Source organism: Rosa chinensis, chromosome 5 (genome assembly GCF_002994745.2).
Source record: "Rosa chinensis cultivar Old Blush chromosome 5, RchiOBHm-V2, whole genome shotgun sequence".
In the NCBI taxonomy this organism is placed as follows: Eukaryota; Viridiplantae; Streptophyta; class Magnoliopsida; order Rosales; family Rosaceae; genus Rosa; species Rosa chinensis.
The window spans coordinates 23,111,223-23,232,355 of record NC_037092.1 but is presented as its reverse complement, the minus strand read 5'-3'; the positions used below and the strand labels follow the sequence as shown (position 1 = coordinate 23,232,355).

Genomic DNA, 121,133 nt, shown 5'->3' with positions numbered 1-121,133 from the left:
CCATGTTCGCGGAACATCTGGGCAAGATAATCGAGGTCTACGTGGACGACATGTTGGTCAAGAGCGTAAAAGCCAGTGGACATGTGGCAAACCTCAAAATCATAGTAACCATCCTCTTGGCCTATGGTATGCGCCTCAACCCAGAAAAATGTTTCTTTAGCGTCACCGCTAGCAAATTTCTGGGTTATATCGTCAGTGAACGAGGCATCGAAGCTAACCCTGACAAGGTGCAAGCCATCCTCGACCTGAAGGACCCAGAATGGAAGGTACACGTCCAAAGCCTCCAGGGAAAGCTAACCACCCTGTCTCGATTCATCTCCAGATTCACTGACAGGTGCGCCCCATTTTTCAAAGTCCTTAAAATGACTCACAAGAAAGTCATCAACTGGAACCCGGAGTGCCAGGCGGTGTTCCAAGGCTTGAAAGAGTACCTGGCGGGAGTTCCACTCCTTTCCACTCCTGTGCAAGGAGAAACACTATACATATACCTAGCAGTATCACAATCAGCAGTGAGCTGCGCCATCGTCCAGCGGGAGAACCAGGATGAGCTCCCAGTGTTCTATGCCGGCAGAGGCATGAACGGAGCCGAAACAAGGTATCCTCCCTTAGAGCAACTTGCTCTCGCACTCATCGTTGCCGCCAGACGCCTCCGCCAGTACTTCCAAGCCCACACAATCCATGTGTTAACCAATCAACCGCTAAGACAAGTAATGCAGAACCCTGAACATTCGAGGCGCCTCAGCAAGTGGGCCATTGAGCTCAGCGAATTTGACATTGATTACAAACCAAGAACCGCCATGAAGGGGCAGGCGGTGGCAGATTTCATTGCTGAACTCACCGAGCGTCAGCTCGAGTCCAAAATAGAAGCACAACCAGGAACGAAGATGGTGATATCTGAGAAGCCGTCTCCCCGGCAGTCAGACTGGAACCTGCATGTGGACGGCTCCTCTTGTGCCAAGGCCAGCGGCGCCGGAATCATCTTAACAGGACTTGGGGGGCTGAACGCGGAATACGCGTTGAAATTCAACTTCAAGGCTTCCAACAACATGGCGGAGTATGAAGCACTCATTGCCGGCCTACTCCTCGCCATCGATTCAGGGGCTAACAGTGTCAACATCTTCAACGACTCTCAGTTAGTCGTTAACCAGGTCAACGACAGCTTTCAGGCCAAGGACCAACAGTTAGCGGCATACTTAGGGTACGTCAGGACACTGCTAAAAAAATTCAAATTTCACACCATCACACAAATCCCCAGGGAAAAGAACACCAAGGCTGATTCACTGGCAAGACTGGCAAGACTGGCAACCGCCCAGCCACATCAAAGTCCAGCGGACACAAGAGTGGAGTGTCTCAAAAACCCTGGCGGAGATCTTCAACATTGAGGTCAATCCTAGCTGGATGGATGAGATTATTGAATACAAGCGCAACGGGACATTGCCAAAGGACAAAGTCAAGGCGCGACAGCTCAAGCGAAGAGCAACCCGCTACAACATCCGGAACGGCAAACTTTACCGCCAGGGATTCACTCACCCCAACCTCCGTTGTCTAACCCCAAAGGTGGGAAAGGTCGTGCTAGCAACGATACATGGCGGAGAATGTGGAAACCACTCGGGCGCCAGATCCTTGGCCAATCGCACAATGCGACAAGGCTACTTTTGGCCTACACTCGGTGATGACGCCCGGCGGGTATCGAGATCTTGTCACAAATGCCCACAATATGCTGATCTCCTACATGCACCAGCGGAACCACTGTCGGTCATCATCGGTCCATGGATTCACTCAACGTGGGGCCTGGACTTGATGGGAAAATTCCAAACCGCAAAAGGCCAGTTCAAATACATCATTGTTGCTATCAACTACAACAGCAAGTGGATAGAGGCGGAGCCCCTGACGGCAATAACTACCGCCAAGATAATTCACTTCCTCTGGAAGAACATCTACTGTCGCTACGGTGTCCAGCATACAATCATCACAGACAACGGCACACAGTTCAATAACAAGGAACTCATCTCTTTCACCGCCAACCTGGGTACCAAGATGCGTTTTGCATCTGTCGCTCACCCCCAAACCAACGGCCAGGTCGAAGCAGCAAACAAGATAATCAAGAAGCTGCTAAAAAAGAAACTAGACAAGGCCAAGGGTTTGTGGGCGGAGAAGCTCTCGGAAGTTCTATGGGCCATCAGGACGACCCCAACTTCCGCCACTGGTGAAACTCCTTTTTGTATGATGTTCGGAACTGAGGCCGTCCTGCCTATCAAGGTAACTCAACCTACCGCTAGGGTCGAAGGCTACTACCCAGAGACCAACAGCGACGACGTCAACCTTGACAAGGACCTCGTAGAGGAAAAATGACACAAGGCCCATCTGCACAACCTGCAAAACAAGCAACGGGTATCGCGTTTCTACAACGCCAGGGTCAAAGCCCGGAACCTCCAACTGGGGGATTGGGTAATGAAGGAAGTCATTCCACCGCCAACAAAACTCCGCCCAACTTGGGAAGGTCCATACAAAATTGTAGAAGTCGTTAGCCCAGGCACCTTCTACTTAACGGACAAGGATGGCGTCACAATGACCCACCCTTGGAATACCGAACACCTTCGGTATTACTATAAATATTCATGCCGCTACCCAAGAGCATCTTGACTTAGCTAAATTTTTGTTCAATATTTAGCTAAGGGAAGCTACCCAACGGGTACTACCCCGCTTTTGTAAACGTTGATCAGTCAGCTATCAATGAAACAAGAATTTTCAAACCATTGTTACCAAGTCTAGCACTGGGGGCAACTGGCAACGCCAGCAATAGTCAGCGGACCACGTCCGCTACATTGTGCATTTGGACCAATCTTAATTCCTTTAATGTTTCATTGATTGGCAAAAGCAAAACTCTTAGTCGAAACTCTAGCGGTACAGACATATCATGACAAACACCAAATTTTGAAATTTCATATATATAGGGCCGGGACTCCCCACCCAAAATAGTTCTTTACATCAAGAAATTACGCCTCAACGGCTACAAGAAAAAAGATAACTTCATCTTTCAAGGGTTGGCTGGGTTGGCTCGGCTGCCATCAGCATCTCCACCTTCGGCATGCGGCGGCGGATGTAGGCTGCTTGTTTGGTCAGACCCTCGGGCAGTGGGACTTGGAGTCTCTATTGTACCATCTGCCCGAGTATGGGCCGCCAAGAACCCAGCACGGGACACCTCCGACTGGGTAGGAGGAGGAGTCCGCCGGGAGTCATCCGCCAAGTGTGCGCCACTTTCCCCACTACCCGAGCAGGCACCATCAACCTGAGCGGGAGCCGTACCCTTCGCCGGTGGAGCATCCTTAGCTGGCGGCACGACGGGCATGGACGCCTTCGCCCAGTCAATGGCACCTTTCTGCTTCAGCATCTCCATATTGGCAAGGGCACCGGCCTTCGCCGCCTCAGTCAGCGCCTTCTTATATTCCGCCGACTGCTTGAATGCCTCCACAGCGACGGCAGCAGCACGACTTCCCTCAGCTCCCAGGTGAGCGACTTCACCTTCCAACCTTTTAACCTCGGCCAGTCTGGCGGCAGACTCCCGCTGAAGGATCTCAACCTTCTTATCTTTGGCGGCCACCCGATCTTGCAGCAGGGACATATCTTGCTCTAGCTTGGAGACTTGATTGTTCCACTCCAGGTCCCGCTCAATGGCGATGGCCAACTTGCCACGAGCATCCGCTGCATCACAGTCAGCCTTTGTCCTGGGCCTACCCCAGCTCCCTCTGAAGACCTGTCACCTCCTCCCTGAGCTACCGCTCGACCCGAGGCTGTTTCTACGCCGCCAAGAACATCTCGGGCAGCCCAACAGAAAGATGCCCAAAGGCCGTGCTGAAGGGCGATTGGTTAACGGTCGTTGAGCGACAATCCCCTCCAGGCCGCCGAACCCAAGCCGCTCGCAGAGGTGGTAGAGAAACTCCCGCTCACAGTCATTTAAGAACTCGGCGTATGCCGCAAAAGAGTCTAAGTCGCTCGAGGGCACCTCTCCCTCCACGCCCGCGGGAGCCTTGGGCGGGCCTGTCGTGCCCTCTTCTGCTGGCGGGCCCCAATAGTTTCCACATCATCCTCCTCTTCCCCGCCAGAGTCATTTTGACGGCGTTTTCGCTGAAGCACCCGTGTGCTTCCAAAGGGAGCAGGCCTCGATCCCCTCAGCGGCGGCTCCAACCCCGCAATGGTGATGGTCTCCGCCTACCGCACCGCTTTCTCCTTATGTACCCTGCACCGAGTGGCAGGCGCCCTCTCTTTCAGTGACACGGCCTCACTAGCCACACCAGTCCCCGCCTAAACGATGGGCGAGCCGTCGCTACCAAGGTGCGAGTGGTGCGGCATGGGTAGCACCACGGGAACCTCAGACTGACTTAGATCCAGTGTTTCCGGATCAACAACCGTCTGCTGAGCCGCCAGCCCAGAGGCATACATACTCGCCAAAAAATCGTCGATCTCGGCACGATCTATGGCTTTAGCAAAGGCGTCCCGGCTCGCTTTATTACCTGGCGAGTTTCTACAAAAAAAAAAACAATGACTTAGCCTGGGACAAACTTAACTAAGGCGTGCTGTGGCGGAAACTGCTTACCAACGGCGCGAGTCAATTGTTGATCAACCAACAACTCCCAACCAGTTAGAAGGCGAAGATCCAGAAGATTGTGATTCCGCCAACAGCCTCTGATACGTGCCACGCGACACTCTTCTTCACGAGTAAGGTTATAGCGCAGGCCCGCTACAAAAAAAACAAGTGCAGTAACCGTTAGTACAAAATTACAGCGACTCACAATAAAAATCACCAACTTTGGTCAGCGGAGGCCGACACAACCTCGGATAGGCTGAAACTCCGACTTAGTCCTAAACGACGGTTCCCCCTCATTGGATCCCGCTTGGTACTCCCACCCCGCGGTAGCAACACAGAAGGTACCCCGCCAATAGGACATGGAATCCTTCAGGTTCTCAACGAGCTTGGGCGCCCCCTGGCGGTGACTCAAGTTCACCTGCCCTCGACAACCTCGGCGCTTCACATACACTAGCTCGTAGAAGTATAACACCTCCGCCACAGTTGGCCCCTCACAACCGGACAAGTGCCATAACGAGTTCAGCGCCATCATCAACCGCCACATGTTGGGACAAATCTGCCCAAAGGCGAGGCCAAACTCGCACACCAGAATCTGGAGATTTGATAACAGTGGAAACGACACTCCTTGGCGGAAGATCGCCTCGTGCACGGCGACACACCCCGCTGGCAGAATCGAGGCATTTTCAGCCGACGTCGGCGGCCGCAACTTCACTACACTTGGCAACCGAAATACCCGCTTCAACCGGTTGACGGCGGTAACGGTCATCGGCCCTCCTGCTTCATCGACAGGTGTGCCGTCACGGAGCACCCACGCTAACTCAGTATCCTCCCCATCAAATTCTCCCCCGTCAGCGGAGCCGCTAACAGCACTCTTACTCGCCAACCGTTCCTCACACCTATTTCGGGCAGCGACAGCCTCTCCCGCTCTAGAACTCTCTGAACGCGAAGCACGGCCCATACTTACTTCCCAGGGTATGGTTTGTAGCGGCTCGATCTCTAGCGGTTCTGGCAGTGAGGTTCCTGCACGGGCAGACGGACGCAACGAGTCAATAAAAATTTTATCCGCCACGCTGAACGACGCGTCAGACCCGGAATCCTCACTTCTTGAAATTTCTATGACGTTAGCTATCCCAAACCCTAAAACCCAAATCATTCAGGTAACACAAAATCTAACCCATCCCTATGACAGTTGCATCAAAGAACATCAAGAAACAATTACCCAGAAATCCCAAAACAAGAACAAAACACACACTCAACCCAGATTCGACAATCTAGCAAATCCCTAAACACCACCTCTCTGCCAAACACCATAAACCTACCCCCAAACCTCACTTTACACCCTCAGAACACATCGGGAAAGAACAGGTCACACAAAAAAGAAACACAAAACCCAGAACTGGCCATAGCAAAGATCCAATGAAACAGGGGTGAGGTTCACGATACCAACCTCAAAGATGAAATCTCTGGTGAGATCGTCAACACTTGTCTTCGGTGCAGGAGATCGTCGTCCTTCTAGGTGTGATAACTCCACAAAATCGACTCAGCCTTCTTCTCGAATCTCAGAAGAACAGAGCTTGAAGACGACGAGTACAGTTTGAAGCTTTGGCAAAGTGTCAAATCTCGCTAAGTTCCCCCCCTTTTATGTCAACGTCAAACAATTCTATGCCGTCCACTGAAATACGACATCACGTACCAGCCGTACACGTGTCCCACGTCTCTACATACTCTCCGGACGCCTAGGTTACAAAATCCATAATTACTCGCATTAATGGCAAGTAGACGGCTAGGCTGAGGAGACACACCCCCACACGCTAACCCTCTTTAGGTTTGCCACGTGTCGACCACCATCAGACGAAGCGTCTAAATGGAAGTAACCACTTCGGAAGAAATCGCCAATAGTCTAAGTCTCCGCTGAGCGAAACTTCACTAGCGGAACTTCTCACTTGTCACCTTCCAAGTGACGAAGCCTCCGATGAGCGAAACTTCGCTAGCGGAACTTCTTACTTGTCACATTCCAAGTGACGAAGTCTCCGCTGAGCGAAACTTCTCACTTGTCACCTTCCAAGTGACGAAGTCTCTGCTGAGCGAAACTTCGCTAGCGGAACTTCTCACTTGTCACCTTCCAAGTGACGAAGTCTCCGCTGAGCGAAACTTCCCACTTGTCACCTTCCAGGTGACGAAGTAGCCCCTGAGCGAAACCCCGCTAGAGGAACTTCTCCCTTGCCATCGTCCAAGCGACGAAGTCTCCGCTAGGCGAAGTCTCCACTAGCGGAACTTCCACTCGTCAACTTGCAAGAAAGGCAGCTTCCGCTACACGCAACACCGCTGGCAGAACTCCCTTTCCATCTTGCAAACCGCGTAATTTGCTGAGTGCAACACCGCTCAATAAAATACCGTCGGGCACGTCTACGTGACGCTGCTTCCTGCTAGGACCAGCAGGGGGATATCCGCCAGCGGCGAATCCCGAGGCTACGCCTCACTCTGACAACGACTGCCACGCGGCGTTACGGTCAGATAGTCCCTATGGGACACGGGGACTTGTCAACAGTCTACGACGGCCCTGATCAGGTACGTTGACCCATGTCACTTGGGTACTAAAGATTGGGCTCGCCACCCAACACCCTCTGCTCCGTGCAGCTCCCCCTCAACAAACAATTTGCCGACCATCCGGAGGTCCGTCTCGGCTAGGGAGTGGGGGACTCCCTGGCGGGCCTAGCATGGGCCCACCCGAAAGGGTATAAAGCGTTCGCTCAGTAAATCCATGGTTAACAACGCAGTGACGCTAATTATGCTTTTGTAAGTCTAGCGGAGGTAACGCTTCACACCGCCGATCAACTCCCCAACCAAGATTGCCCTCCTTGACTGGGGACTTGGGGGACTTGTACCTACATGTGCATTTGCAAGCATAATTAGCTATAATGAGCCACGCTCATTGTACCGCCAGAGGTACCAACTCCCACAAAAGGAGTGACCTACAGAAACACAGTCAGGCGGGCCACCGCCTGAGCCCAGGATCGCCCCCAAATCACCGCTGACGCGCCGCCACGCGCTACGACAAGATAGCACCAGAAGCTCCAAACGCTGGGAGTCGAAGCACATCAGTCCCACATCGAAAACAAGAAGAAGATCAACCTTCTCCTCACCTATAAAAGGTTCTCTCCTCTCTCCTCATTAATTACGCATTTTACTACTCATATATTGTTATGCTGCCTATATGCATTGACTGACTTAGGCATCAGAGAAGTGAAGACAGCCCAATGCTGTCTCCCTCTGACGCCCTGTCTCTCGTGTGACAGCTAGCGAAGGCCATCAAGTCTTCAGAGTAGCGGTCCGCCCACGGGACCCCCGTTAAAGATCGGCTACCGTCGGACTTTGAGCATTAACAGTAGAAGACATAAACTTTAATTTCTGGAGATTGCAACAAAAATGACAACAACAAAAAAAAAAAAACAAAGAGAAAATGTGGAGGGAAAAGTTGAGAAAAATAAGTGTATGTCTTCTTTTATTTTATCACTTTCATGTACAAAGATAGAAAGATTTCACAAAGAAAGAGAAGCAATCCCAGCTTTAATTATAATTAAATTCCTTGACGTTTTGTTTTCCCATAATCAATTTTTTGTGCGTTTATCTTTCCAAAGATGGTAATTACTCATAAGTGTAATTTTGAAACTTTAATTAGTTATAAGGATACTTAACTCTTTTTGTTTTCGTAAGGCCACTTTAAGGCCCAAAAGCATCAGTTACTTTTTCAATCATACCAATTTTGCCTTCAACTCTCCCTCTCTCTCTTTTCTTCGATAGAATTGATCTTTTCAAAAACAGATCACGTTCTCTTTCTCTCTCTACTTTTACTAGAAGGACTGTGCATCTCCGCCGGCGCACCATCCAGTCTCCGTCACTGCCTCATGACTATGAGTCTCCACTGACACACCATCTTGTCTTCGCCGGCATCCAATTGTTGGAAGGATCGCATCTCCGCCTGCACACTGTCCCGTTTCTACCGCAATGAAGAATCATTTCTAGGCAACGATCTCGAAGCCCGACGAAGGCTGTGGTAGTCAGGCACCTTTAATCTCAACAAAGCTCCACTGCGTATCTTCGGCAATGATCTGATTGGCTTCTTTCTACCAAATAGGTACGGTGATGTAAATTTTGTGTTCGATTTTGATTAGTGATTTTTGATAATGGAGATGAAATTAGGTTTTTGTATTGATTTTGATAGGGATTTACAATGAGTGGCAGGTGGAGATGGCAAAGGTGCTTGTGGAGATGAGGCAAATTCACTTGTTCAAGCATTAGGCCGAGCTTGGCTTTGATGATGAGGAAAAGAAAGCGTTCTTTAATCAAGTTAGGAGTTTTTTGGGCCTTTCTTTGTGTAGAATGTTTTGCTTATTTAGTGGTTGGGATCTGAGATTGGATTTTGGTGCGAAGATGTGGAGGCATTGGATGAAAGTGATAGTTTGGTGTTTGTTTTGATGGAGTTGGACTTAAATTTTAGTTGAATAAGATCCAAACCATGTAGAACAATATATGTCAAGACAAATAGGGACTTATCTGGATTGCAAATTCAGGTGACTGCGCTCAATTCAAGCTGTCTAGGGGTTTTGGCATCATATATCAAAACTGCTAGAGAACTGTTAGCAGATTCAAAAGCTGGCAAGAATCCATTTGATGGCTTTACACCTTCAGTATGTTAATACAGGCCTCATTAGAATCATATCAATTATGTAAATTTGCAGTAGTAGATTCCGAAGATCATGTAAATTTGAGTAGTGCCTCCACTGACCAAGAGATCATTCGGCCAACCAAGAAATGTAGAAATGAAGTCTCATGCTGAAGGTGGCAAAATTATGCCTATGGATTTAGAGTGTCATCATTGAAAAATGATAGTAGCATTACCACATTGACAGTAGCTTTATAGTAGTGACTTTTTACAACTACAGAAGTAGCTTTTACATAATTATATCATTTTTGAATTCTGCGTACTTTTTGTATCATTGAATATGATTTCTTTTCTCGATTGCAATAGCATTTTTATATCGGTTGTATCCTTTATATTTCTATAACTTTGTTAGTCTCTGAGAATAGCTTTCGCAGTCTCTAGAAGTAGCTTTTGTTCTGTTTGGTAGTAATTTTTGTTTTGCTTGGTTATTACTTATGGCGTTGATGAGAGTAACTTTTGGTGATGGTGAGAGTAGCTTTTGTTACTGGTGAGAGTAGCTTTCTAGTATTGGTGACCAGTAGCATTTATTGCAGGTGAGAATAGCTTTTGGTATTGGTGACAGTAGCTTTTGTTCGTGGGGATAGTAGCTTTTGGTTTTGGGGAGCGTAGCTATTGTTGGTGATAGTAGCTTTTATTGCTGGTGACAGTAATTTTTGTGAGCTTGCCGGAGATCGCCGGAAATCTCATCAGAGTAACTTTGGTTGCTAGTGATAGTAACTTTTGTGGTCGCCGGAGACCCCGCCGGAGTTGGCCGGGGGACGCCGGAAACTCGCCGGAGTTTGTCGAAGGTCGGCCCGAGACCTCGCCGGAGAAGGGGGAGGGAGAGTGATTGTTGACTTTTTATTCTAATGGCATTTACGTAAATGACTTTTTATATCTAAAATTTAACATAATATTTAATCTAATGACCTTATGAGGGAAAAAAAAAATGTGGTGGCCCTATGGCTAAAAAAAAGTTCAAAAATGGTCTTATATGTAATTGGCCTACTCTACTAATATACATTGGGCTTTACATTTGATGCCCTGGGCTATCGCCAAGCATGCCTAGCACTAGGGCTGGGCCTATTTCCATTCTTTGGGCAATTAATAAACACTTAGCACCCCATTTACCGTCAGTCATGCAAAGCGGATTAGACATCCTCTGAATAACATAAGGAGGTGTCTACGGCTTTAGAACAATGAATGTCGTGTATCTCTTGTACTTAGGGGTGTGCAAAACACGGAACAAACCGGCCAAACCGATCAAAACCGACTGATAAATATGGTTTGGTTAAGGTTTTTGAGATTTAAAAATTGAAAGCCGGTTCAATACCGAACCAAACCATTTATGAATTGGGTTGGTTTGGTTTCTCTTTTGCTTAAACCGCGGAACCCGAACCGGCCAATATGTTTGAAATGTAATACGAAAAAGTTTTAAATTTATATAAATATACATATATATATATATATATTTATAGGGTAAAGTTATGCTATGTTAACATTTCTCATACATCAACTATTTTTACCCCTTTAAGGACTCATGTTACCACTTTGAGGACTAATATTACTATTTTGAGGACTTATATGGTAAACTAAGAAAATTTGCCACTTTAAGGACTCATGTTACCACTTTGAGGACTAATATTACTATTTTGAGGACTTATATGGTAAACTAAGAAAATTTGCCACTTTAAGAACTCATGTTACCACTTTGAGGACTAATATTACTATTTTGAGGACTCATGTGGTAACTAAGAAAATTTACCACTTTAAGGACTCATGTTACTACTTTAAGGACTAATGTTACTACTTTAAAGACTTATTTTACTACTTTTAAGACAATTTTATGCATGTCATACGTTAACACATTGTAGAATTTTCCTATATTTATATATATTCATTTGTCCAATTATTCTCAGTAAGTTATAATTGTAAGTTCTAAATATCCAATTATAACTTTATTCTCAAATGATATACTACCATATCGAATCCAATGCCCAAAGGCCTAGAAGTCTAATATATAATCGCTACGATCAATTTGATCCTCTCATATCACATATCTCAATCTCTCATTCTCTAACCTTTAATACTACCATATTAACTTATTAAGCTACTATTTATACACTACTACAGAAAATGAATCACACGACACCTCTCAGACGACGCCATACTGTTTTCCGTGGTGTGAATCATTTCTCATTATTGAGACGACGGTTGTAAAATTTCCGTCTTCTAATATGAATTCAACCAACGGGTGTTTTTCATGCTGAAATTATGCATTGCTTCAGAAGACGTTTATAAATGAAAGCGTGGTGTGAGGTTAAATTGTCATAGAGGCGGCAAGTTTCGCACCAATTGGCACCAGTTAAATTTCCTCAGCATGTAGTGTTTATACGACGGTTACTTTAAAACTGTGGTGTGAATTGATAGATTTGCAAGCCAAAACATGTTCACTGGCATTCCCTCTCACATTTCCCTCCATCGTCTTCCCCCCAAATTTATTTCCCTCTCAGCAGGCAATATGAGGAGGCAAAATTGAAAATTTTGAAGTGGCATTCAGACAACATATATGTGAAAAACCGTGATCTGATGTCTTATATGGCAAGTTTCCCACAATTTGGCAGCACTTAAATATAGCGGTGATACGACAGTTAGTTTAAAACTGTGGTATGTATCCATAGTTTTAGAAGCAGAAAGAACGTGTCTACCAACATTCCTCCTAACATTTCCCTCCATTCTCCCATTTCCCTCCCATGCGCAACAAGAGAAGGCAAATTGAAAATTTAAAAAATGGCATTCAGACAACGTGTATGTGAAAAACCATGGTCTGATGCCTTGTACATGCATGCATTAACAAATGACTTACCTAGCCATGTGTCCTAAACCACTACACGTTTAAACCAAGTTAGAGGAAAAAAATTTATAAAAAAAAGCCCCCAATAACACACGCACTCCATCACTACCAGCCCTAGATACAGGCACACGGCGGCATTCACTCCAAATCTTCACCACCCCAAGATGAGTGCTCTAATTTCGACTTCCCCAGAGCCTCCGGTAGCACAGCAGTATCTTTCCAAAACTCCACCGAGCCCGACTCTCTCCGACACCAAAGCCGTCAACCCTAAATCCACCGCCTCTGAATCCCTCAATCCCAAGTCGCTGGTACCAATCCTTGACTCTCTGGTACCAATCCCCAACTCTCGTGGTAGCATTAACTCTCTTTCCAGAATTCCACTGCTACTCCGACACTCCCTTTCCCAATCCCCGACTCCAAAGCCATTGGCCACGAATCCGCTGCCTCCTAGATCTCTCAGGTACCAATCCCCAACTCCGAGCCCCTTGACCACGACTCCACCACCTCTGAGATCTCTCTGGTACCAATCCCTGAAACCCTTGACCATGACTCCACCGCCTCCGAAACCTCTTTGGTACCAATCCATGATTTGTCTTCGAATATGATAAATTCTCGTCCTCTCGAATCTGGTAACTTCAATTGGGTGTTTGATTTCGTGTCAAAGTTTGGGCATTTGATTTTGGGTAAAAATTTGGGGGTTTTGAGCTTGGTTTCGGGTTGTCAATGATTTTGGGTATATGATATTATGATTAACATTTTTTGGTATGCAGGAATTGGGTAAGAGTTCAGCAGACTTGGTGCAATTTTGGCTTTTGGGCTTAATTGCAGAAGTGCTTACTGACATCAAATAGTAAGCCTCCTTGTCCCCCATTGCGATTGTTCCTTTGAACTTAATCAAGTATTGTTTTCAAAGGTCTCCAGTTATTGCTATGGCGAGTTCACACAAGAAGTTCACACAAGAAGATTACTACTTCTAGAGTGTAGTTTACAGAAGAAGACATAAACTTACCCAAGGTTGTTCCGAGTTCTGACCGGTTCAAATGGCAGGTACATTCTAATGATTTGTGGGTTCTTACGTTTTAGATGAATTTAGAAAAGGCTGATGAAATTTTGACTTTTTTATTCTAATGGGTCATTGAATTTGTAGCTAAATTTGCATATGCAATTGAAAAGTTGAGATTTTTGTACTAATAGGTTATTGAATGTGTAGCTGAATTTGCATATGGGAATGAAAAGTTGATATTTCTATGCTGATGGTAATTGAATTTGTTGGGTTGCAGTGAGGGAGATGTGTATCTATTCAGTGGTTGCATTACATCATGGAAACTACCAAACGGGAAAAACCTCTTTTTTGTGACCTGATGTTGTGTTTAATGGGAAGAAACCGATCAGGTTGTTTCAAATTTGTGTGTGCTTGAATGCTTATATGGTAAAAATAGAGAACATTTGTAATGATCAATTCACAAATCTCTTTTGGGTTAGTTATGCAATGAATATAGGGAGTTTGTGGTATATGATTTTCATTTTGTATTCCTGCACTCGAAGCCACTAGTTTGTGGTTTTTATCTTGTTCATTTGTTCAATAAAACCTCCTCCTTCAATGTGGAACATGACCACTGCACTCTTTTATTTATTTATTTATTTTTTGGTAACTTTGTGCTATGTCAACTTGTGGAATTTGTTCCCACACTGAGGACATTTGCTTAAACATGAAAGATAAATTTAGAATCCCACCGCTAAGGGTTTTCTTCTTTAGCTTTTAATGACGGCACCTCGTCTAAGCTTTTTGCATTGAAATTGGTCCAAAGATGCCGCAACGTTAGGATGAATTTGCAGCTTGCTTATTGCACTCGACCAATTTGTCATATATACTTATTTGTATCTTGATAGATTGCACCCCAAAATCCTATACTTGTCATCTTTTGGTATTAAGCCTTGGATCGTGTTTTGGTTATTTTGGCCTTCTGCAAATGTAAAGACCTGTGCATCAAGTTTGTCTTGGAATTGGTTGCTTCAAAGTTTGTATTTAACAAAATTGTTTGTTGTGCAGGTATAAGCAGGAGTAGTTAATTGTAGTCATTTAAGGGTGAGATTCTTCTCCAAGTGCCAGTTATGGTTTCATCTTGTTTCCAGACGTAATTAAGGTGTACAGTCTGCTGCATAATTTTTCTATATACCTTGATTTTGTTCTTAAATCATTTGAGTTATGATTGTGCAGGTTTGACGAGACTACAGTCTCTCAATGTTGGATATTGTAAATGCATCACAGATTCAGACTTAAAAAGGCCATCTCAGGTGCATTTTGGTGTAGGTCATTGTCTTTTTGTGTAATAACCATGGTCATGTTGTTGAGGTTTGGAACTCCTTTTGTTTGCACAGTTTTCTTCTATCTAATTTTATAGATCTGTTTTTGACTCTTTTGCATTTTTCTTTCTTCTCTTATCCCTGTCTTTGGCTACTAGTTTTTGTTGTAAATTGTGAATCATATGAATATGTATCACAAATCAAATAAATAAAATAAATTAGGATTTCTTCTATACTTGTGCAATATATATAGTTTGTTGTAAGTTCCATACTTCTACATCTGTTTTCACCTATCTTCTGTATTTTTAGTTTTGTATCCGTTTTGGTCTAGTTACATTCATATATCTCAGCTCTCAAATTTTTTGATTGCAGACATGGTGGTTGTGGCACACATTATGAATGCGACCTTGGTCATTCCTCAATTGGATATACGTTCATTATGGCATGACTCAAGGTTGTTACAATTGCTCCATTTCCTTCTAAAGGTGTTTTGAGTGCTTTAGTTTATTGAGCATTAACATGAGAAATCTCCCGTGGCTCATAAGTATACCAATCTCTATATCCATTATAGGAAAAATAAATATCGATTTGCTTGCTGCTGAAAATATGCTCTCTTGAAAATCTATAATTAATTTTTTTCGTGTAGTGAATATCTAATACAACCTTCACCAGCTAGACACTATTGCTAGACTCTTTTTCATCTGCTCATGCCTTCAAAGAACTGCTGATGCTTCTTAGTTGCAGTAGTGTTGATTTTTGTCAAACAAGAGAGCTTGATTGGTTTCTTGCATAACTGATTGTTGTGATTAATTTTCTGTGCAGATATCTATCTGAGTTACTTGGGAAGTTTACACTCTCAGGTTGTTGAACCAAGGTCAGTTTCAAACTTTCGATTCAAGCTTGTGAACATTCTCTAAAGTTCTTTTATGTGATCCATCGTCCCGTGCACCTTATAATTTAGCATGCCTATAGTTAGAGCCAGCATATCCTGATTTCTACAAGATAGGATTTGTTAGAAGTATGAGAGCTTATGGAATTGCGTTTAAAGAAGACCAAAATGAGTTTGAAGTTTTTTAACCTTGTTTATGCAATATCATTGTTAAAATTTGGATATTGTTTGATCGATTTGTTTGGAAAATGAGTCATTTATTGTGTATATTGCTAACAATGGTCACAAATTTATTTGCAGGAAAGTGTACACAAATATAAAGGAAGAGGATATGGCATATTGAAGTAATGCTCGGGGTATTCCTTTCTGAACTGTGAATTTTGTTTCTCATTTGTTCTTGGTATCAAGTTTTCTTGAGGTGGTAGACCTTGACAACAATATTATCTTTCATTGTTTTGTTTTTGTTCAAGCAAATAGCATTAAATTATATAAGAATGCAAACACTTACATATGAAATCTTCCTTCTTCTTTTTTTTTTGGGTTTTACATTTCCCACCATGGCACGTAACGTTATCTTTGTTCCCTTTGTATGTGGTAGGAAGAGACGGATGGTGGGCTCGAGATTGCTGTCTATTTTGTACCTTTATGCAGTCTGCATATCTAGAGGAGTTTGAAGAAGAATTTAAGGGTATTAACCAAGAGCAGATCTGCAGACTTCACAAAATGCTCGCTCCTTATCTTCTTTCAAGTATAAATGCAAAACTCTATTAAGCATATGTAAATGTGCACCGTTTCAGAGTATGTAAATGTTCAACGTTTCTTAAGATTGAATGTGAAATTTAGCAAGCAAACAAAACCGCAGCATTGCTCGGGGTACCTCGCTAGTAATAGCTATTTATTATGAGAAAATTACTGTTTATTTGGTCAATTTTTGGTTTCAGCTTAATTTGAATCTTACCATTACCGAATCAAACAACAGTAGGAAAAATGAAAAATATGTCATCTGATGAGGATTATAGGGTGGAATCAAACAAAATTTCTACAATTCAGACGACGGTTCTTACTGATATCATTGTTGGATACACACACAGACAACAAGTAAGCAAAAACCATCGTCTCAAATGTCACAAGACAACGGTTAGAGTTATATTTGTCGTGTGAAAGCGCACGCACTGAATTTTTAAATCATCACACCACATTTTATGCTGGAAGAACTGTCGTGTGTATACAATTTACACGTCTTAAAAATAAAAACCGTGGTATGAGTAGAAGTCACACAACGCTAGAATCCTACAAACCGTGGTATGAGTAGAAGTCACACCACGCTGGAATCCTAATAACTGTGGTATGAGTAGAAGTCACACCACGACATATTTCTGTCGACAACTTGTCGACAGCATGTCGGCAGATCTGCCGGTCTATCAGACGAAGAATTTAGCTGCAAACCGTCGACCCAATGATCGGTATACCACGGTTGAAAACCGTCGTTTGACAGCGTTTCATCAGACGACGCCTCGATAGACCACGGAAATGCAAAACGTGAGACGACAGTTTTAAACCGTCGTGTGAAGCCTTTTGTGTAGTAGTGATAGCTAAGCCATCAAATAAGTCAATCACTTTGAATAAATTCTCGATTTTGGTTTTTGAATATTGGTTTTGGATTTGATTATTGTATTTTAAATTTAGATTACACTTATTTAATATAATTTTTATTATTTAGATTGAATTTTACTAGAATTTTTTTTTCATAAATAGTATGTTAATATAATATAGGTTAAAACCGTCTAACCGACCAAACCAGACCATCTTTAATTGGATTGGATTGGATCGGGTTAAGCTTTTTTTTTTAATGACCGATTGTCCAAAATGCTTAAACCGCTCACTTTAGTATAGAAACGGTTTAGAGTCAAAACCAATCCAACCTAATCCATGTGCAGCCCTACTTGTACTCATAAGCTTGGCTCTCAAATTCTCTTATCTTTCATACTATTTTTGACTATATTATGTATTTATATATGTATTTCCTTGATTTGATATATTGATTATGAATATCGGATACTATTTACCCAACACAAATAGTGAGATTTGGGATTCAACGTGCCAAAGACTTTTACTATTTGGGATTCATTGAATTATATATCAAGAGTTCTTGACCAAAAGCACCAAAATGAACAAAAATTATCTCACTTACCCCAGCAGCAGATTTTTATTCCCACATACACAATTTAACAGCAAATGACCATTGTACCCTCAACTCAATTAATGAATTACAAGAACTGCCACTCACTCTCTCTCTCCCCAGACGTCGACTGTCACTCTCTCTCTCTTTCTACTTCCGGCGCCGACTGACAGGGGTGACGTCGCCAACTTCCTCCATCGATCTTCTCCGATTCAACTCCCAATCTCCAAGCAAATCCAGCAGATGTTGATTGAGGTTCATTCATCGACGAGCTCGCCGACTTCCTCCATCAATCTTCTTCGATTCAACTTCCTATCTCAACCACCAGCTCCACGTCGACTTTTTCGCTGCAATAAGCTCGAATCGAATCTAATTCAGGCTGCTTCATTCTTCCAGACCATTCCAACGTTACCACTCACCAGCTCCACGCCGGCGTGTTCCCCAGATCCGACGCCGCTCGCCCGCTCCCTTGCTTCACTTGCAGCGTGACTCTTCGCAACTCCGACAAGGACTGGAGGTTCGGAGAGGTGAGAGAAGTCGGCGGCGAGCTCCAGAGGTGCTTCGATCCAGTGGTCTTGGTCGGGCTCTTGACTTGGGTGCCCAAATCAGTTTTTTTTTTTTTTTAAGTAATAGGGCAGAAGGAATGGAAAAAAAATTGAATGTCTGTTGGGGAGCAATAGGCGTCTATTGGAGGGCAATAGACGTTTTGAATTGATACAATCTCTTCATTTTTTTCTTTAATCGAAGTTTTATTTGTCTAATTTTATGAAGATTAGTTCCCATTCCGGCGACCGAAAATTCTATTGGGGGGCAATACATGGCTGATAAACGTCTATTGGGGGGCAATAGACCTCTATTACCTCTCTATTAGGGGGTAATAGATGTTTATTGGGCTCAAAAAGACCTTTCCGGTGAGATTTCCAGCAAATTCCGATGGGCGGAAGCCGGTGACCGGAATCCGACTGCCGGTGATCTGCTCCGGCGAAGTCTCCTATGGTGTCTCTCTCTTCTATTTTCTCTCTCTCACTCTCTCTCTAAGTAATAAAGGAGTGAGGGTAAAATGATATTAAAAAAAAATTAAAAAACAAAAACAAAAAACTTGTTAGGGAAGACCTCCTTAGAGTGTTTTGGGTAAGAGGGAATTAAAAAAACTTAATGGAGTAAGTGGAAAAAAAATCCTTAAAAATAGGGTAAATGGACAACCCCATATATCAAATACTTTTATTCCCCATAAATGTGGTCTAATATTGTCTTCATTGTCTTCCAATTACGGCCGGTAATTCAGTCAATATCACTAGTAAATGTGTTGCTCTGTATAAATCTGATTCTCAACATATAAAGGGAAATAAATCTGAAATAAAACTCAGTGCCTATCTACACCAAATTAAAAATAAATCCTCCAGGTTTTAACCAAAAGAGAAAACTAACCGAAAAGGACATATGATGGTGTCTAGCTACCCGCCCAACTTCTCTCGCTATAAAACTCCCATCACACTCTTTCATTCTCTCTCTAAAACATATCAAACTCTCTCCCTCTCTCTCTTGCTTCTCTGATAAGGACTCATAAATGGGTTCCTGGGTTCGTACCAGTCTTAGCTTCACTGCCATAGCTCTCCTCCATCTTCTTGTTCTTGTTTCTGGTCGGAAAGCAAATGGTGCAAGAAGACGCAGTGAGACGAGTGGTACCTGTGATTTCTTCAATGGGAGATGGGTCTTGGACGAGGCGTACCCACTCTACCATCCCAGCACGTGTCCGTTCATCGAGCGGGAGTTCAGTTGCGAGAAGAATGGCCGAGCTGACCAGGACTACACCAACTACAGATGGCAACCCCATGACTGTGACTTACAGAGGTACGTACCTACATTCCTCTCTTTCCTCTTCAACATTGTTTTTCTATTGCTACTGTATTATGGAAAAAATGGACTGAAAATTGTTGATACAAGTGAATGACTATGATGATGATTACAATTTACAAACTCTTATCAAAAGCTCACTGGGCCAGCTTTTTTTTTTTTTTTTTAGATGAATTTGAGTAGCTGAGCCAATTGATGAATGACATTTATTACTGACGATACTTAACTGTTAGGCAGAGAGTCAGAGGTAAAATACTACATTATTATCATATCATATAATAATATTAATTGGTAAAGTAATTATATCGTAACTTTTCCTAACCAACTTTTCATATTATAATTAATTTTGAATCCGAATTTCATTTTTCCAATTAAAATAATCATCTCATGGTTACGCACACGAAACATAGATCAATTAAAATAATCATTTCATTTATGTCATGCAAAAAAAAGTCACTAGAGCACTTTTTGTTTGTTGGTGCATGTTAGAATACATATATTATGTAGAGACTCCTGATATTATTTCGGGATGTTCTCTAGATTAGATACTTATTGTAATCAGAGGTTTAGGCTCAATGTCCTCCCCTCCCTTGTATTCGTTAGTTTCATTAATCAAGGGTTGAGGGCAGCAGCGCCAATCTTTTATTAAAAAAAATAATAATAAAGTTAACATTATTTCTTTATCCAAAAGGTATCAGACAAATTATGTACTTACTTGAAGATTTAATTAACTTAATAACCTTTGAATTCATAACTTTCTATAAGATATTAATCCACCCCTTGCGATTTCAATCAAGTTTTGGAAAACAAAATTCAATCAAGTTCTATTTTTACCTAATTGCGATTTCAATGACTTGGATTCTTCACAAGTTGAATAGTTTCTTTGGTTCTCTCATTTTACTAACAAAAAATAGTGCACTCGAATGAGTCTTTATAATTTGGTGAATAGAAATATAGAATGGACCCCCTTTTTTTTTGGGATGACTTATAGAATGGATCCCTTAGAATACGTTCACCCGTTGAGTTTGACCGGTCAAGACTATTTACTGTTTTTTTGCCTTGTATTTTCACTATTGAGGTTGGCTGGTCGGTCATTGTTCATAAAATGTCAAAAATAATCACTTTCGTAGTCAAGAAAAGTCTTAACCGGTCAAGCTCAACAAGTAGACCTGCTCTTAGTTTAGGTCTATGGACCCTTTGACTTATGTCGTCTCACCACATGATCGAAATGAATTTTATATAATTCATTCCTGGATTATTTGGAGACATCCTGTGTGAACTTAGCGCGCTTTGCAGATCTATGTTTTCTGTGTGCAAAAGAATAAAGTAATGCATCTTCCGCAATCATTTTGCTGAGAGATATAATGTTTGGCTGCATGGGAAAATGTCGGTGCTGGCAGCCTTTGGTTGGTGATGATACATCTTTGGTTTGTGAGCTTAGCTGTGATTGTGATGATTGATCGTGACATTAGATACCTACAGTAGAAACAGCATGTTATGCTCGAAAGAATCTATTAATTAGTCAAACCCATAAAGCTCATCACGGGGCTCTGCGGTGGTTGTCATATATTATCATGTGAGTAATGGCATTGCTCTCTATAGCCAAGCTACTTTTGATTCCCTGGGGGGAGGGAGGAGCTACACGTATTTTTTGTGTGCATTATGATGATGCATTGTTTGTACTTTCTAGGAATCCTATAGTTTCAAACTTGAGAGGTTTGTTATTCTCAAAAAAAAACTTGAGAGGTTTGTCAGGGGTTTTAGAGTGTGAGGTTAATAACTAACATTACATGAGTAATTCAAAAACAATTGAAATTATACCATTTAATTATACGCAGGATATTACCGTATTATATAAGCAATAAGTAAAGATTATTTTAAGCCAGCCAATATGGAGTTAAAATATCCAACCTTTCAATAGTTCACATTTTATAGTGTATGTAATCAATCATTGCTTTTATTTTTATTTTTATAACGATTGTGCAACACGTATGGTAGCTGAGTTCTAATTCCAAGAGATAAGGAATTCGTACCACCTATCATGAAGATCAGCCATATCCGCGGGTAGACTTTTACTTCCTAAGTTCCTATACACAATAGAGAGGGATGAAAGATGCATGATGTGATTGTGAGATGTGATACAATGTTTAAGCGCGGATTATAGAAGTTTAATTAGGGTAACATTTGTCTCACATCCACAATAATTCCGCCATCTTCCTCCTAGAATTCTAGAAACCCGCAAATCTATGTTACTGTTTGAGTATGTTGTGAACCAGCCTGGCAATACTGTCATTGACCTTTATAAAGGAATTGAAGTTGTTGTCATGGAGGTCCCTCCATTATGAATGATGATGATGATGGATTGATGGTTTAAATTTGCTTTCCCTCAGACTGTTCAACAGTAGTGGAAGTGGGCGTCAGACTCTAGCAACCATTAGGTCCATAATTGTTTTGGGACTGCTGGCTTTCTTTCTGCCTGACTTTACTATATATGCTGCTGCCTGCTGTTTTGGTCCTTTTTCTTTGGCCCAATTTGCTCTGCGCTGTAGGCTTGTTTAATATGGTCACTTTTTAGATGGCCCTTGACCTTAATGGTATTGTAGCTTTTCTGATTGTCTGGTACACAGTCATCTCACAACAAGCTTCCTCTATCTATTGCTATTAATAGATGACTTTCAGCTTCAATCTAGTAGTACTTCAAAGGTTTAGTTAATTGGCTGAGCTTTGTCTTAAGCTCTTCAAGTTAGTCTAAATGGTGAAAGAGAGTGGAGAATTGAAATAGAAGTAGAATGAAGTTAGGTTAGAAGTCCTAACAAACAAACAAAAATAAAACATTAGTTGTAATCTTTTTTTTATTTAATTATTGTTAAACTTAATGGATTCAACATTAACTTATAAGCTTCTTTTCAAATTGTCATCCTAATCATGTTCATAGAAGGAGTTGCAAACTCTTTTCTCCTTTTCTGATTCAATATTTTTATTTGACAATTTTTTCCTATCAAAGTCATCTTCTCTTTCAAGAATGAGAAAGTCACTTGCTCTTTCAAGAATGTTCTAGAGTAGTTAGTTTGAACTCTATGAAAATCCAAATCGAAATTCATTTTGAAAACTTTGCTTGTGCAGATTTGACGGCAAAGCATTTTTAGAAAAATTTAGAGGGAAAAGCTTCATGTTTGTTGGAGATTCATTGAGCCGGAATCAATGGCAATCGTTGACGTGCTTGCTTCACTCAGCTGTGCCAACATCAAAATACAATGTCACTAGAGAAGAAGATGTTTCTAATTTCGAGTTTACGGTATGCATAACTCATCCCATTTCTCATTCAGTCATTATTTTCTCCTTTATTCGTATAGTATTGTGAGCATAACAAATATCTGGTGATACAAATCAAAACTACGACAACACAACATATGAGATTGATAATTGAGTAATTTAATTACTTCATTCCCAACTTAATTGAATTGAAGTCGCATCATCCATTAAGATGAATGCCCTCCATTTCATCTTGATTGGCCACTTGCAAAGCAATGTGGAAGTCATTTTCCACACATAATTGATTAGGCCTATCCGGGGTCCAATTTTAAGTCTATTTCACATGAAATTTCATCTTCCTATTCTCTTTTGTCATGATCCACCGAGCATTAAACATGCATATGCATGTGGTCCTCTTCTTCTTTTATATTTTTGTGGTCAATAGCTAGAACATGAAATTGATTAGTGTATAATCAAATCTCAAATTATACTGCAGGATTATGGAGTCAAAGTGATGCTAGACCGCAATGTGTATCTAGTAGATACTGTTAGAGAAAACATTGGTAGGGTTTTGAAGCTTGATTCAATTGAGGGAGGCAAGTTGTGGAAGGGAATCGACACCCTCATCTTCAACACATGGCACTGGTGGAATCGCAGAGGACCTTCGCAACCGTTAGTATCTAAATTTGTATTAACTTATACAGGAGACGATAATAAAACTAAATACTATGATTTTGTAGATGGGATTTCATTGAAGTTGGAGGCAAGATTATGAAAGACATGGATCGGATGCTTGCTTTTGAGAAGGCACTCACAACTTGGGGTCAATGGGTGGATACAAACGTTGATCCTGCAAAAACTGAAGTTTTCTTCCAAGGGATTTCACCCTCCCATTACAAGTAAGATCCTTCTACTATAATCATCTTTAATAATAAGCATATAAGAATTAGATCTTTAAGCACCTGTTTGGGTCGATTTTACTACGGTTGATAAGATCTCTTAATTTTCTCTGCTGTCTTAATTTCAGTGGGACTGATTGGGGTGAGCCAAAAGCAAGGACTTGCGAGGGGCAGAAGGAGCCTTTGTTGGGGTCGACCTACCCAGGAGGGTTGCCACCAGCTCTGGGTGTGCTGAAGAATGCTTTAAGCAAAATCACAAAGCCTGTGACATTGCTGGACATAACAAACCTCTCCCTCCTTCGTAAAGATGGCCACCCTTCAATTTATGGGTTGGGAGGCCGCACAGGGATGGATTGTAGTCATTGGTGTCTTTGCGGAGTCCCAGATACTTGGAACGAGATTCTTTACAATTTTCTTCTTTGAAGTACATTACTCAGTGTACACCATGGAAGGAAATATAGGTGATCACAGTTGAAATAGTTCTTAGAAAATCAACAAGATTAAAAATGATAGGATCCTTTACAAGATTCTTCTTAGGACCCATTGTTAAGATTACCTAGCTAGTTAGCTCGGAACAAAAAAGTTGGGATGGATTCAAGGTTTTCTTTTTCTTCCGAGTAAACCAATTTGAACGGGTATCATCACTAATTAATAAAAACTTTTTCAGTTGTAAAAGAAGGAAGTGAGCTAAGATGCAAGACTTTAACCTCAACCTATTCATCTCATCATTCAAACGAGACATGTGAATTTATGCATCAAAATCGAGTGTCGGGTTATATTAAATATTCTACAATTCGGTTAAAATGTTGTTACTTAGACGATGAAATTTAAAAAAAAAAAATTGAATGTTGAAGTGCAATGCGAAAATGATATCCTATAGATATAGAGAGGGGAATGCGTGTACTACTTATAAGTAAAGTCGTACAAAAATCTTTGGACTCTCTGCATAACATAGATCACTAAGGCCCAAGTAATTGTCGAGCAGAAAGTAGAGGCGTACAAAACTGTGTTTCACATATTGCTGCCGACATGTTATTCTTCATATCATTTCTTCTAACTTATCTATCATGTACTGTTTATTAGTGGCCAGCTAATCAATTTCTTCATATATTAGGCTTGTAAGTCATTTCTTAGAAACAAAAAAGATACTAAAAATAAAAAATTTGTTGGATAAAAATGATGAGAAACTATGCTTTACGCCAGAGATAGCTGGCCTGGAAAGCGTCCACACCACAGCTAGCTAGGCTACACCAATAGAAAATGACAAGTATTGTGTCCTCCCGTGGCTAAGGAAATTAAAGCGTGACTTTGTCTCCAAGCTAGGTGATCCATCACAAACGAATGCAAACAAAGAGCTACCTAACAAAACACAGGCCGACCTTACACAATGTTGGAGTCTTCCACCCCAGCTATCTGATGCTACCTTTTCTAATCGCTTTCCCACCACACAATATAATCCAAGGAACTAGATAGTCGGTTATAACAGACCCAGTTTTTAATTTCTCGGGCAAATATGGGAAAGGTGCTGCATGGCTTCGGCTTATTTGCTTGCATTGCTGTTCTCCTAGCATTGTGCCTTCTTCTAATTCTTCATGATGGTAAGTATTGCTGTGGAAGAGTGCAGAAGAAGCAGGTGAATGAGTCGCAGTCAATAGGCGGAAGCAGTAACTTGTTTGAAGGGAGTTGGGTTCATGATGATACGTATCCGCTCTACGATACTTTTTCCAGCTGCCCTTTTGTTGAGAAAGAGTTTGACTGTCGGAAAAATGGAAGGCCGGACAGTCAGTATCTCAAACTTAGATGGAAGCCAGACACTTGTGCTTTGCCAAGGTAAGTGCGTGTATACCAAGGATTATTCTCTTTCTCCGTCTCTCTATAGTTCAACGTAGAGAGATGAATTAGGATTATAAGTTAGGAGTTCGGTCAACTCTATATTCGCGCTTTAGCTTGCTAACCACTGTAATGGTAATGATTTAACTAATGGCATAGAACATTGCAATTAGATTTTCATTTTTGCATTATAAAAATGGTGCAGATTCAATGGTATGGACATGTTGAGGAGGCTGAAAGGGAAGAAGATACTATTCGTAGGGGACTCTCTAATCCTCAACCAATGGCAGTCACTAACATGCATGCTGCATTCTGCAGTGCCCAAAACAAACTACACCTTAACTAGGAAAGGAGACCTCTCTACCTTTTCTTTACCTGTGAGTTTTTCAATCTGATAATCAATCAAAACTGATGATATAATATATAATATATCTATATATACACTTCAACTCTCCTTTAACCACTGGAACTGAATCATCTGCAGGAATTTGAAGTTTCTATTATGATGTCTCGCAATGCATTTCTGGTGGATCTAGTGAAAACAAGGACAGGCGGCAGCATGGTTCTAAAGCTTGACTCCATTGAAAACGGAAATGCATGGAAAGGATACGACATGCTTATCTTCAATACTTGGCATTGGTGGCTCCATAAAGGAAGCAAACAACCGTAAGACCCCGAAATGATATTTGGCAAGAGAATATCTCGTGCATTATATGTTGGCATAATTGCCAAAATAATCTCTAAATTTGGCGATAATTGTTCATTTATACCCCTAACTTGCAATTGTAAAAATTAACACCATGAACTTGGCGAAAACTGCCGTTTTGCACTCCATTTGTCAAATTCAACATTTTCATTCAAATATGAGGGGTAACATGGTCATTTTATATTTATTTCTTTTAACAATAAAAATATGGTGGTGCTATTCGCACACACATTTTCTCTATTCACACACCCCCTCTATTTATCTATTACTTAAAAATTTTTTTTTTACAAATTACCCTAACTACCCTCCCTTGCAATTTTGTTTGTTTGTTTTTTTTTTTTTTTCTATATGACAAGTCAATCATCCTCAAATCCTAAATCCTTATTTTTCTGCAGACACAGAGAACTTCAAAACTCTTTACGAATTTCTTTTTTCTTTTCCATCCAAAATTTCTCTAGCATATATAGTCATTCTATCTCTCTAACGTGATGCTTTAAAGTTTAATTATGGCAGAATAAGCCACTTTAGACCCATCTTTGGAAAAAGAATTTACATCGGATTTGCAATTGAGACATGGAAGAAAAATATGAATTTAGTGATTATTCGAGCCCCTTTGAATCTATCATTCCTGGTAAGATTCTAACTGAAATTATTTAGTGTATTTCAATCCATCGCTCTCCGCTAAAAAGATCAATTTCTCAGTAATTTGATGGATTAGGAGCTTTAAATTTGTGCATTATGTTCATCTTAGCTTTATTTTGGTATGGCTTGCTTGCTAATTATGGTTTAATTTTGACTTGAGTTGATTGATAATTTTGAAATTATTGACGCTTTGATTTCGTTTTGACTTTTGTCATATCATCACTCTACAAAATGCTTTATGTCACTGGGAATGGTATCTTGAATCAACATTACTTAATCAGATATGAGAGGTTTTCGATCTCATTTAGTTTATGTGATATGCTTATATCTTTCTTCAGTTTTCTATAGCAGATATGATGACATACCTAAATCCCCAAACTCAGTTACATCGTGTTTTTCATCTGAGCCCTAAACTTTGCCACACTAATTGCAGAACTTTTGACAAATTGCACTTCGTCCTGCCCATCATTTTTTTTTTTATTAATTTCAGTTTACCCCCCTGAGGTTTAGGGGTGTCATCATTTCACCCCCTCTACTTTTAATTTTGAATTTTTACCCCCTAAACTTTCCAATTTCAATCAGTCATGTCCAATTTCTACAATTCCGTCAAAATTGGACGATAAGTTTGACTTTTGAGGGCTAAAATGGTCATTTCAACATAAAAAAATTTAAAAAAATAAAAATAATAATAAAATAAAAAAATTAAAAAAAAATTCTGTTTTTTAGTTTTTTATTTTTATTTTTTTGTTCTGTTTCTTTGTTATATTTATTTATTTATTTATTTATTTTATATTATTTTGTCTTCAACCTATACACCACAAGTTATAATAGGTTTATAAAAACAAAAAAATACTCTAGGTAGTTGAAAGCCGCTCGCTGGTCTACGATATCTGTGACATATCTCCGATAAAGTGAAGAATTTAGGATATATCCCCAATAAAGTGAAGAAATATTTGTAAAAAAATAATTTTACACTTTATCTGTAAATAAATATCTGTAAAAAATGATTTTACACAAATATTTCTTCACTTTATTGGGGATATATAGATATTTACAGATAAAGTGTAAAATCATTTTTTACAGATATTTCTTCACTTTATTGGGGATATATCATAAAATTCTTCAATTTATTGGAGATATATCACAAATATCGTAGACTAAAAATGATTTTACATAGCTATTTCTTCACTTTATTGGGGATATACAGATATTTATTTACAGATAAAGTGTAAAATTATTTTTTACAAATATTTCTTTACTTTATTGGGGATATATCCTAAAATTCTTCACTTTATCAGATATATATCACAAATATCGTAGACCAGCGAGCGACTTTCAACCACCTAAAGTATTTTTTTTGTTTTTATAAACCTATTATAACTTGTGGCGTATAGGTTGAAGAAAAAAAAACTAAAAAACAGAAAGAAAAAAAAATTAATTTTTTAATTTTTTTATGTTGAAATGACCATTTTAGCCCTCAAAAGTCAAACTTAACGTCCAATTTGGACGGAATAGTAGAAATTGGACACGGCTGATTGAAATTGGAAAGTTTAGGGGGTAAAAATTCAAAATTGAAAGTAGAGGAGGTGAAATGATGACACCCGCAAACTTCAGGGGGGTAAACTGAAATTAATCCTTTTTTTTTTCTCTTCTAATCAGCAATGACATTCACGAGAAAAATTGGTTTATTATATAATGATGTTTAATTCATGATTGACTTGCCAAATAGAAAAAAGAAAAAAGAAAAAGAAACATAATTACAAGAGAGGGTAGTTAGGGTAATTTGTAAAAAAAAAATTGTATTAAAGTAATGGAAAAATAGAAAGGGTGTGTGAATAGAGAAAATGGGTGTGCAAATAGCACCACCCTAAAAATAAATGAAAAAAAATTCTTTAGATAGAGATTCATGCCTTCCCATCTACTTATTTATTTATTTTTCGTGTACAATTCTATCTACTTATTTACTCATTTATTCATGACTTCTTCTTCTTCTTCTTTTTCGCAAAATTATGCCTACATTTTATTATTTCAATAAGAGAAATTAATTGGAGATATAAAAAGTTTAGCACTAATTCGAATTGATGAACTACTTTTTTTTAGTTTATAAAGATTGTCTTTTATAAGTGCAAAAAAAAAAGTAGTTCATCAATTCGGTTCAATGCTAAATTTTTATTTCTTCACTTAATTTTCTTACTGAAATAATAAAATGTAAACATAATTTTGCAAAAAAAAAAAGGTCATGAATGAATGAGTAAATAAGTAGATAGAATTGTACAAGAAAAAAAATAAATAAATAGATGGAAGGGCATGAATCTCCCTCTAATGATTGTTCTTCATTTATTTGTATTATTTTTAAAAATTACAATAAAAATATATAAAAAGACCATATTAGCTCTCATATTTGGATGAAAAATGTTGAATTTGTTGGAGAGGGTGCAAATCAGCGGTTTCTTCAAGAGGTTAATTCTCACAATTGTAAGTTAGGAGTGCAGTGGCGGATCTAGGATTTGAAAATAGGGAAGGCTACATATTTATGTGTCCCTTTGGGCGAAGCCTAAATTTTTTTTTTTAGTACAATAATGCACAGGTGTGCGAATGCAAGAGTGGGGAGATAAGAACTTGAGAGTTCAAGTGTTCAAAGATTGAATTTAGTCCGTAATTTAGGCATTTTTGCGAAGAAGAAGAATAAGAATTTGTGATGGACGAAGAGAATGGAAGAGCCAGAGAGGAGTTTAACTTCGATAATTTGAGAGTTCGGGTGGCTTCGTTAAACAAACATACATATAAATAAAAAATATACATCATATATATAGTTTTTTTTTTCAACCCAAAAGTTTGTTCTGAATATAAAGCCATGGATAGGACGAAATAGTTAGCAAATAAACTCAAGTCCAATCTGCAAAGTTAACTCTATAAACTTGAATTGATTACTCGACATTCGAATGAGGCCGAGATATTGAGATAGCACAACAATTGATAAAATGATAAGTATTGAAATCAATTAAACCCACAACAATTGCACAGCAGAAAGAAGACCCATTGATCGACCTTGATAAGTTTTGAAATCAATTAAACCCACTTACCCACGTCAATTAAACATTTAAACCCACATCAATTAAAGTATACATCTAATTTTTTTTTTAAACCTAAAAATCTCGGACGGGCTCCAGCCCGCCCAGGCTTCTACTTGGATCCGCCCATGTAGGAGTGTAAATTGACTATTATTGTCAAATCTAGGGGGTATTTTGTTAATTTTGCCTTATATGTTTCACACTTTCACGTACACTGTGATGAATGACTTAATTCATGTACGATATGTTTTATCGTGTCTGACTGATTACCATAAAATATTGTTGACTCTGATGATGAATAACAGGCTTACAATAGTGTATCTTGATATAAATGTATCAAGAACACCAATTCTTTTTTATCTCCCCAACCACTGAAATCTCAGCACTGAAATCTCAGGACCGAATCTGTATTAATATATTGTCTCATGATTCATCAGATGGGACTACATTGTCTCAGGAGGTAAGATACGCCAGGATATGGATCGCTTGGCAGCTTTTAGGGAGGGATTAACTACTTGGTCCAAATGGGTGGACTCTAATGTTGATGCTAAAACTACCAAAGTTTTCTTTCAAGGCATTTCTCCATCACATTACAAGTACGTCCTAATAATCTCTTTTACCCTGTTGGTTATTGCACTAAAGTTTTTCTTTCAATTATTTTTTTTTCCTATCACATTATTTCTTGGTTGATGTTCTCCGTAAATTTGAAAGTGATTTTTATTTTATTTTCTTACATGCATGTTATTGTTGGAGTAGTGGAAAAGAATGGAACGACACTGATTCGGCAACTTGCAGTGGACAAACTCAACCTATAAGTGGTTCAACTTACCCCGGAGGTTCACCACCAGCAACAACTGTGGTCAACCAAGTGTTGGCCAAAATGTCGTCTCCAGCAACTTTGCTGGACATAACGTTACTGTCGCAGTTGAGAAAAGACGGGCACCCATCTGTATATGGTTTCGGTGGGAAAGCGGGAAATGATTGTAGTCACTGGTGCCTTAGTGGTGTCCCTGATACCTGGAATGAACTATTATATGCTACTCTTGTGACTACTGACCAAAGGAGCTAGCTAGGTGCCTAGGTAATACAATAAGGATCCAGATCATGGGATACATTATTCTTTAGACATTCTTGTTACCATGTCATTTATCCTGTCACTTAATGGTATGCAGACATCATACACAACAATTAGTGTATGCATCAAGGAAGAGTAAGCATCCGTGTAAAATAATGCATCTTAATATGGCCCATGACATAGATGTTTAATCACAATGAATTATTAGGACACCATAAGTAACTATTATTATGGTGAGGGATATGAAACTGAAGGCGGAAACTGTCTTTGTTAGAGAACGTTAATGAAATGAATGAAATGGAAGCAATGTTATTTTTTTTTTTTTTGAACAAATGGAAGCAATGTTGATCAACAATAGTAGATCTTCGTTAATGTAAGTAAAAGTTTGTCATAAATGGATATCTAAAAATAATTGAATTTATAATGTACCATTTGTTTCTGCATCTCTTATTTTTTGTGAGCTATTGATTACTTTAAGAAACCTTATTTTGTAATGCAAGGCTAACAACAAAAGAAAATAGAATATGTAATCTAATAATAATAAAAAGACTTCTAGAGAAACCCTAAAGCCGGAAGTACTCCACTTTGCAAATTGTTCTCGTCCGGGCTGGCCTCTGGCCTCGCCGCAGTCATGGAGTTTGCTGCCGGACGGGAGATCGATATCTACTGCCCATGGGACTCTGTCGGAGGGATTTTCTCGGATTTTGTCAGATTTTCGACTGGGATGGTGGCAAAGGCGGTGGTCGTGCTGTACAGGCCGGTAATTGAGGCCCGCTGATGATTTCTTGGATTGACGGTACCATAGGTCTCGATCGATGGCAGTGTGGGGGGTTGCGAGGCCTAGATCGGGGATGGTGTTCCGTGGTGATGCAGGTTGCGGCGGTGTGGCTCAAGACGGTTTGGATCACCGGGATGAGATGGCGTGGCGGTGCAGATGGTAACAACGTGGGTTTGACTGAACTCAGCCAGACTGTGACGTACGATAGGGGTGATGGGAGGAGACGGTGGACTGGTCCCAACCAGGATGATGGGCCTAGAGTGATCTCCATGGTGACTACCCTATTGGGCCTCGAGTTTTTGGGCTGGGGTTTTGCCCTAGTCCATTGTTAGCTAGGGTTTAGGCCTTTGGCCCAACCCTATATTTTTAGTTTTTTTTGTCTAATTACAATAATTTTCCTTGTATTAGAAACCTAGATCTCTAGCGCCTCTGGCGTAATATGGAGGATCCCCGCTACCTCTACGTATTATAATGTATAATGAGTATATCTATTTCTATGTATCACTGTGGGTACTACCACTATCTTAGTGTCTGTGTATGTCCTTAGATGGCTATGGAAGGGTATGTAACTGCCTATTCTGGCTTGTGATGAATATATTATTTCGCTCCAGGGGCTTTGACTAAAAATAACAAAAGAAAATAGAAACAATAGAATGGGAAATTTCACTGAATTAATTTTAGAAAAGATGAAAATTATAATTTGACGTAGATTGCTAAATCATGTGATTTAAGATGCATGATGGTGCAAACATAGTCTCCCTGCAATATATAGTCAAACAAAATTTAGACTTTTTCCACTCGAGTAGTGCTACATACACCAAAAAGTTATACAAAAATCTAATACCAAATGATGTGGCATCCTAAGTGGCATTTGCCAAGTCATCGATTACCTTCAATTGAATAATTTCCAACATATCTAATTATTTCATTTTCAAGTAAACCCGTAAAAAATAAAATAAAATAACTTCCTTATCACCGATCATGCTTGCAGTTCCCCAATATTGGGCTAACAGCCTAACATAGACAAGAGTACAACAATACCAAACAACTTCATTGGTAATGCATCCCTTTTTTGTAAATCATTTGAATAGCTTAGTTGCAGTTGCTCTAGAAAAAAAAAAAAAACAAACAAACAAAACAAATATAGATATAGAGAGAAAGAGAGGAAGAGAGAGGTGTAGAGAAACAAAAAGAAGAAGAGTAGCAAGCAACAAAATCATGATCACGCGGCATGCTTCGATCAGTAATCGATTTGATATCATCATCACAGCCTCGAGATCGAACTCAACCATTTCCAAGATTTGCAACAAAAACATGATCCAATCCCTTAACACAATAAAAGCAAATGTTTAAGTCATGAAAGTTAACTATACAACCTGATTCACAGTTGTATCCTGCACCTAATTAACTAGCATAGTGTCACTCGGAAGAGATGATGGATATGGGATTAATTAGAACGAAACTAAAAAGATTGATCAAAAGACTCGCTTAATTCTCCAACTTCTAAATATACAAACAAAACAAACACAGAAATTGCACCACTGGCCGAATTTCTTTGATGGGATATTGGAGTTGTCTCAAAGCACGCCATGATTTGCAAACAGTGGCATGAGGCTAACGAGCGAGGTGAAATTGAATCCGATGATCTCCCTCCCTGTCAAGATACTATCAATTAAGGCTTCCAATGAAAACCCTATAGGCAGAGTGCCTTTGATCTCAGATTCTCATTGTGTTTGCAGAAAATCAAAATCATTTTTTTATTTTAATTGTTAATTTTTATTTTAAATAAAAAAGAATTTAATAGAAAGATATGCTGGAAATTATTAGGACTAAGATGATGATATGACATATGCCACATCATTTGATATATGTTTTTTGTATAATTTTTTGGTGTCTTAAGCATTTTCCTTTTAATATGTGTTGATTGACAGATTCAGTTACTTTGATATTTCTTTATCCGATAATTACAATTAAGATTGTAAGCTGACAAAAGAAAAAAAATCTATGTGCAAAGGAAAGAATTTCTTAAAAGGAAAATAATATATATTAAATCCTTGGAAATTAAATATGATGTATGAAAATTAAACTTTATACCTACTTAATTAGAAAACCTGATGAAAACGCTCATAGGAAAAAAAATGGCATTAATCGTCTCCAAGCGATGTACCAAATGAAACAATAACACCTTTACCAACTCAGGTGAAAACTGATATTACATATAAGCCTAAGAAACGTTGGTTTTGATCTTATACTGTCCATCTGCACTGCGTTTCTGTATCAGCAATATGGGGAAAATGTTGAATGGCTTTGGCCTATTTGTTTATGCTGTTCTAATACCAATCTTATTGCTTCTTGAACATGAAAACCAATATTGCTTTGCAGGAGTACTAGAGAAGAAGAACAATGAGTCGCAAATCGGCACCAAATGCGACTTGTTTGATGGGAGTTGGGTTTACGATGATACATATCCACTCTACGACACATCCAGCTGCCCTTTTATTGACAGAGAGTTCGACTGTCAGAAAAATGGTCGCCCGGATAATCAATATCTCAAGTATAGATGGAAGCCTAAGGGTTGTGCATTGCCCAGGTACAAAAGTTTAGTACGTGTTTTCATTTTCATCTCTAGATCTCCCCTCGAAGACTATTTACAAAAAGTCCAACTCAGTCAAATTTTATTATTTACCTAAACATTGGATTCATTTATTTGTTTGACGTACAATTATACACCTTGAAACACAATCAATTTAGCAGATCTTTATAAAGGTGATGATCGAGTCGATCGAGACCTGCTAAATGTTTCATGTCATTGGAAAACGTTTAATGTATTGAAATGAAAAATAATTTCATATTATATTTGCCCATGTTGGCTCAAAGGTAACTCCTGAAATCATCGAAAACCTTCAGACATTAGGTTTGTACGTAAGGATCACCCCTATAAATCCATTCAAATAGAAAATTCATTTGGTTATCTAAACTGTATGTTCAGTTAGGTATACAGTGTCTCAGATAAAACCGAAATGATTAATATGTATGATACTCAAATAAATAAAAAAGAATTTTTACAATGATTCTAATTCACTAAATTACATGCTAAACAGGGTAAGCCAAAAATAAAATAAAATTGAACGTCCTTTCTAGACCGGGCATGTACATATGCATTTTGATTATGTATTGTTAGAGCTCGTTGGATGATGTCCTCCTTAAAGCCAGTATGTACATTATGCATTATATGTATTTATTAGTTTAGACAGTCGTATTTTGTAATATATGGTACGTGCAGATTCAATGGTCAGGCCTTCTTGAGGAGATTAAAGGGGAAGAAGATATTATTCGTAGGGGACTCTCTGAGCTATAACCAGTACGTGGCAGTCACTAACATGTATGCTGCATTCTGCAGTACCCAAAGCCAAATATACTTCATCCAGTAAAGGAGATTTCTATACGTTTCTTTTGCCAGTGAGTACGTTTTTCTGGTCATTCGATACCTTCTTTTTTTTTTTTTTTAACAAACATTAGATACCTTCTAACAACGATGTACGTTAGGGAATTTAGGGCATAAGACGAACGGATTATAAATATTAGGTCCGAGCCTGAGACATTTAGGCTTGAGGCGAATCATTTATACCGAGTACTACAAAGACCAAACTAATTAAACAATGAATTATTGGATTTTGCATGCAGGAATATGAAGTTTCTGTGATGTTTTCTCGCAATAAGTTTCTAGTGGATCTGGTCCAAACAAAGGAGGGCATGGTTCTAAACCTTGACTCTATTGAAGGAGGAAAGTTGTGGAAAGGATACGACATGCTAATCTTCAATACCTGGCATTGGTGGCTCCATACGGGACGCGATCAACCGTGAGATATACATAAACCTCAAAATGCATACACAAATTTATATCTAAAAACAAATCTTGCGTATTTCTATATATTGATTGTGACATATTATTAGTTTCAGATGGAAGTACATTGAATCGGGAGGCAAGATACTGAAGGATATGGATCGTCTGGCTGCGTTTAGAGAGGGATTAACTAGTTGGTCCAAATGGGTCGATTCTAACGTTGGCAACACCAAAGTTTTCTTTCAGGGCATCTCTCCAACTCATTTCAAGTATGTTCTCATCATTTCTTTTGTCATTCGATCAATCGTTTGAAATGTCAAACCGCCTCCTAGAGTTAATTGCCATTTTATTTTTACCAATTTCTTCCTGAACGTTTTATTAACTACAAATATCTTTTTCTTATTCATCGGTTTTATACAATTTCATCCAAAGTTGAATGGAAAAATATCATGTTGCCTCTCGTGTGCTAAAGTATGGGACACTTGTATGACATTTCCATCTTTTCTTTTTCTAGTCCGGAGCTTAGCACAGTCTGAAAAGACAACTTGACTCATTTTTGTAGCTCTCTTTTGAACTGTGGTATTGCATTCAATAGTCTTATTTTTGTTATGTTAATCACTTAGCGTGACAGATCATTACCAACTTCGTATTGTCTTTCACATTAATTTTCGTGGTGTTTTCTCCAAATATTAATTAATAATAGTAATAGTAAGACACTTTTGTAAGCCTCAAAATTTGGGATTTTGAACATTGATCAATTGCGTAGGTCGTTTTCTCCTTGTAAAGCAAAGTAATAACTTGTTTCTTTGCTATTTTGTTGGAGCAGTGGAGAGGAATGGGGAGGGCAAAAATCAGCAAACTGCATAGGACAAACTCAACCTGTTAATGGTTCAACATATCCCGGAGGTTTACCACCACCGGCAGCGGTGGTCCATGAAGTATTGAACAAAATGTCACAGCCAGTAACTCTGTTGGACATAACGTTACTATCCCAACTGAGAAAAGATGGTCACCCATCTCTATATGGCATAGTTGGCAAAAAGGGAAATGACTGTAGCCATTGGTGTCTTGCTGGTGTTCCGGACACATGGAATGAACTATTCTATGCAATTCTTGTGACTACTTAATCATGAATTAGAGGATGAGATACAAATTACAATAAAGATAATGAGTATTCTTCTGCAATTATCAAATCTCTTGCATTAATTTTTAAGCGGTTCAGTACGTACTTTTTCCTGTCTAATTGATGTAACTTTAGTTTTGTGGCTTGTCCTAATAAAAAAAAAAAAGTTTTATGATCACTGTATGAGGTAATCAGGCTCGTCCTTTACCAAAAGAAACAAACAATGCTTCTTAACATTAAAACAAGCAATATGATGTGCCCCTCTATTATCTTCTCTTGGTGCAAGCATGCATGGTTGATCTCAGAAACATGCAATTGAGTCATAAAACTCTGTTCTCAACTTCACATCAACAATAACACCCTCAGCCAGTGGGGTAGCCAGAATTTGTAATAAGAGCGGTCAAAAATATAGTTTCGACTTTCAAGTTAGGGTTTGCATTTGACTGAAAAATTTATACTCAATAAAAAAATATAAAAAAAGAAGAAAAATCTTAATTTCTTTACAAATGTGACTTAAATTTATAACACATAGAGGTTTTATTGAAAAACTAGATAAGAAAATCATGAAAAGCGAACGAAATAGGAAGAGTTAATTAGAGAAGTCAACAAGGAGTTTACAAGCATTTTGTATTGGGTGGTGATATAAAATTAATAATTATATTCGCCCCCTTTAGTGAATTAATCGTTCACTCCCTCCCTCGTAAGTCACAATCTAAGTGAAAATATTGTTACGGAAAGTTTTGGTTAAAGTTTGGACGTATAGATTCTTCTTTTTATATAGTATAGATTAATTTCACTAATTGATAATTATTTCGAAAAAGAGATCCATCTTCATTTTCAACACCAATAAAATAGGACAGAACTAGGGTTGGAGAGAGTTAACGAAAGTTGTCAGCCTGTCCGGCGGCGCCCCCGCATCGGCTGTGGATCCCTGCTTCATCGACGAGTGGCGGGTGTTGCCGGACGGGGTCTTGGGATCTCAGGGGTCCTACTCTGCTCTTCGTTTTGCTGGTCAAGGTTGGGTACTTTTCTTCGTTTCTTTCAGGTTGCGTAGTCGGTGTGGAGGACGAATGGGTGGCGGTCGGCGTGGAGAAAGTGGTCAGAGGCCAGATCATGGCGGCGGTATACCATGGATCGTATGGCGCTGACTTCTAATCTACGGTGGGTCGCTAGACGGAGATGGCAACTGTGGTGGATCTGGGCTTTCAAGGTGGTGGGCATGGCAAAGGCAAGGCACAGTGAGTCTTTCATCGATTCCTTGGTGATAGATTTGGTGTGGTTTGCTGTATGGTTTAGGCACCTTCGACTCGGGGAGCTCGAAGACATGGGGCTGCGGTGGTGGCCTGCCGGTGGGTCACCTGACGACAAGGGTGAGGAGTACTGTGGTGGCGACTATTTTCTTTTGGTTAGAGTCTTATTTTTAGTTAGGTTGTTGGTTAGGTTACTTTGGTCAATAGTTGGTCCCTACTCGTTTGAGCTAGGGTTGGGTCAAATTGATGTGCCATGGATGTGGTGTCTTTCTTGGGGATGAGTTGGTTTAATTTCGGTTTTATCTTATGGTCAATGTGCTAACAAGCGATCCTTGCACATGGTCTGGTTTCATTGGGACGCGGTGTGGAAGAGGGCGCTGGTTTCTCTGGCGGTTGTCTATGGGGTGTTATCGAGTTTCTCGGGGTTATCTGTTTTGGCTCATGGATGTCATTCTTGATGACAGACCCGTAACTAGTTCGGTTTTTAGGGAGGAGAGTGGGGAGTTCTTGTCCACCACCGGTCATTCCCATATATATTATGTAATCTTAGTTATTTTCAATAAAGGATTCTTATTCTCAAAAAAAAAAAAAAAAGATTAATTCCACTAATTAGAATTTGACCAATTATTATGTGTTCCACAATGACCATGTGGTAAGATCATGAGGTGGCCGGACCAATAAGATTACTTGGTGAAAAAAAAAATTATATTAGGGAGGTCAAAAATAAAAACTTTTTTCATATGGACCAATCACATTAATCTAGACCCATATAATAATGTTTTAGTTTTAATAATATTTTAATCACCCCAATTAGTATTTTTGTTGTGTTAAGTCCTTGGAGCTAGTTCAAGACTGTAAGTGGGGAGGAAGGGTTAGGATCTCCTCCACCACAATTAAAAAATAGGGGAAATGATCATTTACCCAATTTCAGCTTAAAAATTGCCCACTTGCTCCACTAACAGTTTTTTAACCCCATTTACCCAAAACACTCTAAGAAATTATTTCCCTAATACCCAATTAATTCTTTTTTTATTCTTTTTATTTATTTTTGAGACTTTTTTGCCCTCTCATTCTTTCTCACTTAGAGAGAAAAGTCATCATCCACCTTGCTGTGCTCCGGTGACCAGTGGCTGGCCGCGGACTCGGGCGACTGGTGACCGGAATCCGACGACCGGAATCCGGCGATCGATCATCGGAATCCGGAATCCGGCTACCGGACTGGTGACTGGTAACCATATTATTGCCCCCCCCCAATAATCATATTATTGCCCCACAATAACAAGTTTATTAGGGATCAATAATTAGTGAAAAATGAAGATGTTTTTAATTTTGAAAGTTTTAGTAGGTTTATCCAAATAAATAATCTTATTATTGCCCCCCAATAATCTTATTATTATCTTCCAATAATCATTTTTTCGCCCCCAATAATTTTATTATTGCCCAACCAAATCATAATAAACAAATCAATCACTACTAGCAACATCCCATATTGAAGTCGGCCAATTTTGCCCTCTATTTGTCACTTCTTCTGTTTCAGAGAGATAGAAACAGAAGAAGACTAGAGTTTCTCATTCTTAAATAAAAAAAATAAAAAATAAAAAAAATCTGAATCATCATCATCATCATGGCCGTGGCGACAATGGGAGCAGCATTCCAAAAATCTGCGATCAAGCCGCCCAAGCGATGGAGAAGAACTAAATACCTGGTTCGTTGAAATACGGCTCTTGTTCAAAACGAGCGCCTGGATCGAGACCAGAACCTAGAGGACGGTGAACTGAGCCGGGTCCGACTTCTCCCTCTTCTTTTCGGTCCAGGTGTTGAGCAGGCTCACGCAGACGTACTCGCTCGTAAAGATTCGGGTTGACCCGTAACCCGTAGGAGCGGTAATGCACATTGGACGGCCGGGTCGGGGTAGTCTGACGGGAAGTTGATATCGAAGAAGAAGAGCGCGTCGTGGTAGTGAGTCCTGGTGGCGCCGACGATGATTGATCTGAGAATCCGCCACTCCTTCGTGATTAACTTGTGGACGGATCCGTCGGATCTCTTTCCTCGTCGGAAAGAGATCGGAGAGGGGAGGGCAGGTGGGAAGAGAGAGAGAGAGAGAGAGAGAGAGAGAGAGAGAGAGAGAGAGAGAGAGAGAGAGAGAGAGAGAGAGAGAGAGAGAGAGAGAGAGAGAGAGAGAGAGAGAGTCTGAGAGAGAGTCTGATAGGAGGTGAGAGAGAGAAGTTTGTACTTTATTAATTAGATTGGGGGTAAAAATGTCACTTGCATTTAAATTGGGTAAATGGGAGTAAAAAACTCTTAGTGGAGTAAGTGGGCAATTTTTAGGCTAAAATTGGGTCAGTGGTCACGACCCCTAAAAAATAATACAAAAAAATATATTTGAAATTGTAAAATTTTTATCTCCAACAAAATATTAGGAAAATATTATAATTTTTTTTTTTTGGACAGAGTAATAGAGATTTCATTTAATCCCAAAACCAAAACGGCACATACAAATAAGCCCTATATGCTTGTACCCTAAATCAGTGGTCAAGCAGTTAATGGAATACGGGTACCATCCACTAGTACAATGAAGCTCACTTATATTCAAGAGCCTACACAACTACAAATCTCAGCTTATACTAAGAAAACTATCTTGAATCTCCCTTCGTCAATGCACTTAATTGTGGTACTCCAGGAGATTCATTAACTTGGTGTAAAAAGAAACCATAATCGTGCAGACTTATGCTGACTAAGCCTAGCCAGCCTTTCTTGGGCCAAAGCCCACTATCTGCCCAAAAATAGGGAGTTATTGGAAAAGTAAAAACATAAACCATAAAGCAATAGTTGAGCCCAAAAGAAAAGCCAGCCCAAGGTCCAAAAGGAACAGCCCATCTCAGGCCCAGACACCACCTCCTCTGCTAGGGCAGACGCTGCACAGCTGCAAACACGACCACCACCCCTGCCACAACCGCCACCACCCGTCCAAGCATACCCCATCGTTTTGCCACCTCGACGACGCTCCAAGAAATCCGAACGAGACCCGGCGTACCGAACACAAACCCAAATCCCACCAGATGTGGATCCTCAGCACCCCAAGCTGTCGATCTCCCCCTTCACGCCGCCGCCGTATGGGACCTGTGCCGCGACCTCCATAGCCTCAGAGCTGCAATCTAGAATCCGACACCCACCTCCTACCGGGAAACCCCAATCCCGATAATCCCAGAGAAACTCAAGCTTGCAAGAGTCACTCAGCTCCATTGACAAACTCAATACTCCCCGCCCGGCTGCACTCACCGCATTCCGACGAGACCAAAGGCCCCGCTTGGTGCGGGAGCCGCCGGACGAGACTAAGATGAAGGGAATGAAACCCTAGGTTGGAAGAAGACGACAGTTGCTCGAGAGAACTCTTTGTTCTAAAGTAAAAATCTGGAATTTGGAAAATATTATAAGTTCGTTACTCTCCACTCCAATGAAAGAAAAATAATTAAAATTTGATTACCATAGAGTGAGCTAGGGTAATAAATCATTGGTGGGTAATAAAATGTTATCTACTTTAAAATCCTTCGTCAGCAAATATTAATTTTTTTATTTTATATATTAATCATTCAAGTTAAGTTATTGTTAGTTCAAGATATTTGTTTTTTAAAAAAATTATCATTCAAGATATACAGTGAGCAATCATATCACCAATAATGCGTCGAATTTGATCAAAACATTAGAATTAGATTTGTTGATATATGTAATTTACCTCAATAGAATTGGAAGTGAGCAGATATAATGATCATTAATTATGATACGTATAACATTAGTAATTAGTTACATTTACCAGAATTTGACCTGAAATGTAGAGTGCATGTAGTGAGTGAGGAGTCCAGGAGACGTATAAGATGAGAATTTTGCTAATCTAGTTTTGGATTTGAATTATTAATTTCTGCCAACAGAAAAGACGGAAGAGCCGGGGGAGAAAATAATAAATTAATGGCAAATGGCGTTTCCTCATAAAGGAGCACACATGATGCACCAAACTAATTCCCTATTCAGTTTCAGTTTTGCCAATTCCAGCAGGCAGCAGTTCACAGAATCTGAAATGGCATTCTCGTGCTTTCACCTTCTTCCGCTAGTACTACTGCCATTGACACTAAACCAAGTAGTGAATGGGAATCCAGTTTTTGATGATGGAGATCCAGTTCTCGATTATGCAGAACGAGCTGGAGTACTGATGAAGCAGCAGTCATCACATGGCTGCAATTTTTTTCAAGGGAGTTGGGTTGCTGACGATGAATACCCACTTTACAATGCTTCAAGCTGTCCATTCATTGGATTCAATTGCATAAAGAATGGTAGACCTGATAAACAGTACTTCAAGTATAGATGGAAGCCTACTGGTTGTGACTAGGGCTGTCAATTCCGACACGACCCGATAACACGACTCGAAACCCGCACGAAATAAAGCGGGTTGAACCCGCACGATTAAAAAGCGGGTCAGCCACGGGTCAACCCGCCATGACCCATTTAATAAATGGGTCGGCCACGGGTCAACCCGCCAACACGAAGTGAACCCGTATAACCCTATTATGCTATATTTTATCCTGAAATTTTAGACGTTGGGAGTATTTGATCATAGAATTAGACAATTTGAAATATTTTTCTTTATAATTATTGGATTTAATTATTTATGAATTATATATAATTATTTATATTCTTCGTCTTGTGGAGTTTTTAGCAAATTTAATCAATTTATGCATTTTTTTAGTTAAATTGGTCGCATTGTTAACCCTTAAATGAGTCATTTTGTCAAACACAACACAACCTATTTATTAAATGGGTTAAGCGGGTTGGAAACGGGTAACCCGTTTAATAAATGGGTTGGGTTTGGGTTTAAATTTTTGACACGATTATTAAATGGGTTGGGTTTGGGTTTGTATCTTGCAACACGATAAATACCTTGACCCGACACGAACCCAACCCGACACGACCCATTGACAGCCCTAGTTGTGACCTTCCAAGGTAATAATCTCTCTCTCCCGCATTTTCCGAATTTTAGTTTTGAACTTTTGATACCCAAATAATTATTGAAAATAATTGTAAACAAATCAAGCTGGAATTCTAGTTTTTTTATTTTTTACCGTTTGTGTTGGGAGAAAGTCTTGAGTAGAGCGTGGTTGTGCTAATTCACCAACCATTTTATCTTTGGTCCAAATTCAATTTTTATTTTCAATAATAAGAGGGGTCAAAGAACACATGTCCTAACTATAGTCTAAATCTTTTCTATAAATAGAGTTTCAATCCTCATTTGCTTACAAATTTAAATTTTAAGAAGAATGTCCCGTTTCATTCAACTAATGTGTATGTCTTCTAATGGATTCACTTCTTTTACACAAGGGTCTAATTTTCACTTTAAATTTCTTCTTTTCTTTAAGTAAACATGTTCATTCAACTTTGATCACATCCTAACATCTTATATGTTAAACTGGCAAAGATTCAATGGCCTGGATTTCATGGAAAGATACAGAGGGAAAAATATCATGTTTGTGGGAGACTCCCTAAGTAACAATATGTGGCAGTCCCTTACATGCATGCTACATGTTGCAGCCCCAAACTCCAATTACACCTTAACCCAAGCAGGGTTGCTTTCCACATTTTACCTCACGGTAAAAGGACTCTACAATTTTGAAATCCAGATCAATTTTTGTTCTCAATTTCATTCTATAGTTCCTTTGATTAAATGAAGTTTCTGTTTTGTTGTTAATAGGAATATGCACTGTCGGTTATGTTTTTGAAAAATGGGTTCATAGTGGACTTGGCTTATGAAAAAATAGGCAAAGTCCTAAAACTTGACTCCATCAGCACCGGCAACCTATGGAAAGGATTAGACATGTTGATCTTCACCACATATCACTGGTGGACTCATTCCGGCCATTCTCAGACGTACGGATCGATTCTATATGTTTTTATTTTAAATATATAAATAAAACTATGAGATGTTATATTAATATATTATTAATTTATCATTTTTATATCGCAATAAGAGTTTTTCTTGTATTTCAAAAAAAAAAAAAAACGGTTTCTCTTCTTAATACTTGAGATTGATTTTCCGCCCTACCGATTAATGAATTGATTTTCAGTTTCTGTTTTTCGTTTTCTTTCTTGATCAAGTTAATGTTCTGTTTCAGATGGGACTACTTTCAAGTGGGACAAAAGATGGTGAAAGAAATGGATCACATGGAGGCGTACAAGATTGCATTAACAACTTGGGCTAATTGGGTTGATTCCAACATTGATTTTTCAAAGACCAAAGTCTTTTTTCAAGGGGTTGCTGCAGTTCATATTGAGTAAGTTTCAGTGTCTCATGAATTGTTTTTACTGTACATATACAAAGACAACAAAGCTTTGCTACAGATTCACTGAAAATACTTATTCATATCCTACAATATTGTTTAGTGGAAAGGAATGGAAGGAACCAAAAGCAAGAAGTTGCAGAGGACAAACCCAACCACTGCTGGGAACTAGTTATCCAGGCCCAACTCATCCAGGAGAAGCAATTGTGAAGAGTGTATTGAGTACAGTGGCAAATCCAATCTACTTGCTTGACATTACATTGCTCACACAGCTAAGAAAAGATGGGCACCCTTCAATTTATGCCGGCCTTGGTCCCAAATTTGTGGACTGCAGTCACTGGTGTCTTCCTGGTGCTCCTGATGCTTGGAATGAACTTCTATAAGCAGCTTTGCTCTAGAAATTTTGCAAGTTTTTAGTCGTATTTTTGTTCCGTACAGCAGAAATGCGAAAGTACTTCTAGAATGAAAAGACAGATACAATGTAGCTTAGATTGCTGTCTAGCAGTTAAGAATTTAACATTACACCTGAAGTCCTAGTTTGGATTTTCCTTCCGAATACTAATGCTAGCATATTGAACCAGGGTAGAAAGTTTCATGTTGGATAAATTTTTTTTTTCGAATTCTGCTATTTAATGGAAAACTTCAGACATTCCGTGTAGCGTTCTTTGCAGATTCCTGTGGAAGTTACGCTAGAGACGGAAAAACAACTCAGCACTTACCCGCCGGGCACCATCAATCTCTCATTTTCTCCATCTGGTTAGGCTAAAAGGAAGTTGATGGTTGTGAATACACAATAGGTATTCAAATGGTAATAATGCCATCATAGTTAGGCCAAGTACCTTTGTTTCATGCTCAATGACAAGTCTTATTATTTCATTTCTTTATCCCAAACTACAATCACAACTTTGCGATCATATCAGTTACAGTAAATTTATTTTACTTCTTTTCTGAATATACATAATACTCATGAAGTCATGATCTCGATCATCCTTAAGCCCTCTCAAACACAACCGGAAGCGCAGAACCATTCAAAGCCAAGAACCTCTTCCCTCCATTCGAATCTAAAGAACCAATATTTCCACAATCAGCGAATGTACAATTAGGACACATATCGGTGGGACACCATCTCAGAATGTAGCTTTTACCATCCACCTCCGGCTGTGATCTAGTAATCCTAAAGTATTTACCATTTGGCAGTTTTCCTCTTGCAGGTTCTTGCATAGCAATTAATTTCCCTTGGTCCTCTGGGTTAGCTTTTTCAATCGACCATGAATTTAACCACCTGCAATGTGTAGAGACACGGGATATAATCATTTGATCCCTACTCTCCCTCACCACTGTTTCTCCGTCGAAAAATGGCTTGAACTGAAAAGGCCAGCCCGAGACATTTCCTTGGCCAACGTAGAGTGGACATAAATATGGCTCCCGGTTTATTAGAGTTAAAGCACCACCTTTGTAAGTACTGGCGGGTTTGATGTAGTAATCTATGCCGGATTTAAGTGCCTTCCCAGACGTATCGAGCACCGGAGATGTGTGGTTTATGGTTGCCATGGCCATGAATATGCTGCCGATCATGCTCAGGCTTCCAATTAAGTTCTTCAGGGACATCATCATTTTCAGACAAGAAATTAAGCTGTAAAGAAAAATAACATATATCTCTGTGGCTAAGCTCTCCCAGGCAATGTATTTATAGGATCCTCTCTAGGATCCTCTCCTTCCTTTTCTCTTCAAAAGCAATTTTGTTTAAACAAAATCCAAACGAGCACCTTTTTTCATTACTCAAAATCTTTAAAGTGACACCTTTCTTCCCTTTGCAAGGACATTGTGATTCTCTTGCAACAAGGTTTAATGTAATATAGCCTCCATTACTTTCCCAAATTAATAAATCTTGTGGCATTGATTCCAGATTCGAGTACAATTTCCGAATTTCATCAAAAGCAAATGAAACCTACACAAGCTTCAAACCAAATTGGAATGAAATAAGTAAGACTTGTATCAAAGCCATCTACAACTAAATTACAAACATGAACAGCCCGGATCTAAAAACGATTTGATGTGCGGAACTCAGTACCCCATAAACCAAAAGGTGAAGGTAATGATGATCATGGGTTAAAAGACAGAATGCTCCTGCATCTAGGTGTGGAGTGCAGCTTCAAAATCTATCTTCGTATCTGTATTCTCTTGTCCCTTATAGGCAGATCCAATGGCTTCTGGGCTTCATGTGGGTGGTCTGGGCCCTTGTAAACCTTCAGGTGGTTGAAAAGTGCCCTACCAAGCTGCACAAGAGAATAATACTTGTGAGCTGCAGCACTAATAATAAAAGAAAACAAAAACACTCCTGGATCGTATATAGTTCTCCTATGACCATGACCTTGAAATGCTGGTAAGGGCAACAGTACATGGCCACAATAGATGAAAAGTGTACTCAATTACTGAAAACAAGAATGAGTAATTTGATTAAACAGCACACTGGACCATAGAGCCCCCGACTACCCAATATCAGTCGTGCACACAATACTAAATGAAACAGCAAAAGAACTTTGAAGTGAAAGCCAAGTGCACAACTACTGTTGCAGAGAATTTAACTAACAAGTCCGGTAGTTGCAAGTTACATCTAATCAACCCCCTATCTAGCAATGCAATTATATATGTAAAGTGAGGGGGGAATCTTTGTGTCAGCGGATGCATATAGGATATGTTAGAGCTAAAGCACTCACCCTCCCCTTTGGAAGCATTCCACGAACAGCATGTTCAACAATTCTCTCTGGTATTCTCTGCTGTAACTGGTCAAATGTTTCCACTGTCATACCACCTGGTCGTCCAGAATGCCTTCTATAGAGCTTTTGGTTTCTTTTCTTGCCAGATACAGCAACCTTTTCTGCATTTACCTAAAATGTTTGAAAACAAATCGGAGCACTATCATTCACCTTACTAGAAAAGTAATTTGCAAGTTAAACCAGAGAAAATATGAAAACCAGAAAAGTTTAGCGAATGCCAGAACCCTGACAACCATAGAGACCCACATTAAAAAAACTGAAACCAAAAACATGATCTGCCTGAAATGACCGCTTGAGCAGAGGCATTTCGAGCCTGACTCGCATTTTATACATAAGTGTATACAATACATGTAATGAAACAAAGAAATCATAAAGTTTTCAAGGTTATGTTAACTACCCAGACTACTCACCAAATACAACAGAAGCATTTCTATAGATTATAGAATAAACCCCTCTTTTTAAAGTGAATGACTTGATGCTAATTTCGGAAACTAATTTTTTTTTTTTCAATTAATGGATGGAAAAAAAAAAAATCAGAGTCTATACTTATCACATTTACTAAGCTTTCAACCAGACTAGCTAAATGGCAACAATATATAATTCCAAGGACCCGTAATTTCTTTGTCCAATCCCTGGTTACCCTTCATTCAAATTAAAGTTAGAGACATAAAGATAACATCAAACTACAATGACTAACGCATCTGCAAACTACACTCCAAAATATGGAAGCAACTGACTTCCAAACTAAAGAGCATTGTCACTCATAAACTTTTACCCCTCCCAAACAACCAAAAATCTCAAACAATCGCTCTTCATCAGATACCATCAAAGGGAGCATAATCTACATCTAGACCAATGCTAATGAAGAAAATGGATGTGCATGTATACCATCTACATACCACAATGACAAATGCCCCCATGTCAACACTGGGTGTATAGGTTGCCAGATTTTTGCCGCGGATGTAAATGGCGATTGTGGATGCTAGTCTTCCAAGAATCTTGTCTGTGGCATCAACAATATACCATGGTTTCTCAGTATTCACATGATCTGCAGCTTTTGGGTACCATGTCTTATTCCAAATATCCTTAACAAAGAAAGAGAAAACCAATTCAACACTTCACTTAAACCCAATCAAGCAAGATAACCGAATCAAAACCAAAGCGCAAATCTACTTCACTTCTAGAGACCCTATCAACAGTGTTGGATAAAAACCCTATGCATATTCAATAACACTAAAAATCATGCTTCCCTGCATATAAACTGAACCAATTGTTCTATAAGACTAACCCATTTGCTCAAATTTCTCACATTGGACAGTTACAAACTTACTCATTACAATTAAGTTGAGCAAAAATCACAGGTCTTGCACACACCCATTACTCAAATTGAGTTCTTTCTTCAGTTTTGCTATCTGGGTCCTCATTTCTACCTCAAAACTCTTATGAACATTGAAAAAGGCACTATCTTTTTGCTACTATAGAAATGTACATTGAGAAAACAGAGTGTTTAGTTTGTGGGTACATACAATGCCTTCGACTTCGTCCTCCTCCCACATCCAGCGTTCATCCAAGGGCACGCGGGTAATTTCCTTTGTGCTGTGAACCTCAAAGCTCCGTCTCGAACTGCCTTCACTGCTAAAAGTAAGAGAGCTTGTGGTGGGAATCCAAAGCTTTTGGGATTGGGCCGCAGAGAGCCCAATGAAGGGGGTTTTGTTAGCGGTCTTTGAAGAAGAAGGAGAGGAAGATGGAAAAGGGGGTTTGGTTGAAGAGGAACAAGTAGAGGAGGATGAGAAGATGAAGGAAGAGGATGAAGCTGAGAGTGAAAATACAGCCATTTTTGTATCTCAGTCTCACTCTGGAAGCCAGGGCCTGGCCTTTGTTGATAAAGAGGATAAGATGGCCTAAAACTTTGGGTATGAACACTGCTCGGAACGCAGCGTTTGGCTCCTTTTTCCTTTGTCCTTTCCATTTTTGACCTATAAATGACCAAAATGTTAGTGGTTCAAGTGGTAAGGAGCTTGTTCCCGCAAGGTCTCGAGTTTGAGCCTTGTGAATGGAGTAGCCAGTATTGGGAGAGTTTCCCCCCTAAATGGGGTCCGACCCGGCTCGAGAGAGATTAGTTCTTACCTACGGGTGGGAGATACCTTGGTTTAATAAAAAAAAAAAAAAAATTATACAATATATGTTTGGATTGTAAAATTATAATTTGAGGTAGACCGGTTTGATATAGAGGTAAACTAATTTAAAATCAAGTTAAGTTGGTCTATTACTTCTGTGTCAAATCAGTATACTTGATGTATCAATACATTTAATGTATCCTAAATTTTTTTTTTTTGAAAGTGTAAAAATAGAAATATTGTTAATCACAAAATAGATGAATGAGGATGAATCTAAGAATTATTTATTTATCGATAACTATTTATATAGAATTGAATTTTGGAATTAATTGGTTGATATGAAAACTTGAAACTAAGGCTTGCTCTTGTTTGTCTGGGACATCAACACCGTGAAAGACCAACCGAGGCTCTTGAGAAAGTAGTTGTGATCGAGAAGCAAGCTAGTACCAAAAAGCTGGTAAGCCTTCCTTCACCTCCGAAAAGGCTGTCAACTTTAGAAATTCCAAGCTAAGCCACCACTAGGAAGAACAAAACGTGAGCAACAGATCATCTTTGGCCTCACTACACTAACTTCATTCTTAGGGAAAATAATACTCATGTATTCATTCAGTTTCACTATGCCAATCCCATGACAAAACAAACATCAAAAGTTAAGTCCCCGCAACAATAAACTGATGCCTACTTAGCCTAAAATGTGGTACAGAGTTCCAACAAGTAATCTCCATTCTAAAACTCACTACTTATTCAAAGCATTAAAACAGAAAAAGAGAAAATCTTGCCTTTGGCTCTTTTTCCTTTATCCTTGCCTTTTTTGACATATAAATGACAAATGGTATGGAAAAGAAGAATTGTACAATATATGTTTGGATTGTAAAACTATAATTCGAGGTATACTGGCTCGATATAGAGGTAAACTAATTCGAAATCAAGTCAAGTTGATCTACTAATGTACCTCAGTTTACTTCTGTGTTGAATCTAGTATACTTGATGTATCGATACATTTAATGTATCCTAAAACTTTCTTTGTGAAAGTGAAAAAGATAGTTATATTGTTAATCACAAAATAGATGAATGAAGGGGTGAATCTAAGAATTATTTATTTATTGATAACTATTTATATAGAATTGAATTTCGGAATTAATTGGTTGACATGAAAATTTGAAACTAAGGCTTGCTCTTGTTTGTCTGGGACATCAACACCGTGAAAGACCAACCATGGCTCTTGAGAAAATTGTTGTGATCAAGAAGCCAAGCTAGTACCAAATCACTTCCCAGAAAAGGTTGTCAACTTCAGAAATCCCAAGCTAAGCCACCACTAGGATGAACAAAACGTGAGCAACACATCATCTTTGGCCTCACTACACTAACTTCATTCTTATGGAAAAGAATACTCAATGTATTCATACAGTTTCACTATGCCAATCCCATGACAAAACAAACATCAAAAGTTAAGTTCCCGCGACAATAAACTGATGCCTACTTGGCCTAAAACGTGGTACAGAGTTCCAACAAGTAATCTCCATTCTAAAACTCACTACTTACTTATTCAAAGCATTAAAACAAAAAAGAGAAAATCTTACCCTAGTTGATATTACATGACACAATAACTAAACTAGAACATTTGCCAAGGACTGAAACATAGAGTGGTACATCTACACTATGGCTCTGTTTCATGTTAATTGCCATCCACCTCTAAAATCCAACCTCAACCAACAATTTTGGGTCAAGAGTCCAGAGTCCACCCCAAATAAACATTGCATATTCTTTGGCTTCACACACACTCAAACCTCAAAACCAAATGGCATTGTCAACACTCTTGCACATCAAACCACCTCCTCCGTTTCCTTCACTAAAATCCCACCGCTCCTTCTTCCCAATTCTCCCCCCACCAATCCCAATCCCAATCCAAAACCCTAAACCCATCAAACACTTCACTATGCAGAGGCCTCATGCATCCACCACTGTGCACAGTGCTGTCTCCGGCGCCTTCACCCTGATCCGATCCTCGCCCGCCACGTGGCAGTCGGCAATCCTCAGCAACCTCCTGATCTTCGTTCTGGGCTCTCCGATTTTGGTTTCTGGGCTCTCTCTTACCGGCATTGCTGCTGCGTTTTTGCTCGGAACTCTCACTTGGCGCGCTTTTGGGCCATCTGGGTTTCTCTTGGTGGCAACCTACTTCATCATTGTGAGTGGATTTAATATTGGGTTTTCATTTTCTTTTTCTGGGTAGTAATTGGTTATTCTCTTAGTTAAAAAGGTACAAAAGACTAAATTTTTCTCAGGTAATTCTTTTCCTAGTTTGATAATCGTATTAAAGTTTGCTTCTTTGTTTAAGGAAATTTGAATTGTGCTCGAAGTTCTGTAGTGTGTGCAGAAATTAAAGAGCTGAACTTTCACAGTCATAGTTGATAATTTGATTCAGTTTAAGATTTGATTTCATGAAATTGTAACTGTGTAACTTTAACAATTCCATGCTTTTTGGCTCATTTAGTTATTAAGTTGCAGCTAAATATAAGTCGGATAATATTTAATCAATATGTAAATTTGTTTACTGGTTGCCTGTAGTGTCTTGTAGTGCTGAACTGGTATATAACTATTTTGTCAGGGCACGGCGGTGACAAAGGTGAGAATGGCACAAAAGGAGGCTGAGGGGGTAGCTGAGAAGAGAAAAGGAAGGAGAGGCCCAGGCAGCGTTATTGGATCCAGTGCTGCTGGTTGCATTTGCGCTTTTCTCACGATATTTCTAGTAGGAGGAAAGGCATATTCCCGGCTGTGGCAACTAGGGTTTGTTGCCAGTTTCTGTACTAAGTTGAGTGATACTGTCTCCAGTGAGGTGGGAAAGGCATATGGGAAAACAACGTAAGTTTCTGCATTTGGTTTGAACTGGGCTGTTCAAGTTAATGTTGTTAGAACCCGTATTATCTCCTTCTTAGTCACCAAGTTGAAAGTTGGGGAAATGTTTTGAACTACTATTCTTCTCGTCTAACTTCAATATTAGCTTTTCAATGCTCAATAAAACTGTATTTAGTTAATAGGTTTCCCTCTAGACATTAGATGGATTATCCTGCCTTAGAAGTTTGTAGATAAATGGCTTATGATAGGCTATTTGTTTAGGGTAGTAGGAATACTTAGGCACATGGTTCACCCCTATATGGTATGAGATCTGAAACCCCTGATGGTCTATCTAGCTCTGTGCTGGAGTGTTTTGTCTCCTAAAGATTGTAGGGTTCGGCAGGAGACCCCAGTTTCAAGCCAGGGTCAGCAAAGTGGATTTGGGGATGTCTGGGTATCGAAAATGGATACTCTATTTGTTGAAAGTGTCAAATTGTAGTTTCATCTGTCTCCTTATCTTTTCTCTTTGGATTTTTTCCATTGTTGAGCTTTACGGGCTTTGATGATCTTCTATGTAGCCTTTAGTATTTTATTCTGTCAGTGATATAAATCATATAATTGATATGTAATGTTGCCTCTGATTCTGAAACTATGTATTTAATATTTTATCTAATCAGCACCAAACTGGAAGAAAAGTAGACATGGCTGGCAGATGCCAATACTGTGGTCTGACAGAATGTTATGCGGTGCAACATTGTATAGGTTGAAATAAGAAAAATGTGACTTACTGATCAATCCCTGAACCTTTTTAATGCATTTATCTGATGAAACTTGATAGCAGGAGTTCGAACTGAAACTAGTGTCAGCCTGTGGAATGATTGTATAGGCTGAGAGTACTTTGATACATAACTAGAGATGGGTCTGGGTGTTTTCTCATCCAGTGAGATCCTTTCAATTAGTAGAAGAATAGAAGCTAGCTGATACTATAAAGCCTTAATCATGCTATATTTCTAATGCAAAATATTGTACACTCTCCTTTTCTAATGCAAATTTGTCACTGAGTTTAAAATTCCAGTTTTTTCAATTGATGCTTCTTCACTAGGTACTTGGTAACAACATTGAAGGTAGTTCCAAGGGGAACAGAGGGAGCTGTGAGTCTCGAGGGAACCCTTGCTGGACTTTTGGCATCTGTTCTTCTTGCATTTGTTGGTTGTCTCATGGGTCAGGTGTTTACTTTGTACTCTGACCAATTTGTTTTTAGTAATATCTTTTTGTCTAACTTTTATCTTATTTTATAATGCTATTTGTACTCTTGGTCAACAGATAAATGGACCTGAAGCAATTATATGTGTAATAGCTTCCCAAATAGCAAATGTTGGTGAGAGCATTATAGGTGCTGCTCTTCAAGACAAGGAAGGATTTCGATGGGTAGGCAACCCTTTCAGTAATTTTATTTTTTTAGGGTACTTATCTGTATTATCTATGAAGTCAGTTTGGTATGATCGGGTCATGGATGTTGGCTTTCCTGTTAATCATCTTAAAAGAAAAGAGTAGCAAAAGCCAGCCCGAATCATGGGTTTTCTGAGCATGAATTGATGTTGAGTTTGGAGAGTGTGGGAATTTCTGTCCTCTTGAGATTGGCTTGATATTTGGGACGTATAAATTTGCATCCCATGCCAGCCTGGTCCTAGAATTGATGGTAGTCTGAGCATCTGAGGGTCGTATTTTTTGCTCTAGTGAAATTATAATTTGATGATACCATACCCCTATTCCTCTAAGTCTGTGAACAAAATTTTGTGATTTCTTTGTCAATGGTCTTTGGCTTAGTGGCATTTTTGACTCCTCTTAAGAGGATGGAGTGCCCCGAGGGTTACATGTGCTTGTGTAACTTACATCTCACATGAATTAAAGAATGACCGTGGTGAATCATGACCTTCTTAAACCCAAAACTGCAGCTGGTGTCAACATATTTTCCTTTATCGTTCTTACCTGACTAGAAAGGTTCTGGATGAGCTCTGTGTTTTAGTATGACCTGCTATTTTGTAGTGTTTCAGGTTTGTGCAATTTATTTCCTTCTCTGTGCTTCTTAACTTTGGCTCTACTTCTGTTTTGCAGCTCAACAATGATGCTGTGAATGTCATAAACATATCCATGGGCAGCATTTTTGCCGTCTTGATGCAGCAGGCATTACTCAAAAACTTATATATGTAAATTCATGAAGATGGAAGATGCTTCTCCTAGGTGCCACGCTAACACATATCAAGTAGGATGCATATAAAACCCCTGGTGACTGAAAACAGACCATTTTCCTCTACGAGGGAGACAGATTATGAGCATTGCTTCGTCTCTGAAGCATATGTGAAGTTCAAGTTCTTTTCCGCCTTCCAATTTCTGGTTTGACAACTGGTGAAGTCTAACTGGTGAAGTCTAATTGAGTCGTTGGGTAGTAAGCCCCTTAGAGTTGTAGATTACCTTTGGTGTTTATACAATGTACGTATAAGGATGAAGAAATGGCCATTTAAAGTTAGAAAGTTATTTAGAAAATGTCTTGGTTATTTTTACTATTTGTCATATACAACATGTATATTCCATGGAAATTTAATTTAACTGATAATAATTTGATTTTCCTTTGGCTCATGACCCTAATGTATCTTTCCAAATTTGCAAGAGAGCTTGTAATGTAGTGGCTCTCGAAAGATTGTAATGTCTCTTGCCAAATCTTTCATCAGAAACCAAAAGTGATCTCAGTCGAACCATGATATGCATTTATTGGCAGTGGTTAACGATCTCTTTGGTGTCTGTTGCAATTTCCTTTTGAAAAATGGGTTTTAAAAGTTAATAAAATCTGATCACGTTTGCATCTTCCTAATTTCTGTACGACATTTATCACGTTCCTATTTCAGCTTTCAAGATTCGATTTCACGCTCACATGCGTCGCGTGTTCTGGAGATGATTAATTTTCATTTTTTCCTTTTTTAAAAACATAAAGTCAATTCAAATTCGAATAAGTTCAGTCTCATTCTTTAAATTAACCGATGCACACCAAAAAGCAAAGAAACATTGACCTTAGGAGGATAAAAAATTTATGACTCAGTTATAATAACCACATCGGCCTTTCAACCATCTTCATCAGGGAATTGGGTGACTACTAGCAAAGTGCTCTCAAACCAATAGCAAAGCTCTTCCACTAGAACAAGGACTCACATCAAACATTCCCTAGTCCATACAGACCATACCATCCAATTCTTCCAACAGCTTAAAACACAAGAGGCCAAACCTTAATTATGAGCCCCTTGTTTTCAAGCCAAAAACCAACAGGAATCCTCTCCTTTATACATGCACTCCTCGCTGCCTTTACCTTCTAATACATGCTTTAGATTGTGACTCATATATCCCACCTGAAAATATGTCTTCTTCTTCCCCTGAAATTGTCCTCACCAGCTCTCCCGACGGCCCCATTGTTGCCTATGATGCTTCCTCAGGCACCATTGTAGCACAGTTCACTGGCAGCCGCTCGCCGCGTAGAGGCCTCACTGTTGTTGGAAAGGATTTTGGAAAGAAGTATATAGCTGCCTCACACATATCCCCAACCACGGCTTCTGGTTCAATCCACCTTTACAACTGGTGGTCTTCGACTGCATTTCACAACCTCCCTGTCCCCGAACCGGTTGCACCACTAGCTGCCTCATTTGATGGATTGTACCTCTTTGCTGGTGGCATATCAGGCAGTTTGCATACACTTTCAGTCCCATCAGGGAATGTGCTCAAATCACTGCCTGCACATAACAAGCCTGTAACCTGCCTTGGTGTCAATCATGATGAGTCTCTTTTGATCTCAGGCAGTGATGATGGAACCATTGCTATTGTCCCTATCTTTCAGCTTGTAGGGGACTCAGGATGCGAGAACGTTGAAGACTTGATATTGCATAAGTTTGCTGCTCATTCTGATTCTGTTACTGCCATTGTTTCTGGTACAGGATTATGCTACTCCCAGATTATATCATGCTCAACTGATTCCACATGTAAGTTCTGGAGTCTCCGGCGGGGGACTCACCTGCGTACGGTTGTGTTTCCGTGCACGATTTCTGGGATTGCATTGCACCCCACAGAGCCCGAGTTCTATGCTGCAGGGTCAGATGGATCGGTACACATAGGGTCCTTTATGATTGGAAGCAGAAAACTTGTGATCCAAGGCAATGAATTGATGACATTGCCTCATACACACAGCAGTGCAGTTGTATCTGTCGTGATGCTGAACGAGGGAAGGAACTTAGTTTCGGCTTCAGAAGATGGGAGTGTTTGGATTTGGGAAGTTGGTGTAGGTCAGGTGATTATGGCTCTTGGAAATGAGATGGCAAGCATTAGTGATTTGGTGTCAGCCACAGGCATAAGTTATAACAAAGGACATAGTTCTGACGTGGGTAAAAGTAGTGCCAAGGAATCTGCGAAGTGTGATGACATTGGGTTTTCTTGCGAGGAACTGATCATGAGTATGCCTGCAAGGCAAATGATAGAAATGGAGGATTTGTTGAAAGTGGCAGCAAAAGATAGGAGCAGAGCCATCGATACGCTAGAATCTGCTATTGCAATATATGAGAAGCTCTTGGAACTCATTCTCAAGGAAGCTAAGAAAGGCACTCAACAGCAGTAAATAGAGGTGAAAAGGAGAAAGATAACATGCAAGTTTTCATGCCAACTGTTATATCAGTCATATCACTCATATGCATGTAATAAGTCTGGAGTTACAAACACAGAGGTAGAATACCATGGTACATCTTGTTTTTCCTCTTTCGGGTTACTTCCCTTCAAAGAAACCACATGGAAGTTTAGTGTCTCTCTTAAAAGTTTAAAAAAATTATGAGAAAATTTATAATTATCAGAGGTTTTCCCTCTACTTCTTTCCTCTGTGAGGTGAAACATTGCAGAATTCCTGCCATGTGCAGTGGTTGTCCAACAACTCAGACGTATAAACGTACCATTGTCCCCAACTCTAGGCAACGGGACAGGTTGTTGATCATTCGTCATTATAGTTGTCGATACATTTTGATTCACATGATTGATATTTGAAATCGAGAAAAGACGGGCTATAAATAAAAATTGAAAAATGACTGTCCATCAGGACGAGTACTCCAACAAAGCAGTGGTAGGCATGGTGCTGGGACGTAAATATCAGTCACAGTGAACAAGTACGGAACTTTCTAGCAGATCATACCAGAACGTGACTGATTGCTTTAGGCAGCATTCCTAGGCCGCGTTTGTTACACAGGATTGTCATTGCCCACCTTAATTTCTATAAGAGTCCTGGACTCCTCTAGCCTGGCTTATGCTATTCTAGTACTTAGACTCATGTTTGGTGATGACAGGACTATCATTGAAGAAAGCCTCTCCGACTCCATCGCAACCCTTCCCCAGAATCGCAATCATCCCAGATTTGGTCTGAATCTGAGCTTCATCTTCGTCTTCGTCTGTGCTTCCAGCCCATAATCTGAGACCCATCGATTATGGACACAGTTCTTGAACACAACCTCAATGATCAGGTCCGTCAAATCAACCTGCCTCAAAACCAAGGTGATCAGAGATACCAGAGCCTTCAAATTAAATAGCATATGGATCACCGAATAATAGAGCTTAAGCTCTTTTAGCTTGGCCTCTTCAGCATTAGTAGGGACGCAAAATGGCACTGTCGCCTGAAAGATGTCAAGATCGAGCTCCTCAACTCCTTTCTTGACCGATATCCGAACCCACTTCTCAAAACTCCTTGGCCACCATCCCTATGTGCACGCACTGCCGTGGGTCTTGGCCGGCGTTGAGCCGTTGGCTTCTTTGAATTCGACGCCTGGAAATGTACAGGCAATAGAGGGAGGAGGAAGAAGAGGCCTCTGATTTTGGGGGTTAAGGTATGGTGAGGAAAGTGAGAGAGAGAGAGAGAGAGAGAGAGCGGGGTCGTGAGAATGATGAATAGTGGAGTAGAAGGAGGCTTGCACAATCCCATGGTTTTTGGTGGGTTTGTGGTAGAAGGTGTTGGAGCTGCTGTTGGGAATGTGGAGTCTCATTAAAAATAGTCCTCCTTGCTGCCAAACATGGGATAACTGGGATTAGACTAGATAAGGATGTCCAATCCCATCCAATCCCATGTAACAAACACCACCCTAAAGTACAATACAATCACCCACAAAACATAAAGGTTGATTCATATCTCTGGTATAAGAATCTTGATGAGAACTGATTGGAACAGAAATTGACATCACAGTTTTTACTAAATGGAATGAAGATAACAAACTAGCTCCAGCACGTAACATGTGAGGCAGAGTGTGATGCGCAGGTCTTGTCTAACAGAGGCCAAGCTGAAATATCTGGAACAGCTTAGGCATTTCTAGAAACTATTAAAGCAGCTAAGAAGCAGCATACTTTATATGTTCACACTTGAAAGGTGCCATATGACAAAATGTGCAAGGTCTTCAACAATATCTTAACAGCCAATCATGAACTCCTTAGGTAGTCCAAGGATCAGATTTGTACCGAAGTACATGATTGTGTTCACTAAAATTTATGAGCATGGTAACAATTCTCGACTTTCCTGTCCAATTAGAAGATGTTCTTACAAATGTCAAAGGGTAAAAACTGAATCTATATGCATTGACAAATACAACTCACTTATCTTATTTTACGCATTGCATTGACGTTTACAGAGTTACAAACACCACATGGGCAGTGGCAAGTAAGACAGTCTACTTTCACATTAGAATGCTTAAAACCACTTTTCTATTCTAGAAGAGGGAGAAGTACACAAAATGCTCTCATAAGCACAAACCAAAACATACAGAAACTTTTGGATCTGGGATTAGAATTGCCTACGACGTTTTGAGAAAGTACCATTCTGTTGACAGTGAAGAGGATTTTCCATTTCTGAATAGCAAACGTCTGGAACAAACACTGCAGAATCCGATGGGTTCTGATAAGTTTTAGGCCAGTATAGCCCCGAGGATGTAGGCGGGGAAGGTACCTCTGGCACCATCCAAGAGATCTCTGGCACCTGACCTATGCACTCGTATTCCTCTTGCTCCTCCTCAGATGATCTTAAAATTGATGAATCAGAAGCCCCAAGTTTACCGCAGTCAGCCTGTGGCAAAATAAATAAGCAACATTATGCAGTGCTAAATTGATAATCACAGGTTCACAACAATAAGTAGTGATCAGACACAAGGGTGGTTTTTTCAAGACAAAATAAAAATTCAACCAAAAAAAAAAAAAAACTAGAGTACAAGCCCTTGCATAGGATATTTCTTGTTAGAAAAAATAAAGTGCAATTTTGTGAGTTCCACAGCTGATGGAGACCCAACTTGCGAACTTAGAATTCCATTTCACAATCTCATGAGGTTTCACTTTCTCAATCTCATGAGGTTTCTCAATCAAAAAAAACTAGAGGAGGATAACACAATCTCATCTCATGAGGTTTCACTTTCACCAAAACCAACTGTCAATAACTGCCTCAAGAAAAGCAAATCTACTCTGACTGGTCTACTCAGACTGGCTAATGGCCAAAGCAGAATTGGAACTGATAATAGAGATTGCAATATCATCATCTCAATACGAAATTACTATACAATGTATAATCAGTTTAAGCATTGGAACCAATGAGCACAGACCTTAGACGATCCATTATCCATGTACCCAAAGCTCTGATCGAAATCAGTGAATCCCAGAAACTCATCTATAGGCCACTGTGGAACAGACCCAGCTGCAGAACCACCAGCAAAAGACATCCCAGCAACACTCGACGGCGCCACTTTGCATTCCTCCGCCAATTGAATGTTTGCTTCACATTTCTTCGCAGCGCCAGGGTCCGGTTTGACAGAAGAAGACGACCCAGCAACACCATCACCACCACCACCAGACCCAGGTGGACTGGACTCCGGCCCAACTTTAATTCCGGTCAGCAAAAACCTCCGGTGACCGGAAACAAAACTATTCGCAGTATGTACAGCAACATCACAGTTCCTACACAGCAGAGCTCTATCCTCCAAACAGAAAAAATACCCAACCCCCTCCTGCAAATCCCCCAAAAAAAAAAAAAAAAACCCAATTTCAGATTTTGATTTCAATTCTGGAATTGGCAAACACTATTCAGCTACTGAAACGACGTCGTACCTGGCAGATATCGCACTTGGGCATGTGGGAGGCGGAGAGAGGAACCCTCTGGTGCTTGCTGGCGAGCTTGTTGGCGGCGTGGACCTTCTCGTCGCAGGCCCAGCAGAGCGCCGCCTCGTCGGCGCAGCAGAGCACGTTCGCCTCCGCCGTCTCGCACACGTTACACTGTATCTTCATATCTCCCACACTTTGTCTCTCTCTCTCTCTCTAAAACCCTCTGTTTCTCTCTCTAAAACCCTCCCCAAAATCTTGTTGAAATAGAAAATGGGTGATCTTTGAGGATGGTGTGGAATACACGTGTTGGCTGTTGACAAGTGTCGTGGCGTGGAAGACCGCCGTTGCTTACTCTGCAACCACTGCGCGGCTATAAATATCTCCAGAAACCTCTTTTGGGCCGGGTCGGGTGGATTAGCGGTATTTCTAGGCTCTTTATGAGTATCCGATTGGATATTAAGGAAAATTGACCGAAAATTTGAATACTATAAAAATAATATCAGAAAGACGTTAGATTTCACAACTGTGTACTTGAAGAAAACAAAAATTTTGAAGAAATATCAAGGATGTTTTGATATTTTGGACTTGGGGGTATGTCTGAGATGCAACTAGGGTGCCTAAACTTTAATGAGAGGGCTTAGTGGTCATTGTGGGAATGGTATGGAATACCTTACATGTTGAAGTTTATGAATTAGATGAGATGGTTTCAGATCTAAGGAATAAAGTGTAGGTGGTCCTAGAAAGATGAAGGTTTATTGTGAGTTATGGGGTAAGGCTACCTAGCTGTACTAATGTTCCAAGTGATCCAACATGTGAAGTTGTGTGTGGTTGGCGATGCTTTAAATCCAAGGTATTCTGCTCTATTATTACTTAAGAGATGGCTAGTGAGAGATATATATGAGTAAAATTATGACTCCAATAACTCAATAAGTGTTCCCTTAGTTATTCAATTATAAAAATAAGTGATTTTTTTTTTTTTAAGATAAAGAGCACATGCATGCATTAATATGGTCCTGATTTATGGGCAAAGAATAGTACAAAGAAGACTACTCTATTTTGACATTAGTAGCTCAGAGTAGTCTATGCTAACAAAAACACTTCATCTCGTAGGAATTCTACCTTACTTCAAACACCGAGCATGCCATTATATATGGTACGTTGAAACCAAGTACTTATACAAAGGCTCCTAGAGGAGCTTCAACTAGCATAGACAAAACAAACCCGATCAAGTTGAAAGTAATCAAGGTTCGTCACCTAACTAACAACTTGAAAAAACTAACATAAAAAAATGCTTAGACTAGGTCAGAGCCCACTACCTCCCAAAAAAGGGAATTATTGAAAAAAAAAAAAAAACAAACAAACAAACTAGGGCTAAACAAGCAAACAGCCCACTAGGCCCAACAAAACCAGTAGACTAGCCCAAAGACATGGCCCAACACTAGGAGCCGAACACACTGAGTCCACCACTAGAATCCCAAGCCAATGCTTCGATGAAGATGACAGACCCTAGAAACCCGCACCAACGCAGCCGTATATCTGCCGCCATTGACCCAGTCTGACACCGACCCGCCAATGAAGCACCATTGCCGCCCACGTTGAAGAAAGCTACATACACGCCAAAACCGGATCCTAGGATCCATGAAGATCCGAGCAGCCAAACTCACTCCCTATGGAATCCCGTCCTGATAGAACACACAGTCTCTCCACCTCCCCTTGAAATCCAAGCTAGCAGCCCCGAGCGCATGAACTCCTCCCCAAAACGAATCCAAACGGATCTGAAACGAACCAAGCATTTGACCACAACAATGTCCAACCTAAAAGCCTCATCAGATGAGTGAGAAAAACGTACTCCCCGCCTGGTTACACTGACCTCACCGCGACAAGACCATGGCCTGCCTTAGCGAGGGAGCTGCTGGACAAGAAATAGAAGAGGCACGAAGAGAAAACCAAAGGAGTCGTGCGTTGAGGCACGTTCTAGGAAGAAACCCTAATCTAGGTGCTTGCTACTATCATTTTTAGAGGAAAACAAATATACAGTATAAGAGCTAAGGGCCTATTTGGTAACTTAACTAGAATTTGTCTTTTTTTTTTTTTTTGAAAAGTAGTTTCATTAAATCAGATAACAATTACATTGTTTCGAATGACATCCCTTATAATGTCGGGAGCTAGTATAAACCATACTTAACTGTCACTATCTCTTAAAGCATGGGAAGCTAACTTATGGTAACTACATTAGCTTCTTGTTGAACATGAGTAACACTAAAACCCGAATGGCCTTGCAATAATTGCCTAACCTCCTTGATCAACAAATTCATAGTCGACAAATCTTGAGAAGGAGAGTTAATAGCTTGAACCAAAAGTGAGCAATCACTTTCAAAAAAAATTACCTCTTCATGGTGCAAAGACCGGGCTAGTAGAATGCCATCTCAAAGTGCCAGCAGCTCGGCATGAAATGGTGATGTGAGTAGAGCATATGGTTTCATCTATCCAGCTATGAAACTACCCACATCATTACGTAGAAAACAACCCATTCCACCTCATCTGGAAGATGCTTGATACGCTCCATCGCAATTCATTTTATACTGACCTATTGATGGAGCCTTCCAACGTGCAGGTTGCTGGCTTTGTCTATGAGGGCTAGCATTATACTTCTTAAACTCTTCATACCATCCAACAATTAACAATAAGGTTTCAAACGCGTGTTTTCCTTTTTGTTCCTACACTTGGGCATTACTATTCTTCCATATTCCCCAAAGCAACATCAAAGCCTTGTTTAGCTCTTCTTTAGATAGTGTCGGTACTATGGCCAGAAACCACTCTTGAATAGAAGCAATGGCCGATCCCTACCAACTAACACCAGCTCTACTCCACACCTCACATGCATGTAGGCAATTAATGAACAAATGCAAACTATCTTCATAATTATGAGCACATAAACTATAATCCAAAGCACCATTATAGCCTTTAGTACTAAGGCTAACCCGAGTAGGTAAGATATTGCTTACCAATCTCCATGCGTGCAAACCACCTTACTGAGTACTGTAGCACTCCAAATTGCCTTCCACACCACCCTTAAGGCGTCTATAGGGGGTTTAGGAGCAAGAACCAAGCCAAGTGCCAAATCTTTTGCTATATAGTATGCACTATTAGTTGTAAAGAAGCCTTTTTTTGTTTAAATGCCACACTTGTCTGTCCCCACTTATAGACTAACTTAGCGGTATGTTGAGTATAAACTCAATGTCACCTTGATTGAAATGCCTCTGAATGATATTTAAATCCCAAGTTTGAGTAACAGGATCAATAAGCTTCGCCACAAATCTAGGGGCATCTCGAGAGGGTGGAGAAGATGGGCAGTGAGGGTATACATCTGGGATCCAGTTATGCTTCAAATATTTCTATCTGAGATCCATCACCAACTTGCCATCTTAGCCCTCAAAGAAGTACTTGGCATGCTTCCCATATACTACGCCAAGAGAAAGAAGGTGTTTGTAGCAATCTTGCACAATCTTGCTATAAGAGAATCTGGAGTTTATAGCAATCTCCAACTCTGTTTGGCAAGCATCGCTAAATTAAACCCGTGCAGGTTTTTAAAAGCCATACCACCATCCTACTTTGAGATACACAATCCCTCCCAAGATCTCCAACGGATTTTATTCTTGTCCTCCGAGTCTCCCCACCAAAACCCCACACATAACTTATGCAAGTCATCACATAACCCTATTGGTAGGTTATAATAGTTCATCATATACATTGGAACAGATTGCCCCACTGCTTTGATTAATATCTCCTTGCCCACACCATTTAACAACTTAGCTCTCCAGCTCACTACCTTATTCGTAAGCTTTTCTTTCAAATAACTAAAGACAGCTGATTTTTTCCTGCCTACATGTGTGGGTAGACCCAAATATCTGTCGTGTTTCTCCACATGCTTCGTTCCCAACATACTAGCTAGAAATTCCTGTCTATTCATATCCATTCCCCAACTAAAAGCCACTTCGCTATTTTGCAAATTTACACGCTGCCCTGAAGCAATTTCATACTTGTACAATATATTTCGAAACTGTTGGCATTCTTTCTAGGTCGCAGTTCCAAAAACAAAACTATCATCCGCAAAAAGTAGATGATGTAAAACTGATGCATGAGAATTAATTTGAATACCTTGCAACTACTGCTGACGCACAAAATGTTCAATCAACGAACACAGACCCTCTCCACACAAAATGAACAAATATGGTGATAATGGATCCCCTTGCCTGATGCCCCTAGTTGGCTTCACATAACCTCAAATATCCCATTTAATAGAAAAGAATAACTCACTATTTTGATGCTTGTCATGATCAACTCCACCCATGCCTGAGCAAAACCCAACTTCATAAGCATATTTTTGAGGAAACTTCATTCAAGTCAGTCATAAGCCTTACTAAAGTCCAACTTCAAGGAAAAATGTTTTGATGCCTTCCTTATCTTAGTATGTAAGAAATGAGCTACCTCTGTTGCCACCAATGTGTTATATGAAATTAACCGTCTCGGGACAAAAGCACTCTACAACGGAGAAATCACCTTCCCCAACAAACCTTTCAGCCTATTTGCCAACACTTTCGAGCAAATATGATAAAGAATATTACATAAAGCTATAGGCTGTAGATCTATCATATTCTTAGCCTCTTGTACTTTCTGAATCAAAGTTATATGAGTAAAATTAACCTCGTGAATAAGAGTGCCAGAGGTTAAAAATGAGCGCACCGCACTGCAAACATCACTTCCAACCGTGCTCCAATACTTTTGGAAGAAAAATGGAGACATTCCGCTTAGATGGATGCATTTGGAAAGCAGCTGCTCTAATCTCATCATCAGTATACACAGGTAACAGTTCCTAGTTCATTTCATTCATTACTCTAGGAGTCACTGTGCCTAGAATCATGTTCATGGCCACTTCATTTGGACCCTCTATTGAAAACATTTTGCGATAATAATTACTCACATCCTTCTCAATTTGGTTAGCCTCCGTTACACTACTTCCATTGGCATCAAACAACCCTTTAATAGTGTTATGTTGCCTCCGATTAGATGCTCGCCGGTGGAAATATGCAGTATTTCTATCACCCTACTTCAACCACATTTCTTTTGATTGTTGACTGCATATGGTCTCTTCTTATGTCAATAGCTCCTCAAGACGAATATTCAACTCTTGCTTTTCCTGGTTCATAGCAGAGTCAAAAGGTGCCTCCAACAATTCATTCAACCTTGCCCTAACTGCCCGCATTTCAACTTGACGAAACTGAAAAGTATCACGCTGCCATGTATTAAGAGTAGTGCCAGTATTACGGATCTTCTGACAAACCCTGCTCATAGGATCACCCTCCGTTACCCCTTGCCAACCACTCTTCACAACATGGGCTGCACCAATGTCCTCACAAGTTTAGCTTTCATCCTACCTCTCTTTTTGCTGGTGCCCACCTTTCTAGTGATCCAAATTGGTATCTTGACACTGGAGCAACGCATCATATGACAGCTATGCCTGTCAACAATCCACAATCTTATGGTGGGCCTCATAATATATAAATATATATATATATATATGGGTAATAGGGACTCTATGCCCATTTCCCATACTAGTAACCTCCCTTTTTCATTAGGTTCTTCTAATTTTTCTTTACAAAATGTCTTTCGCATTATGTCAATTCGTCAAAATCTTCTCTCTGTTGCTCGTTTCACCAAGGACAATCTTGTTTTCTTCCTATTTGCTTCAGATTTCTATCAAATCTATTGTTTACGTACTGGTCGTTTGTTGTTTCAAGGCCCATGCAAAGATGATCTCTATCCGCTTTGCTTATCTTCCAAGTCCACAATCCCTCATGCACTCTCCTCTATTTACTCGTCTCTTTGGCACAATCGCTTAAGTCATCTATCCTCTTTCGTTTTAGCTCATTAAGGATCTACTCTTCGCTCCACACTTTCTTCTAATTCCTTTTGTAATAATTGCTCACTTAGCAAGTCCCACCAATTATCTTTTCCATCCAAAAATATTTTTGCTTCTTCTCTATTTTCCATAATTCATAGTTACGTATGGATGTCTCCTACCTTGTCTGTAACTGGTTTCAAATATTATGTTCTTTTCACAAATGAATACTCTCATTATACATGGGTTTATCTTATGCACTGGAAAAATGAGGTCCTTACTCATTTTCAAAAATTGGTTGGCATGATTCGCAATATTTTCCACAGTTTTGTACAATACCTCCAAAGTGACAATGGTACAGAATATGTAATCAATGCCTTCTCCCAGTTTTATGACACTTCAGGCATCCAACAACGATTTTCTTGTCTATACGTACACCACAACAAAATGGGCTTGCTGAAAGAAAACATCGACATATTGCCACTATTGTTCGCACTCTACTTCTCACCTCGGGTGCTCCTTAAAATATTTGGGTTGAGGCTATTCTCACATCTGTATATCTCATTAACCTTCTTCCCACTCTTACTCTAAATTGGGATGCTCCTCACACACATCTCTATGGTTATCCTTCTTCTTATTCCTCTCTTTGTGTTTTTGGTTGCTCATGCTTTCCTTACCTAGGTGCAAATGTTCCCAACAAATTGTCTAGTTGTAGTGTCGAATATGTCTTCCTTGGTTATAGTCCCCACCACAAAGGTTATCGTTGTCTCGATCCAAACACCGGTCGTGTCTCTGTCTCGCGTCATGTTTTATTTAACAAAACTAATTTTCCCTACAAAAACTTGTAGGTACACACTAATTCATCTTCAGATCACTTCGAGTTCACTCTTCTCTCCAACCGAGTTAACATTGCACCTCCACAGGCCATCCTGCCTAGCCCAAGCCTTACTGATCACCAAATTGAGCAATCTGCCCTTCCTTCTCGCGCAGATCAAGACATCTGTTCTCCTCTACCTTCACCCAACTCGTCCACGATATCATTGCCTCCTCTACCTATCATCGTGGCTCCTGATCATCAATCTCTGACCACCGCATCTCCATAGACCACAACCGCTCCAAATTCAATCCCAAAGTTTAGGCGCACAGCCTTGTCTCAACCTCCAGAGGTCATTCTCAATCTATCGCTCCCTGCGACTTCAGCTCCGCCGCTACAGTCCACAGCCCGTTCCACCTAGTTCATCCCCATTCATTGTTGTGACCACATCAGCAGCTGCTCCATCCTATACCCTTCCGCTGTCAGCAGCAGCTCCATCACAGACCTTTCCGGTGTTGTCTCCACCTCAAGAGTCTTCTCCAGCATCTCCCGCCCCTACTCCAGCCGCTTCCCAACCTTCTGCGGCTTCACTGGTCACTTCCTCCACTCACCCCATGACAACTCGGCTCCATGATGGCATCACACAGCCCAAAATTTGAACTAATGACGTAATTATGTGCCCCATTCCTCGAGCTCTTCTCACTGTTATTGAATCAGCTGAACCTACATGTTATACTCAGGCTTCTAAACATGAGGTATGGCATGTTGTAATGACCGATGGGATTAATGCCTTGCTCAAGAACAATACATGGACTCTGGTTTCCCACTCCCCTTCACAACATGTTGTCGGTTGCAAATGGGTATTTCGCATCAAGTGTAAATCCGATGGCTCAGTGGAACGGTACAAGGCATGACTTGTTGCCAAAGGATTCCATTAGCAGCAAGGAATCGATTACAGTGAAACGTACAGCCCTGTCATCAAGCCAGCAACTATTCGCACAGTTCTGTGTCTTGCTGTATCTCGGAGTTGGCCTCTTCATCAGCTTGATATGAAGAATGCATTCCTCCATGGCTATCTCCAATAAGATGTGTACATGTCACAGCCACCTGGGTTTGTTGATCCCTCTCATCCCTCTCATGTTTGCAAGCTCTATAAGGCACTATATGGCCTCAAACAAGCTCCTCGCGCCTGGTTTCACCGCATGAGCTCGTTTATATTATCAGTTGGTTTCCGTATTAGTAAGGCTGATTCTTCTTTGTTCATCTATCAACATGGCTCGCATATCATATATTTCTTACTATATGTTGATGATATTGTGGTTACGGGCAGTAATGATCGGATTCTACAGCACTTCATTGATACCTTAGTCGTGGGTTTGATGTCAAGGATCTTGGTCCTTTGCATTATTTTCTTGGTTTACAGGTCACATCTCATTCCAATGGAATTCACGTGAATCAAGTCAAGTATGCCCATGACATCCTAGTCAAGCATGATCTGTTACTTAACAAACCCATCAGCACACATATGTTTACCAAGTCTCTTCTCCGCACCAATGATGGGGTTTTACTTAACAATCCCACTATGTTCCGCGAGATGGTTGGCTTCTTACAATATCTCACCATTACTCGCCCTGACATAGCCTTTGCAGTCAATTCTGTATTCAATTTATGAGCAAGCCCCGTGTTCCACATCTTATCCCTGCCAAACGTATCCTTCGTTACATCAAAGGAACACTGGTTCATGGTTTGTCTTTCAATCCTCAACGACAACCTGTTCATCTCTTGGCCTACTCGGATGCAGATTGGGCTGGCTGTCCGGACTCATGTCGTTCCACCTCTGGCTACCTCATCTATCTTGGCAGCAACTTAATCTCATGGTGCTCCAAAAAGCAGCCTACCATTGCGCGTTCTAGTGCGGAATCTGAATATCGCTCTCTTACTCATTCCAGTGTCGAAACCACCTGGTTAGGCTTCTTATTATATGAACTTGGTGCTCATATTCAGTTTCCTATCCTGCTTCACTGTGACAACCTCAGTGCAACCTACATGGCATCTAACCCAATTTTCCATGCCTGTACAAAACATATTGAGTTAGATTATCACTTTGTCCATGAAAAAGTAGCACTTGGTAGTCATCGTGTTAACTATGTCCCTTCGGTGGATCAACCTGTTGATCTTCTCATAAAACCACTTCATAAGCATCGTCATCTTCTCCTCCATACCAAACTTGTGCATCCAGAACCGCCCAGTTTGAAGGAGGGTGTGTTAGAGAGAATAGTGCAGTGTCTACAATCTAGCATCAGTTTTGATTAGTCGTATATTTGTTGTAAATGCATATCAGTTTCTGATTTGCTGTAATTACTATTTATTCTCTTTGTGTAACTGCAACAATTAGGCTGCTATATAACTGTATACTTGTAATGAGAAAAATAATGAAAATCATATTCAACAAGTATAGATATGAAAGTTAATAGTTCAAAAAAATACAGACACTATTTGGACGATTTTTCATTTCTTTTTATACCAGCAGAATTGTCTTACTAATTGATGCAAATTGTCATCAGACGTCACACATTGAAGAATTGGTCGTGCTTGACTGCTTGTACAGCTTGTATTTATGAATATTAATATTGTTTTTGGAATGGAAAAAAAACAAATCATTCTTTGGTTGACGTCTGGACCTCTTTCTTCTCCGCTTTCCAAGAGCTTTCTGTCTCTGTTTTCGATCTGGTTCCAAAGTTATGAAATGTCCCACATTCCTATTCATCTTTGTAACTTACAAAGATGAATAGGAATGTGGGACTAGGCTTGTAAGACTTGTGTTCATTCATCAGCCTTGTAAGTTTGTACTGTGCATATTTACAGATTTCTAAGCTGGGCTTGGTAGCTTTCTAGTACGTTTTATTATATAATCTTCTCATCCTTGGTTTAATTTCCCTAATAATAGATTTTTTTGTTCTCTTCATTTCCAGGTTACTGTCCCTTATTGAAGTACCGGAGCTTCAGTACTCAGTGTTGTATTCTGAAGTAGTTACTTGGTAATTTTCTTCTTTTGTTGTACATGCATGTCCCGGTTAAATAGATGGAAACACCGGGTCAAATTAATGGTTTCATGTATTATAATTGATTTGCGAAGTAAATGAATCCTGATATATATAGCCTGCACTTTTAGTTTTTTTTTTTATTAACAGCTCTATGTAGCCTTTATTACAAGCTTCTGATACTGCTATTGCCTACTTGGTAACTAGTTCATTTTCTGATCATATTGTTTTTAGCAAACATTTTGTGATGGACTGGTTTCAGTTGTTAACGATATTGTTTTCCAGCAACTGAGACTATGAGTGGAGGGATTAGGACAAGCGTGAAGGGGTACCTTTTAGCGCAACGCCTCACTTTGGCCTTGGACCCATTGTTGGAAAATGAGAACATCAACAACAATGTCACAGCTCCCCTAGATCCACCTCCACATCCAGTTGAGGACAGTCAGGAGACAACAATGGATTCAGCTACATATGGGCTCGGTATCTGTGACGGTAACATTCCTTGCTTCCCAATGTTGAACTCTGCCAAGGTACTCAAATTAAATCAAACTCTAATTTATGTGTTTTATATGCATGTTTATGCCACATATTCCAGCTGTCCTTGATTTTTGTAGTAGAGCACTGAATCAGTGTTAGTAACTTTGTATACCTGTATTATCCCTAAATTCTTCATAAAGAATCTTCTTATGATATTCCAACTTGGCTACTGGTCTGCTGACGGAAGTGTTGTTCTCCAATTGATCTTCATTAAAGAGTTTTCAGTATATCACTATTCTGTATGTGAGTCTTTGAACTTTCCAGCAGAACTTTAATGGATTGTATTTGTCGACCTGCAGAGCATGGCTTCATACAGGACTAGAACCAGAGCTGAGAGCCCCCCTCCCCAAGGTTCTTTGGCACTTCAATATTTTCAGTTGTACTGTATGTTAAAAGTTCTTAGCTGCTGAAGTTAGCTTCTTTCTCCTTTGATACATGGCGGGATATAAAAAATTTATGAGCTTTTCTAATTAAACCGCAGCCTTTTATAGTTTTATCCATTATCATCTTTAATTCAGATTTTTAATGAAAAGTCGGTTTTCATTGCACCCTTTAATTGTTACTGCCACTACACCATAGACGGTATATCAACTTCGTTATTCTGCTTCGTGCAAACTAAAAATAGTATTGCAATACTGTGTTACGGTAATGGATACTATAGAATTCTTTCTCTAAAACTCTGTCATATTATGAGGGTTGACTATGCACTCCATTTTAGGCATTGCCAATTAATACAAGTTATCTGGAATTTACATTACATGTCTAGGTGTGAATTTGAATAGCAACATACCATCTGTGTCGGTGCCTTTATCTGAGGGGGAGAGATTGCAGTCCTTCAACTTGAAGAGCTTCCACTATAATGAACTGAAAACAGCCACCAGGAACTTTCGTCCTGAGAATATGCTGGGTGAAGGACGTATTTGTTCTTTCTTTAAGGGGTGGATCGATGAGCAATCGTTCACAGCTACCAAGCCCGGTACCGGCATGGCCGTTGCAATAAAGAGGCTTAACCAACAACTACAAGGCACCCTGCAGAGTCACAAGGAATGGATGGTGAGTATCACTTCTATTCTTGCTCAAACGCACTTTTATTACTTAGCGCTGCTTCAGCTAGTTGAGTACTGCACAATCAAGCAGTTGAGAATCTAAGTCGCATTCACGTTTCAAAGAGCTCCTCAAGGAATTGATGATCAACGTTGAAAAGGCCTAAACCTTGATAGAATCTATCTTAATGGATATTCCTCAATTGTTTCCAAATAGATATTGTTTTTCCGGAAATATATAGTTCATTGATGGGGAGCCTCTTGATTTATAGGAAGAAGTTAACTGCCTTGGACAGCTGAGTCACCCAAATCTTGTAAAACTTATTGGTTACTGCCAGAAGGATGACAAGCGGCTTCTGGTGTATGAATTTGTGCCTAAAGGCAGTTTGGAAAATCATATTTTTAGAAGTGAGCTACCAACTTCCCTAATTTTTTTTACCATATGACCTTTAATTGAATCAATTTCATAAGGAGCTCCTTAGGGGCATTTTTTTTTTTTCATTTTTGCAACAGGGTTTTCTTCTTGCTTTCAAATACTGTCATGGAACCTGCGCATGAAGATTGCACTCGGTGCTGCTAAGGCTCTAGCATTTCATCATAGTGATGAGGCAAAATGCATATATGTGGACTTTGAGACATCTAAGATCCTTCTTGATTCAGTATGTGAAACATTCTGCTATTGAATTTTTTAACTCCCAGAAGAGTTATGTTACATTTGCTCACATCATATCTTCATTTTGAAATAACAGAACTATAACGTCAAAATATATGGTTATGGTTTAGCCCAGGAAGGGCCTGAAGGTTATAGGACCCGTCTCTTCACTCTTGGATATAGATGAACTTCCTTGGTATGAATATATTGAGCACAATGGCGGGCCTTATAGAGCTCCTGAGTATATATTTGCAGGTGAGGGTAATCTTCTATCACAACCCTACAAACTGAGTAACATTTAGACAAAGCATATATAAGAGCCTCTTAGCAATATTAAATGAAGACCCCATTCAATTTACTGGAACCTTTGAACTGTCCAATTATATATTTAAGGGGAACTTGATTCTACACCCAAATTCACACACCCCTTTTAGAATAAACCCATCCATAAGAGTGTTTTAATATACACCCAAACCTATTAATTAGGTTTATTCAAAATAAAAAAACATATTAAATATGATAAATATTAAAACCCAATGTTGTTAAGAATTACTAAAGCTGCTACTATTAAATTCCCCATTCACCTTTTAAATAGGATTAATAGTCAAAATCATCTAGCAAATAATATGGAGTTTGATTGACGTTATTGTTGGTATTACCTTCACTTTAGGTTTTAATCGGTACTTAATTTTAGGTGTTTACTTTAATCTCATTATTATGATATAATGATGAATTTTTGGTATGTTTATGCCTATATATAAAAGCTAGTGAATTCATTTGTCATTTTTTTTCTTTGGGCGGAGACCTTTCACAAAGTTGCATCTGATTTCAAAGGATGATTTCAAACGACCTATTCATGAGGTTTATTTCATCATTTTCAAATAGGTACATATATCGTAATTCAAATTACCTATGCATCAGATTTATTTAGTATAATATCTTTGTATGCGACGTAACTTTGTCTACCCAGAACAATGACTTACCATGATCCTCAAACTCCCAAATTCTCTAGGGAACTTGACCATACCTGTTTACTAAATCCGTGGCATATAGCTTCTCTATAGCCACAACTGTGCACCTTGGATTGTTTGCTGTTTTTAATTTTTTATTTGCCAGTAAGTTTCAGCCACTTTATATCATCGTCACCAATAGTACTATAGCATCCATGATGTGATCATTTCATGCACGCTCCAATTACCCTATCTAACCTCTGTCATCTTTTCATGTGAAGATCACTTGAGTCACTTGACCCCCAGAAGCGATGTGTACAGTTTTGGAGTTGTTCTGCTCGAAATCTTGTCAGGCCGACAAGCAATTGACAGAATCCGGCCAGTGGCAGAACAAAATTTAGTTCAGTTTTTTTTTACCAAGGTTCCCACACAAATATGTCATCAAAAAGAAAAAAAGGTTCTCAGACAAAGAGTTCACCAAATTATTGACATTCGTTTGGAAGGCCACTACTCCAAGTCTAGAGCTGTCAAAGCACTTGAACTTGCAAGACAATGCCTGTCAGTGGACCCCAAGTTTAGGCCAGATATGCATCAGGTGATAGAAATATTGGAGAACCTTCAGTCCTCTGGTGACAGGGAAGCCTCTGGGACCTCTCAAACTGAATCTGGCCAAAATCTTCATGGAAATTCTTGCAATGATCCCAACTATCACCGGAGCAGAATCAATCGCAGGCCCAAAGCAACAGCTGCTTCTCCTCCCACGGAATCTGTTTCGTGAACTCTTTATTGCCGGTTTTCAGCAGTTTCATCATTCAAGTAAAATGGGAATTGAGGCAAAAATTAAGGAGGGAATATAATTAAGAAAAAAATTAAGAAACAATGCATTACTGTAACGAGTACTACCCCAACAAATGATTCTTGGTTTGTCTAATGTTCTTGATGATTACTCTTTTCTGTAGCAATTTTCTTTACTGCATGGAAAGAGCAGAGATGCTTTACCTCCAAGATGAAACCACTCAGCACTGTAATAAAGCAGCAGTAGACATATCACAAAAACTATTATGGGCTTGAAAGAACTTGGACCTAGGCCCATAAAAGTCCAACAATTGTAGTCGACGTTTCAGCTATTCCCTCGCTGCTCTGTTTCTTCATCATCTTCTTCAATTCTTCATTTGAAGTAGCGCCAAAACCAATCATGACATCCAAAATAACGACGCTTATTCGGCGCATGTGCTCCCCCTCGCGTATCAGCCAACACCATTATCACTCCAAGCATGAACCAACGGACTATAGTTAGGTAAAAGAAACTAGCTTGAGTTGTTCTGTTTTCTGCGTGCCTAAATTTGAAATATGTATGTGTGCCCTCCAATCAAATTTGATCATAGCTTTATCACAACCAATCAATTGAAACACCCAGTTTTGAATTGGTTGGGACTATACTAGCTTTATCAGACGTAATCGAAGTGTTAACTTTGATCCCTCACATTTTTTTCCCAGAACTTTCTCCGTGACTAATTTGAGCTTCTACAAATATTATTCTTTACAAAAGCGTGTTAATTTGGTCAAACACCCGCGTTAATTTATCTCTTCTATTCTTCTAGAAGAGGGATTTGCCATGTTTCTTTTAATTTTGTTATATCATCTCACATTTGATGAAAACCTCCTTAGTTGATGAACAATTCTCTGTTGTCTTCATCTCCGGATTTACTTGAAGAGCGGAATCAGCTTTCGTGCTCAGAAGCTGTCAACTTGGTACTTTTCTTGCTTCAATGGCTTCATACTTTCCATGATTGAATTGAGTGTATGGTTAAATACTTACTAGTTAAGTTTATGTTTTGGTTAACAACTTTATGGAATTCATTACAAGCTTATGAGATATCATACTATTGTTGCCTACTAGTTCTAAATACTTGAGCTTCTCGGGGGTTTAACTAGGTTTCAGTTGTTAATCATACAATTGCTTGGCGGCGGATACCATGAGTGGAGGGCTTCGTTCAAGCGTGAAGTCGTACCTTAATGCGAAACGCCTCCCTTTCTCTGGGGAAATAGATACAGTGAATGAGACAAATGAGACCATCAATCGCAATTTCAGTGCACTCCAAGCTGCTGTTGATTCCGTGGATAAGAAGAAACCGCAAGAGAAAAGCATTGCTTCGACTTCATATCAGCTCAGTATGTATGACGGTAGCTGGCCGGCCAATGTTGAGCTCTGCTCCAGAGCTTTGTTTATAGGCCTTGTTTTTTTGTTTAATTATGTATAACCAATTTAAACATAGCCTTCCTGCAAATCTGCAATGTGATATTATAAATTTTTTATTTAAACTCTTTTTATTCTTGCAAATTTTTGTCACATGTCTAGGATCAATTCTAATAACAACGCTGTCATCTGTCTCAGTGCCTTCAACTTCGCGGAGAGAAAGGATCTTGCTAAAAAGATTCCTCTTTAATGAACTGAAAGTAGCAACCTGGAACTTTCATCCTCATAATAAGCTGGGTGAAGGTGGTTTTGGTTCTGTTTTTAGGGGGTGGGTTGATGACAATATATCAACAGCTGCCAGCCCCGGTACTGGCATGCTAATTGCTGTGAAGAGGATTAACCAAGAAGGTTTACAGGGTCACAAGGAATGGTTGGTGAGTTTCACGCATACTTCTTTTGCTTACATTCAATTTCAATATGTCTTGCTGGTTCGTTTTCAGTATCCTGAAACTGGCCTCTGTTCAAATTAGTCGAGTATGGTACACATTTGAGAATCTAATACACATTGATGTTCACTTCCTGAAAGTGAAGATTAAAATGGTTAATTACCAGTTGTCATAGAGGGCATTGTTCAGTTTCATGAACAAGTTCTGTTACTTAATATGTGTTACAGATGAATGATGTTACATGTTTTATATTCACAGAAATTTATTTTGTACTGCCTCTTGAACTACAGACAGAAATATACTACCTAGGAAGGCTGCGCCATCCAAATCTTGTGACATTGTTGGGTTATTGCTTCGAGGATGATTGCAGGCTTCTGGTGTATGAATTTATGGCTGGTGGTAGCTTGGATACTCATCTGTATGGAAGTGAGTCACGAATGACCTTCACTCGTTAGCTATTTGACCTTTTAAATGAAGCAATGCCATTAATAATGAGATCAAATATTTCTGTATGTAACATAGTTTTGGTGCCTAAATGTTGTTGGAACAGGAGCTTCTTCCCTTCAACCACTCTCGTGGATCCTGCGTATGAAGATTGCCCTTGGTGCTGCCAACTCTCTAGCATTTATTCACAGTGGTGAGGGAAAAGTGATCCATCGTGACGTCAAAAGTTCTAATATCTTACTGGATTCAGTAAGTGAAACATTTCATTAGTGAATCTTATGGCTTCTAGAAGAATTCTGGTAAACTTGCTAACACTTCATATTTTTCATTCAAATGACAGAACTACAATGCCAAACTCTCTGATTTTGGTTTTGCTAAGGATGGACCAGCAGGTGATAAAAGTCATGTCTCAACATGGGTGATGGGGACACGCGGGTATGCAGCTCCTGAGTATGTTGCTACAGGTGTGTTAATTTTGCAGGATTTTGGCAAGAACCAAGAGATCCTGGCAAAGGAAGAAAATGTGTTTATTGAATGACACTTTTTATCTATTTCTAGCAGAAGAATTTTTCCTCTATCATAAACTTCCATCTATCATTCTTCAGTTTAGTCCAATTTGATCACTCAATACAATAAGCTAAATTCTCTAGTCTCTCAAACCTGCTATATATCCCCAATGAATGTCGAGCTTTCGGTATTAGTTTACGAGGCCAAATTTTGTTGCACTTTTCTTTTGGATATATTATATAGGACTCCTCTTTGAATATTTCCAACCAACTCTCTAAGAAACTATAAACTTTCCAACTATATGAACCATGTGAAGTGCTATTGACTTTGTTTACCAGTAAAACATATTACTGTTCTCTCTTCTGATCATTCTTTCATTTTCATTTTTTTCTGTATGTTGTAGGTCATTTAACCCGCAAGACTGACGTGTATGGTTTTGGAGTTGTTATGCTCGAATTGTTGACTGGAAAACCAGTTCTTGACACTAGCCGGCCAACCAGGGAACGCAATTTAGTCGAATGGGCCAGACCTTACTTTGCTAGCAAACGCAGAGTTCTTAAAATTTTTGATGCTCGTATTAAAGGCCAGTATTCTGTGGCTGCAGCTCGTAAAGCAGCTAACCTTACAAATCAATGCTTATCAACAGAACCCGAGTTGAGGCCAAACATGAATGAGGTGGTAAAAGCGTTGGAGCAGCTTCAGGAATCCGGTAACAATGAGGGTTCAGGAATCTCTCACAAAGAGCCTCGCCAATCTCCATATTCCAATTCAAACAGTGCCAAATCAAGCTGGAGAAGCTGGATCAGCTTCAGGTCATCTTCTTCCCACAGCTACATAAGATAGTCATGCATGTGTTATATACATTGATTCAAAGGAAAATGGGGCAGGAGGGAAAGAAAGTAAAGGAGACAAGGCTGTCATGTTTATATTGAAATCTATATCTTGTAATTTGCACTGCTGCATTTGATTACTGTCCATGAAGCGTTTTCATTTTGTGCCTGAAGATGAGTTTCAGTTTAATTCCGAGGAATTATCGACTTGTTTCGATCGTGCTGTACTTGGTGGAGTTTCAGCTAGTTCTGATAAGATGAAGACATTAGCATATCAAAAGCACAAGATTACAAGCCTGCACAAGAGAACAAGTAACAACACAGTATGGTAGCAGAAGACAATATTGGAGACAACTCGTTCTCTCTCGCCCAAGTACAATTGACAGAGCTTGTTGCTACATTGCAGACTAAGAAGACCAAGCATGACCACGTATTGAACTACACATCTGACATCTCTGTTAACTTTCACATGTGATCTTGATGTCTAATAGCAGCTAGGCTTGCTCAGAGTTGTAGTATAAATATGTGTTCTTTTATGTAATCATCATCCACTTAAATCAAGCAAATTCCATTTCTCTTTATGGTATCAGAGCCATCTGCCTAATAGCTCTTGATCATGTGAACTCCAAAACTCTCCAAAATTTCTCCATACACCCACGGGTCTAAAACCGATTGCAGCATGTATGAATCCTTCTTCTTAGTTCAATTTCCAATTCAACTCCGTTTACTTTCTTCTTTACATTCTTGTTATGTCCTCAAGACTAAGATCTTTCATATTTCACTTCAATTTTTCAGTCTCAATTCCCTTTTCTCTTGATATCTTTTCTGGCACCATCATGGCAGATGCACCATGTTTCACTTCCCCACCATGCCCCAACAACACTTCTCCTCCATAACTTCCTTCCAATTAACCTTAGATTGTTGTTTGGAAAATTGCAACCCCATCCCTCTGTTCATTTACTCTCTCACTCTCTCTGCTTCTACAAGCTACCTCTTTTTCATTTCTCTTCAAAAGAAAATCCTTTTCATTTAGACTCCTGCTTAACAACTCTCTCAGCTCTCTCCAAATTTCAGAGAATGATCTTCTCTCTATGCTCTCTCTTCCTCCTCGTGCTGAATAACAACAGTGATCTGCTTTCACCTTTCGATTGCTCAACCTCGTTGCATATCTCTCTTCTTCATTAGTCTCTCTTCTGCAACGACATCTCTCTTCTACTTCGTATTTGCTTCTTCTATGTTTCATCTTTACTTAGTTCTGAGTTTCCCTCATCATCCTTGTTCAAGCAATTTTATATAGATTTTCTACTACCTCTCTTTTAAAAGCTTCTCCATCTCATTCTTCTTCTCCTCATCATTTGAAATCTGAAATTTCAAGGTCAAATTCCCGTACCATAGCCTGCTCACTCATAGTTTTCTTCTCACACCTACCATGGTAATCACTTCTTTGTCACCCCAAAAGAACAAAGACATTACTCATCTGCTATATAATCAAGTCCATCTCTTTTCTCATTTTCTGTGTTTTTAAATCTCTATTCCCTCTTTCTCCCCACATCCTCTATTTCCCTTTCCTTCCTTTTTCATCTCCACATGCTTACAAAATCTCTTCCTTGCTTGTTAGAAACGAACATTATGCACTTCTCTTGCCTTTACTTTGGTTTTAGTATATCTCTGCCTTGATTTTGTTTCTGCCTTAACTTTGTTCAAACCTCTATGCTAAACTCAGCCAACATAGCACACAAAAGTGTTGGCGTGAGTCACTCTCCATAATTGTAGGAATTGTAGTATAATTAGGATTGTATAGTTAAGGAGAATATTATGTAGTTAAGGGGGAGAATATTATGTAGTTAAGGGGGAGAATATCACTGTGTAATTAGCTTCCTATTAGGAATGTGTGTACTTTGTATATGTACTCCATCTTTGGAGAAGATCAATACATTAGAAATTCCCAAACTTCCTCTTTGCCTTTGTTTTGTTTAACATGGTATCAGAGCGGGTCTCTTTCCAATTGCGTCTCCAATTGTCATGGGCCCGAATTTGGGTTTCGTATATTGCCATTGAAAAATTCCGATTGGATTGTTACCAAGTGTCCGATGTGAGCCTTAGATTGTTATATTGGCCAAGTCTCCAATATGAGACTTGTGTCCCAATTTCCAATTTGGGAATTAGATTGTTAATTAATTTCATGTGCAGACCTAGAGTTAGGTTGCACGTGAGGGGGCGTGTTGAAGAGGAAAGATCTCATATTGGAAAAGTGACAAATAAAATAGAACTTATAAGTTGGTGGATCTCACCCAATTATGCTGAGCCTTTTTGTGATTAAAACCCAACACCTAATGGGTGGTTAAGTTGAGACAATATCGGTACAATGGTGGACCACGGGCTAGGCTTGTCGCTATTTAACATGGTATCAGAGCAGAGATCTGTCTGGACTCTGTTCGTTTGTTTCCGCTGCAAATTTGTCTTTGTACTCTTTAAGAGTTTGTCCTTTGTCTTCATCCTCTGTTCCTTTTGCCCTAAAACCCTAAAGTTTGCACTACCTTGCCGTCAACCTCTCCTTCCTTAGCCGTGTCAAATTTTGTGGTTTGTGTTGCTACTTGAAGAAGAAGAATGGCATATTTGTCCCTTAGTTCGTTGTTCAACAGTCAGGTGACTTGCTACTATTGTAAAACTATTGGCCACTACAAGAGTCAATGCCCCAAGGCTAAGACTCAACTCCAATAGCTCTGGTTGGAAAAGAAGTAACAATGGTCAGAAAAGTAAGGTGGCAATCCAACTAGTGTAGGGGCAAGAACCTGATTTCTATGATGTGGAGGGTCAAGATCAAACTAAGGGTAATGTTTCCCTAATTCAGGAGAATCAAGGTAAAATTGGTGTCGCTTTAAATGTTTCTGGCTTTACTGGTAGTAATACATGGATAATTGATTCTGGTGTGTCTGATCATATGACCTATGATAAGTCTTTCTTCGTCACGTTGTCCTCCTCATCCATAACACATGTCTCTAATGCCAATGGTGAGTCCTTTCCGGTCTTAGGAATTGGGTTAGTCCAGGTTACACCGTCCATTACTCTTTATAATGTCCTCTATGTACCCTCTTTATCTCATCCTCTTTTGTCTGTGTCTCAATTAAACACACAAAACAAATGCTCTGTCACCTTTTATCCTATGTATGTTATCTTTCAGGATCTATGCACTCGGGTGATAATTGGTAAGAGAGATCTGAGGGAGAGACTGTTTCACTTGGATTGCATGTACGGAGGACCGACACAAGCACCATCAAGTCCACAAGGTCTTGTTGCCCTGACATTGAGTTCTGATCGGATGAATGAATTGTGGTTGTGGCATCGCCGTTTGGACCACCCATCCTTTGGTGTCATGAAGAAGTCCATGCCTTCCCTTTTTTTTGGGAATAAGTGATTCTAGTCTACATTGTGAAACCAGTTCTTTAGCCAAGAGTCATAGGTCTAGTTATCCTTCTAGCTTTCAATCTAGTACAATGCCTTTTGAATTAATTCATTCCGATTTATAGGGACCTTCCAAAAATTCAACTCTGTCAGGAATGCATTATTTTGTTTTATTTATTGATGACTTCACCATATTAACTTAGGTTGTTTTGCTTAAGTCAAAAGATGCAGTTTTCTCTGCCTTTACAGCATTCCATAATCTTGTTCGTATCCAATATGATGCTCTTATGGGGGGGGGGGGGAGTTTGTTAATCATTCATTTCGTGATTACTTCCAATCTCATGGAATTGGTCACCAAACCACTTGCCCACAAATACTAGAACAGAATGGGGTCTCTGAGCGGAAGAATCGTCATTTGTTAGACATGGGTCGCGCCCTTCTCCTTAGTGCCAATATGCCTAAATACATTTGGGGAGAGGCAGTAATCGTCTCCCATCTTCCTCTCTTCAAGGTCGTATTCCATTTGAGGTATTGTCTAGTTATGTCTCTATCCCATCTCTTAAGACCCTTCCTGCTCTTGTCTTTGGTTGCGTAGCCTATGTCCATCTCTATAAGAATCAACGTTCTAAGTTAAATGCAAGGGCTCTCAAGTGTGTCTTTGTCGGGTATGGGACTCAGCAGAAAGGATCCAAGTGTTATCATCCTCCCTCAACGATTTTATGTCACCATGGATGTGACATTCAGTGAGAATACATGTTATTTTCCACCTTCTACGACTCATAGTCAGGGGGAGCAAGGTGTTTTTTTTATGAAGGACAGTGCCAAACAAGGCCAACGATCGATCGCTTTATCTCAAACAATCAATTGTTTAGGAAGAGGAAGTGTCCAATGCCCTAGAAACCAACGACACTCCTGCAAAAATAGAAAAGGCAATTGCCGAACAGAGCGTTGCGAGTTCCGAAACAGAAAAGGCAATTGCTAAATCGTCTACTCTTCGCCATGCAACTATCGAACAGAGCATTGTGAATTCCGAAACAGAAAAGACAATTGTCGAATCGTTTACCCTTAAAGAAGAAGCTCCTAATCATTCAATCTCTCCCTCTCCATCAGTGGTCTCCCCTGTTGAATCTTCATCTGAGGTACGTAGTAGTTTACATATGTCTGATAACTCACCTTTGTCTGATAGTGTTACTCCTTTAACTGATTCTACACATGTTCAAACACGAGTCTTACCAGAATGGTCCAGTCGTGGTTAGCCTGCCAAGAAATATGAACCAAGTTTGTGTGCTAAGACCAAATATCATGTACCTAATTATGTGTCTACTCATAGGTTGTCTAAACCATATGTAGCTTTTGTGAATCAATTATCTTCTGTGTCACTTCCTAGTCAAGTGCAGGATGCAATGAGTAGACACAATGGCTGTGGAGATGGATGCACTTGAAAAAAATCAAACGTGGGAGTTAGTATCACTACCTCCTAGAAAGAAAACAGTTGGGTGCTGATGGGTGTATACAGTGAAGCACAATTCAGATGATTCGGTGGACAGATATAAGGCAAGGCTAGTAGCGAAGGGTTATACCCAAAAGTATGGTGTGGACTATGATGAAACTTTTGCACCAGTAGCAAAGATCAATACAATTCGGGTATTTCTGTCTCTAGCAGCTAATCTTGATTGGCCTCTACGACAATTTGATGTTAAAAATGCCTTCTTGCATGGTGATTTAAATGAAGAAGTATACATGGACTTGCCTCCGGGATATGGTACTTCCACTGGAGTCAAGGTGGTGTGTCGTTTAAGGAAGTCCCTATATGACCTCAAACAATCTCCAAGACCTTGGTTTGGTCGATTCACGACATTCATGAGGAGGATTGGGTACATGCAGAGCAATTCAGATCATACCATATTCTTTAAGCATCAGAAGGGTAAAGTTACAGCTTTAATTATTTATGTGGATGACATGGTGGTGATAGGTAATGATCTTGAGGAGATTAAGAAGTTGCAAAGTGCATTGTCAGCAGAATTTGAAATGAAAGACTTGGGGAGTTTGAAATATTTCTTAGGAATTGAAGTTGCTAGAGGAAAAGATTGTATTATGTTGAGCTAGAGAAAGTATGTCCTTGACTTATTAGCAGAGACGGGTATGCTCGATTGCCAACCAGCTGACACACCCATTGAGCAGAACCATCGGTTGGCTGAGTATCCAGATCAAGTACCCACGAATAAGGCAAGATTTCAGAGATTAGTTGGAAGATTAATTTATTTGCCACACACTAGACCAGACTTAGCTTATGCAGTTAGTGTTGTGAGTCAATTCATGAATAATCCTAGTAAGGCTCATATGGAAGTTGTAGTTCGGATCTTGAGGTACTTGAAGTCTGCTCCTAGAAGAGGGTTGGTGTTTTCTAAGCATAGGCATTTGGATGTTTTTGGGTTACAGATGCAGACTGGGCAGGTTGTATAACTGATCGACAGTCTACTTCCGGATACTTTACGTTTTTAGGTGGGAATTTAGTTACTTGGAAGAGTAAGAAGCAGAAGGTGGTGGCCCATTCTAGTGCTGAAGCAGAATATAGAGGAATGGCTCGTGGAGTTTGTGAGATGTTGTGGTTAAGGCAATTGTTGAGGGATTTGGGGTTCAAGCAGAAGAAAGCCATGCCCTTATTATGTGATAACAAAGCTGTAGTTGAAATTCCTCATAATCCTGTCCAACATGATCGCACAAAACATGTGGAGGTTGATAGACGCTTCATCAAAGAGAAACTGGATCAACAAATCATCTCTTTTCCCTTCGTACCTACTGAGGAGCAGTTGGCGGACATTCTTTACAAAGGCAGTTTCTAGCAAGGCATTTTGTGACTCACTTGACAAGTTGGGCATCCGTGATCTGTATGCTCCAACTTGAGGAGGAGTGTTGGCGTGAGTCACTCTCCATAATTGTAGGAATTGTAGTATAATTAGGATTGTATAGTTAAGGAGAATATTATGTAGTTAAGGGGAAAAATATCACTGTGTAATTAGTTTCCTATTAGGAATGTGTATACTTTGTATATGTACTCCATCTTTGGAGAAGATCAATACATCATAAATTCCCAAATTTCCTCTTTGCCTTTGTTTTGTTTGACTAAAAGAACCTTCCAAAGCATTGTTTTCGTCATCTAAGTTCCAAGCTGATTGCTTCACATCCCACATCAGCTTGCGGGGGGATGATAAGATGAAGACATTAGCATATCAAAAGCACAAGATTACAAGCCTGCACAAGAGAACAAGTAACAACACAGTATGGTTGCAGAAGACAATATTGGAGATAACTCGTGCTCTCTCACCCAAGTACAATTGGCAGAGCTTGTTGCTACATTGCAGACTAAGAAGACCAAGAATGACCACATATTGAACTGCACATCTGACATCTCTGTTAACTTTCACATGTGATTTTGATGTCTAATAGCAGCTAGGCTTTCTTAGAATTGTAGTATAAATATGTGTTCTTTTATGTAATCATCATCCACTTCAATCAAGCAAATTCCATTTCTCTTTAAGTTCGAGGAGAAAACTTATTGTATTCGGCTATATATAGTAGCCTGACAGACTTTTCAACACTGTAATGATCGAGGCATAGACATATCTCACAAACCGTTAGAGCATATGCAGCGGTAGGCGATGTGAATACCAAAAGGCAGCATTTTGGTCAACTTGGGCAAAAAAATCCAATGCAACTGGTTGAAATAGTCTAAGGCAAGGTGGTGGGGCCCACCTGCCCAACTAATTCAAGAGACTACTCTTGCCTTCTCAATTGCCCCACATGAAAAAGGGGACCACACCATATTTGTATAAAAAATTACTAAATAATGGTATCAAGTCATCATCTTATCCAAAAAATAATTCAAAATCTTATCAAAATAGATTTTATATTTAAAATTATACTTTGCTTATTATTATTGCCTTTAACTGCTGCATAAAAAACATGAAGGCAAAGACAATTCATGTGAATAGTATCAGCCTTTATACATTTTCAGCCTATAGGCGCACTATTAGTGCATATGCTCATATAGGCTTGACGCTTTAGAGAAGTTGAGCCTAGGCCCATTAAAAGTCTAACATTACAACTCCACTGCTCTGCTTCATCATCTTCTTCACAATGATGATAGCCAAAGTAACAATGCTCATTAGGGGATCCGGCTCCTCTAAAGTGAGAAGCCTGTGAATTTACTTCAATTTCATAAAATCTGGACTCTCTGTTTAATCTAAGGGTAATGAAAATTGACACATCACTCTTTCATCAATTTTTTATTTTTACTCTAAACCACAGTTAACTCTATTGTTAACTATCATTAACTCCAACAAAAAAAAGAAGGGGTTTACTGTCTTTCTTCTATGCGTAGTCCCAACCCCAAATTCACTTCTTGCTGCATTGATGTTTCTCTGTGTTTCCATGAAAACTTGCCCATGATTACAAGAAGGCATACATACAATCAGGTTCTCTTCTCATTAATTCCATGGCTAATGAAAGTTACATGGGGATGATCATATATATCTGGTTTCAATTCTAGAAGGGCTAGAACCCGGGGAGGATAAGAATTTGATACATTTGTTAACTGAAGTAATACAAGAATTCATGTCCAAACGTTGGAGGAGCTCATTGAGAGAATCAACCAAGGCCGGGGAAGGAGAAAAAATCAGTTGGCTAATTGTTGATGAGAGTTGTGGGTGGGCACTAGAAGTGGCAAGAAAAATGAAGATTGCGATGGTGGTTAATTGGCTTTTGGCCTGCAGCAGCTGCAACTTTGGTGTTGAAATTGTGTATCCCAGAGTTGATTCATGAAGGAATCGTTAACTATAAAGGTATGTTATTTCCTATATGACTAATTAATTTTTACCAAACTCGATTCTTAATTTAGGATTGATCAAATTAGTTTACACTATAAAATGAAGAAGGTATCCTTGCATGTTAAAGAAACTTGATGCAGGGTAGAAATATTGACCAGAAATCCCAGACATTTTTTTTTTTTAGTTAACTGCAAGTTAACCGTGGTTTAAACTAAAATAAAAAAATTAATGAAAGAGTGATTTGTCAATTTTCATGACCCTTAGATTAGACAAAGAGTCCAGATTTTATGAAATTGAAGTAAATTCATTGACTTCTCACTTTAGAGAAGCCGGATCCATAATTAGGCGCTTGTGCTCCTCCACGCCCGGCAACCAACACAATTATGATCACTCCAGGCAAGAACCTTTCCACCATTCCCGTCGTGCAAACCGGAACTTCCAGCAGTTCTCCGCCGACTTTAATTAGGTAAAGAAATTCAGTGCTTGAGTTGCTCTGCTTTTGTTTGCTCAAATTTGAAATATGTATGTGTTCCACCAATCAAATGTGCTCATAGCTTTTAGTGCAGAATTGTTATCAGAAGTCTCCTTTTTCAGAATCGGTTGCGCTTATACTAGCTTTATCAGATATTAATTATCATTTTCTAATCAACGTGTGAATTTGATTTGGTCAAAACGGCTTTACTATTTCTCCTCCTCTGCTGTAGTCTCCCTCTATCTTCATATTTCTGTTGTTAATTGTTGAACTTCATATTCATCGCTTTCGAGTTTTTTTTTTTCGTATAATTCATCATCCTTTTACTCAATATTTACTTATTTATATATCCGTAAACTTTTCACTTCATGCATATTTACGTTTTGCCTTTTAATTATGTACTTTACAAAGTTCCCTCATGATTTGGCTGTTTTCTTTATTTCCAGGTTACTGAATCGGCTCCAGTTCTCAGCTGTTAATTATCAGAAGTTGCAGCTTGTGAACTTTCCTGCTTTTTTTGTGCATATGGCCTGGTAGATTTAGTACATGAATCTGTTTTACTGTTAACAGCTTTATTGCCTTTACTACAACTCATGACATATGATACTGCTATTGCATGCCTGCTGCTACTAATCACTTGAGGTTCGATATGGTGGTTTGGTTTCACCTGTTAACTAGATACTTCCTTAGGGACTGTTATTATGAGTGGTGGGCTTCAAACAAGCGTTAATATTTACCTTAACGCGAAACGCCTCAGTTTGACTGGGGAAACAAATTCCATGTATGAAAAAATGATCATCTACCCAATTTTAGCTTTAAAATTGCTCACTTACCTAAACACTGTAAGAGATTGCCCACTTACTCAAACACTCTAAGAGATTATTTCCCTGATACCCAATTAAGTATTTTTTAATTCATTTTTATTTATTTTTGAGATAATTTTGCCCTCTCCTTTTTTGTCACTTAGAGAAATAAGTCATTGGAGACCTTGCTTGACTCCGGTGGCGGACTCCGGTGGCGGACTCCGGTGACTGGTAACCCGACTCCGGCGACCGGTGACCGGATTCCGGCATCTGAATTTATTGCCCCCCTAATAATACCCAGTAACCATATTATTGCCCCCCAGTAATCATATTATTGTCCCACAGTAATCATATTATTGCCCCCCAATACTCATATTATTGTCTCCCAATAATCATATTATTGCTCTCCAGTGAATTGCATAAACTCCCAAAACCAAAATGAATACACTACAGGCACAATTGATCAATTTATATGCATATTATTGTCCCCTAATACTCATATTATTGTCTCCCAATAATCATATTATTGCCCCCCAATAATCATATTATTGCCCCCCAATTGTAGTAGAAATATAGATAACACCTCTAAAAAGACTCATAGAAGAAATTCAGCTAGAATAGATTAGACAAACTAGACCAAAATAAAGGGAAAGCTACCAAAGTAGGACAAAATAGACCTGAACCACTAGAAAATAGTGGGGATTTATCGGAAAAAAAACTAAGCAACAGTCTAGAGTGGCCCTAAAGGAAAGTCAAGGCCTAAGGTCCAACAAGGCTGACCTAGCCCAACCCCCTCTCCACCCTCCTGCAAGTCAGTTACCCGGACACCGACCGCATCCACCGCCGCCACCAATCCAGGAACTCCGTCGCCTGTTGCACCATGTTCACGTCACCACCGCGCGATCGAACCTGGAGTACCCAACCCAAACCCAATCACATTTAGGTTACCAGCGCACCAAGCTGCTCACGCTCCCTCTCCCGTTCCCGTAGACCGCTCCCACCTCAGCCGCCGCCGCCACCACTACAGCCCCTCCCCGGAGTCGCCAGACAACTGTCCAGTCCGCAATACTCGGATCGAAGCTGTAAATGTGGAGGTTGCCATCGTTGTCGAGTGTGAGCCTGCGTGAGCGGTTGAGCCCGAAGTCCAAGACGATGAACGACTTGTCGTTTGCCTGCGTCATCTTGCCGTCGAAGTCGAGGTTCTGGAAGGCTTCGGTTAGGTCCTGGTACTGTTCGGTGAGGTTGAAGACGAGCTGAGTCGAGTTGGTGATGGAGATCAAGGAGTCGAGGTCTTCCCTGGGGAGCTGGTACTTGAACGACACGTCGCTGTCGGAGAGGGCAGAGACCCTGGCGACGAGGGCGGGGAACTTGATGGTGCGTTCGACGGCGAGGATCTTGGTCTCGCCGCCGGTGTAGGTGAGCTGGTTGTCGTGGGGGCGGGGGCATGTGGTTATGGTGGTTTTAGATCTGGATGAGAGAGAGAGAGAGAGAGAGAGAGAGAGTCTAAGGGTAACATTGTCATTCATGTTTAAATTGGGTAAAAGAGATTAAAAAACTTTTAGTGGAGTATGTGGGTCATTTTTAGACTGAAATTGAGTAAGTGGTCACGGCCCCTAGAAATTTCACTACGCTTCAAGCTCACGATGGTACGTTTGCAATTCATGTTGTTTTATGTCTTGTTATCTTTCATATTATGATATTAAAGTTCCTTCTTTATGAATGAGACCATCACCAAGAATTTGTCTAATCATGATTCAACATTTGTTTTGTTAAATGTGTTTTTTTTTTTTTTTAGAATGTTATATTCTCTATATCCTCTTTATCTAGAAAAATGAGAATTGATTTTTGAGAATGCTCACCAAAGTCTGTCTTTTTAATATTTCTTTTGAAATGAAGGGTTGGAACCAAATCTAACTAAGAGGCTAGACATTGATACCTACAAAAATATGTGTTGAAAAATAATGCAAATCGGGCCTCATCCAAACAAATACTTTGTATGTATAATTAGAGAGTAGTGCTACATGATATATTTAGTATTAAGGGTCTTAGGGCGATTTTAGTCAATTATACATTTGTAATAACTCTTAGTGATTGAAATTGTTCGAATGGTTATAATTTCTTTTTTAATAATGAATTTTTGTTACTTTTGGAAAGCGTTTTTCTCAATAATTCTATTTCATGTCCAAAAAAAAAAATCAATTACTTTACATTTCACCAAAGAAAAAAAAATGCACGCGCACACAGACACTTCTCGGATATGGAACGTCGCGTTCTCGGACTTTCAAAATTAACCCGACTCGATTCTATACCAAAACAAAAACCCGACCCGAGATTCACGAGTTTAAAATAGAGAGCGTTGCTTTCTCACACAAACAAAGCTCAGAAATTCTGATTCAAATCAGAAGCTGTTCACCATCTTCCAGAGCAAGAACTTTTCCCGCCAAATTCACCCGCCAAAACGCCTAGGTTTTCTTCGGCTCGCTCTCTCTGCATTTCCTCCTAGTTGCGCCGACCTCATTTCTCCGATCGGAAACGACGACACAAAGAAAAGGTTCGAGTTTTGTTTTCCTCTACAAATCTTCGCTAGGTTTTCGTCCGTCGTTTTTTTGGTTAATCGCTAATTTCTTCATCCTATGATCTATGATTTTTCATTTTTCTTTCTTATTTCTGGAATTTCTGGAAGCTTAGTGTACGAATCGGTGCACAATTCGAGAAGCGGCGAAGTTAGTGAACCGGAAAATCATAATCAGCCGGTCTAGATTTTGATCATCTGCGAGCTTTGGTCACTAGCAACGAATTCGAAGCTTTGGCACCGAGTTTTGGTTGTGATTCAGGTACGATTCCATGTAAAAGTTTAATTCGAAGCTTTCCTGTGCCTGTTTGCTTGCTCGTTACAGACTTAAACGAACTTGAAATTTTGAACGGCTGATTGCTTATTGATGAGAATCACCTCTGAATTGTGCTCTCAAATGAACTTGAAGATATTTTCTTTCTCTGATTTTGTTTTCTGTCGAGATGAACCAAAGGTCTAATTCCAGAACATTATTCATTGCTTTGGTAGAATTGGTTATAATATGTATTTCATAGTTAAAGTATTATCACTATTTCCTTGTCTTGTTTTGTTGAACCCTGTGGATGTAGTGGATTTATCTTTTGTCACACTTTGAGAGCTGTGGAATTGTCAGATAATAGCTGTTTTTAACAGCACCCAATCTACACTAAATCCAAGAATTTGTGGCGAGTTTGATAATGTTGATTATAACCTAAAGTTATGGAACATTTAAATTATTGACCAAAAGCTCCATGGAGATGAATTTGAGGCCTATGAGAAAGATTATAGCATCTTCGATTCAGAAACTGTTCAATATTTGGAAATTTCTTGTAAGATGCTTTTGAGAATCCATTGCTTTTGCAATAGCTATGAATGTCTTAGCATCTCCTTGTCTTCATTGGACATTTTCATTTGCATTCTGGTAATTTCTTAGTATCTCTGAGTCACACTGCACAAGCTTGTTCCTTCTTCAAGATGGACAAGCATCTTGGTATTCTCATAGTATAATTCGCTCTTACTTCATAGGTCACTGTCTTCATTGGACATTTTCATTTGCATTCTGGTAATTTCTTAGTATCTCTGAGTCACACTGCACAAGCTTGTTCCTTCTTCAAGATGGACAAGCATCTTGGTATTCTCATAGTACAATTTGCTCTTATTTGAAACTCATACCATGAGGCATATAAGTATATAACTTAGATGGAAACCCTTGAGATGTGTGTTTTTGATTAATATGTTCTATATGCCCCAGATTTGCCATGTCATTAGAGATTGAAGGTTGAAATGAGATGCAATGCGTGTTGGCGTGAATTGGAAGGCCGGGCCATCTCAACAACCTGTGGCCACCTTCTCTGTATCCTTTGTAGAGGAAATTTCTGCCTCTAAAGTTGTGTGACTTTAATGTTTCTTTCTCCTTTTTCTTTTTGGAAATAGGGTTCACAGGTATTTTGTTATATGAACTTCCTTAACATTGTGAAAAGGCACAGAGGATGCTAACAAGATCCTTAGCAATGATGGAGCATGTCCCATTTGTGATCAAGTGCTCTCTAAGAGGTAAGTTATTCATATGATCTTTGAAACCGTAGCATATTTTTAGGGATATAGATCCTTCTGGTTTTGGGTTTTGTAAATGTACAACTGTGCCAAGCATAGATGAAAGATAACCAACAACCTTACTTGAACAGACATAAGTTATAGGTTGTACTTCTGTGTCCTTGTGTATTACCATGAATAATAAATAAGTATACTATTACCGTCATTTTATTAAGTATAATGATACTGTAACTAGAAGTATGCACTAAATGGACTTGCTGCTCGATGAACGAACTTTGGTCTCTTTCTAGCACTGATGGTACTGCAGTATTTTTCTGCTGCTGCAAGCATTCGATGGGCTAGAACCACAAAACAGAGCTATATAGTTCCAGCCAGACTGCCAGTAGTGATACTTGGGTTTTAGATAGAAGCAATGTACAATCATTTTTCATAGTTGCCTAGAACAGATTTTCTATTTCCACTCTGCCTTTCTCATTTTTGCTTTCCTCTTGGCAGTCATATGAAAGTTGTGGATGTCAATCCAAATGATGAATGGATAAATGTAAGCAAGTGTTTGTTATGAACATACTTTGCTTATCTTCATATCTTATCTTATTGTAATCTAGTGAAATCTGCCCCATTTTAAGGTACTGTTGCTTTCCTATTTCTATTGTTTCTGCTTCTGTACCTTATCTTTCTGCCTTGCTAATGTTGCAGATGGCCATGACTGGAGTGTCTCCAGATATATGTATCCTTTTTTTATTTTTTTTCCTTCTTCTTTGCATATGATGATTGCTGCATCTCTTTTCATTGAAGGGAGTGACCAAACTATATCCATTTTATATTGTCAGCAATTTTTCTCCATGTTTGTGACAACTTTCTCTGTATATCTCCCTTAACAATCAATACTAGTAATGAAGAGTGCACACAGAAGTGTCATGTTCTATATTGGGCAAAAGGAATTGATAATGCAGCGCAAGTTGAGCATGGTAGCAGGTCAATACCGGCAGAAATGTGAAGCAATGCAAGAAAAGTTCATGGAGCAATTGCAAAAGATGCAGTCTCAGTGCCAGAAATATGCCAAGAAGTGCGAAATGTTGGAGCAAGAAAATGAGAGCTTGTCCAAGGATAAGCAGGAGCTCCAGGAAAAATATTCAGAGAAATCCAGGTCTTGTGTCCCTACCCTACTGATTCCATTTCCTGAGGCATATAGTTCCAGTATTGGGGATGAGTATTGTTTTTTGACTATTTATGTTGCAGACAGAAGAGAAAGTTGGATGAAATGTATGATCAATTGAGGAGTGAGTACGAATCAGTTAAACGAAATGCCATCCAACCTGCAACAAATTTCTATTCCAGAAATGAACCTGATCTTTTCTCAAACCAGGCTAACGTTATGGATCGCAGAGAGGCTGTTAGAAAAGGTAATTCTTTTTCTTTCAAAGTTGCATATACTTCAATATTTTCCAATCAAGGATTTTATTCCATGCGATACTAATAATTATATTGCAAAACACTAAAGAAAAATCATGTACAGAAAATAATACTTTTGGAGCCACAAGTTTTGACATTTGATGGTATAACTTGAGTTATATAGCCTTCTTTTTTTTTCAGCTCAAGTACTTCCAAAACCAGTTGACTTATTTCTTGCAGATTGGCGGGTCCTTACTCCTGAAACTCCAGGGCCAAAAGAGGATATATGGCCAGCAAGACAGAATAGTTCAAACTCGGGTGGTCCTTTTGATGTCTCTATCTCACCGGCAAAACAAGCTGCTATGCCAGTCGATGCTGTGAACAGAAGGCCTGGTGCTAACCCAATGTTTGGATCCGGAGCTAGCAACCCCTCAACGACTTTAAGGAACATGTTATTCTCCCCAATAAAGAGGCCTCAGCTCTCCCGTCGTCCTCAGATGTTCACGTAAGTTGCAATCTTAGTTCCGTAAGTTTACATAGCCTACTTATTGCTGAATCTTCATGACCTGATTTTGCAGGTTCTAGGCTTGAAGTTGAGGGTTTGCGGTTCACAGAAAGTCATGCTAGATGGTATATAATAATCCTACAATCATCAGTTCATAAGATTCCAATGCTGCAACAGAAACATTAATCAGCTATCCTGACATCATTTGCTATAGATTTTCTCCAACTTCAGTTGTGTGTTTTGGGCGAAGCAGCTTTAACATGGTTTTGGGCACGGAAATGGTGTCCCTGATGATGATTCATCTCCCCTTTTCTCCACAGAAACCCTTATGTAATTACCTTAACTGGCAGATATTAGTAGTACTGTCAGTACATAGAGGTTGCATTTTATCACTCTCTAGAGACGAATTACATGAAATACAAGAGCCTACTGACATGCCATTCGTGAAAGCAGAACTTTGATATAGCATGTTGATATAAACTTTGGATGTCTTCAAAGAACATTATTGTCCTTTGCTTCAAATCTACTTGGTCAATATTAGTGCTTATGGTGGATTTTGAATCAAACTCGATGCTAGCAGTGAAATCCTAGTGTATCCGGGTAGTCACTACATATGAATTGTCTCCGTTTACACCATATTGTACTCTAAAATTCAAGATTTCAAGGAAATCTAGGCATCTTGTACGCCAAATTCTACAGGCTGTATTGAACAATCTAAGATGCAAAATCATTCCAAAATTCGTAGATTTCCCTTCAGAAGCAGAGAATCAAAAGGTAAACGTGGACTCATGTCTACGGAAGTGCCCCATATATGCACCAGCCATATTTACAAAATGTTTCTCTACTATCATTTTCATTGTAACTTGGCCTCCTCATAAACCACTAACGTGCTGTACACGGTGAGGCAAGAAAACCTTCAAACTGGGGCCTTGGAAGATATCTCGATGCGATCCCCATTTTTTACAGAACAGCGGACATGAGTACCATCAATGTATATGATTCCCTCTTTACAAAACCATGTAGCTTCCATGGACTGTTGAGGATTAATAAACCCATGCATAAAGCTTGAGGCTGCTCCTAATGCAATGGGCTCTCTTACCATATACTGGAGGTCCTGAGATAATATGGGCATTGGAAATCCGCCAGCTGAAAGCATTGCAGCTGTTGCTCCCGCAGCTGTTGAAACTCTTAGACCGCTTGATCGAGAGCTCACTAAAGGAGAGCATGGCTGGTAATCACTTTTAATTCTGCAAACAAAGACCTTCAATATATAAATATATTTTGTTTTAAAGAACGCATTTAATACATGCCAATAAAAAAAAAAAGGTCAAATGTATGGCTATTTGTGTGAGACCAAGGGGGCGCCTTACTTGAATGAGAACCGTGAAAGTGTTGCTGGACATGGATGTGCAATTAAAATATCATTAAGAGCGTAAGTTGAGATCACTTGTGTGTTTACACCTATGGAGATCCTTCTCAGATCGGAAGGACTAATTCGATCCTCTATGATGTTGTCCAGTATCTGGAAAGAGTAATTATCAAAAGATTAGTTCTAAAATTTGCAAGCAAAATGGAAGGTCTGCCCTGGGCTGAAGAACACTGATTTTTCACAAAGCATCGATTCCATAACTCGAAAAACAGATAAATGGTCTGACTTGAGGTTGTGCAGAGCAACCTCATAAGTTCATAACGAAAAGACTTAACTAAGCTTTGCACCTGAGCAATTGGGCTTCCGCTACATAGAACCCACCAATATGACCCAGTAAGAAACATCATTTTGTGCTACACACTCTAGATGCCTTTAAGACCACAGCAGGAAGGCTTTGGCAGACAACGAGGTTTTATTTGAGTACTCTCCCGTAAGGCAAGTGAATAATGGTGAGAAGTTGCACTACGAAACATTTTGATGGAAATATTTCTTGACACTAAAAGGTTGAGCATCAGTTAAAGACTTAGACTGGAGATTAATTCTTAACTTTTTGTTCATAGATCTTTTCTCCAAATGACTGCTTTTATAAACCTCACAACAGATTAGCCAAACTACAGCCTGGCCTCCATTCTGATTTTCTTTGGGTCAAATTCATGAAATAATCTTAGAAAGTCTTGCCTGTTCAAAGTTGTCAACAGTTGCAGCACAAAGATAGCCTGTGCTTCTAGTCGCATCATACACATTGCTGTGCCTTAACACCTAACCAAATGAAATACAGTAAATAATTTATGAGATTCTAATCTATAATCCGCAAAAACAGAAAAAGGATGAATTGATTACAAGAAAAGATTAAGTAAAACGCAGGAAAGTAATATGCCCATACAAAGGCTAACCAACACTCTATGGGCTTAGCCAAAGCAAGAAACTAACCTCTTCAGGTCGGGTAGGGTCAGAATTCACTCCTAGAACTGGAACAGAGTCATCAATATAATGGCTAGCATGTAGTAAGGTGCCATCACCACCAACTGTAATAACAAGGTCCACATCATGGATGGGCTGCCTTATATCGTTACGCAGTAGAGCTTTCCACTCAACAGGCTTGTGCCGCAAAATATTCTGACAAAAGTTTATTGCATCCTTGTGCACCTTTCGCCTATTGTCCAAGTGCTTTAGCTGAAGAAATCGTCTCAAGATTAAGTCTAACTGTATTATTTCCTGGCACATAGTTTCACGACCAAGACATATTCTACAGAACAGATATTATGATCTTAAACTTGCAATCTCCACTAATCACAAAGGCAAAGCTTCGTTGTGGGAAAAACTTATAGAATACCTAATATGTCATCGCCTTCTTTTTCTTTTTTTTGGGTATGAAATATTCTTACTTACTGGATTGAACTAGTGAAATCAAGATTACATATTTGCCATAAACACATGAAACCTTCACCATATTTCCCATCTCGAAGCATAATATACTTATTCCAACTGCAAAGAACTTTACTTTCTCACTTCTAAGTCCCAAATTCAACCTCAATATCAAGTTCTTGCATTCATTAATGTTTTGAACCAAAAAAAAATACAAATTTATTTATTTTTTCTCATTTCTCCCTTGTAATTTACAAAGCAGAACCAAATAAACCAAACCCACAAAGCATTCAAATCAAAGTTTTCAACTTTAAGCATTTCACAAACAATTAAGGTAAACATTTGAAAGGTGATGATCCACGGAAAGGTTTCATATTGTAGCGAGCATTGAATCAAACAAAGAGGAAAGTGTGATTACCTGGAGGCTGGTGATGCGAGACAGGCCGTCGGATTGGGAAGCTGGGTAAACGTCGAACGGTTTTAGCAGCACCAACAATCTCCTCCTCGCCATTACTCTCTCTCTCTCTCTCTCTCTCTCTCTCTCTCGTTCTCTCGTTCTCTCTCACGGAAGGCTGAGAAGGGTATATGGCGGTTGGTTCAGTTTAAGACTCCAAGTAGCGGAGGCCTCGCGCTATTTATGTTTAATGTTGAGGAGGCCTACTCCATTTTCATTATTTACTCTACTAGCCCACAATTTTACGCATTATTTTCTTTTTAATAAGAGAAATTGTATTAACACTTCGCATATCTTTTTAATATTTCGCTTAAATTAGGAAGTAAAATGAAATCCAACTGACTATTTTAGTTTAGGCTTGTTCATCGACCAATTAACAACCATTTTCTAGTCAAGCCTGAACCAAACCAACCTATTATGAAACGGTTTGATTTGGTCAGTTAATTGGTTTCATAACTTTCGAGTCTCTCTTTGCTTAATTCCTTGACTCTACAACCAGCTCAGCCATAACACAACTGCTTTTAGGTAACTCACTTTCTTCTCTTTCTCTTCCAATTTACAACAACGTTGAACTCTAGTGATGAAATACTCATCTGAGATGAACCACGAGATTTGACAATCAGACGAGATCGGAAGAATGCTATCGACAAAGAAGATGATGGAACAAAGGTTATCAAACCGAATAACCGACCTGTTTGTACATACGAAAAACAAAAATAAGAAGGGGGAAGTGCAATTTTTCCCCAATTACAAAGGTGAAGATGCAATTACTGAAATTTAAAAAGAAAAAATCTCAATATTTTTGCATTTGTTGGGGCGACTTGACTGACCTCATAACCCCGGATGGATGCCCATACGTGTGCCAAACGGACCAATAGGATCCATACCCGGGTCCAACCGGTTTCGGTGCAATTAAAAAAGTACGCATCTCAAAGCTTAGTTATTGACCCACAAACCAAAAATGGGTGGTATACTCTTATCGGATCCTACCCATATTCTCTCAAAGCCATATCGGGTTCAGTCTCGCCCTCTCTAGGATCTCTCACCATCCAAACCCCCAATTTCCCGATCCGATTCAATTTCTCAAATTACAATTCCCGTAAGTCCCAATTTCTAATTCTTCAATTTGTTTCGCCTTTTTTTTTACTGTTCGGATTTTAATTTGGTGGTTTCTGATGTAAATGGGAGTATGTTTGGGTGTGACCCAGATCCTAAAGTTTGATGCTTTGATGGGTATGATCGTTTCGGGTTTGGGAAATTGAACTGAAATGTTGAAAATCCCTGCTTTTCAAGTCTGTGATTTTGTTGTAGTTTCTTGTTGAATTTGTAGTTTGTTTACATGGGTTTTTTTTTTGGGTGTTGATGAATTTTGAAAACATGGGGTTGAGGTTTACCTTGTGATATTGTGTGGATTTGATACTAGTGTCTTCATTAGAAAATGCTTAAATGTTATAGTAGTAGAGTAAATAACCAAAAGTTCAGTTGTTTTGTTGTGAAAGTCTTTTTCTTTACTTTTAAGTTTGGCATTGTCTTCATGCACTTTATTATTCTTAAAGATGCATAAAAGATTTAACACTAGTATGAGTATTGATGAATTTTGAAATCATGAGGCTGAGGTTACCTCATTAGTTTTCATGATCAAGAGGAGCATTAGGATTCGACACTAGTTTTCGCATTAGCAAATGATCAAATGTTCCTTTAGAAAACAGAACAACAAAATGTTGAGGGTTTTTTGTCTGAGTTTTTATTTCTTGACCAAATGATGAATATAAGATTGCAAAAATTTCGGCTTGAGATTCTTTGGCTTCTTGTAAGGTTGTATGCTCTAGAAGTTAATTGCACCAAGGTGCTTTCTCTGTGACTGTTATGCGATATGTTTCTCAATTTAGTGGAGTTGTAAATCTTTACCGACATGGGAGGTTTCATGTATGTGGATGTGTGTGCATGTGTAGAAGTATGTCTAGTATAAGCAATATATGCATGTGTTATATCTGTAGATTACACACATTTATGGGTGATTTCTTTTGTCTTGTTTGTGGTTGTTTATATATCCCTTGTGGTTTGGTTTCTCAAAGCTTTGATATGATTTGGCTTACCAACCCCTTGATACAGTGGAGACATAGGAACTTTCGCAGAGAATATGCTAGGAGAGGGAATGAATTAGATGAAGAGATGTCTAATTAAGGGAAGGGGAAGAAAATCCTGTATTTCCACAAAACTGCAGTTGAATGGAATATAGAGCATTGATGCAGTGTTTCAATAATGAGCCAGAGGAAGAAGTCAGTATATTTTGGAATACTTTTTTCTTGAGTCGGACTATGTCTGTGTAAAACTTTCTAGTGTGTTAGGGTGCGAAGTGATCCATATTCGAACTTCGGTACATTTATCAAAAGAAGGGAATTTTTTTTTGAATGCCTGCTGTGGGGTTGTAGCATTGATTCCCTAGCCCAGAAAAATCAGTAGACAACATTTTAGTATTTAATTTTGGTTCTTACCTTCTGGGTTTTCCAGCTAGATATAGATGATGGGATCCAGTCAGATTCTTTGTGTTCTTAATGAATTTTTCCATTCAATTTATTTTCTTGTTGTGCAGCGTGGACCATGATATAGGACCTTGGTAATCGGCTAGTATTTGTTCTTTTCTGGGATGTGTGTGTTCAGTAGTGCTGTAATGATGGGCCCATGCTTATGTTTTGATGGAGTTGTTGTTGTTTATGTTGTTTTTGTGATGTTATTTTCTGAGCTATTGATGTTTGAGGCTCTGCAATTTTATTTATTTATTTATTTTTTTTTTATAAGAGGCTCTGCAAATTCATCTTGTTGATTTATTTGATTTAGTCATTATATCTCATATGACCTGCAGACTTTGGTGGATTTCATGCCTATGTGATGGAAATACCGAATGAAACAGCCATCAAGAAACCAAAGCGGTTGACATCTGTTGTATGGAATCATTTTGAAAGGATTAGGAAGGCTGATATATGTTATGCTATTTGTGTACACTGTAACAAGAAACTCAGTGGATCAAGTAATAGTGGGACCACACACCTGAGGAATCATCTAATGCGATGTCTGAAACGATCAAACTTTGATGTTTCTCAACTACTTGCAGCGAAGAGAAGGAAAAAAGATAATACTGTTAGCCTTGCAACTATCAATGGTGATGAAGCACAGAGACAAGACACATATATTAAGCCAACAATTATGAAGTTTGATCAGGATCAGAAAAAGGATGAAATTGTTACCCTTGCAAGTGGGAAGTTTGATCAGGACCGTAGTCGGTTTGATCTTGCTCGCATGATTATATTACATGGTTACCCATTGCCAATGGTTGATGATGTAGGATTCAAAGTGTTTGTCAAGAACCTTCAGCCTTTATTTGATCTTGTGCCAAATAATGATGTCGAGAATTTTTGTATGGATATCTATAGGAAAGAACGAGGTAAAGTGTATGAGATGATAAATAGTTTTCATGGCAGAATTAACCTCTCTGTTGAAATGTGGTATTCTCCAGAAGGTGTTGAATACCTGTGTTTGACTGCACACTTTATTGATGAGGAGTGGAAACTGCAGAAGAAAATTATGAATTTTGTCACACTTGATTTGTCGCATACTGATGATTTGCTTTCGGAAGTGATTATCAAGTGCCTGATGGACTGGGATATTGACAGTAAGTTGTTTGCCTTGACATTTGATGATTGTTCCACTGATGATGACATTGTTCTAAGAATTAAAGACCAGATCTCCCAAAGTAGGCCTCTCTTGGGTCATGGTCAGTTATTTGACATTCGCTCTGCTGCACATGTTATAAATTCGATTGTGAAAGATGCGTTGGAAGCACTGAGAGAGGTGATCCACAAGATTCGAGCAAGTGTCAAACATGTAAGAAGTTCACAAGTGGCCCAAAGGAAGTTCAATGAAATTTCCCAGCAAGTTGGGATCAACAGTGAGAGGAGATTGCTTGTTGATTGCCCAGTTCGATGGGATTCAACATGCCTTATGCTTGAAACAGCTTTAGAATACAGGGGTGCATTTTCAGTCCTGCAAGAGCATGATCCCTCATATACATCAGATTTAACTGATACAGAATGGGAATGGACAAGCTTTATTGCTGGTTATATGAAACTTCTTGTTGAAATCACTAATGCATTTTCAGGCAACAAGTATCCGACTGCAAGTATATACTTTCCTGAGATTTGTGATGTTCACATTCAATTAATTGAATGGTGCAAGAGCCCAGACGACTTCCTCAGGTCTATTGCATTAAAGATGAAAGATAAGTTTGACAAATATTGGAGCAAGTGCAGTTTGGCTTTGGCAGTAGCCGTAATTTTGGATCCCAGATTCAAGATGAAGTTGGTTGAGTATTACTATTCTCAAATTTATGGTAGTCAATCTTTGGAGAAGATCAAGGATGTCTCTGATGGCATCAAGGAGCTTTTTGATGCATATTCAATTTGCTCAACAATGGTTGATCAAGGTTCAGCTTTGCCTGGAAGCAGCTTGCCTAGTACCAGCAGTGATCCCAGGGATAGATTGAAGGGTTTTGACAAATTTCTCTACGAGACATCTCAGAGTCAGAATGTGACATCTGACTTGGAAAAATATCTACAGGAGCCAAACTTTCCTCGTAATTGTGATTTTAACATATTGAATTGGTGGAAGGTCCACACACCAAGGTACCCTATATTGTCCATGATGGCACGTGATGTTCTAGGAACTCCTATGTCAACTATTGCACCAGAATCTGCATTCAACATTGATGGTAGAGTGCTTGATAAATGTCGAAGCTCGCTGAATCCTGAAATTCGAGAGGCATTAATATGCACGCAAAATTGGTTGCAGATGGAATTAAAAGGCAAGTGCATCATACATTAGAATTTTGCTCGTCTTCAATTTAACCTGTATGTAGCAGTAATCTTATGGCAATATCTCTTTTGTATCAGATGTCAATCGATTGTCGAGTTCAGTTAGACCAATTGCCATTGTTGAATCAAGTTAATTTCGAATGGTACGTGTCTGTTACACTGGTTCTCTTTTCCTGCTTATTGGCCAATTATATATGTAACAAGCTGCTGACTTTTGACGTTATCTTGTTATGCAAGGTGATGGATCCTGTATTAACATTTTTCCTTGGTGTCGAATTGCCATCTATACACCGAGTTCATTCCTCGGACTGTTGTGGGCAATGAACATCACCTTTTCTCTATGTATCTATATCTCCACATGAGACTACTTAATTGCTTATAGTTCTTTAGCAAGAAAGCTTAAATGTAAATTTTAGGACTTGCATCAACTAGATTCTCTGATTGTGCTTATATTATCGGGACCTGTTTCATGATTGTAAGTCATCTCTTCAATGTACCCTTGTATGATGAGATATGGTTGTGGAATGAAAGAATTCCTTTTTCATTTACTGCATTGTATAGAATATGGCGTTCCCTTATTGTTTGGGAACCCAAAGTGAATCTCTGCTTTGGCTCAGAGAGATCAATTAAAGGGACTTGGTTCTAGCTAAGTAGCTCTAAACACTTTTTCTTTTTATTTCTTTTAGATCAAAGTGAAGTTTTATTGACATGAGATACAAGTACATAGGATAATTGGATAAGTATGGCAGGGTCAACAATGACAATCTAGAATCTAATATGAAAATTAAGAAACAAAAGCACACTCTTTATTAAGTTGCGCTGCCTGCAACTTTCACAAAAATATATATATTTATCAGCAAAAATCGGAAGTGGATAAATGTCTTCACTTCTTCTCAAACTTGATCTAACAGCGGCCTAAAGATTAAAGTGGGGGACACTGACACTAACAAATTGAGCTTGCATCAATGAAAGTAAAGGAAACTAAATCTCCATTTCTGTTGGCTTTTTACTACTTACAATTTACAATGAAACTGAAATCTTTTCGATAATCTCTTTGCAGTATTCTTACTCATTGACACATAATGAGTTTGTAATATGGAACTTGTCAATTTCATAGTCTCTTGCAACGATCAAAACTGTCCTCAGAGCTCTAAGTTTTATGCCAATATCGATTTTGATGATTATTAAATCTGATTAAAAGAAATATCTAGTGCGTATAGAAATAACCTTTTTTACCGTCTTATGCCCGCTTGCCATTACCGAATTTCTTTTGTGTCTGTCTTTTCTTAATCTGGCTTTGCCATGTCGTATTGCACTCATGTCTATTTCAAATTAACTATGAGAACATGGTATGTATGTGCGTGTGTGAGAGAGAGAGCGACAGAGGCGTCAGAGATTTCACGTTAATAAAGTAAATGCATTTTATGATTTACATAAATTAAACGTAAGTATTAATTGTGATAGCTTATTACACACATCAATTTGCATTAATTTGGGACACGAACGTAATTTTTTTTTTTTATTTAAAAACATCACCCACTCTTTACATGTGCCAATGAGAATTGAACAATGACCTTTACAACGTTGGATTTATAGCGAACATAATTTTTTTCACTACAATACAAAGTTATTAACTGGTTTTCCATGAAATACACAGATCTCAGAGATATTGTGATAACTTGTGACACTCAATAACTTGCATTGACTAGGTTTTCACATGAAAATACAAAGCAGTTCAAAGACTACACGTCAATAAAGTCAATGCATTTATAATTTACATAGATTAAAAGTAAATATTTGGGGAAATGATCATTTACCCAATTTTAGCTTAAAAATTGCCCACTTACCCGAACACTCTAAGAGATTATTTCCCCAATACCCAATTAAGTATTTTTTATTATTTTTTATTTATTTTTGGGACAATTTTGCCCTCTCCTTCTTTGTCACTTAGTGAGAGAAGTCATTAGAGATCTTGCCAGACTCCGGTGACCAGTGGTCGAGCGGGGATTTCGGTGACGGACTCCGGCAACCGGTCACCCGAATCCGGTCTCCGGACTAGTGACTGGATTCCAGCGTCTGAATTTTTTGCCCCCTAATAATACCCAGTAACCATATTATTGCCACTGAGAATCATATTATTGCCCTCAAGTGAATTGCATAAACTCCCAAAACCAAAATGAATACACTACAGACACAATTGATCAATTTACATGTTCAATTGTACACGTAATTTTTTTTTTCCTTCCTCATTCTGGGAGCTCACAATATACACCAAAAAAAAAAAAAAAGTGCTCTGGGCAACCACCGGAGTGTGAGGCCGACTGGTTTTTTCGCCGGTGCTTCCCCAGTGGCGGTTTGGAGGTCGTGACCTGATTGGGCGGCGGAAGATGCGACCGGTTGGGTTGGAGGACTAGCCGATGATTGGCTTATCTCAGGTATGGCTCCGGGCAGTGGAGAAACCAGAGTGGTGGCTGTGCAGAATTTGAGTTTTGGATTGACCCGGCGGTGAGATTCCCTTTGTTTTGGGTTTTCACGGAGGCGGTGGCTTCCTTAATTTGCTGCCTGTGCTCGCTAGGTTCTTGCCTCCGAAAATGGCTGTACTTGTAGACTGATTGGAGTCCTATTCGAAGCAACAAGGTGATCGAGGCGTCTAGTTCTGCAGGATCTGATTCAAATCCTCTCTGTTCGAATCCGATCACTGCCGGAGGTTGAACTTCTCCGAAAGTCACCAAACAACTGTGGCCTCACCGCTTCGTCATCACCACCAACCCCACTGTGATGTCGCCGGCGCCTGCGGAAGTCGAAATCAGAGTGGAATTTGAGAGAGAGAGAGAGAGAGAAATTGGTGATGGGGGAGGAGAGAGAGAATAGATTGAAGAGGGGAGGGGGGGGGGGAGAGAGAGAGAGAGATGAGTGTAATTTATTAATTAAAATGAGGGCAATACTGTCAATAGATGTTAGTTTGAGTAAATGGGAGTAAAAAACTCTTAGTGGAGTAAGTAGGCAATTTTTAGACTAAAATTAGGTAAGTAGTCATGGCCCCTAAATATTTTTGCTAGCTTATGACACAATAACTTGCATCATTAAGGTAGAATCTTCTTCTTCTCAAAAAAAAAAAAAAAAAGGTAGAATCTTCTTGATATATATTATTTTCAATTTGACTTTATTAAAAGTAATTTTAGGACTAGCACCATCTAGATTCCTTGATTTGTGCTTATATTATTGGGACGTGTTTCATGATTGTAAGTCATGTTATGTGATGAAATATGATTGTCTAATGAAAGAATTCCTTTTCATTTATTGCATTGTATAGAATATGACATTCTCTTATTGTAGGAACACCAAGTGATCATCTGCTTTGGCTATGAGAAATCAATTAAAGAGAATTGGTTCTCACTAAGTAGCACTCGGGATGAAATCAACTATCCCTAATTACACTATTCTTATTCTGTCTCCATGCATTCATTGGTCCACAAACAATAAAAAATGTAATAAAAGATTAAGAAAATATTTTCTTAATCTTTGTGGACCAATGAATACATGAGGACAGAATAGAAATAATGTATTGGAAACAGCTGATTTCATTCCGTAGCATCAACTTGAAATTAAATTATGTGACACTGTGACCAATAAATTGAATTTGCATCAAAGAAAGTAGTGGAAATTAAATCACATTTCTGCTGACTTTTCACCACTTACAATTTACAATGAAACTAAAATCTTGATAATCTCTTTGCAGTTTTCTTACTCGTCGATGATTGACTATTGTACACATAATGATTTTGTAATATGAAACTTGTCATTCATAATCTCTTGTAATGGCAACCTAATTGAAAAAAGTCCTCAAAGGTCCAAGCTTGGAAGAGAGATATATATATAGTATTTCTCCCATTCCTGTTTCAAATTAACTATGAGTACGTGGTAAATGTCTGTCTGTGTCTCATAGTGAGTGAGTGAGTGAGAGAAAGAGCCCTGGTTTCAATAATTGGATACTGTCTTGGCAAAGCATGCACTGTTTTTGAAATTCGACAAGTTATATTGCAAGAAGTAGATAAGCCTCTTTTTTTTTAGAATAGAACATATCCATTAATCAATCACGCTAACAATGGGGAGGACATAAACCTAAACCCCAAGAAACCACGGTTACAGAGACCATCAAGCCAAAGGGCCCAAACTCTAACCACCAAGCGCCCATCTCCAAGGCTACCTTGAACATTTGACCCCGAAAATTCCAGTAAAATCTTATAATCAACCGCCAAGAAGGCAGCGTCCTCTTCAACACCGTGTCCGATAGTGCTAGACCACGTGTAAAGGATCGCATACCAGCAAATTGACAACAAAAGTAAACCGGCTTTGAATAAAATCGTCCTCGTCCTCGGGAATGACACCATTTACTTGGCCAAACACCTAGACCAACTCCTAACTCAACAGAGTAGGAGACCCACCCTAGCTCAGAAGAGTAGGGACTTATTAAACCTAACCAAACCAAACAAAAAACCCTAATTAAAACACAACTAGAACCAAAGTAAACTGAAACCAATCCCCACCACCAGGGCCCAAAAACAGGGGCCCGGCCCAACACCCACTTCCCCGAGCAGTACTCCACCAATGCAGAAACCCAATCCCGCCGCCGGCAAGCACTATCAACGCCACCCCTGCACGGCCTCGCCGCCTCCCGATTCCACCTCTCCACCGTGCCAATATGCAGACAAATTCTACACCCAATTGACACCGCAACCAGATCCAGAAACCCGATAGAAACGGAGCCCAACTAGGAACCCTCCTGCCGTGAATTGCCTGCTTCCACCATACCCCAGATCGCTTCGTTGATGACGCCAACTCCCACCGCCAGCCAGAAACAAGGTGTTGCATCCCCACAACCGTTGTCGCCCCTGATCCGAGAGGGACCGATCGAGAGATCTACCTATCCCGAGATCAAGAACCCACCCTCCTCCCCTGGGCTGAGTCTCTGCCCTGAAGACCCACCACTAACCAGCCCCTCCTGGGCCGGAACGCAACGGCAGGATTGCCGGTGGCACTCGGCCGGGAGAGAAACGAATCACGCCGGGTTTTCCTTCTCTTTCGCGCGCGTGGGGAGCGTTCTTCCTACCCCTATCATTTTGATAGAATTTTTCTCTTATTTGAGATGTTATTCGAGACAAAAATGAGTTAAGGCCATACAGTTTTTTTTTTTTTTTTTTTTTTTTTTTTTTAGAATATAAGGCCATACAGTTTTAGATGTAAACACAAACTCAATCAATACCAATTTTGCCGAAGTAGATAAGCGTAGATAAGCCTTTAGGAATAACCAATTGAGAATAACAACGATAGGTATTCAATTGAATAACAAAGCTATTTAGAATGAAAAAAGGGTACGAAAATTCATTTCATAATTTGCATTTGAGTTAATCTAGATCACAATTTCCCCTTGTCAAAATAAATTTTTATCTCCCACAACTCATATGTTAAATATGTAATGTGTAGGTAGAAAAAAGCGGAAAATTTTGTAAGTAGTGGCCTATTTTTTACTTGGTTATTTTGTAATTGTCACAATAGTCATTGACTATAAACTAGTTTCCAAAATATTTTAATATTTCAAGGATATTTACATAAAAAAAAAAAAAGATTTAGTTTTAGTTTTAGTTTTAGTCATCTTAAATAAATATTTTAATATTTCAAGGAAATTTACATAAAAAAATATATTTAGTTTAGTTATCTTAAATAATAGTATTGAAATGAAAATCTGTTGTTAATCCTAACTGCTTTAATTACCTTCTAATGTGGAGGATGTAGTCTTTCGTAAATGACTTCAGCTTCTCCAAATCCTTCTTGCAGTCACTTGCCTACAAGTTTGCCAGTGAGCTGTGATATGTTGGTAAGTTATAAATCCAACATTATAAAAGTCAGGGATTCGATTCTCACTAGCATATATAAGGGGGTGGCACTATGCCAATAATACGATCAGACAACAGTTTTTCGCTGTTGTCTGATGATGTGATGCCCCGGAAATTCGTAATTATTTTCCGAGGATTTTCCGGAATTAATTTTATAACAGTTGGACGATTTCGTGGCTTGTGGACGGAGCGGAAGTGTTTCGGACGAATTTTTATTCGAAAAGTATGGTTTTAGGGGGTTTGAAAAGGTTGACTTTTTATACGTTGGGATTCTCCGAAAACTTCCTTCACGAAAGTTGTAGAGCGCGTCGATACGAGTTCGTGGATATGTAGAACGCGAGAATCGGAGTTCGTATGAGAAAGTTATGGCCATTGGAAGGAATTTCCATTTTGGTATAAATAGAAGTTTCCCAAGTTGGAAACTTACTATTTTCATTTCTTCCATTTTCGGAAGTTACTTCTCTCTCTCTTCTCTCTCGGCTGCTACCTTCAGAATCGAAATAAACCGCCTGACCCGACCCGAACCCGGCGTTCCGACCCGGCTTTTCCGGCCAACTGCGGCGGTCTCCGGCCGTGAAACTTGACCAGCAGGGTCGTCTCCTCCGTCTGGTCGTCCCTCTGGTGGTCTCTATCGCCGATTCTTCTCCACGGCGGCGCTGCAAGGCGGTGCAGCCTTGTGTTTTCGGACCCGGCCGGAAAACACAACTCCGGCGACTTCATGGCTTCAACGATTCCTTGGTTGAGCTCAGAATAGCTTCGCTGATCGATCCTTGGTGGTTGTTTGGATCGATTCACGTGAAACTTCGATCAACTCGGATTGGATCACTGTTCACGGCTTGTGAGGTAGTTTTCGATCCCTTAAGCTTGTTTTCTGACTTCGATCCAGTTATGAGAGTTCACAAGCATGCTTAGATGAAGCTTTTTGATGTTGGGAGTTTTGTGAAATAATGAGTTTTTGGCCGGCGGCGGTGCACCACCGTCTGTGGTGGCGTTGCGGCAGTGTTCTGGCCACTTAAGGAATTGGTTTTGGTGTTATATATGTTCTACTCGTTGATACGAGCGTTTCGATATATAATATGCAAATTTTGGAGTTCGTATGGAATTGTTATGATTTTTGCAGTTTCATACCGATCGATTTATTCGATCCTTGAGGATTTGAGCGTCCGATCGACTTGTGGTTTGGTCACATCGACCGTGGACGAATTCCGAGGACTTTGGGAGGTCTCGGATGTGGTTTCGCCTCATTTGGCGTCACCTTGGGAATTTTGGTTCGATTTAGGGTTTCGAACGTTATCCCTTGTGATTCGTTGACTGAATGAGAGCTGTAATTCCTTAGGTACGTGACGTAGTACTCCTCGGACAGATATTTTGTGGATTGGCTGTCTTGTTCTGTATTGAAGACGCAGCGGGAGTTTCGAGGTGAGTAATCTCACAAGGTTCATTTGTGAACGAATTACCTTTATCGTTTGTTGGGGAAATCTCACGATAATTGTTATGAGTATGATCGATATGTGTTATGAGCAGGATCGATGTTTGCTATGAGTAGAATCGATATTTGTTATGAACAGGATTGATATTTGTTACGAGCAGGATCAATATTTGTTATGAATATGATCGATATTTGTTATGAGCATGACTACCCTATTGTCTTGGAGTTATTAGGTTAACTACGACTATAGTTGGTATTAGTGGCATTTCTGAATGGATGACTATGTGTGTCTATATATATATTATGGGGTATATATATATACATATATATTCATGTATTAGTGACTTCGTGGTGAATCTTTGTGATGATTGTCATGTAAAGCTTGTATAGAAATATCTATGTGATGACCAGCGAAATCTATGTGATGATCGCTATCTATGTGATGACCAGCGAAATCTATGTGATGATCGCTATCTATGTGATGACCAGCGAAATCTATGTGATGATCGCTATCTATGTGATGACCAGCGAAATCTATGTGATGATCGCTATCCATGTGATGACCAACGAAATCTATGTGATGATCGCTATCTGGGCGATGAGTGGCGATATCTGCGTGAATCTATGTGATGATCCTTGAAATCTAAGTGATGATTAGTAGGATGATGCAAATCTAGGTGATGATCGGTGGAAATCTGTGCGATGATCAGTGTGATGACTGCTCGATAGCGGAGCTGAATTGTTATTAAGTTAACAAAGATCGAGAGGACTGCTGTGATGGTTGGGGCTACCTACAGACGTCAGAGTGTGGGACTTCGATGACTACTTTGCCTTGAGTTGTTTGACTTAGTGTGACCTCCTGAACTAAATTATATGCAGGGGTTACTATGAATTGTTTTGCTTGTTTTGATATGTGATTTCCTTGATTTCTCCTTGATTGTATTGATTGATGGTTTGATTTATCTTAAGAGCATAGTGGTGACGAATTGTACTCTGTAGTGAGGATAGGAAGGTGATTCATTGTTCTTCACCTTTGATGTCATGTTGATGACAAAAAAAACTCCTAGGGGGGGGGGAAATGGGAAATGAGTGTGAAGTTGGAATTCGCTGTAGGGCGTTAGGATGGTGTTAAACATTTCTTGAGGAAGTCTTGTTTGACCGAAATTTGTGTAATTGGATGCTAGGATTGAGGTTATGAGCAGAAGGCTTTTGTGAAATTTGTGTAATTGGTTTTGAGTTACTCATACGAGCTTCATAAGCTTACCGGGTTTGTTGTGTGGAACCCGGTGCACTATTCAATGGAATGGTGTAGGGGTTAATCCTGCAGGTTGAGGAGATCGTGGCTGAAGCTGAGGTGACGCCTGTGCAGCTTTATGGTAGGAAGCTATCTTTGTGACTTTACCGTTGATAAGGACTTCCGTTGTATAGTTACTCTGAGCTGCATTTACGTTTTATTTTGTTGTTGACAATTTATTTCGTAAGCATTGTAATATATAACTCTATGGAGCGAGTTTATATTAACTTTGAGGGTTCAGGGCATCAATATCTGTGTAAGTTAAAGGCAAAAAGATTTCAGGTATTTTGTATTGATGACTGGACGTTCACGCATATATAATTATGGGGTTATATATATCGATTTTCATGTGTGTAAAATCAGGGGCGTGACAGATGACCCTCTTTGTTGTCAACTGAGCTTGTGCTCTCTGATGGAGGGTATCAGATAACAACAAGATTATGTCGTCTGAAGACCACATGAATTAAATCAGCAGAAAAGAGCTAATAAACTTGTTGTCTAAACACCAGAAAAGACAATAGACAACTTAAACTAGCTGTTGTCCAAAGTGAATTAAATCAGCAGAATCTAAAGAACATGAACTTTTGAGGTCACTAAGACAACATACCTTATAGTGTAACATTGTCTGTTAAAGTTTCACACTCTATCTTTCTCATAGTAAACTCTTGTGTGTTGTTTAGTCAAACAAAAACTTTCTAAATTTTGCAATTAATGAAGTTTATTTCCAACTATAGTTTTCTTAATAATGATGTATTAGTTAATGAAGTGTTTGTACTCTTTGTTATTTTCCTTTGTTTCATACAACAGAATATGTAGCTTTGTCATTATGTTTTACAATGTTGGGCAATTGAACCAGTTTAAAAGATATTGTTGTTATGTTGAATAAACAACAGTTTTTTTCATTTGATTTTTTTGTGCTCAATTGTTAGACAATGGTTTTCTGGTGAAATTACATTGTCTAAGATTGGATAATAAGACATACATTATGGATATTGCATCTAACAAAAACCTATCAATCAACGCATCCATAAACACATCCAACATTGATACCATAAGATTTCCATTGATTACAACAAGATCTACAATATTCCATTAGTAGTATTCATCCCAATAACATTAACACAGTAATCAACACCCTGGCTAAATATACATGCATTAAAGCCAAAAATATGTACTTGTCCATAAATCTGTCCAATGCACATTCACCATAATATGCCTATACCTCGAGCGAGAAGGAATCACCAAGATCATCTCCAGATATAGATCTTGGCCTCAGCATGCATGGATGCATATGGTTTCTCAGTATCTTCAATGTCTTCATCACTATAGTCATCAGTGGGATGCATCCTTATTTATAATCTTCTAATTCTCAGTTAACTATTCATCAGCTTAGTAACAGTGCCGGCTAGAGCCGAGCCATTACTGTGAAATGATGGTTTTACCCTCTATTCTTTGCTTAATTACAGTATGCTATTTGACCTAGGTATAAAAGGTGTTGGGGTGAGAGGCGCCATCCTCTCTCTCTCTCTCTCTCTCTCTCTCTCTCTCTCTCTGTTCTTAGCTCGGGTCTGGGCATTTGGAGGTATGTAGTTGTTGGGTTCTGCATGTCGTTGTTCTGTCTATTTCTATTTGATTTAGCACTTATTTGTTGGGTTTTTGTGAAAGATTGTTGGATGTTTGTCTGATTTGGTGTGTTTGTGACAGATTCTTGGGTGTGCGACTGAGTTGGGCGAGGAGAAGGAGGCTGATTGTGGAGGAAATGGGAGAGGAATCAAAGCGAAAGAGAGTGATAAAATTTCCTAGAGACTGAAGGTACAAAGATTTCTGACTGTGAAGGTTCGTTTTTTATGGCTTCAGTTATCAATTCGAATCACTTATGTGTTTCAGTTCGATTATTTAGGGGTTGCTGATAGTTTTTCGATTCGACCAAGAGGAGGAGCAAGGGGACGAGAGGAGCATGATTCTGGGTATTTGATTTTCGATTCCGTTTATTTTCCCCCCTTCTGATTACTCATGCATTGGTTTGTTATAGTAGTTGTAGTTGGGTTTTGATGAGGAAGCAGAACATGAATTTGGGGTCTTTGGTTTTCCGTTCATTTTTTTTCTTCGGTTTCTTCTGATTTCTCATCCATTAATTTTTTGGTTTTGATTGTAGTGGTTTGATGGCTGTTCTGCATCTAGCTAGAAAGAGTACTCCTGTTGTCTTTCAATTTTGGATAATAGGATTTTGAATAGAGACAAGCAGAGAGGATATTTAGTTTTTGGGGTAAGTTGAGGATTTTAGTATTGATTATTTTGATATTTACACTATCTCACCACATGCACAGACACTTGATGGAAGAAACATAAAGGGTAATTACTAATTTGGATGTTGAAAGGTTAAAATGAAAGTTGAAATCTTTTAGATTGAATTTAATGAACGTAGCCTTATTAGTTGTTTGCTTTTCTTTCTTTTTTTCTTCTTACTGAAGTAACTAGGAACATTTGGCAAATTACGTCCAATTCACTCTCTTATGGTCAACCCTCCAATACTGTTATTCTTTTACTAGCCCCAATTTGTTTTATGGAGGAAGATTTAATCATATAAGACCGCAAATTGGTGTACTGTTATGGAATGATGGAATTAAGTTTGGCTAAGTGACTAAAGTCGATGCTTATATTTGAAATAACAATCTATGCATCACACACGCACGCAAATATACTTGAACTTAGCCAAAAGGCCGAGAACATAGATGTGTTTCCAGACACATGGGTGTTTTGTAACCAGATTAGTTTTGGGTAGTATGATGTATGTATTCTTTATGCTACTTCAGCAAATATTGCTTCATTTACAATGTTTTTCTGGTGTTCTTGATTATTAGGTCTCTATTATACGCTTATGAGTTTATGTCATTTATACTAAACAGAACAAGAAAGAGAGAAAGAGGGTGAGGGAGGTGGGGATTTTGAATAAGGATCCCGAGACCCCGAAGGAGCAGATTGATAAGTTGAATAAGCAAAGTAAGATTACCTAAAGCTTTTTGTTCAAAGTCATAAGTCTTCTTTCATCTGTCTCAAACCAAGAAGTCTGTTGATAGAATGGTCATAAATATTTATAGATCCAGTATTTTGGATATCTAAAAACTATAGAAAGACTGAAAGTGATGCTTATCTAAAAACTAAACTTGGTGAAACAAAGTGTGAGCTGTGTTTGTTTTATTCATCAGCTTATATTTTTACTTATATGAGTTATAGGTTTCTTTCAATTTCACTTTGGACCTTACTGGAACATGTTGTGCAATGTAGTTAGGCTATTCTGATATGATTATCTTCTCTGTTGGTGAATATTGTTCTTGAATGGTGGGATTTAGACTTTAGAAGTTTGCTACTACGTTTTCTCAAGCAATGTTACGTTTCCTTATGCCTTTTCCCTTTTAAGCCTCATCCCCTTTCTTCAGCTTCCATCTTCGTGCTATTTGCAATTTTTGGAAAGGTTAATTAGAGTTCTGGAAAAGCAAGTTGACATGCTAAATTTGGTTGGTGATATAGATAAGTTTGCTGATCATTAGTTTCTATATTTTTTGATGAAATTAAGCTAGAGGAAGAAGACTGGAGGTTCTGGATTGATAAAATCACTTTAATTTCTTTGGGTTTGTATGCTTGCTGCTTTTTTAGATGCCTAGGTAGCTCTTATTAGGAGCTAAACATGAGATTAAGTAGAAATTGATACTGAACATCTTCATCAGAGTCAGAACATTATAAACAGATATATTAATTAATCAATGATATATAGTGGGGTTCAGACTGATCAGGACCTCAAGACGTAACAAAATGTTTTACATTAGTACAAATAAAAAGATTATCCCTGCTATTCCATGTCAGCCATAATAAGATGTTCCAGTTTTTCTCAAATTGGTAATTGTCGACAACAACCTTCTGGCAATAACAAATGCACTTCACATTAAGATCCCTGCATTTTCTAACATATATTGCTATTCCAAATCTGTTCCCTTTAAAAAAGTAAGGGTCCAGATTACTTAGCAACTATGAGTCTATGACTGATATCTGCATATATTGATTTCTACCAAACTATTGTGCAGCCTGTGCTATATCAATGACCCCTTTACACTGCAAATATGATTATGACATTATGAAGTTTATTAAGTGGTCACGTTTTACTATTTTCAATTACATTTTAAAAACTAATAAAAGCTTACCGGTTTCTGTTGATTTCAGCTGGCGTTTTCGGAGAGTGGCTTAAATTCATCAACTTTTAATTAGAAGCCTATCTCACTTTTTTATACTTTCTTTTTGCATGTATGATATAATTTACGTCTCTTTGATATTTCTCATACTAAATAATTATCTTTAGTGAAAGATTTAATGATCCTTCCAATGTACTAAAACAGCTCACAGTTGATTGTTAAGTGGTCTTTTTTTTAACTGTGGTTCAGAAGCTTAGTAAATTTTAGCATAAATGTGCCGTTTAATGGTTTGATAATTTTTAGTTTGGAATAATTGTCTTCTCCTAGGTTGAGAGTTTTGTGAAATCACGTTGTTGGATCATTACATTCTAACTTTCTCTTGCATGGTTATGATTCTGTTCTAATTTCTTCTTCTATCATCATGCTTTCGCTTATGCAATTCTTATTTTTAGCTACTCTTGATTTGATGGATATTACAATTCTATTTTATTTGTTGCAGATTTTATTCGGAATCTTATTGAGAGGAAGCACTAATTGACACTGTTAGTTTTCTCGGTGCTACTAACAAGCTAAGTTTTCTAATTTCATTGATTTTGCTTCCACGTTTCATTAAATTTTCTATGTTTTGGATTGCTGCTTTTTGGTTTCTTAGTAAGTTTTCAATTGCTTTTTAGTTAGTTGGTTGAATTGTAGTCAGGCAGAGTATCAAAGATTTATATCTTTGTTTGATTCAAATTATTTACTCATATAGTTTATGAACTTTATTTTCCGTTGTTTTGTTGCTGAGAAAGTGGATTTACGATTAGAAGGAAAAAAAAAAAACTGTTACTTTTGTCATCTGTGATTAATTGAGAGCCTTGATTGAATGATTTCAAAACCTATTGGTTAACATTACTCATCTGCCCTTCTTGATTGCTTTTTTAAGAAGAATATATTCTGATGTTTTGCAATTTAATTTGAGCTTGGCTTTTGAATACAGTTATGGCACCTAAAGGATGACAAGAAAAATGAAGGCTCTAGAAAGTGATCATAGCTCAGCAAATTTATGTTGTGCTGCAAGTTATAAGGAAAGCTCATCAAGTAAGGGAGATATGGGAGAAATGAAGAAGGATCAGACTAGATATGGGAGCAACTAGAACAACTATTTTTTGGAAAATGTTCCAACAGCAACTGTAACTAAGTTAACCTTAAACTTAGATAGCCTATTTCTTGAACGCTATAATGGAAAATGCTGCCAGCTGCTATCGATATTGGAAATTTTAAAAAGATCTCAAAGCTAGGGCATGATCTAATTCATCGTTTGTTTTAGATGTTCTGCAATGATGATATTGAAAACAATTCTGTCTTTTATATTCTCTCCTTAAGTTTAGGCAGTAGGAAAAGGCACTATGGAGTGAAGAGAAGCTTTCAGTTCAGAGACAATGTTGGTGAAACTCAAGTACATTTCATGGTCGCGATTCACATCCCACAACAAAGTGCGGGTATCTTTGCGAGAGATCACAAAAGAGCCACAAATGATCCAAATCCTGCAGCAACGCGCGGGCATGTATGCTAGTAGTCTCTGTTCCTGAATTGGGAAACAACATATCAGCAATTAAGGACACTACTAGATGATAAAAAGTACAAGCGAGACAAACATTCACTTTATCAAACTCAATGACATGGAAATCCCAAGTTAAAAAGGCTATTCAGAAATGACATGTTATTATGTGCCATACCAGAATCTGAGTAAATGATAATAAACCAAACTGAAACCAAAGATGACATCCTTTAAAGTTTAAACATATAGCTTATCCTTTCATATACCCATATAGCGTATTAGAACATGGAAGACAGTTATTAGTGCGCCAATTTATGCATATTGCTTGCCAACATCAAACTACAATTTACCAATGCAGACTTATAATACTATAAGGAAGTTCAATAATATCCACCAAGACAAAGGGTACTTAATTAACGTATGATGCGTCAATCTACTGTAATGTACCATATAGTTCCTTCTCAATTTTGATATAATAGTGGTATCAACATGTTGAACACAAAATCTACTAATAACAAGCGTCTGTAAAGAGAAGACAGTTGGATCTGAACATGAAATTTGCATTCAAGCACGCATGTAAATGAATGAGATACCTCTAATAGTATTCTGATCTTTGTTCTTCGATTTCCACACCATATCATGATTCATGAATGGCATGCCCATCTGATTTATCATCTTTTGCAATGATCTATTAAATTAGATGGTCCTGCATGTGAGCGCACACGAATATCACTTAATAAATGACACAATAAAAAATGGGTTAAATACTGTTTACTACAATGTGATTTGGGTCCGAAATTAATGCAGTCCCTGAACTTTCAATAGTATCAAAAACACCCTCACACTATCATTTCTCATCAAATAGATCACTCCGTCATAATTCCGTCAAATGGAGCCGTTAAGCAACTGATGTGGCATGCCAAGTTAGCACTGGTAGGGCCCACATGAAAGACAAAATTTCAAAATTGTAAAACACAATGTCAGAAAAATAACAAATTGTTGTAGAGAAACTGAATTTGAGAGGAATTTGCTGTGTATTCTCATTGATAATAGGGGCCTCTTTATATAGAGGATTACAATGCATAGAATCTCAATCATACAAGGAAAGTAATTCTACATTGATTAGGATTCTAGATCCTTCTAATTAAATCATATTACCACTAGGTCAAGTAACCTAGAGTTTGGGCTAAACACAAATTAGGTTTTCCTTGAACACTCCCCCTTGTGTTGTCCAAACGCGGTGCTTCTTTCGTTGCCTCGTTAAAAACCTTGCCGAGTAACAAAAACCCAGTGGGACAAAAATAACCTCGGTCGAAGGGGAAAAAGAGCACAACACACCCTTCACGATTCGAGACGAACATGTAGACATCTCCCCCTGATGTCTGCACCTCCCCCTGATGACTACGATCATGGGAGTTCAGATAATTTCCGCAAGCCAATTCTTGCCACATGTTTCTCGAACGTGGTATTGGGCAATGACTTAGTAAACAAGTCTGCCTCACTGTCCTCAGATCGAACCTAGTTCACTTTGATCTCGAGGAGTGTCTGTTGTTACTGATTATGCTTGGTGTTATCGCTATTGATGTAGCCTTGCCTCATTTGTTTAAAACAAGTAGCATTATCCTAAATGCTCGTAGGCTCATCTGTGGTAGACTTCAAACCACAATTGTTCGAACATGCGTAATTATGGATCCAATCCATATACATTCACGAACCACTTCGTGAAGAGCAATGATCTCTGCATTGTTCGAAGATATAGCGACTACGGTCTGTTCTGTAAACCTCCAAGATATCACAGTCTTTTCCCATGGTGAACACTTAACCAGTTTGGGAATGACCATTGTGTGGGTCAGATAGATACCCAACATCAGCAAAACCTTCCAAAACACATGTCTTTGTAGTGATAGAACAAGCCCATATCATTCATACATCTTAAGTATCGAAAGATATCTTTTACACCAATCCAATGGCGTCGCGTTGGCGCAGAGCTATATCTAGCTAACAAGTTCACAACATATGAGATGTCCGGTCTTGTGCATTGAGATAAGTACAATAATGCGCCTATTGTACTAAGTAAGACACTTTTGCCTCTAGCACATCTTCGTCATCATCATTTCGACGAAGATGATCCTTTTCAGGATCAAGACTACGGACGATCATGGGGGTGCTCAAAGGCTTGACCTTGTCAAAATGCCTAAGCATCTATCGACACGATGCTCAAGTTCCAAACCGAGCCATAATCGTGTTCTCCCAAAATCCTTCATCTCAAACTCAGATTTCAAGTGTTCAGTGGTTTCCCTTAACTCTTTAAGGGCTTCTAATGAAGATCATGTCCAACATGAACCGCGATAGAATCTGAAACTTGTCATAGAAACGCGTGGGCATATCCCTTCCCAATCAAGTAGTCACTTTAGTGAGCGTTTCAACCTCTTTGTAAACGCGCTCCATGGTCTAGAGCCACTTGACTTGGGTAAATGAAGTTCGCCATGAACCTTCATGTATATTCCATATCTAGATCCCTATAGAGATACATAGTGACCACATTTGTAAGCTGCATGTTCAGTTATTCGGAAACTACCAAACTGACAGGGTAGTGGAGTGCAATGACATCCATTACAAGAGAATATGTCTCATCGTAGTCGATTCCAGGGCGTTTTGTGAGAAGCCTTGTGCCATAAGGCGAGATTACCATCTCTTTTTCTCACTACGCTTTCTAACGAAGACCCATTAGTTAACAGGTTTTATATTAGGAGGTGTTAGCATCTCTAGCTCGAAAACCTTCCTCTTCGTTAGAGAATCCATCTTAACTTGGATCGCATCTTTCCATTTAGGCCAAAAACTCTCTACGTTGGTATTCGTTCATCAACGGAGCGTGGTTCGATATCATTGGACTCAACAAACTCATGCGCATGCGCAACTACATCATCATTATGATGGAGTTTCTATCCCACGTCTCATATACACTAGTGTAAGTTTCATAGAGCTCTATATTCTCAGGAATAGGTTCTGACGTTGAGGCGTCCCCCAACGATAACCATAACCTGGAAGATTCTCATGAGGCGGATTTTGAGTGTCGATGATTCAAGGATTGGTTTGTGCCAATGTATCATTCGAACCCACGGGCCTCCCACGCATCCTAGCTGGGGCCATGGCCTGTAAAGCCAGAGTGCCACTCTCTTTGGCATTGGCGCCATGCCTACCTCCGTGTAGGGTGGCGCTACGTCCTCTTGTAGGGATGTCCTTCCTTGCAGGCATGTTTGCAGCATATTTGTGTGATCTCGTCACTTTAATAGGGATCAAGATGAGACATAGTGGGGACAGATTACGACAATTCCTTTCGTTCCTGTTGAACATCTGTGTTCTTATCTCCCCCGAACGACGGGAAGACTGTCTCATCAAAGTGACAACCCGCTAATCTAGCGGTAAAGAGATCGCCTTGCAAGGGCATTAAGTGGCGGACGATTGTTGGAGTCTCAAATCCAACGTAGTTGCCCATTCGTCTGTAAGGACCCATCATAGAGCGCTGTGGCGGCGCAATTGGCACAAAAATGGCTCACTCAAATGTGCGTAAGTACAAAAGACGTGTACCCAGTCACTAGCTGTAACGCAGAGGTACATTGAGTGGCATTAGGTCGTAGACGAATTAGCATAGCTGCATGCGATATTGCATCACCCCAAGCAGATGTAAGAAGATTGGTGCGCATTACCAATGTTCAGACTACCATCGTAGTCGTTTCCGTGAGACCATTTGGGTGTGTTCAGGGGAATATAATGTCCAACATTAGTCCCAATGCAATAACCATCGAAAGTCTTCGATGTAAACTCTCTAGCATAGTCAAATCCAATTGACTAAATAGGATGATTTGGGGAGTGAGCCCATTGTTGTATGATATGTGCTAGGAGTGTAGCATAAGCAGCATTACAAGTGGACAATGGCACAACACATGACCAGTGTGTTTGCGTGTCAACCAACATCATGAGATATTTAAACGTCCGCAAGTTGGTTGAATCAATCCACAAAATCCCTACGGATTCTTTGTAAGAACAGAATGAGTAATGTCATATCCTTTGCATAGGACGGTCTCAGTCTTAATTTCCCTAAGGAACAGGCTTAGTAAAAAATGTCCGTGTGAAGTCTTTTTGTAGACGGATCATCATATCATGACCAGGATGACCTATCCTGTCGTGACAAAGTCAATATGTGTCTAAGTCCAAGAGATCTTCTCTCATAACTTTATTGGATTTAATAGCTCGAATAGTGACATAAAGTCCACTAGAGCAACACATAAACTTCTCTAAGATGCGTCTTTGTTCGCAATCATTAGAGGTAATGCAAAGGAACTCATTTCCGTTCTCTACATGCATTTTCGCATGGAATTCGTTGGCTATTCATAGGGTACTATTTTCCCCAAGAGCGTAGAGAGTTTCTGTGACAATTGTAATCAAGGTGCCATTTGGCAAGTGGAACTTGGGCTATTCCATGTCCTTGAATTAATACTGATGGCCCAGCCATCGTAGTCACAAAGTCATATGCTCAGAATCAAAATTGAGTCATAATGAAAAGAACTCAAAATTTTATTCATAAGCCAACGGAATACATCATTGTTTCTATGATCAAAGAAAATCTAATCCAATAAAAAGTAATATGGCAATCGCCTACAACTCTTGGAAAATAAAAATACTTAATCAAAATCGCCAGTTTCTGGGTCTTGATCCTTGTAGTCTTCCACCCTTAGATCTAGATCGCCATCTTGATCTTCTTGTGCCATGTAATTCGCTTCCCTTGCTTCACGATACGTCTTGTATGCGTTTGCAACATTCTGGGGTGCGGTACATGATTTGGCCCAATGTTCAGTTGATCCACATCGAAAATAAACATCATTATGGTCAGGCTCCCTTGATCGAGGCGCGATTTGGACGACCTATCCTCTTGGTGGCGTTACCACCATGGTCGGAGGCTCCGCCTCTCTCTCTCTTCACACGTTGACCTCCACGGTTCCGTGCACGCCTTTCTTGGCAATTTCCTTCCTCTTTAGGGAGAACATATGGACCAGAATGTCCAGAATTGTCCCTATCCTTAGGGTTTCGCTCCTTACGTCCTCCATTAGGGGCGCGACTATAGTTAGACTCCGAAATAGGCTTAGTTCCCACGGGTCTAGCATTATAGTTCTTCACAAGGATATTGTCATGCTTTTCAGCTACGTTCATGGCGCCAATGAGCTCATGAAACCTTGTGATACGTCCTGCATTTACATCAATCCGATAATTCTTTGAAATCATCAGTGCAGAGACGGGGAAGGTAGAGAGAGTCTTCTCGATCAACATCGTATCAGTTATGGCTTGGCCACAAAACTCCATCAGAGACTTGATACGAAGAGCTTCCGAGTTATAATCAAGCACAGACTTGAAATCACAAAAGTGGAGGCTATGCCATCGCACTTCTAAATCAGGAAGCAGGGAGTCACGAACGTTGCCAAATCACTGCTCAAGTTCTACCCATAGCTTTCTTGGGTCTTCCTCATTGAGGTATTCATTTTGGAGCGCGTCATTCATGTGCCTTGTCATGAGAATTATGGCTTTAGCTTGTTTTGCTTCGAAAGCAGTAGCTTGCTCAATGGAGAGCACGTTCTGACCAGGCTCTTGGATGGCTCCCAGAAGTCCATCAGCCTTAAGATGTTGGCGCACATCTTGGACCCACCTATGGTATCCTGCTCCAGTTGTTTCTAGTGGAACGAAGTTCAACTTGTTCAGGTTACTCATCCTGAAAAACAACACAAGATTAG

General features: G+C 39.4%; 13 protein-coding genes, 2 long non-coding RNA genes and 1 pseudogene across 26 annotated transcripts; 12 read left to right on the top strand and 4 right to left on the bottom strand.

Moving 5' to 3' along the window:
* The first annotated feature begins 8,335 nt into the window (after positions 1 to 8,335).
* Positions 8,336 to 9,570, top strand: LOC112167770. The gene is made up of 2 exons (XR_002923923.2): positions 8,336 to 8,720; positions 8,828 to 9,570. It is a non-coding gene; the product is annotated as an uncharacterized LOC112167770 (long non-coding RNA).
* Positions 9,571 to 19,034: 9,464 nt separating this feature from the next.
* LOC112166450 (protein trichome birefringence-like 41) lies at positions 19,035 to 24,193 on the top strand. The gene is made up of 5 exons (XM_024303294.2): positions 19,035 to 19,364; positions 22,491 to 22,662; positions 23,116 to 23,291; positions 23,360 to 23,518; positions 23,647 to 24,193. The coding sequence occupies exons 1-5, from the start codon at positions 19,081 to 19,083 to the stop codon at positions 23,939 to 23,941; spliced, it is 1,086 nt and encodes a 361-aa protein (XP_024159062.1). The 5' UTR covers positions 19,035 to 19,080; the 3' UTR covers positions 23,942 to 24,193.
* A 734-nt stretch (positions 24,194 to 24,927) lies between these two features.
* On the top strand, positions 24,928 to 31,162 carry LOC112168053 (protein trichome birefringence-like 41). 2 transcript variants are annotated; one of them, XM_040506925.1, is made up of 5 exons: positions 24,928 to 25,348; positions 25,554 to 25,725; positions 25,833 to 26,014; positions 26,568 to 26,685; positions 30,073 to 30,108. In XM_040506925.1, exons 1-5 carry the CDS (start codon positions 25,032 to 25,034, stop codon positions 30,091 to 30,093), a joined length of 810 nt encoding a protein of 269 aa, XP_040362859.1. In that variant the 5' UTR covers positions 24,928 to 25,031; the 3' UTR covers positions 30,094 to 30,108. The 2 variants fall into 2 exon arrangements, with proteins under 2 accessions (XP_040362859.1, XP_024160935.1); XM_024305167.2 differs by lacking the exons at positions 26,568 to 26,685; positions 30,073 to 30,108 and adding exons at positions 30,205 to 30,363; positions 30,524 to 31,162 and having other exon boundaries at positions 24,944 to 25,348.
* Positions 31,163 to 31,473: 311 nt separating this feature from the next.
* Positions 31,474 to 36,591, top strand: LOC112203460 (annotated as a pseudogene).
* A 5,216-nt stretch (positions 36,592 to 41,807) lies between these two features.
* LOC112167837 (protein trichome birefringence-like 42) lies at positions 41,808 to 44,558 on the top strand. The gene is given in 5 exon segments (XM_024304922.2): positions 41,808 to 42,213; positions 43,292 to 43,473; positions 43,575 to 43,750; positions 43,996 to 44,154; positions 44,264 to 44,558. Coding segments are annotated over 5 exon segments (1,218 nt in total).
* A 592-nt stretch (positions 44,559 to 45,150) lies between these two features.
* Positions 45,151 to 45,711, bottom strand: LOC112203459 (kunitz type trypsin inhibitor 104-like). The gene has a single exon (XM_024344429.1). The coding sequence runs from the start codon at positions 45,709 to 45,711 to the stop codon at positions 45,151 to 45,153; it is 561 nt and encodes a 186-aa protein (XP_024200197.1).
* A 318-nt stretch (positions 45,712 to 46,029) lies between these two features.
* On the bottom strand, positions 46,030 to 48,864 carry LOC112168237 (50S ribosomal protein L13, chloroplastic). Its single transcript, XM_024305360.2, has 4 exons — positions 48,464 to 48,864; positions 47,837 to 48,022; positions 46,878 to 47,048; positions 46,030 to 46,436 (listed from the first exon to the last, which is right to left on the bottom strand). The coding sequence occupies exons 1-4, from the start codon at positions 48,770 to 48,772 to the stop codon at positions 46,320 to 46,322; spliced, it is 783 nt and encodes a 260-aa protein (XP_024161128.1). The 5' UTR covers positions 48,773 to 48,864; the 3' UTR covers positions 46,030 to 46,319.
* A 1,889-nt stretch (positions 48,865 to 50,753) lies between these two features.
* On the top strand, positions 50,754 to 54,523 carry LOC112167532 (protein VTE6, chloroplastic). Its single transcript, XM_024304560.2, has 5 exons — positions 50,754 to 51,239; positions 51,660 to 51,913; positions 52,989 to 53,112; positions 53,210 to 53,314; positions 54,002 to 54,523. The coding sequence occupies exons 1-5, from the start codon at positions 50,853 to 50,855 to the stop codon at positions 54,095 to 54,097; spliced, it is 966 nt and encodes a 321-aa protein (XP_024160328.1). The 5' UTR covers positions 50,754 to 50,852; the 3' UTR covers positions 54,098 to 54,523.
* Positions 54,524 to 55,292: 769 nt separating this feature from the next.
* On the top strand, positions 55,293 to 56,537 carry LOC112165568 (protein ROOT INITIATION DEFECTIVE 3). The gene has a single exon (XM_024302125.2). The coding sequence runs from the start codon at positions 55,293 to 55,295 to the stop codon at positions 56,535 to 56,537; it is 1,245 nt and encodes a 414-aa protein (XP_024157893.1).
* Positions 56,538 to 58,484: 1,947 nt separating this feature from the next.
* On the bottom strand, positions 58,485 to 60,381 carry LOC112165569 (B-box zinc finger protein 22). The gene is made up of 3 exons (XM_024302126.2): positions 60,035 to 60,381; positions 59,533 to 59,934; positions 58,485 to 59,006 (listed from the first exon to the last, which is right to left on the bottom strand). Exons 1-3 carry the CDS (start codon positions 60,209 to 60,211, stop codon positions 58,728 to 58,730), a joined length of 858 nt encoding a protein of 285 aa, XP_024157894.1. The 5' UTR covers positions 60,212 to 60,381; the 3' UTR covers positions 58,485 to 58,727.
* An 8,988-nt stretch (positions 60,382 to 69,369) lies between these two features.
* LOC112166477 (receptor-like cytoplasmic kinase 176) lies at positions 69,370 to 73,954 on the top strand. Of its 4 annotated transcripts, none has more exons than XM_040519615.1 (10): positions 69,370 to 69,512; positions 69,714 to 69,779; positions 69,914 to 69,981; positions 70,068 to 70,312; positions 70,619 to 70,670; positions 71,086 to 71,372; positions 71,635 to 71,770; positions 71,876 to 72,021; positions 72,146 to 72,269; positions 73,246 to 73,954. In XM_040519615.1, the coding sequence occupies exons 4-10, from the start codon at positions 70,079 to 70,081 to the stop codon at positions 73,740 to 73,742; spliced, it is 1,476 nt and encodes a 491-aa protein (XP_040375549.1). In that variant the 5' UTR covers positions 69,370 to 69,512; positions 69,714 to 69,779; positions 69,914 to 69,981; positions 70,068 to 70,078; the 3' UTR covers positions 73,743 to 73,954. The 4 variants fall into 4 exon arrangements, with proteins under 4 accessions (XP_040375549.1, XP_040375547.1, XP_040375550.1 ...); XM_040519614.1 differs by lacking the exon at positions 69,914 to 69,981 and adding an exon at positions 69,550 to 69,579 and having other exon boundaries at positions 69,465 to 69,510; XM_040519613.1 differs by lacking the exon at positions 69,914 to 69,981.
* Positions 73,955 to 74,277: 323 nt separating this feature from the next.
* Positions 74,278 to 79,126, top strand: LOC112166476 (receptor-like cytoplasmic kinase 176). Of its 3 annotated transcripts, none has more exons than XM_024303332.2 (7): positions 74,278 to 74,716; positions 74,900 to 75,136; positions 75,360 to 75,595; positions 75,898 to 76,033; positions 76,158 to 76,300; positions 76,392 to 76,515; positions 76,962 to 79,126. In XM_024303332.2, exons 2-7 carry the CDS (start codon positions 74,941 to 74,943, stop codon positions 77,399 to 77,401), a joined length of 1,275 nt encoding a protein of 424 aa, XP_024159100.1. In that variant the 5' UTR covers positions 74,278 to 74,716; positions 74,900 to 74,940; the 3' UTR covers positions 77,402 to 79,126. The 3 variants fall into 3 exon arrangements, with proteins under 3 accessions (XP_024159100.1, XP_024159098.1, XP_024159102.1); XM_024303330.2 differs by having other exon boundaries at positions 74,900 to 75,148; XM_024303334.2 differs by lacking the exon at positions 74,278 to 74,716 and having other exon boundaries at positions 75,003 to 75,140.
* A 10,153-nt stretch (positions 79,127 to 89,279) lies between these two features.
* Positions 89,280 to 93,395, top strand: LOC112202337 (E3 ubiquitin-protein ligase CCNB1IP1 homolog). Of its 5 annotated transcripts, none has more exons than XM_024343323.2 (10): positions 89,280 to 89,442; positions 89,580 to 89,725; positions 90,695 to 90,796; positions 90,924 to 90,996; positions 91,492 to 91,537; positions 91,693 to 91,723; positions 91,888 to 92,143; positions 92,236 to 92,399; positions 92,659 to 92,893; positions 92,967 to 93,395. In XM_024343323.2, the coding sequence occupies exons 3-10, from the start codon at positions 90,727 to 90,729 to the stop codon at positions 92,971 to 92,973; spliced, it is 882 nt and encodes a 293-aa protein (XP_024199091.1). In that variant the 5' UTR covers positions 89,280 to 89,442; positions 89,580 to 89,725; positions 90,695 to 90,726; the 3' UTR covers positions 92,974 to 93,395. The 5 variants fall into 5 exon arrangements, with proteins under 5 accessions (XP_024199091.1, XP_024199089.1, XP_040375649.1 ...); XM_024343321.2 differs by having other exon boundaries at positions 92,629 to 92,893; positions 92,967 to 93,394; XM_040519715.1 differs by having other exon boundaries at positions 89,575 to 89,725; positions 92,629 to 92,893; positions 92,967 to 93,394.
* Positions 93,396 to 93,428: 33 nt separating this feature from the next.
* On the bottom strand, positions 93,429 to 96,278 carry LOC112202338 (NADH kinase). The gene is made up of 5 exons (XM_024343325.2): positions 96,106 to 96,278; positions 95,253 to 95,495; positions 95,001 to 95,081; positions 94,264 to 94,415; positions 93,429 to 94,140 (listed from the first exon to the last, which is right to left on the bottom strand). Exons 1-5 carry the CDS (start codon positions 96,196 to 96,198, stop codon positions 93,810 to 93,812), a joined length of 900 nt encoding a protein of 299 aa, XP_024199093.1. The 5' UTR covers positions 96,199 to 96,278; the 3' UTR covers positions 93,429 to 93,809.
* A 684-nt stretch (positions 96,279 to 96,962) lies between these two features.
* On the top strand, positions 96,963 to 101,562 carry LOC112165418 (zinc finger BED domain-containing protein RICESLEEPER 1). The gene is made up of 4 exons (XM_024301906.2): positions 96,963 to 97,240; positions 99,005 to 100,999; positions 101,088 to 101,152; positions 101,247 to 101,562. The coding sequence occupies exons 1-3, from the start codon at positions 96,985 to 96,987 to the stop codon at positions 101,141 to 101,143; spliced, it is 2,307 nt and encodes a 768-aa protein (XP_024157674.2). The 5' UTR covers positions 96,963 to 96,984; the 3' UTR covers positions 101,144 to 101,152; positions 101,247 to 101,562.
* A 9,604-nt stretch (positions 101,563 to 111,166) lies between these two features.
* On the top strand, positions 111,167 to 114,965 carry LOC112201721. 2 transcript variants are annotated; one of them, XR_002936882.2, is made up of 6 exons: positions 111,167 to 111,438; positions 111,527 to 111,593; positions 111,782 to 111,892; positions 112,533 to 112,626; positions 114,310 to 114,365; positions 114,790 to 114,965. It is a non-coding gene; the product is annotated as an uncharacterized LOC112201721 (long non-coding RNA). The 2 variants fall into 2 exon arrangements; XR_002936879.2 differs by having other exon boundaries at positions 114,310 to 114,965.
* The last annotated feature ends 6,168 nt before the right edge of the window (positions 114,966 to 121,133 follow it).

Coding starts and splice junctions, on each gene's coding strand:
- LOC112168237 (XM_024305360.2), bottom strand. CDS start 48,772: ATGGCTGTATTTTCACTCTCAGCTTCATCCTCTTCCTTCATCTTCTCA. Junction 47,049..47,836: donor TGGGGGCATTTGTCATTGTG/GTATGTAGATGG, acceptor CAAACATTTTAG/GTAAATGCAGAAAAGGTTGC. Junction 46,437..46,877: donor GAATGCTTCCAAAGGGGAGG/GTGAGTGCTTTA, acceptor TCTCTTGTGCAG/CTTGGTAGGGCACTTTTCAA.
- LOC112203459 (XM_024344429.1), bottom strand. CDS start 45,711: ATGGCAACCATAAACCACACATCTCCGGTGCTCGATACGTCTGGGAAG.
- LOC112202337 (XM_024343321.2), top strand. CDS start 90,727: ATGAGATGCAATGCGTGTTGGCGTGAATTGGAAGGCCGGGCCATCTCA. Junction 91,724..91,887: donor TGGAGTGTCTCCAGATATAT/GTATCCTTTTTT, acceptor AATCAATACTAG/TAATGAAGAGTGCACACAGA. Junction 92,144..92,235: donor AAATATTCAGAGAAATCCAG/GTCTTGTGTCCC, acceptor TTTATGTTGCAG/ACAGAAGAGAAAGTTGGATG.
- LOC112166450 (XM_024303294.2), top strand. CDS start 19,081: ATGGGTTCCTGGGTTCGTACCAGTCTTAGCTTCACTGCCATAGCTCTC. Junction 23,292..23,359: donor CGCAGAGGACCTTCGCAACC/GTTAGTATCTAA, acceptor ATGATTTTGTAG/ATGGGATTTCATTGAAGTTG. Junction 23,519..23,646: donor ATTTCACCCTCCCATTACAA/GTAAGATCCTTC, acceptor TCTTAATTTCAG/TGGGACTGATTGGGGTGAGC.
- LOC112166477 (XM_040519613.1), top strand. CDS start 70,079: ATGAGTGGAGGGATTAGGACAAGCGTGAAGGGGTACCTTTTAGCGCAA. Junction 70,671..71,085: donor TGAGAGCCCCCCTCCCCAAG/GTTCTTTGGCAC, acceptor TTACATGTCTAG/GTGTGAATTTGAATAGCAAC. Junction 72,022..72,145: donor CTAAGATCCTTCTTGATTCA/GTATGTGAAACA, acceptor GTTATGGTTTAG/CCCAGGAAGGGCCTGAAGGT.
- LOC112166476 (XM_024303330.2), top strand. CDS start 74,941: ATGAGTGGAGGGCTTCGTTCAAGCGTGAAGTCGTACCTTAATGCGAAA. Junction 75,149..75,359: donor TCAGCTCAGTATGTATGACG/GTAGCTGGCCGG, acceptor CATCTGTCTCAG/TGCCTTCAACTTCGCGGAGA. Junction 75,596..75,897: donor AGGGTCACAAGGAATGGTTG/GTGAGTTTCACG, acceptor CTTGAACTACAG/ACAGAAATATACTACCTAGG.
- LOC112167532 (XM_024304560.2), top strand. CDS start 50,853: ATGGCATTGTCAACACTCTTGCACATCAAACCACCTCCTCCGTTTCCT. Junction 51,240..51,659: donor TGGCAACCTACTTCATCATT/GTGAGTGGATTT, acceptor CTATTTTGTCAG/GGCACGGCGGTGACAAAGGT. Junction 53,315..54,001: donor ACAAGGAAGGATTTCGATGG/GTAGGCAACCCT, acceptor TCTGTTTTGCAG/CTCAACAATGATGCTGTGAA.
- LOC112165418 (XM_024301906.2), top strand. CDS start 96,985: ATGGATGCCCATACGTGTGCCAAACGGACCAATAGGATCCATACCCGG. Junction 97,241..99,004: donor TTTCTCAAATTACAATTCCC/GTAAGTCCCAAT, acceptor TATGACCTGCAG/ACTTTGGTGGATTTCATGCC. Junction 101,000..101,087: donor GTTGCAGATGGAATTAAAAG/GCAAGTGCATCA, acceptor CTTTTGTATCAG/ATGTCAATCGATTGTCGAGT.
- LOC112165568 (XM_024302125.2), top strand. CDS start 55,293: ATGTCTTCTTCTTCCCCTGAAATTGTCCTCACCAGCTCTCCCGACGGC.
- LOC112202338 (XM_024343325.2), bottom strand. CDS start 96,198: ATGGCGAGGAGGAGATTGTTGGTGCTGCTAAAACCGTTCGACGTTTAC. Junction 95,496..96,105: donor CTCGCATCACCAGCCTCCAG/GTAATCACACTT, acceptor CGATTTCTTCAG/CTAAAGCACTTGGACAATAG. Junction 94,141..94,263: donor CTTTCACGGTTCTCATTCAA/GTAAGGCGCCCC, acceptor CTTTGTTTGCAG/AATTAAAAGTGATTACCAGC.
- LOC112165569 (XM_024302126.2), bottom strand. CDS start 60,211: ATGAAGATACAGTGTAACGTGTGCGAGACGGCGGAGGCGAACGTGCTC. Junction 59,935..60,034: donor CCAAGTGCGATATCTGCCAG/GTACGACGTCGT, acceptor GGGGATTTGCAG/GAGGGGGTTGGGTATTTTTT. Junction 59,007..59,532: donor TGGATAATGGATCGTCTAAG/GTCTGTGCTCAT, acceptor ATTTTGCCACAG/GCTGACTGCGGTAAACTTGG.
- LOC112168053 (XM_024305167.2), top strand. CDS start 25,032: ATGGGAAAGGTGCTGCATGGCTTCGGCTTATTTGCTTGCATTGCTGTT. Junction 25,349..25,553: donor GACACTTGTGCTTTGCCAAG/GTAAGTGCGTGT, acceptor AAAATGGTGCAG/ATTCAATGGTATGGACATGT. Junction 25,726..25,832: donor TCTCTACCTTTTCTTTACCT/GTGAGTTTTTCA, acceptor AATCATCTGCAG/GAATTTGAAGTTTCTATTAT.